The 144179-nt window shown below is 40.6% G+C and overlaps 1 protein-coding gene across 3 annotated transcripts; it reads right to left on the bottom strand.

The window, feature by feature from the left end:
• Positions 1 to 31024: 31024 nt before the first annotated feature.
• Positions 31025 to 114308, bottom strand: PIK3R1 (phosphoinositide-3-kinase regulatory subunit 1). 3 transcript variants are annotated; one of them, XM_065546351.1, is made up of 16 exons: positions 114109 to 114308; positions 103240 to 103959; positions 56369 to 56461; positions 55847 to 55921; positions 49864 to 49995; positions 48855 to 49056; positions 48579 to 48658; positions 37175 to 37277; positions 36373 to 36471; positions 36089 to 36269; positions 35738 to 35863; positions 34898 to 35040; positions 34486 to 34662; positions 34322 to 34390; positions 33472 to 33642; positions 31025 to 32362 (listed from the first exon to the last, which is right to left on the bottom strand). In XM_065546351.1, the coding sequence occupies exons 2-16, from the start codon at positions 103571 to 103573 to the stop codon at positions 32173 to 32175; spliced, it is 2175 nt and encodes a 724-aa protein (XP_065402423.1). In that variant the 5' UTR covers positions 103574 to 103959; positions 114109 to 114308; the 3' UTR covers positions 31025 to 32172. The 3 variants fall into 3 exon arrangements, with proteins under 3 accessions (XP_065402423.1, XP_005557121.1, XP_005557120.1); XM_005557064.4 differs by lacking the exons at positions 48579 to 48658; positions 48855 to 49056; positions 49864 to 49995; ... (2 more) ...; positions 103240 to 103959; positions 114109 to 114308 and adding an exon at positions 40803 to 41165; XM_005557063.4 differs by lacking the exons at positions 48579 to 48658; positions 48855 to 49056; positions 49864 to 49995; ... (2 more) ...; positions 103240 to 103959; positions 114109 to 114308 and adding an exon at positions 38710 to 38872.
• Between the last annotated feature and the right edge of the window lie 29871 nt (positions 114309 to 144179).

The following is a 144179-nucleotide window of genomic DNA, read 5'->3' as shown; positions in this document are numbered from 1 at the left end:
TCTGCCTGCAAGGCCTGGACCTTGTATGTACTCCCTCACAAGTTAATAGTTTGAAAGCTTTAAGATCTACAGTGATAACTAAGAGAAAGGTGAGAAGGCACTGCAAAAGTCCAGGGATGAGTTAGAAGCAGTGATGTCTAGGCTATGTGCTAAAAGAAGAGCTGTCTCTGGGATAAGGGAAATTAGAACCATCACTTCAGGGAGGAGAGTGGGCTGGGGAGCAAGGAGGTGGCCCTGACAGTTGGCTCAAAATAAGCCTGGAGGTGCTCAAGTCCAGGATATGTGTCGTGTGTGTGTGTGTGTGTGTGTGGTGTGTGTGTGTGTGTTTAAGTCACGTACAATAGACCAGGTGCAGCCAGAGTGCTTTCCCTTTGGAGTTGATGTATAACAAAGATGCTGCTTTTGACGAAAATATTTCTGGAATTATGTTAAAACCAAAAGCACATTCTTTTGACTTTCATCAGAGCAGGGAAGTCACCTTTTGAGAACAGGTTTATTTTGAAGATAACCAAAGGTAATTACAAGTCAGATCTTACAAAAGAAGCTACCAACTGAATGACAACATTTCTGGTCAAAAAAGGACGAAAACTGATTTTCTTACATGACCGTAGAGCAAAGTGACCACCCATCCTTGCCACCCAGTCTGGGTTTTTTATGATTATCCCAATATAATTTATTAATAGCACCCACTATTTTTCTCAAAATGCCCCTATGTGCATGATACATTATTATACACTATCCTGAAGGCAATTCTAAAAAAGAGGTAACAAATATGTAAGCAATTATATGATTTTGGGATTAGTGCTCAAGTTGCTAATGTGACTGCTTTTAAGAACACATTGATATAAATGTACAAGTTCTGATATGTTTGCTTTTAAAAATACTCAAATAAACCACCCTCTATACTTTCCTTGGCTTTATTATAAATTCATGAACACACAGCAGGCAATAGAGTTGTGATATGACCATGGCTGGCAGCAAACCACCCTCCTTCCCTTTCACACACTGTCAGAATGAGTTTTTATGACTGTCCTCCCGCAGATTGTCCTTGATATTATTTACTGTAACTAAGATTTATCTCAATAATAATGCGAGGAGAAAATGAAGGAGCTTATGTAGTATAACATGTTCTGGGTCCTATAGTCCCACAGGAATGGCCTTGACTAAGGGCATGGTTTTCTTTTGGGGGCCAGTATAAAATCAGAAGTAGTGGGTTGAACCATGACACTCTAATGAGAAAGTTGTGAGGAGAAAGCGTGAGAACTAGTGCTCTAATGTGGGCAGATTATTCTTGCACAATGCCAAACACTTAATTCCATACACACTCTATCTTCCTTCACATATTGAGGAAAGATATACTGGCATCATTTATAAATATGATCTTAGTCATTATCATAATATGCTTTCCCAAAAGCCAGAGAGGGCAAAAATACTTCGTGGGGACTTGTGAATATTGATGTAACATCATGAAATTGTATTAGAAACATGAAGACATAATAATGACACTTCAGACTATTTTAAGCTAAAGAATGTAAATAGACAATGTTTCAAATAGAAATATCCCAACCCTTCTGATATCAAAAATAATAACTTTGCAACAGGCTGCATATCTGGGGGTTCTGTCAACAAAGGATATCAGAATAGAATCACAAACCATAGTGATAAAACACAGAATCAAAATTAAACAGTTTCAACTGTTTTTATTGAACTCTTTCCTTCCAAGGAGGTCAACATAATAAAGATGTTTGATCATCTTCCCAAGCTGGGCTCTCTTTGAGAAGGTAGTATAGGCAAGACTGAGTCAGAAGAGGGGTGGGGAAATCAACAATTGATAAACAAATATTTCCTTTTCTAATTTAACTTTTATTTTTAGTTCAGGGGTACATGTGCAGGTTTGTTATGTGGGTAAACTCATGCCACGGGGGTTTGTTGTACAGATTATTGAATCACCCAGGTGTTAACCTAGTACCCATTAGTTATTTTTCCTAATCCCCTCCCTCCTCCCACCCTCCACCCTCTGAAAGGTCCCAGTGTGTGTTGTTCCCCTCTATGTATCCATGTGTTCTCATTATTTCGCTCCCACTCATACGTGAAAACATGGTATTTGGTTTTCTGTTGTCACATTAGTTTGCTAAGAATAATGGCCTCCAGCCCTACCCATATTCCTACAAAAGATATGATCTCATTCATTTTTTATGGCTGCAGACTATTTCATGGTACATAATGTACCACATTTTCTTTATCAGATCTGCCATTGATGGACATTTAGGTTGATTCCATGTGTTTGCCATTGTGGATAGTGCTGCAATGAACATATATGTGCATGTGTCTTTATGATAAAACTATTTATATTCCTTTGGATATATACCTAATAATGGGATTACTGGGTGAAATGGTAATTCTGTTTTTGGGTCTTTGAGGAATCACCATGTTGTTTTCCACAAAGGTTAAACTAATTTACATTCCCACCAACAGTGTGTAAGCGGTTGAACAAATATTTCTTGCACGGCTATCATGTGCAGGGCACAGCAAAGTGGTTGAACATAAGGTCATTATATCTACCAGCTCCACCACTTACTCCACTCAGATGACCGACTTACCTTTCTCTGTCCTAGCTACCTAACCTAATGTTGGACTAATAACAAGACCTTCTTCATAGGTTTGTTGTGAGAATTAATCCATATAAAGCATTTACAAAGTGAGTGGCATAGAGCAAGCACCCAAATACTATAGTTAGGAGGGAACAATATATTTGCAGATAAAAACACAACTGCCCAAATCAGGTAGCATATCATAAATATGAAATGGTAACTGGCAAATTACAGGAGGAAAGATCACTGTGAATTAGAGGCAGTGGGGTTTGTCCAGAGTCTTAACATAGAGGGAGAAGGAGAGGCGCTTGTTAAGGGCATCTCAGGAAGGCCAGATGCAAGTGTCTCATGTTCTTATGAGAAGGGGGTGCAATAAATAAGCCCTTCTGGCTGAAGCATTGGGTTCATGCAGGAGAGAAGTGGGAGAGAGGTAGTAGAGGTGGTTTGGGGTTAGTTTGTGATAAGCTTAGGTTTTAGCCACTTCCGGTTTTTAGGACAAGCTCATGGATTGGTGTAAGTTGTGCCCCTGGAAGCAGATTGGGCAGGGACCTGCCAGCCTGGAGGAAAGATGACCTAGACCATGAAGATCAACTGTACTGATCCTTTTGCACTGCAACAGAGGTCAAGTGTAGGGGTCTAGACTAGCGGGAGGCAGCCAGAAGAGAAAGTCTCCTATGGATTCAGCCTGATATGAGAGGACTCAGATCAAATTGTGCTAACTGATCCCAAGGGACCTTCTGGTGTGCAGGGAAGGACAGAGACTGAGGTCCAGCTTGGGTTACTAGAAAGGAGAGGTCTTAAAATGACTAGTGCTTGCACTTACTTTTTTCTATTGAACAAGAATATTCTCAGAGTGACATTAGTTATTCATCACAAAATATTTGTTACCTACTTGTGCTGGAGACATTCAGAAGAAATTAAAAAAAAAAAAAAAAAGACCATTATCTAAGGTCCCTACGAATCTCAAAAGCAGATTGAGGGGAAGGGAGAGGCGGTGTTTGGGAAGAGGCGTTTGTTCAGAAGGCCAAGTATGTGGCCTCCTGTTGTTAAGTAAGTTTCCAGTGAATAATGTGGATACAGTATGCTACTGGAAGGCCAAAAGAGGTTCCTACAGGCTACAGTGGTTATAGGAGCCTGATTTGGTTATTTGTTTTATTATAAATTAAGATGTTTTTATTTTTAGAGAGAAAAAATCCTGTAGTTGGTTAAAGTGGAGACCAAATTACAAAAATAAAATTCAAAAATGTTATTTATATTTTTAACTCTTATGCACATTAGACTTGAATGTGCAAAGATATTTAATAATAATTAACATTCCTTGAACACTTATTTAGTGTGTGGTACTATGGTACACTATTTACACATCAGCTTATTTAATCCTTACAAGCTGTTAATCAGGTACAGTCTATTATCTTCGTTTTACAAATGGGGGAAGAGGGGCTTGGAAAGAGGCTGTTTCATTTCTCAAAAGATTGGCTTTGCTGGAAGCATTATTACTGTCCCATGACTAGACTCTGACCTGTCATTTCTTTTATTTTGTTGCCGTTTCCACCCCCCTTTTGAGACTGATAGCCTCATGTTTAGGTAGCTTTGACTGCTGGGATCCTTACACTCCCACTGAGAGGGAGTTCAGAGGCACTCAGCGCAGATTCAGTACTGGGTGTCTCACACCATCGTAATTGTCCCAGATTTGATCTACGTGTATTGTTTGAGCATTTCTATCAGCCACTGCTGCTAGCACTTCCTCCATTACCCTCAGTCCTGGCCACCTGTTTTGCCAGGGAACACCTGTGTGGTGGTCAGGAAGCCGACTGCCTATAGAAGTTGATGAGGCATTTCTGCTTGGATCTGGTGCCTTCCTCCACTCCTTGATCATTGTCAAAAGGTTCTGCAGCTCTTTATAACTCAGTCACTTCCAGCACTTCATCTTACTAGCTGTGTGATCTGGCTAAGTTGTTTAACCCTCTAATCATCAATTTCCTTACCTATAAAATCAGAATAATAATAGTACCTACCTTGTAGGGCTGAGAAATTAAGTGAGTAATGTTAAAGCATTTAGAATAATGCCTGGCGCGTATAGTAAGTGCTCAATCGATGTTTATTTATTATTGTTTCCAGAACTTCTCAAGTGTTCGTTGGAAATATTGGGCCCTAGAGTCAAGCCACAACTTAAAAATAATAATTATATATAAGAAGAAATTGTAACATGGTTATAGAACAAGACCGACAAGTGATTTTTTTTTTTTTTTTTTTTTTTTTTGAGACAGTCTCACCCTGTCTCCCAGACTGCAGTGCAGTGGTACAATCTCAGCTCACTGCTGCTTGAACTTGTAGCCAAGTTCAAGCGATTCTCGTGCCTCAGCCTCCTAACTAGCTGGGATTACAGGCATGCACCACCACACCAAGCTAATTTTTGTATTTTTAGTGGAGATGGGGTTTCACCATGTTAGCCAGGCTGGTCTCAAACTCCTGACCTCAAGTGATCCTCCTGCCTCAGCCTCCCAAAGTGCTGGGATTACAGGCATGAGCCGCCACACCTGGCAAGTGACTATTTTACAAACATACTACCATGTTATCATTAAGCAATAACTTTAGTTTTTTTAATCAAATAGGAAGTAAAGCAAAAGGGAGGACTGACAGGGTTGCAGAGAGAGAGCGCAGCACCCCATTATTTGCATGTGAGTAAAGCTGTCAGAAGTGTTGATCAAAGTGCAGTCTGAGGACCACTTGCCTGGGCACTTTAAAATATGTAAATACCTGAATCCTACTGATTCAGAAGCCCTGGGAATTGATTTCTTCTTTTTCTTCTTTCTTTCTTTCTTTCTTTCTTTCTTTCTTTCTTTCTTTCTTTCTTTCTTTCTTTCTTTCTTTCTTTCTTTCTTTCTTTCTCTCTCTCTTTCTTTCTCTCTCTTTCTTTCTTTCTTTCTTTTTTTTCTTCTTCTTCTTCTTCTTCTTCTTCTTCTTCTTCCTCCTCCTCCTCCTCCTCCTCTTCCTCCTCCTGCTCTTCCTCCTCCTCTTCTTCTTCCTCTTCTATCATCCATTTCTGCTGCTTCTGCTGCTGCTGCTTCTACTTCCTCTTCCTCTTTCTCTCCCTCTCCTTCTTCTTCCTCTTCCATCCTTCCTTCCTTCCTTGCTTTCTTCTTGAATAAGTACACTAAGTGATTGTTAAGCACTTGAGAGTTTGATTTGCATCTATCCAAGGACTGAGAAAGAGCATCCCACTAGGGTCAAAGTGGACTTGCAGCTGGACAAAAGCAGGCCTGCATGTTGAGGTTTGATAAGACAATCCCAATTCCTAGGCCTTCAGGACATCAATTGACCAGAGAGATAATAATGAGCTGGCTTTATACGACATTTAAATTGAGTAAAGAACATTTGTCATTTTAGGATCAACCTTGCCTGATATCAACTCTGTAGAACACCTGGTGATCAAAGGGCATAGGGTTTACCAGCAGCAGAGTAACGATGGCAAAGCCCACTTTCATCTCAAAACTCGCTCCCTTAATAACAAGAATTACAAAAATCAGCATCACTTTCTTTCTCATGATACTAGAAGCCAAATAAAACCCTGAAACACCAGATATGGTGACAAAAAGCAAATGGAAGATTGCTAAATGACTTAGCTAAATAGTACAAGAAAAAACTAGGAATCTATAGAGGAAGAACTGAATTAAATCAATTCATCTGTGGGACTGTAGAAAGGCATCAAAATTGGTAACATCAAGTATTGTAAAATATAGGAGGAGACTGGGGGCAGGGGATATGAAAAAAAAAATGGAAGGGGGTGTGGTTAAAAGCTACATAAAAACTACTTAAACACCCTGAGTTCCACCCTCATCCTGCAGTTAGAAAAATATACTTCTGGAGAAACAAGTTACCTTCCCATCTCTTTTGTCAGGAAACTCTTGGATGACGTACTGACCAAAACAGGGACTAACCTAACAGAGAGGAAGACAGGGATTTTAGGAAACCGGAGACCACACAGGAAGGAGGTAAGAGGGAAATCCCAGGATGATGGCAAAGGGAAGTCCCCAAACAACAGCTGTGCAACAAGAATAAAGAACAATCAGAGGACCACTTGAGCCTGGAGGTCAAGGCTGCAGTGAGCCAAGATCATGCCACTACACTGCAGCCTGGGCAACAGAATGAGACCCTGTCCCAAAAAGAAAAGGACCTGTCAGCCTCAAGTGGAGCAGAACAGAGGGTCCTGGGAGGAACGTCCTCAGAAAAAGATATTCAAACACAGTTGTCTGAGGAGTTTGAAGATGTAAAAAGTTCTATTGAAAGCCATTGTACATAGCGATAGGAAGACATGCTGTAGACTAAAAAATAATAACCTAAGCAAACCAAAATTAAGTAACAAAAGTCCAGGAAAAACAAAAACTTATATAAGATGGGAAATGTAGACAGTGTACATCACTTAACTCAGAAATGAACCATCATCAAAAATAATAAAAACACTGATTATGAATTTAAGAAAAAGTTGTGGTGATAATTATAGAGAAGGATATGAGAGCTAAAATGCTCATTTACCATAATAAAAATTAAATAGATTATGCCAAAGTTATAAACCAAGATATGTTAGTATACAAATATTGTTTACAAGTAGAGTAGTACATACCAAAGATACACCTCAGAAAATTGAAAGTAGCTGCCTCTGAAGAGTAGGACAGTGAAGGGTGTGTGTGTGTGTCGTGTATGTGTGTGTGCCCTTGGAATCTATAGTTTTATTATAAAGTTTCTTGAAGGAGAATATCATAATACCATGTCTTTTTTTTTTTTTTTTTTTTGGAAGAGACTTGGTAGCATTTTTTGTCCAGGCTAGAGTGCAGTGGCTTTTCACAGGTGTGATCTTAGTGTACTACAACCTAGAACTCCTGGGCTCAAATGATCCTCCCACCTCAGCCTCTTGAGTAGCTAGAACCACACGTGTGTGCTGCCACACCCAAGCAAAACTGCTAGAGTTGAAATTCTAATGCCACTACTTACCAACTTAGTAACTTGTGACCTTAAGAAAGTTACTGATGCTCTCTGTGTGCCTCAGTCAGTTTTAACATCAATATAGTGGGGATGACACAGATAGTACTCAACTCATAGGGTGTGCTGAGAATTAACTGAGACTATCCTTGTAAAACATTTAGTTTGGTGTCTGGCACATAGGATGCGTTTGATGCATCTTATCCATTATCATTTCACTTTTTAAATTATGTTCATGTATTACTTTGATAAGAAAAAAATGTAATTTAAAAGAAAGCAGGGCCAGGAGCAGTGGCTCATGCCTGTAATCCCAGCACTTTAGGAGGCCAAGGTAGAAGGATCACTTGAACCTAGGAGTTTGAGACCAGCCTGGGCAACATAGGAAGACCCCATCTCTACAAAAAAGTAAAAAAATAGTCAAGCATGGTGGTACATGCCTGCAATCCCAGCTACTTGGGAGGCTGAGGCAGAAGGATCACTTGAGCCAGGGGGTCAATCAAGGCTTCAGTAAGCCATGATCACACCACTGCACTCCAGCCTGGGCAACAGAGTAAAGACCCTGTCTCAAAAAAAGAAAGAAAGGGAAGGAAAGGAAGGGAGGGGAGGAACGAAAAGAAAGAGACAGGGAGGAAGGAAGGAAGGAAGGAAGGAAGGAAGGAAGGAAGGAAGGAAGGAAGGAAGGAAGGAAGGAGGGAAGGAAGGGCGAGCAAGCAGGTAGGGCAAAGAGAGATCCCTGACAAGGGAGCTTTCGGGAGGCTAACTACACCAACCCTGAAGCTGCATTCCAGTTCACCATGCCTAGAAAAAGACACTAAATGAGTTGTGTTTCCTGTGAAGTAAGAGGAAGGCAACAAGGATGTGTGTGTGTGTGAGAGAGAGAGAGAGAAAGAGAAAGAGAAAGAGAGCGAGAGAGAGAGAATGAAGCTTCCTGTTAATGTTGCTATTAAAAATAGGTTTGTTTCGATTATACTGTCATTGGCTTTCCTTTGTTCAGATATGCAAAAATAGTCCCCCTTCTAGCCCTGTTTCTTTGAAGGTGGGCAAGAGGACAACCTGTGGATTTCTCCTGATGAATTGTTCAGGCCTTGGCATGGTCCTCTTAGCGTCTTTGTGGTGAGAGTGTGTGGATTTACAGGCCTGAGGATGATGGGGTTTCCTGCAGCCCTGTCATCTCTCTATTCATCTAGATGAGGAAAACCACAAGTTGGGATTGGAGATACATGGAGCTCACTCAGGTTGCTTTCGTGAGTGTTGCTAAATCAAAATAGCTAATTGGTACCTTTTCCAGCTCACTCTAGGTGCAATTGGCTGAAAAACAGCCGTAATAGCTGATACAGCTGGAACTTGATTGTGTTTCTCCTGGAGAGGGCTGTCTGTGGGGCTCCTATTAGCAGCACACAGCATCTGCTGACTCGTTCTGCTCTGAAGCTTTTCAGGCCAGCACTTCTCTACTCTAGGCTGTCCTCCTATGGACCCACTGAATTCCAGGTGTCTAGAGTAGAGCTTCTCTTACGTACTGCCCCCTCAGAAGGTGTTCATTGATGTCCCTGAAATGCCACTCCCTCCACAAAACTGCACCCAGCACTGACCACCAGAGATTAGTTCCTTACTTGTTCTTATCTGGACTTGGGACTTTGAGGTCCTCCTCCCTCCTTCCCCACCCCAGCTATTCACTTAGCCTGGCTCTCTGCCCTTTGTGCACTTATCCATGACCTAAATGGGTAAATTCTTTTGTGTCTATTCACCATTGAATGTTTATTTTAGGCTCAGTGACCTATCTTGTCCATGTTTTAAATTGTGAACGCCCAAGGGTTAAGGGTTACGTTTCTTTGCAATTCTCTTGTTGCAGTGTTTGCTATGGCAATACTATGTTTTGAATGTTTATGTATTTCCAAAATTCACGTTGAAACCCAATCCCCACTGTGGTAGTATTAAGAGGTGGGGCTTTTAGGAGGTGATTAGGTCATAGGGTCCACACTTGTGAATGGGATTAGTGACTTTATAAAAGAGGCTTGAGGAAGCCCGTTTCCCACTTCTGTCAAGTGAGGACACAAAGAAAGAGGGATACATCACCGGACACTGACTCTGCTGGTGTCTCATTCTTGGACTTTCCAGTTTCCAGAACAGTGAGTAATAAATGTATCCTTTTCATAAGTTACCTGATCTAGGTGTTTTGTTATAGCAGCCCTAAGAAACTAAGACAAACATGTAGGCATTTCTGTGCTGCTTTCATAAGTGAGGAAGAAGTGAAGGGTTCTAAAGCTCCGATAGTGTTTGGAAAAATAAAAGAAATCTCTGGATTTGGACATGAGAATAAGAAGGTCAAGTTCAGGGACCAAGCAGCATTTTGCAGTTCATTCCTTCAAAGATTGAAATCTGTGTGGAGAGTCATTAAATAAGGAGTCCAAGGCTGCTGAACTCCTTGGGAGGATGAGTGAGGTTCACTTGCTGACCTTTGGTGAGTCACTTCTACTGTAGTCTTTTGATTTCCCTATTTTAAAATGACAAGAATAATAGTTTTACAAGGTGAGAGAAGACTGAGGAATGCTTCAGAGAGCCTCCAAGAATTGAGAGTTTAAACCTCAGTACTGTAGTGTCACTTTGGTAAGCGTGACTGAGAGGGGAAAGAAGAGGTTATTAACTTTAAGGTCATCAGAGGTGTGTTGGCGTTTATTGGTTCAGTCTGGAACCTGGAACACCAAGCCAGAGGGAAAGTCAGAGAGTAGATAAGTCAAAACTTATGTCAGCCATCAAAAGCCAGAGGCAGGAGCACAGCTTGAGGCATCGTTCCATGTCAAAGACAATGGCAAGCATGCCCATGCAAACTCAACACCTTCAGGGGGCATGGAAAGCAGCTTTCTGATTACTCTTATAGTTTTGGTTCTGCTGCAACCAGTTACAACCATACAAGTTTATCACCTTAACATCTGAAGGTCGGAAGTCTAAGATGGTTCTTATGAGCTAAATGCAAGGTGTTAATAGAGCAGCATTCCTCTGGGGGGCTCTCAGGGAGAATGTGTCCTTGCTTTTTCAAGCTCCTCAAGGCCTCCTGTACCCCTTGGCTTGTGGCCCCACTGCTCATCACTCTACCCTCTGCTTTTGTCCTCATATCTCCTGACTATGATCCTCCTGTTTCTTACATAGTCTCTTGTGATTACGTTCTGCTCCCCCCTCCCCCACCAAATAGCCAGGATATTCTTTCCATTTAAAGATCCTTAATTTAATCACATCCAAAAAACTCTCTTAGTAAAAAAAGTACCATATTCAGAGGTTCTAGGGATTATGACCATGGACATCTTTTTTTGGGGGGGGGGGGTCATTATGCAGCCTGCTACAACTACCCAATGAACTTCATGCTCTTTGTTAAGGGCTTTTAGTGCTAAAGCCATGACCTGCATATAAATATAAAATAAACGTATCACAGATTTAGTTTAACTCATTAAGGAACAGTTAAATGATACCACTGTTTCAAAGGAAAACTGAAAATTCCCACACTTCTAAAGACCTTCAGGAATGCTGAAAGAATTTGCACATGGATGTACATTGGTCAATATGGGACACTAATTGAGTACATCACACAATTCACATTTTTCTGAACAAAATAGTTTGCGTCACTATCATCAGTACTCTACAATTTACAGAGCCATGGTTTCATTGAACAGCAGATAACCCAGCCTGCGATCCCAGACTCCAGTCATTGTATTTGCCCCTTTCAGTCTTTTGAAATGTTTCCTGATACCTTCTACAATGAAAAAATTCCCTTGGATCCTCAGAGCCCCTCCTTTGTAGCCTTCCACCTCAGAACAGTTTCCACCCTTCTTAACCACCTGCGTTCTCTCCACCCCTACATCACTAGGTAACTACTTCATTGATATTCATTTACAATGATCAGGTAGCAACTTAAAATGCATATACTCCTGGGTGGCTGTAAAAGCAGGAATCAAAGCTTTGTAAACTGAGTGCGATAAAGCTGAACGTGTAGGCGGCAATTTTCACTCCCCTTAGAATCACCTGGGAACTTTTTGGAACTTGCCAATGCGGAGATGCAATTCTAGATCACTTCTGAAGGTCTCCCCAGATAAGTCTCACGTGAATTCTTATGCAAATCACGGCTGTGGCCCTTGCTCCTGAGAACGAGGTCAAGAGACTGGAACATGCACAACACCTGCAGCTTGATAGCGCTATCAGGTCCCAGGACCCACCTAGACTTTCTGAATTGAATCTTGAAGATTAACAAGATCTGAGGTGCTTTGTATACATGTGAAAGTTCGAGGAGCACTGGGCCTTTTGGGTGGTCTTCTGGAAGGCACTAGGCTTTCAGGTGGAACAGTGCTTCTCAAACTTGGACTGAGCATCAGAATCACCTGGATGGCTTGTTAGAATTTCAGATTCAGTATGCCTCAGTAGCCTCCAAGAATTTGACTTTCTTACTAGTTCCCAGGAAACCACACTTTGAGAATTACTGGTGTAGAACATTAGAGAGTGAGAGAATTTTGAGAAAGCGTCAGTTCTTTCGGGGCTAACTACACCATACTGCTGGCTTATCCATTCCACTGAGCTGGTTGGTCCCCTAAGAAAATAACTGGACTGACACACCCAAAACTCTTCAGCACCATCCTAAAAATAGTTGCTTTTAGCCAGACAGGGAGATTGTCTTGAGAGCAAGAATGTGCAGTGCATCTCGGGCAGAATCAAGTTGGCCGTCCCTCTAAAATCCCTCAGGATCCCTCACTCTTTGGAAGGCTTTCCTGGGAGCAAAAGGGTTGGGCCAGACCCCTATTAAGTTCATTAGGGATGGCACCAGGTGCAAGAGGCTGAAGAAGAGAGTTGGACCCAGCGAGCAAGACATAGGGTTTATGGAGGGGAACTTACTTACAGAGCAATCCAGTGGTGGTGGGCTGGATAGGAGAACCACCGCCTCCTGCAGAAAGCATGCCGTAGAGGCTGGGCACAGTGGCTCGTGCCTGTAGCCCCAGCATTTTAGGAGGTCAAGGCGGGAAGATTGATTGAGGCCAGGAGTACGAGACCACCCTGGGCAATGTAGCAAAACCTCATATCTAAAAACAAACAAACAAACAAAAAGCCATGTGTGATGGCACACACCTGTAGTTTCAGCTACTCAAACGCTGAGGCAAGAGGATTGCCTGAGCCCAGGAATTTGAGGCTACAGTTAGCTCGGATCATGCCAGTACACTCCAGCCTGGGTGACAGAGCAGGCTAAAGACCTTCCTAAAGACCTTCAGGAATGCTGAAAGAATTTGCAGATGGATGTACATTGGTCAATATGGGACACTAATTGTCCCATCACACAATTCACATTTTTATGAACAAAATAGTTTGCATCACTATCATTACAATTTACAGAGCCGTGGTTTCATTGAAAAACAGATAACCCAGCCTGCGATCCCAGACTCCACTCATCATTTTTGCCCCTTTCAGTCTTGAGAGACTATCTCTAAAATAAATAATTTTTAAAAAGAAAGCATTCCGTTTATATTTCATTTTCACTTAGCACCCTCCCTTAACAACTTTCACCTGACCGTCTTCATTTAACCCAAAACACGGGGCCCCAATCCTCTGTGAGGCCCACGTGCCATGGGACAAGACGGTTCAGATGTTCCTCAAAGATAAGGAATGACTTTTTGAGTTGGCCACTCCTGTATTCCTTAGCTTGGGATTCCAAACACACATTCAGATGTGTCTGCTGTGCAGGGTCATTCTCGGGGTATGCTTAAGTGATTCCTGTCAGGTGTGTCTGCCACACAGCAAGCCAAAGACTTATTTTTGAGGCTGGAGTGAGTGGGAATGATGTTCACGTATAGGTGGAGTTAGATTTTTAAAAATTTATTTCTTTCTCCTTCTCTTGTTTTCTTCTCTTCCCCTCTCCCTCTCTTTCACTTCTCTTGGAGAGTCCAGGATGAATCACTCATGGTTGGCATTTAACTCACACCTGTTATCCTGAGGCAATTTCTTTGAACCATTCACTGCTTCATACTCCCTCCCTGGGATAACAGCAGGGGAGGGTTTTATTCACGTCACGTTATGGATGTGGCATCTGAGGCTAGCCTGCCTGCCACAGTTACTTAGCCAGTTGGTGCTAAGACGTGGTCACTACCCACAAATGCCCCTGGGGCTTTTCAACAAAAAGCCATGGGTTCAGGCCGGCTTGCTTCAGCTATCCTCCTGGGAGAAAATGCTACTGAGGTAAGTCGAGGTGGGCAAGCCTGGGGTGGGGCTTGCAGTTGGGGACAGGGGAATAATGGAGGTTCCCGCATCCTTTCTTCTAGGCAGGTGCCCACAGCCGCACCTGGAGGCAGTCCAGCAGGCCTGTGGAAGAGCTAAGGCTGAAAGACAGCGATGGGGAAATCCAAGGCCTAAGGGCCTGCCCCAGCCCTGTGCCTGCTTTGAAGGGAGTGCTGGTGATAGGTGGGTAGCCCAAAGAGCTCACTGACCCTGCAATCTGTTTCCTTCATGTCTACCTTGTTATCAAAGAGCTGACCTAGGGCTGCTTTCTCTGGAGACTTGGGAAGGTAAAGCCTTTTTTCCAGCTGTGCAGGAGAATTCAATGTAACACGTTGGTCTAGTTCTCCTTTTCCTTTTTTCAACTTGCTCATTCTGTCCACCCACCTTCTCCCACTTGTTGGCTGTTTCCTCCTATCCTCTCCTAAAAATGGCTTTGGCTCTTCTCACCTTGGCCTGATCCAGCCATCTGGTAATATCACATGGCCAGCTCAACTTTTGATGAGGGCTTCATTTTTGAGTGACAGAAGCCCTTGTAAGGCAGTATGGTATGGTTTGCTCTGAAAGAACTGATACTGATATGTCTTCAAAACTGTCTCATGGGCTGGGCACAGTGGCTTACACCTATAACCAGCACTTTGGGAGGCCAAGGTGGGCGGATCACTTGAGGTCAGGGGTTCAAGACCAGCCTGGCCAACACGGTGAAACCCTGTCTCTACTAAAAATACAAAAATTGGCAGGTGCCTGTAATCCCAGCTACTCGGGAGACTGAGGAGAATCACTTGATCCCAGGAGGCGGAGGTTGCAGTGAACTGAGATCGCGCCATTGTATTTGAGCCTGGGCAAAAAGAGTGAAATTTTGTCTCAAAACAAAAAACACCTCTCTCCTGTTTCCTAATGTTCTACACCAGAGGTTCTCAACGTGTAGTTTCCTGGGAACTTATTAGAAAGTCAGATTCTTGGACTCTGAGATCTACCAAACCTTCAACTCTGAGGGTGGGACTCATCAGTCTATAGCAAGCCATCTGGGTGATTCTGATGCTTGGCCAAAGTTTGAGAACTGCTGTTCCCCCTGAAAGACTAATGCCCTCTTAAAAGACCACCTTCCCTCATGGTAAATATTTGCTACTCTCTAGGAAGTTCTTTGTGACTATTCTTATCGATGGCTAACATTTACTGGGAGTTTTCTGGCGTCAGGCTCTTCACATATTTTTTTCTCATTTAATCCTTCTAATACCTCAACACACTATTGTACCCATTTTATAGATGAAGAAACTGAGTCATGGAGGGGTTACGTAAAAATGTTTAGTATGTGTTACTCCAGAATACTGTAGCTGATCTTCGTGCCAGACCTTTATTGACTTCAATAGGGATGGCATCATGTTCAAGAGGCTGAAAAAGAGACTTGGAGCCAGTGAACAAGATATAAGTTGGGGGGACTGATGTACAGGGTGGTGCAGCAGCAGTGGGCTGGACAGGAGAACCACTACCCTTTGTAAAAAGCATGCGGTTTATATAGCTTTTCACTTAGCACCCTCACCCTAGCAAACTCCACCTGATAACCTTCACTGGACCTGAAACAAAGAGCCTCAATCCCCTGTATGACCTGCATTCCATGGGATGGGCCAGAGGTTCAGATGTTCTTTCTAGACAAGAAACGAATCCCTGGGTTGGCCACTCCTAGATTCCTTAGGCTTAGAACTCCAAGCGCACATTCTTCTTGACTATAGGGTCATTCTTGAGGTAGGCTTACGTTAAGTTATTGGTCAGATGCATCTGCCATACACTGATTTCCGTTAAGGAGAGACCAAGGGCAGGTTACTCCAAACCCCTGATGCAGTCAATCTTCAAACTGAGCTTTAGGCAGAGGGATGGCAGAAGAGGAAGTGTTCTGAGTTGTGTGTTAGCAAGGTGAGTAGGCTACAGGTGAGGCCATGTGATGTGTGGAAGCTATAGTCCTGCTCTGTCATCAACCCTAGGTGCTTGTTTTTACTCTTTAGTCCTGGGTTTCTTAATCTGTAAAATGCAATGGTTGAGCTATACTGCTAAGAACTTTTCCAACTGTGACAGCTTGTAATTATCCAAAGGCAATGTGCATTAGAAAAGTTGAAGCCCCATTTGACCCTAGGTATTTGCTCCACTCCTGTGTGTGAATATGAAACGAAGCCTGCCTGTTGGAAAAGTGGGCCAGTGGGGGATTTGACTTGGTATTGGCCAGGAGGATTTGGCTGGACATTCCCTACCACAATGGCAGATCTCAACTGCAGAAAGGTGGCCAGAATAGTTTGCTATCACCTATATGCCCAACTTAATTCCTGTTTTATTGTCCTGAAGAAAGGGGTTGCTTAAAGCTCTTATGTCTATGGTCCTTTCCTTGATGTGGTCTGTGCTGAGAAAACATGGTTAACATTTAAAGCCTGGAGAGCTTCCCTCTAAGAGAGTTTGAAGTGTGAACATAATTTAGTGGCCACATAATATTTTTAATCTCCTGAAACCAGAGATCTTCTAGAAGTGGAAGGTGGTATTCAAAAAAAGCTATGATGGGGAAAAGATAGGAAGAGGAGTTATGGAAAGTATGGGAGTTTCTTTTCTATCCAAAACTTCACTCCAAATACCTGGGAAGGTCTTGAACCATGGGAGAGTGACATACCACAAATGTAACCATGGCCTGAGACCAAGCATCTACAGTAGTTGTCTTCCCCTCGTTACTTCAAATCCTTCTTTGGAGAAAAAGATGATCAGAGGAAGACTATATCTTTGATCCCAGTAAGGGCCTAGAGATCCAAGCTGGTGTCAACTTGAATAAAACTCATTCTATTAAGCTAGTGATCCATTGCTCTGGGGCAGGGAATTAAATGAGGACTCTGTCATTTTCCTTATACCTCACTGGTATAGCAGAGGGCCATAGTAGAAAATGTTCCAATTAGAAATCAGCCAGTGTGCTCTCATCAGTGGAGTGTAGATTGTTATACTGATTCTTTCTACTTCATATTAGGCAGTGATGAGGATCAACTGACATAATGAATACTGAGATGGTGAGCATATTAGTGGCTTAAAATAACAAATATGTTATCTCACACAGGTTCATTAGGTCAGAAATTTGAGGACAGTTTAGCTGAGAGCTTTAGTTTGAGAACTCTCATGAGATTGCAGTCAAGATGATTTCCAGGGCCGTCATCTGAAGGCTTGACTGTGGCTGGAAGGCCCACTTATAAGATGGTACACTCATGTGGTGGCAGGTAGATGCTAGCTTTTGGCAAAAGGTCTCAGTCCTTTACCATGTGGACCTCTCCATAGAGCTGTTTTGGTGTTCTCATGACTTTATAGCAGGCTTCCCTCAGCAGGCCTTCCCTTGGCCATGTAAGTTGGCCCTTTACAGTACACAGGAACATGAATACCAGAAATCAGAATATCAGGAGCCATCTTAGAGGCCATTTGATAAGCTGCTACTGCAGGTGTCATTAGATTTATTGTTCTGAGAATGTTGCTGTAAGTTGGAAGTACTATCTTAGGAAAATACTTTGGCTAACATTCAGTCTGTTTCGCAGCCCAGTATCTCATTCTGTTCTCTGAATATAGGATGTCAAAATGCATCTTTCCAAAGGCCATTTGGAAGAGCAGGATGAGCACGGGTAATAGGTGTGAGGAGGCAAGGAAATGCTGTAAACAATGAGTTAAGATTTAGCAAAGAAGCTCAGAAAAGCTTCAGGTGCACTAAGGCAGCAGCTTCATGGCCAACCCTCACTGTGCTTGTTACAAGACAGAAATAAAGTCAATAGTTTAAAATTTCCACCCCAGCAGACCTGTAATCAGTCTTGCCAATGAAAAGCAAATGTAAGCCTAATTTCCTGTGCCTTTTCCTGCTCAGCCTCTGTAAGGGGTCAGCCATCACAGAAATGGATAGAAAAGGTGGCCAAAACAAAAGGTGTTGGGCCCAGCAACCTCCTTTCGGCACCATTCGTTGTATTTTTTTTTCCTCAGTGGGAAAATACAATGAAGTCATGATGCAATCTCTCACAGGTTTTCTCAATGTATTTTCACAACTCAAAGGTTGTGTCTCAGTCAAAACTTTATCAAATAAAGCATCAAAAGAATGCTCCTTATATTTCTAGGATGTGTATTTTGTACTTAATTAAATTTTGCAGATATTTATACAATACCAACAATGTGCCCCAGAACTCTGAGGTAATGGTGAGAAGCAGAGAGGCACAATGAAGAGTCTATTAGGGGTAATAAAGTGTTAAAGAAAAAGCTGAAAAATACAACAATGGCAGATACTATTGACAGTCTGGCCCAGAGGCATTCAGTACCTTCTCCCCGCCCACTTCCCAGTATAGACGCAGAAGAAGTGAGCTATTTGCTTTCCTGGCCTCACTGGAAGCTAGAGGTGACTACATAACCCAGTCCTGGTCAATGAGGTGTACAGTCACCTGGAAGCAGTTCAGAAAGTTTCCTTTTCCTTATAAAAGGGAAAGGTGTGAAAGGAGAGCTCACTGGCACTGCTCCTTTTCCCTCCTGCCTGAATATAAATGTGATGGCTGAAGTGGGGCAGTCACCTTGTGCTCATGAAACAATTAACATTTGGCTGAAAATCCCAGACACAGAGCAAAACATAAAAGGAACCACAGTCTTGGATGGCCTTGTTGTACTACCAAACCAATTCCAGCAACTGTCTACCTCCAGACTTTTAGTAGTAGTCATTTAAGCCATTTTTAGGTGGCTTTTCTCGTATTTACTGATTATTCCTGTTGAAGACTAAGGCCAAATGAGACTGTTAGAGAGTAAATGCACTGAAAGATCAGTGAGGTCAATTCAGCAAGAGCTGGAGAGGTGTGGAAGGGCTTGATTGTTGGAATTGGGGTCAATGGGGAGTGCTTGAATAGATGGAAATGTAGCAGATGGGATGAAGAATAGCATTCCAGAGTGGACATACCAAGAATTTATCACTGAATCCATATCTCTAAAGACAAGGTTGTCACAGGTCCCTGATCCCTAAGATGTGACATATGGCTGGGCCATTTTGTATAATTAGGGGCAGCACAACATGATGTGTCACATCGAGGGCTCTTGGACTAGACAGACCTATGTTTGAGTCCCAGCTCTGCCACAAACCAGCTACATAACTTTGAGCCTGCTGCATAACCTACTTAAGCTTCAGCTTCCTCATCTTTCAGTTGAGGGCAATAAAAATTAAACAAGGTAACATATGCAAAGTGCTTAGTGTATAGTAAGCATTTACTAGCCTGAGTGGTAATTACTACTATCATCATTATAGTGATCAGATATTATATCCATCTTTACATGCCACCATAGGGATGCCTGCTTAACTCTAGAATCCAATCGTTACATCTATCAGATGGGAATGTCATCTCTCAAAGCTGCATTACCTGTTAAGGAGGATCCTTAAGAAAGATTCCTCGAAACAAGTTTGCCTGGAGTGCGTAAATAACTTACAGCATTTTGTTATTTTTAAGCCCTTTAAGCAGATTTTTGAGCTAAAAATCACTATGATCTCCCCCATCCCCCCACCCCCAGCAGAAGATACAAGAATTATGTAAGGCAAGAAGATGAAAACTTTAAACAATGACCTTTAGATTCAGTGAAGGGTTCAGGGTTGCCATTGTATGGAGTAAACTGGCTTGGACTTTGGCAAGTTCTAAAGAAGTTTGGACTTCAAGGCACACTGTGGAAAACTCAAGGGCAGGAAACTCTTTTCTGGTAAGACCATTTTGTTATGTGCTGTCTCTACCATCCGCAAAGGATGGGGGCTAGAAGGGAAGGTTGAGGTAGGACAAAGATAGTGTCAGGAAGAAACCTGGAAGGTACCATCTGAATGTGCTCTTGATCTCATAAATTCCCTCACAGTAACTCAGTTACTGGTTCTTCAGGTATGTGATTGGATCTGAGGCTATAATTGTGATGCGCACACGCGAGCACACACACACACACACGCACATACACACACATTCCTACCCCTCCACACCTTTCTTCCTGCTGCAGTCCGGTTGCCTTTCAAAATCTTTTCCCTCACTTATTTACGGTATCTCATCAAAGACTTTCTGACACTTCCAATTAAAGTTTGCCACTCCTGTGCTTTCTTAGACATTTGCTTTTAACTTTTCAAATTCTGTGAGTGTTCCATGCTTGCTGAGGAAAATCATACATTCAAAAAAATCAACCATGTAATTTTATTAACTAAACCCAATAGACTTCCAGAATTGTCATAAACATACTCTATAAGATATAAATGTATACACATATGTTGAATAAAATGGAATACTTTTTCATTGTTTAAAAACATATTTTGAATACATAAACATAGATTTATTTACATGCCAATAAACAGGATATGAATGTATAACTTTTTAATTGCTGATGGTATCCTTCTGACTTATACTATACCATTATTTATTCAATAAGTCATTTAGATTAATTTCAGTATTAAAAGGAATGTACCAATAAGCATCATTGCTCCTTGATATTGACACACTTGCCTAATCTCTCTCCCAGCTCTCAGGATTATTAGAATAATGTGAACTTTTACATCCATCTTAGTTTTTTAAATCTTAATTTATCTTTACATATATTCTCATTCAATACTTTCTTTCATTATTTTTCATAAATATGTTAACTATTATTTGGATATTGGTTCCATTACTGCTATCATTGTTCTCTACCATTTTTAGAAGACAACTTCCTTCTACTTGTGTTCTTTTTGTTTGCTTTTCATTTGGCTGGAAGATTTTTAGGTTTTTTTTTCTCTGAAAAGGTAAAAGTGGTCGCTCTTTAGTGTTATGTCTTAAATTTTTGTTGCCTCCAAACATAAACAATTATTTGGCTTATATAGCTGTTGTCACAATCCTTTTTCTGTCATTAAGTGCTATGAATGAAAGTCATTATTAACCCTTTTTAAAAGTTTTAAATTTAAGAAATGGGGTCTTGCTCTGTTGCCCAGGCTAGACTTGAAATCCTGGGCTCAAGTGATCCACTCACCTCAGCCTCCCAAGTAGTTGGGACTATAGGCATGTGCCACACTGCACTTGGCTTAAAAAATTTTTTTGTAATAGTAGCCTGTTTTTGTTTGGTTACTTATAAATTTTTTCCTTGAACCCTAAGAAAAGTTACCAAGCAATTTGGGTCTTATTATTTTATGCTACTCAGTGGGTCCTTGATATGTGTAGGCTGAATCCTTATTTAGCTCAAGAAAATTTTCTTCTATCAGTTCTTTGATTAGTACTTCTCGACCTGCTCTGTTGTCTCCTGAATTCCTACTGTGCATGTATTAGATCTTTTCAATCTATTCTCTAGGTTGTCTCTTTACTTATCATGGTCATCTCTTTTCTCTTGTGTCTGTATTCTGAGAGGATATCTTGAATTGTAAATTCTATTTTACTAATTTGTCTCTGTAGCATCCAATTTGTCTTTTACTGATAACCCTCCATTTTTAAATGTGCTAATAGTGTTTCATGTGATAGCAATTAGAACTGAGCTCAAAACTTTTTCCTATTAATAAGTACAAGTTTCTCAAGTTTCAGAGACATTGATTTGATTTTTCCCCCTTTTCCTAGAGCCAATTTGTTTTGTATGGGAGACATTTGCTCCAACCCTTCATTTTAATTACTGAAACATTTCATATGCCTTGTGATTGGCTGTAAAGCTTCTGCAGCAGGAAGGAGGTTACTGTGTGACTGAGTAATGAGAATCCATATGAATTTTGCCTGAGATTATATGAGTCTTTGTTCAAATCCTTTAACCCCAGATATTGGAGAGGGGTGAGGAATTATATGTATGTTTTTAATAATTTGAAGTTTTTAATTTAAAAATATTTAAACTCTAAAAGGTTTGATTTTTCCAGACTAGATAGGAAACATTTTTCTGTGAAGGGAATAAGGGAACTTGCACTAAATTTTTTTGTATGTTTATTGTGATAGACTGCAATGCTAGGACATAGTCTGTTCCTCCTAACTGATTTTGTTAGGAACCTGATATGGAGCTGCTTCTGCTTTTCTTAGCAAACATCTTTCCAAGCAGAAGCTGGATGTGAGGTCCACAGCCAACTGGTGGACGTTGGCATCTAATGCATCTCCCAAAGCATCCTTAAACTTAAGATTTTGCCCCTACCAACTGCCAGGGTGTGCTGGGGCCAACTCAAACCAAACCCTGAGAGCCAATGGCTACATTTTTCGGGCATTTTGTGAGCTGGTTGTGATACACAGCTGTTATTAAACATTAAATGATGTAAGCTTAATATCACATAAATTATAATTACAGGCATCATTAAAAATTAAATCATAAACTTACAATCAAATACTAAAAACTCACCACTTCCTAATTGTTTCACTTTGTTATCAATACTCCTGAGATTACTTTTCATCGATTGCTTCTGGATGGTGGCAATACTATATATTGGTGTGCTACTGTGCACCTCCTCCCAACTGTGTTCAGTGACATGCGGAAGAGCTAATGATTGAACATTTTCCGGTGCACCCTTGCTGGTTCACCCTAAGCCCTAGCCTCAATTTCTCTAAACTAGGGAGATGTGGGAGAATATACTGTGCAGTTCTGCTAAGGATTTACAGCCACTTACCAGAGACACTTTCCCTTTTATGTTATAGGCTAGTTAAAACTTCCTTCATTCTACTGTGATTACCGACTTTTGCAGAAATTCCTCAAAAGTTCCATATATTGATGACAACCTTTCTCCTTGGGAAAAAGCCAGAAAACTTGAACTTCCAGTTTCACGGGGTGTCATTAAAATGTATCATTGTAATGTATCTTTGAGAGACAAAATTTTTAAAGTAGTAAAATGAACTTGAAACTAGGATATTCTGTGGGGAAAATGATGAATGAAACATAGTGCCACATGAAGCTGGGCTCCAGACCAGATGAAGCTGATGTCTGGATAAGAGAGTGGAGTGGCCAGTCCCCCACAGCTCTGAGATTTGGCACTGCCTGAGATGTCACAAGGACTTCCCGAAGAGAGATTCACCACTGAGCTGCTGGCCTGGAAGAGTCTAGCAAATAAACAGCGGCCCTGATTTTGTTGGCCTTTCTTTCTGTAGAACTTGCAGGGCAGCTTTCTCAGGCATGTTGAAGTGGGTGCAGCCCAAACAGTACTAGGAAACAGGCAAGATGCACCTCGAGCAGAGTTCTAGAGCCAATGTCACAGAACCTCCTTTCTAGGACAATATTCTGCTTCTGCCACAGACTGAATAAGAAAGCACTATATGGAGAATATATCTGAAGAACCATTTCTAATCGAACATTGTGTAAGAGGCGCTACCGCTTGCAGAGATCTCTTTGACAGATTCCTCTCAAGTGTCCAGGGCAAGAGGATCATTCAGTTCACACTGAACTGACAAGTTCCTCCTCCCAGAGCACTGGAACTATGAAAGCATTGTGTGCCCCTTTTTTTTGCCTGGCTAATAGGAAGCTTTGTTTTCCTTCAATTATTAAATTTTCCTTAGAGACAATTAGTTTTTATTTTCAATAACATCTCCCTTCCTTTCTTCCTTCCCTACTTGTTTTGTGTCTATTTCGCGGCTTTACTTTTTTGTCATACTTGTGTTTAATGTTATACAATATATATTAATGTATACAATGTATTTAATGTTATAAATACATTTAATGTATTTAATGTTATAAATACATTTAATGTATTTAATGTTATAAATACATTTAATGTATTTAATGTTATAAATACATTTAATGTATTTAATGTTATAAATACATTTAATGTATTTAATGTTATAAATACATTTAATGTATTTAATGTTATAAATACATTTAATGTATTTAATGTTATAAATACATTTAATGTATTTAATGTTATAAATACATTTAATGTATTTAATGTTATAAATACATTTAATGTATTTAATGTTATAAATACATTTAATGTATTTAATGTTATAAATACATTTAATGTATTTAATGTTATACAATATTTCAGAATAATAGAACAGCCAATCACACATAAATCGGTGATTTTTAATCCATTGGATGATGAGTAAATCAATGCCGTGTACCTAAGAGCCAATAAAAGGTAAATACTTCCTGGAAGTAGGTACAGATATGAATAAACATAAATATCTTATATAAAATATCTTAAAAGTTATACATTTTGGGTGGTTTACCATGTGATCAGCTAGCCCTATCCTACAAATGACAGGAAATCAAAAGTGATAGTTTTGGGGAATGTAATCTTGATAGGCAAGACTTATGACTTACTAACAACCATACGTATTGCTTTCCATTGATTAAATGCCAGCCATGTTGCAGGTGCATTCCGTACATCTTATTTAATGCTCACTCCTAGAGACTCCAAAAGTTAGGTTTTCTATTAAATGCCTACCCAGGTGATCCTAATGTTCAACTAGGGTTGAGAATTTCTCATCTAAAATAAAAGGAAAAAGTACAGTTGCATGCAGATCACATCTAATGTGCCAAGGTAAAGAGCCAACTGAGGCCCTGGCATCTGCCCCTGGACAGGGAGAAAAGTGGCTTGCCTGAAGCTGAGGTGTGTGATGTCAGCAGTCTGAACCACCTGCAGCATGGGAACTTCAGATAGGAACATTCAACTCTAGAGAACTTATAATGGAGATAATGCCTTTGACAGTATTGAAAAACCAAACATGTCACCTGAAAAGTGATTATATTAAAGAAGTGCAATGGTCTAGGCTCAATAGAACCAGCTTCCATGAAGGCTGGTGGGAGGAGCAACCACCAGGAGTACATGGGCCTGTTTTACTAGAGTAGGAAACATTTGAAATGTCAACTCCTCTCTGAAGCTTGGCCTAGTTCCTCATGCAGGCCTACTTGAGACTTAATGTTCATTCCTCTCTGTATCTCTTATGATAGAGGGCAGTTGTTTGAGTTTGCTTTCACCAGCAGACTGTAATCTTTGATTTCACCTGTCTTGTCACTGGATCTTCAGAGGGAAATACAGTGTCAAGCAAATAGTAGGTGCTCAATAAAGCTTTGAATGAATCAGTACATTAGACATCTCATCGGATGTCTTATCCTCGCACGTCCAAAGAAACAGATCATCACTGTCAACAAAACTATTTTAAATAGGTTTGAACATGGCACTGGGCCTCTTTTAGAGGACAGTAAATATGGCACAAAGTGACTAGCACATTGTCTCCATTGTGATGAAGTTATCTATATTTTCTGGTTTCTGAGGGCTTGGACTATAAATCACTGAGCTCTGAAATGAGAGCTCCATAAATAAATTGGTTCCAGTGAGTTAGTCTTACAACGTATGGTATATTTCACAGTCAAAACTATAATTCTAATGAGCAGTCGTGTTGATGAATAGACTTCCCTTGTAACTTTCTTCCTAATGTGATTAGTGGTGGTAGTTAGAGGTTGACTGTCCTGTTCTCATATTGTAGGCCAAACCTTTACACCTGTCAAGACAGGTATAGATTTAGAATATTTTATTTAACAAGTTAAGCCTGAGGTTATGCTTCAGACTGTTATGATTGAGTGCTACAGAGAGAAGGGAATTTCTCATTTCCTTCTGGAAAGCAAAATGCAGATTAGCATGTTGGTGATTACTCATTTATCCTCCACACCCTCCCTCCCCCAAAGCATCTCAGCGGTTTTCTGTTGAGTTGATTTATGACAGCAATACCAAACTGGAGGTTACAAAGTGCTATCTTTTGAGAAGATAATCTGAAGTTTGGATAGTGAGTAATCAATTCTATCTATTTAAGATATTGCAATTGATTTTTATTTTTAAATAGACTTTTTAAGGGACAAGTTCAGGGAAAAAAAGGTGTCTTAAATTGACTGACACTGTATCAGGTCTTAACAGACTCTACTTCCCTGCCTCCCACCATGCCCCAGAGGGTTTGGTAGGCCACATTCTCTTAGCACTTCATGCTTTAGGTAGATGGGCAGAGTGTCATTTCCAAATACACTCCACTCCACACTGTCAAGAACTTGGCTGCCAATTTAGATTCACCTCAAAAGTGTCACGTTTAAGATGTCAGCAAGAAAAGTATACCCCAATTCTAGGCATGCTTTCACTTGGCCATAGTCACTGGCAACATAAAAGACCACCAGTTGTGGGTTAAAATTGGTGGTCAGATTGTAAATGGACAACTGGGGGACTGAGAAGCTTCATTCAGCTCATTTAATCACAGCATATGCTCTAGAAGGAGTCCCAGAGGCCCAAACCTTTATCTCACAGATAAGGAGTTGGAGGCCTGGAAGGTGCCTTGAATTGGCCCGCTTCCCACAGCTGGTTAAAGACAGATAAAAAGACCAGGCTGGGTCTCCTAAACTGCAAATCAATCTATTTTCTTTTTTCTATGGCCTATACTATGAACATAAATTATAAAGTAACATATCACTCATTAATGGCAATGGTTTTTAGTTAAAATACTAGAAGTACTATTTCAGTAAGCAGGTGATCTAAAGTCGTGATCTTCAAACTTTAGTATACATTAAAATCACTCAGCTTGTTGAAACAGATTGCTAGGCTCCAGTGTCAGTTAGTAGGTCAGGGGTAGGGCCTGTGAATTTGTACTTCTAATAGGTTTCCAAGTGAAGCTGATGTGAATGCTGTTAATCTGGGAACCACACTTTGGGAACCACTGGTTTAAAGCAAGCCCAGGCTATTTCCTGCCATTCATCATTGGCCACCTGTGCACTGTCTACTAATTGAAAGCCACATGGTTACCTCCCCAGCAAAATGTTACCAGTGAGTTTTTTTTTTTTTGCATTCTCTTGTGCATTTTCCATTGAAAGGCTATTACATTACAGCATAGGGGTAAAGAGCTCTGGCTTGAGAAGTCTATGCATTCAACTCTGCTCTCAGATGCTGCATGATCTTGAGCAAGTCATTTCACATCTATGCCTGTTTTCTCATCTAAAAAATGGGAATATAATCATCTTACCCACATAATTGTGGAAAGAGGAAGACAAAGAGTTTAATAGATGATGATCACTTGATATGTCAGAGACCAGTGGGGGGTGGGGGTGGGAATTACCCTAGCTTTTACTGGAAGAATTGAATGATGATAATTACTTGGGTGACGGAAGGGCTTGGAAACCAAATAGGGGTGGTGAGGGAAACCAGACATTTAGCAACAGCATAAAGCTGCAACCACTTCTTGGGCTAGAGTAAAAATGGGAGGAGGTAATGTTTCCAGAGCCTTCTCCTGAGAGCTAGAGCAGAGGGGGTTTGCTCAGACCTGAAAGTGAGGGTCTATCTGGCAGGAGCTAGAGTCAGGGAAGAGACACCTAGAAGTTGGAGGGCAAGAGATCCAGGGAATATAGTTCTCTGTGATACCAAACAGAGCAGGGGGAAAGCAGAAAATCAGTCTTGGAGCTACTGCCATACTCAAAAAATATTTATCGTTGTTGCCCTGAGAGTAATTATTTGTATGTCCCTCTCCCCTCTACTACTGGACTATGTCTTCAGGTCTAGACCCTCACCTTCACATGTGCCTACATGTAAAGTAAACACCATATACATGCAAAGTGGTATTGCCTTACGTCCACTTAGCAATAAAAACAAATGGGAAAGTTATCTACAGTAAGACTTGTGCATCTTGACTAGGTGATACAAAGTAAAATCTGCATTTGCGGTATAGCTTAGCTGCTGTCTGCAGCCCCATGTCATCCCTGCACTGTGAGTGTTCAAAATATGCAGACTATACAACAGAGACAAAACTAGACACTTGGTTCTTAAGGATGATTCTCAAGGTTTGGGGATGAATGCAGAGGAGGCGAGAAGAATTGAGGGATGATGGACATTCTAGTTTTCCTATAGCAAGAACATGCCTTGAAAGGACATCACCTAGAGGTATTTCCTCATTTAAGATGGTGAAATTGGCCGAGCGCGGTGGCTCATGCCTGTAATCCCAGTACTTTGGGAGGCTGAGGTGGAGCGGATCACGAGGTCAGGAGATCGAGACCATCCCGGCTAGGTGAAACCCCGTCTCTGCTAAAAATACAATTAGCGGGGCATGGTGGCGGGCGCATGTAGTCCCAGCTACTCAGGAGGCTAAGGCAGGAGAATGGTGTGAACCCAGGAGGCGGAGCTTGCAGTGAGCCAAGATCACACCACTGCACTCCAGCCTGGGTGACAGAGCAAGACTCTGTCTCAGAAAAAAAAAAAAATGGTGAAATATATTAACAGCTCAGTATTACTTACATGTGAACACTCAATGTCCTTCGCAACTTTACAAAAATGAGATACTGTGATAACGATCAAAGCGGGTGGGTGGGAGAAACAGAAATAGCAGCAATATTTATAAGCCAAAAGACAGCTGTTTTAGAAAGATTTCTTAGGTGGTAAGTGAAATTTCAACCCAAAACTTAAGTTTCAAAACAACCTTTATTCTGTTTGAAGATCTAATACAATGCATTAAAGCAACTTAAAACAGGACATAGCTCCACTGAATCTATAACTTGAACGAAATGTCAAGGAGGCACACTACCCCCACCCCCCACCCCAGTTGCCTTGTGAAGGCAAAATTACAACTGACCGTGACATCCTCCCTCTCGTCAAAAGACCAACTTTATTTTAACAATGTCATATAAACAGATTTGTAAAAACATTGAACTGATTGTAGCTTTAAAAAATACACAGGTATAAATGAGTTTTTTTTTGTTTTGCTTTTTTTTTAAAATATATATATATATATATTTATATATATATATATATTAGCAGCATCCTGGGCAGTTAATGCTATCTCATGGTGACAAGTTTCATGTTAAGTTGGATAGTCTTTCCAATTGACTCAATTCTATTTCTTCCCCACCAGTATTTTCTAGAACTAGTTTTTTTAAAAATAAGAATTTGGCATTTTGGAACTTTGTCCCATGTGAGACATTGTGCTTTAAACTGCCCCTTTCTAAAAATGACCCTAAACTCAAACAGATCTCAGGGTCTGCGATTCAACTAACTTGGATACCATGCATAGCAAAAGCACAGTTGTTAAAACCAGCAGAATTTTTCTTCCAAAGGAACATCAGTAGGACTTCCCAAACATGTTACTAGTTCATAACCAGCTACATGACAAAGCAATTGGTTCCCCACAGTGACAGCTCACATAAACACATTTTGACTCGACACACTGAAAACAAGGATTTCCAAGCTAAGCAAGTCATCTGACCAGCTCCCTAAAAGGAGTAACTTTTAAAAACACAAAAAAAGCCAAAGAAATATGAACTTCTCACTTCACTTGCAAACAATTTTCACCTTTGTAAGACAAAACAAAGCAACCTCAATGGGAAAAATCCCATACACATATATAAGAATTGTACTAGACGTTTGCTTGTTATGTACTTGAACTCAACTACTGTGGATCTGTTTTGGCTGAAAGGTGTACCGGAAACACAGTCCATGCACATATACATATATACATATATCAAAAGGCCGTGAAGTTATCAGATGTTGCAAACACATGCTTTTTGCTTTTTCATGTGGTTATGATCTCGTGTGTGTAACGTGAGGTCCCAATGCTCCCACTTCTATGCCCTATCACAGCCTCACTGCAAGCTTCTGGCTTTATCTTTAGGATGCTACACTGGGTGGGAAAAACTGATGCATGGATAAAATCACATATCAGGAGTGCCTCTGCTGTATCTAGTCATACTCAGCCGTTCAGACTATTGTTAGGAGGACTGTCTGATGAAACTCAAAGTGCCCGACTAGAAAAATATCTAAAAAGACAATCAAAAAGGCATCGGGCAGAATAGGTCTGGTGTAACTCAGTCATATGGAATGATGAATCCTACTTTGCTGTTCAGTGAAAAGATCTACTGCACTTATGTTTGTGAGATGCAAAAATAAGGCAACTGCCTAAATACCATGTCATCTTGCAAAGACTGTTGAAGCCAAAATTCACAAAACTGTAGCTTTTAATAAAAATATTCAATCTCAGATCTTATATTTTAGAAATAAAAATTTGTACATCATAGCATACATGTGCTACCAAAGAAAACTCACAAACCTAGTTTAAAAACTATTAACCAATTAACTGTTAGACTTGTGTGTGATCTAGAAGGATATCACAATAACTTTAAAGCAGAGACACAGACTAAACCAGGGAAATCATCAGTTGTCTGGCAATGAGAGGGAGATGGTCAGATCAGTGAAGTCAAGTTTGAGGGCTAACAGTCTTGCTGTAAGACTGACTTTTGCTTAAGTATGAGTAGCTTTATGTAAAGAGGAAAAATACATTCTACAGATGATTCACTCAGCTGCAAGACTGATTCTTTCAAAAGGAACAACATTAAAAAACAAAGGAACAGAAAACCCTCACCCTAGTACTTAAACAGAAATAGAGCTGTGGGTAAATCTAATATGGAGAAAGGGAAATTTGAAATTGCAAGATGTCATTTAAGTCTATTAGGGTAGTGACCATATTATGGTTGCTAATTAGTCTTTATTCCTCCTAACACATGTACAGTTCCTACTGAACATACCAGCTTTTGCAGATCTAAATCAGGAAGAGAGATCTCTCACTCCTGCCCTAAACGGGAAACATTATGCTAACTATGCTTCCTTTTCCCCCGTAGTGAAGCACATACAATGATTAGGATGAATGAGAAGGACTGCCACTTGGATTCCTGCAATGGCCATGACCTTAGCGAGCTCCACAATCCAGAGCAGAGACAGTACGATTGTGTCCATTTGCTTTATGTTCTAAACCAAATGGAAAGCTAGGAGTAACCAACATCCCACCAAAAGTATTTTTTCAGATCATGCTTTTTTTTTTTCATAAAATGAGTGAGTATTTGCTGGTCGTGATGGATAGTCCAATGTGACAGAGATCATCCCTTTAAACCAGTGTTCTAAACAAAGGTGAGCACTGTTCTAGGAACCCAAAAACAAACTTGGCACTTCCTTCCTAAGAACTGAAATACCTGACCAGTCACACTGTGTTAGTTACAGTAGGTTTGTAATTGTCATTAATTGATAACTAGCAAATCAAAGTGAGAAAAGACTGAAGTAGAAGCAACTTCACTTTGCAGTTATTCACTTCTCTGTAAATCATGAGAAAGACAAAGTGCATATAACCTTGCCTCCCCCTCCCACCACCCGACCTGATACATCCCTTCACTACATTCCCCCCTCCCTAGATTCAAGAAGTTCACAATTCTTTATGAAATAAACATTGCCAGGTACCGTATTTTAAGAGTCTTAAAACAACATTGTTGGACTCAGCAATACTTTGTCATATTCATATATCTTTTTCTTTTTTTTATTGAATAAAGCAGCTTTGAAGCTTATCAGGCACTGCCCAACAAAACAGTCCAAAAAAAATCTGTTATGAACTTTTTATCCTTGGGCTAACAGCCAAGTACTCTGTACAAGAAAAACTGTAAAATATTTCATAGTTTTAATTCTGAAGCCATTTTTTTTACTGGCATCCTGTACATTTCTTTTAAAAAAGGATAACAAAAATGAATATTAACAAAAATCCGGGACAACAATATTTTCAAGCAACAAAAACTGGGGTGGGGAAGCTTATTCTGAAGGTACATTTAAAACTGAAATAACAACTTAATGAAAATTAAGAATTGCATAGCGCTGTGAATTTAGCCTTCAGCAAAACAAAACAGAAGCTATTTGGTATTGATACAAATCCATCTATTTGATAGTTAGTCATCCAATATTATGTACATATTTTATATACTGAATGTCATTTTAAGTCCTGTTTTCCAAACTCCATTTTTCTGTTGCTGGGTTTTTGTTTTTTGACAAGTTTAAACACTTTCTGGCACTTTCTATGACAGAATTTCTTCTGAACATATATGAACTGACATTCTCCCAAAGCGTCCCTTGTGAGTGGAAGTGCCTTTCTGCTACATATCGTTCATTTGTTAGAAAATGAAATAATCCACAGTGCGATGTGTCTGGGTCCACCGTGCACAGCAACATCCAGGCTAAACCAGGCTGGACCGAACCTTCTCAGGCCAGGGTTCTTCTGCCTCTCTCTCCTCCGCTCTCCACAGTCCCAACTTTCAGCTGGTAAAGCTTCAGAAAGCATTAACAAGCACCATGGTTAAAGGCCTCTTTGTCCCTGCACGCAGAGATTTTTGCATTTCTTTTTCTCTTTGTGTTGTATGTGGTTGTGGCTTTAAATTAAACCAAAGAAAAAAAGAAAAAGAAAGAAAGGATAAGCACTCCAGCTTAGAAACGTGTGGTCATCATACAGCCCTAGGCTGCATATCTTCCCCTACTTCTTTTTTTGTGAAAGAAAGCTCTAGTCCCATCCGAAGACAGATGGCTTCGTTTCTGCAGCTCAATTCACAGATCAGACTGGAGAGGAGCCCTTTGCTTTCCAGAGGCCTCAGGGTGGCTGAACTTCAGGAGAAGGATCAGAGAGTAAGCGCTTCATCGCCTCTGCTGTGCATATACTGGGTAGGCTAGTGTGACATTGAGGGAGTCGTTGTGCTGCACGAGGGAGGTGTGTTGGTAATGTAGCACCAGTTCTTTCAGAGAGCTGTACAAGTTATAGGGCTCGGCAAAGCCATAGCCAGTCGCTGTTTTGTTTATGACACAATGCTTTACTTCGCCGTCCACCCTAGAGAGGAGAGAAGAAAAACTGTCTTTTGAGCTTGCCCAAGCCAATTCACAACTCTACAGAGCATGTTTAATAAAAAGCATCATTGTGCAGTCTCAACTTGGGGAAAGGGTCCTAGGTTACAGTAGACTCTTGGCCCTGTCACATGGTAGACACTTGCCTGAGTGCCTTGGGTAGGTAACCCAGCTTCACTGACCTACTTTATTTTCATCTTTAAAATGGTTTAAAGGGAAGACAATAGTAAAATGTATGTAATACAGTTACTTTGAGGAATGAAAGGAGATCATGCATGCAATATGCTCGATAAAATGCCTGACATGCGGTAAGCATGCAACAAATGGTAGCTTCCAACCATGATGAGGACAACTATCAGCAGTGCTCCATGACTAGCGGTGTTACTATTACTCCCAGGACGATTATTCATAGGATTCCTTCTTTCTGGCTGTCCTTGAGGTGTCTGCACAACTCTCTATCTCTGCATGTGCCCTTAGACAAGGTAAGGACAAAAGGACCCTTCTTTGCTGTAGGAATATTTCCCTCATTAAATGAAAGGTGATCATGGAGTATAACATACTTTTAGAACCATTCCCTACTAGAGGACATGAATTTCTCTGAAATGGTGATGTCAGTGATCCCATGTGGGTATACCTGTCTCAAGGATAATGATCAGAATCCTTTCTCTTTTTTGACCTGTTCCTGATGAGTGTTTTTCCTATGGGTGATGTTCTCACATAAATTACCTCAGATTCTAACTATAGTAGCCTTGAGAGGCAAAAAGGGCAGGCATTGCTGCTTCCATTTTAAAGACGAGAAAAAAAGGTTTAGCGACGTCTCGTGATTAACTAGCACTGAATGGGAATCCAAACCCTAGTCTTCCAGCTAAACAGTAGGTATCTATTAGACTGTATTAACATATATGTATGTTTCTATTAGATTGTATTAACATATGCTTCTGGCTAGACTTTAAAATGGTATTACGTCTGCTTTGGTTTCTCTTCTACATTACTGCACTATAAGCTTATTCAAGACTATTTCAAAACTCAGTGAATGAATGAATGAAACATCTCTTCATGAGATGTTGTAAAGAATAGTTTGCTGGAGATACATACACTACAGAGCAGGCGTAGCAGCCCTGTTTACTGCTCTCCCGGACAAGAAAAGTGCCATCTCGCTTCCCTCGCAACAGGTTTTCAGCTTTGTTTCGGTTGCTGCTTCCAACATTCCACGTCTTCTCATCATGATGGGGTAAATCTTCATCATCTTCCACCAGCGAATATTGGCTAGGCAGGCAGGACAGAAAGTTTCTAAATGAAGAGTGCCGGAGCCATCAGCCTGCCTTGCTGTCTTCCCTAGGCATACCCCCCTCACTTCCCTCTTGGCCCCTACCAAGCCAGTCAGACTGGCCATCACATGCCTGCCTCTGCCTGACCTGAGTTTTCCTCTCCTGGTATTCAGCCTCCAGTGCAACCTCCCAGGACAAAAAGTTAGCAATCAATTGTACTATTTCTGTTTTCAGGCAACCACACTGAGGTACCTGGGCAGACTGGAAGGTATTAAAACAATCTTGTTTATCCAGTTTAGATCAGGAAATTGACTAGGAAGATTGCCAGTTTTTGAATAATTCAAACAAAGTATATACTTAAGCTTTAAAATATATTAAGCATAATTATTTTCTCTCTGGCTGTTCCAAAAATATTTTGGGATTTTTCAGATGTTCGGGGACATCATTATGGACACAGAGTTGTTTCACAGCATTATGAGTAAAAATAAATCCTAGTCCTCCTTAGCTAAGCTTTCTTTTTTTAAAATTCTGGATAATGGCACTGAGTTTATACATTTTCTCCTACAAGATGTTCCAAACTCAGTAAAATTCCTCACTTGTTCTAAAAACAAAGCAAGCATGCATTTTCCTAAAATGAGAAAAATCTTCTGCTGTCACCATCTTTAGTAACTACTTACTCTTCAGTGTTTTCATTGCCCAACCACTCGTTCAACTTCTTTTGCCGAACACCTTTTTGAGTCAACCACCTGAAAAACAGTTTTGAAAAAAGAACGCATTAACTCATCCTGAATTGTAGCAATCACCAGTTATTCATGTATAGGATTCCATTTCAGATACTTACATCAAGTATTGGTCTCTCGTCTTTCTCAGCTGGATAAGGTCTGGTTTAATGCTGTTCATACGTTTGTCAATTTCTCGATACTCAGCTGCCTGCTTCTTCAAGTCTTCTTCCAATCTTCTTCTACTGTCAATAATTTCACTGATTCGAGACTTCAACTTATCATAATTATGCATAATCCTGCAGGCAAAAGAAATGCATTTGTCATTATCTGGGTACATCATGAACAGTCCCCAAAGTTTATGAAAAGTTTCACTATGGTTTCCCAGCAGTTTTCCTCAGGTAAAGCGTGGCTTCTCTTCCTGTCATTTTTAAATCATTCAAAGCACAGAAAGCGAGATCACTTTTAAACGGTTTTAGAGGATTTTGGTTATCTCTAGCACAAGAACAAGGGAAACAACCTTTGTTCACCAACCTTTGTATTTCTTTCTCATTGCCCTCACGTTTAAACTTTTCTATGTATTCTTTGCTGTAGCGCTCCTGGGTCTGGCACTGTTCTTCAAATATTTTTATGGTTTCATTAAATGCTTCAATAGCTGTCCTTTTCATTTGGATTTCCTGCAACATAATTTTAAAAAGATAATGTCATACCTTTCATAGAACAATTTCTTACTGCAAGACACTACCAGGACATTTGATCTGTACTATTAGCAGAGTGGGACTCGAATTCATAAAATCCATTAAAATAGTATCCCAGAAACAAATATTTCCTCTGGAGAATTTTCTCAATCTATGAAAAATGATTGCTTGGCAATTTCCCATAGTTTTTATCTTCCTAAAAGCTATTGTAGTTTCTATAGCATCTCTGTTGTTTTCTCTTCCCTCTGGCATTCCCAGATACATGAGTGACCAGTGAAGAGTAAGGGTCTAGAAAAACACAGCAGTAAATGTAGCCCTTCCTTTTGGTTGCAGGATATATATTAATGCCTAAATCTCCGTTTCAGGGATTAGACACGTCTGTGAAACTTCCAGTTATTACTAACTTCCAATCTAAACAGGATCCTTCTATCAGGAATTAAATCAACTTGAAACTCAGTGACTGCTTCAGGTATCACGTGAACTTAATTTATTATTCTGATACTTAAAATTTTTGGTTTAAAGGTTTAGAGATATGCTAGAATAATCAACAATGATTCACAAATAAATGATCTCACCCCCACTTCATTCATAAAAACCCTTTAAATTCTTTTTTCCATGTTAGTCTTCAAAAACTAAGAGTTCTAAACTTTTAATCTGATTTTCATAGAAAACTCACCTGGGATGTACGGGTATATTCTTCATATAATCTATCATATTCTCTACTTTTTTCTTGAAACTGAGTGTTATATTCATGTAATTTTTTCCCTACAGCTTCAATATTATCTTCTTTGACAACTTGATCCTAGAAAGATTAATATAAATTCAATGGATGAGGTATTTAATCAAATAACAACTGTTTAACAAAATAGCTGACATGGAAACATCTTTAAAATTGCAATTATGTAATTACAAATGTAAAGTTTTTTAGACTTGATTACATGTAATTCATCTGTTTCAAATGTTTTCTAAGTATTAGAAGTATCTTGTCTAAACATCGTAACTGGATAATTCATTCAGTTTTTATTACCTGTTGGTATTTGGATACTGGATAAAGTAATTTCACATCCAGCTTGGGATTATACTGAGCTAGAGATTCATTCCGGTAGTGGTTTATTAATTCAACCACAGAATTGAAGGTTAATGGGTCAGAGAAGCCATATTTCCCATCTCGATGAAATATTTTGATTAATTTGTTATTTCCCCCTTTCCTGTAAAAACAATATAAAAATAAAGGTATTAACATTTTCAAATAAAGAAATATGTTTTAATATCAGCCCAAAACCCTAATTTCAGCTATATTCCTCAGCTTACCTTAGTGTAAGAGTATAATCACCATGCATTTTAGTAGACGCATCTCGTACCAAAAAGGTCCCATCTGCTGTATCTCGAAGTTTTTCATTCACTTCTTCCCTGAAATGAAAACACAAAACCATGCTCATCTTAAGGTTCAGTGACCACAGATTTATATTTTTTCAAATAGACTATTTTTTAGAGCAGTTTTAGGTTCACAGCAAAATCAAGTGAAAAGTACAGTGAGTGCCCATATTCCTCCTGCCCACATAGATTTAAATGAATTGCATTTTCAGAGCTTACTAATAAAAGCTTACTAATAATTTGTTTAAATAGAAATGTCAGCAATTGCAGTCTCATCACAAACAGGTGCATATCACTTTCACTACTGGTGTATCTGTGGTACTAAGTTTTTATTGTTTCAAGTAAACATTACAATCTCTCTGACAAATGAGCACAGAAACTCATGATCTCAAAAAGGTTTCTCCAACCTTACTCCCCCTTCCCAAAGCTAACATAAAATGGCATTGTTTTCTTACTGTGTTTAAGACAAGAATTCTTAGAGTTGTGCTTAACAGATAGAGTGCCTTCACACTCTTGTCAATAATGAAACTTCCCAGGTATTTAATTTCCTGTGGCATCCAGCACCCACAGTTCTCCAGCGCTCAGTGACTTTTTCTGGTCGTCTTTGGAAGAGAACCAACTATGCTTCATGCTTATGTTGGATGATATCCTAAAAATGGAACTTAGCAAGCTGGTGCTTTTCTTTCTCTTAATCTAAAACTCTCTGTATCTAGTGAAAACGAAGTTTCTGTAGCCTTACCTCGAGATATCTCCCCAGTACCATTCAGCATCTTGTAAGGACATATTGTTATTCATACCGTTGTTGGCTACAGTAGTGGGTTTTGGTGGTTTAGGAGGCAGTGCTGCAGATGAAAAAGAAAAAGTTGTTCGCAATCCCAACTACATTAGCACTAAATTTCTTTAGATAAGTACTTTGACTTTTAAAAAATCAAAAAATTAGAGTAACTGAAATATACAGCATTAGTTCACAATTCCATGCAATATGGAAGATAATTTTCTTAAAAAAAAAAAATTTCAGAGCATGGCTCAAAAAGAAATGAAACTGAAAAGGAGAAAAGAGAGAGAGCCTTAGAAACTGACAAATAAATTGGGCTGGCCATGTGAATAAATTTCAAAGTAAATCCAGAGTCATGACATTCTACACTTCTAGATTCTAGTTATATTAAAGTTTCATGCCTGGTCAAATCCATCTAAAGTAAGAAACTATGAACATATGAGTAGCAGAAATAACATGAGTTGGCTTTAATTTCCTCCTCTTATTTAATTATGAAAGACAAATTTGGTCTCTGTCCTCCACAAACGCTGTTGCAGTAATAAAAAGGCTCATCTACAGCAGTACGTTTTCCACAGCAGTATGTTTTAAGAGGAGGAATTGGGCTTCTCTAATCTTAGTATTTCAGGCACTGTTCTGCAAAAAGCCACTTTAAGAAACTCTCATCTGTGCCCTAAATCTCTTTAGTATTTATGTTAATATTCTGTTGGATAAATTGTGCTCTATATGCCAGGTATGATTAAAAACCATATCCCCCTTCCTCAATGTCAAATCAGTATTCATATATACCAATTGGTGACAAATAAAAGACTGCAATATTCCTGAATATCTTAAATGGGGGCAGGGGAGCTAACACTGGAACAAAACAACTTAGGAAACAAAATAAATCTAGGATTTTTAGGTAAATTCTGTCATAAGTTTTTAAAGCACTGTTACTATTTTAACTTATGCAAAAAATGATTTCAGTTATCTACCAAGAATATTTTACAGACTAACAATAATGGAACGTCAACTTCCTTTTTCATTATAATACCTTAATACAAGAGAGGACAAGCAAAGTCTCAACATCTAGAACTGAGTTGTAATCACTGCAACATTTTACATGCTTTCTAAAGTACTGTTATCACTGCAAAGTGCCACACTGTTCTCATCCACTGGCAACAGGGTAAAGCAGCACAAAGGACGCATCATTTTAATTACAGGGACAATATCCCACAACATAACTCACCCAGGGAAGGATCTCGATTAACAAAAGACACCAGTGAAAAACTGGAGTTCAATTCATATCCATTCAAGTAAGAATAAGCATTTACCACACACAGCCTGAGCTGCTTGCTTCCAGACAGTCAAACAATCTGTTTAATTTTTAAGCCATGAGCAAACTAATTTTTATCAATGAAACAAATTAATAAAAACAGAAATCTAAAAAGGATCTTTTTTACAGTAGCTTTCAACAAATTAAAAAGCCATGAAATTAACTAATTCTAATACCGCAGTATTACCTGGTGGGTCCATTTCTATATAAAACATCAAGTCTGTGCCACAATTTATATCTGTCTTGGCATATTCTAAATCCAGGTCTTCCATATTCCAAACAGTATTGTACATTTGTGCAAGAGTTTCCTTGGCTGAGCTCAGTTATAAGAAAAGAGTCCGGCTTTCTTTGTAATGGTGTCTTGGAATTCATTTTAAAACCTATAAGGGGCTGCACTGAAACCTATTACATCACACGCCCCAGCCAATCAAGTCAGAAAAATGTCACCAGACCACTCCTGCTTCATCAGTTCTCTTCTATACCAGCCTTAATATAATGCCAACCTCACTGAGAAGCTACATTTAATAGAATTGCAGTATATACACGCTCATCCTTTCAAAAAGGTGTTTAATTTGACTGTTCTCCTCCAGCAGCGAGTTTTCTAATTCCTTGTTTATTACTCCTTGCAGCATGGTACGCTCTGCTGTTGGCAGCTTGACAAAAGCTTATATGCTGCAGCTCCGAGCTTTTCTCCCCACTTAGTGCATCTGGGTTTATAGATAGCCCAGTCATTCCTTGGTTTAAAAATCTTACAAAGGCATTAAAAGGGTATACTGAAGCTATATTTTATAGTCCTTAGATATCTCTCATGTATAAGAAAAGCAGAACGGACTACTCCTGGTATTTTTTCAGTCCTCCGTAATTCACTGAAAACCCAGAATTTAAACACTGTCACAACTGTACCATACTAGAAAGGACAGTTAAAAGAAAATGTATAGATAAAATGTCCTCCTCTACCAAACATTCCAAAGTTAAAACTAGACTTTATAGACGAACAATGAAAATTCTGAATAGGAATGCAGATGCCTATTAGCAGAAATATTAAACGTAATTGTCAACATTATTGAGAATTTTAATGTGACTGCCTAAAAAAACTGGGCAAAGAAAATGCTTCTTCCAAAAAGAAAGAGGCTATAGATCAGAATGCAGAGTAGAGGTATATTTATCTTTGCAAAATGTTTCACTGATGAACCCATCTTCACTACTAATACTGCTTGAACGGGAAGATGATGTAATCACTTTTTTTTTTTTTCTTTTTCCCCTCTATCTCAAATGCTTCACTCCAGGACAATTATTCTTTCTTAGCACTACTTAATATAAATAAATCAATTTTAGTTCTTCAAAGTCATTCTGCATATAATCCTGTCACCCTTATAGGAGCCCACTGTACATTCTCATTGTGAACCAATCTCTTTACATTCACAATATTACGATGGCGGGGGGGGGGGGGGGGTGCTCTTCCCCCACGTAAATGTGGCTCATTTAAAAAACTATAGTGGGCTCTGTGATCTATGTACACACGTATGTCACATATTTGTGTGACCATTTAAAGAACACAGAAACCCTTGAGACTTTCTGTAAAATTTGGGATCATAAAATATATGAAAAAGCAGACCAAAGGCAAGGCATTCTGTTCTCTGACGTCCCCCGTCTAGTTTAATTCATTTTCCCATTATTGGGAAAGGAACCTTGTTCCTTCCCACCCTCTCCCACTTTTCTATTTGCCTAAGTTTAGATAAACCTGAACTCAAATTCAAATAAAAATGGTAAAAGTGGCGTTGTGCCCTCAGATAAGATTCAGAGAAACATTCTTTTTTAGTTTAATTAAAATGTCGACCCTCCCCCAAAGCAAGGAGACAAGTTCTCCGAGCAGCTGTGGCCGGTGTAACAGCCCAGAGTGCCAGTCCGTGCATTTGGGAACCGTCGGTGCAAACCAGTCTGGCTGTTGGATCTGCTGTGGCAAACTAACCCAGGGAGAAGGCAGGGAGACAGGTGATTTTACATGGTCTCTCCAAGCCCTGGCCTGGCACCAACTTCCAGCCAAACACGTTGTAATTAGTACCTTCTTCCTGAACTTCCAACCTAAACCCTATCTTTCCCAGCCACTGTCCCCCTCGAGGACAGGGGGAGTGTCTCCCCTAATCTCCCATCTGTCCTCCCCAGGCAGCGCTTACAGGGGCGCACGCACACACACGTACTCCAAGACAAACTACAGAGAGGCACCGCTCAGATAAACCACAGGGAAGGAACAGAGAAGTGCACAAATTCAAGGCAACTTACTTTGCAGGTTATGCATTTCAACGGTTTCCCTTTGAAATGCCTGTATCCGACAATGAAAAAAAAAAAAAAATCCCCAAAGCTGTTCTTCCACCAAGTGGGCCAAGCCCCCGCACCTCCCCCCAGCCTGTTCCCGGCGGGCAGTGCTCGTGCCCGGCGCCGAGAGTGCGCGCAGGAGCGGGGGCGCCGCCAGGACCCTCCGGGCACGCACAGTGGAACAGCTCCGCTCGGCTCGGCTCGGCTCGTCCCTCCGCCCCACGCCCCGCCCGGCAGTGCGTCCGGGCGTCCGGGCCACCGCCGCTCACCGCCGGCTCCTCATTGAGAAGCCAACTGGATTTCGCTACTGTACTGGGAAGGAAAGGAGCCCAGGCGCTCGCACGTCTCCCTTAGATAAAGATCGCAGCTTCATGATTAACTTGGGCAGGTTCAAATATTTGCTGAGCTAGGGATTTCGGGAGGGGGAGGGGAGCCCAAGTCAAAGTTGTCATCGGCTGACAAGTGGCCAATGCAAGACCAACTTGATCATTTTCGCCTAGGAAATGAGAAGGCCATTGTGAGAGGACCTAAAATAGTCTCACTGGCTGCTGAGCGCGCTGGCTGGCTCGCGAGGCTCAAGTAGCCGACAGTGAAGCGAGGCACTATGCACCGCCAAACACAGGAAGTGGCTGAGCTAGTTCAGCAAAAAATAGAATCAAAGCCTCACTTGTAAAGGCCTGAACCTCTTGGAACAACCCAGAACACAGTGCCTCGCTCGTGTCTACCTCTTGCACCTCCTCCCATACACCAGCACAGACAGCCCCGCAGGTGTAACAGGAAAGCCCTTGTGAGCAGCTCGGGCAGGGAGCAGATTACAAAAGTGTTCAATAGTAAGTAGTAGGAGGGCATCCTCGGACGAATATTAAACCCCACACCACATGCATACTATACTCCATGATCATGTGACGATTCAGAAAAAAAAAAAAAAAAAACAACACTGCGGCTATTTTTATGAGGTCGATTGCAACTCGCATTTAAATGGCCATATGACCTGCTAATTAAAAGGTGTCTCTGCATTAGGTTTATGTGCCAGCTAATGGGGTAAAGGATAGAAGGGCAGAGAAGGACATACCTTTCTAGTGGATGTTTGCCCTTTATTTGAGAAAGTGGGCAATAGACAAGACTTGGGATTATTGACTACTATTTAAATAATTAAAATTTGATCTAAGAAAATTTTCAGTTGCATCAGCATAGATAGCTTTAAGGTTATCCAGGGAAATCACCAAACTTTACACCAGAAAGTAATTTAGAGATCAATCAATTCCTTCATGCCATAGGGGGGGGAAAACAAAATCTGACCCAGGGAGGTGAAGTGGTTTGCAGAAGATTATAGCCCTAAGACTAGAACCCCATCTTCTGATGGTTTCAAATGCCCTTTTCTACCCACTGTTCCTGCTCCTCACTTCTCTTTCTTTGCTAGAGAAAGTAAAATAATGGACAAAACTGAAGTTAATCTTTTAAGCCACATGCAAAAAATTTCACACCCCCAACAAAACTCTCTTTCTGTTTTCTATTTTTAGCTTGCTTCAAAACATTTCATTCCCTTTGAAGACATAGGTTCTTTCAATAATACCCTCATACTCTGCAAGGGAAAGTGATCCAGTGGTCACATAAAGTCCACACAGGCCAATAGTAGGAACCAGCTTCAAGGTTACTTGAAATATCTGGCAAGTGCTGTTAAACTCACGATGAAAGTGATTTTACAAACTTTCCTTTCGTGCAACTGATAAAATATTGAAAAACTTTCCCAATGGAAATAACAGTCTATAAGTGAATCTGCCATCTGATCACAGGGACATATGGTTAGTTCAGAGAATACCCTTGCATCCTGAGCTGCATAATCTTGCCCTACTTTTAAAAATAGCCTTTCTAAAGCTAGAAACATTGGAAACATCAGTCTCCTAAGCATACCTGTCTGGATTCACATGATGTTTCATGTCAAAACCTTCTAAGATTAAAATGCTCTGTTAAGTCCAACAGTATATTTTCTGTTTCAGAAGAAAATGAGCCACTGGAAAGCAGTACTCTCTCAACGCATAGAAAGTAAGTCTTGAAATAGGTTGGAAAAACTTTGCCTTAAACAAGTTCGCACAATATGTACAATCATCTACCAGAGAAGTCCTATTATATTACGAAAGTGTGAGCTGAATCTTTTTCCCGTTGAATTTTAGTGTTTAAAAAGTGATCTGCAAGACACATGTTCTTTATTAGCTTAAAAAAGGGAGCCCTCTGCTGGTAGAAATGAATCGGTAACTCCTACTTTGGGAGAAAACCATCAACTTTCTGTATATTTTGTATGTCCAAATTTGACACAAACTAATGCACCTAGTTGTATTACTGTCACTTGATCTATATGACTCACTAACAAATAATCAGTAAAAAGTACACTTTTCACGAAAGCTGATAGTCTTTGAGGAAAACTTGTATTTTAATGTCAGCATTTCTCTGGGACCTCAAAGGCCTAGACACACTGGAAAACTAACTTTACCTTCTGGATACTTTAAAACAATATGGATCATTTTCCCTCTCCCCCAAGTTTCAGAAAACTCATTTCAGAGGCCATTATTTCACATCTCAGCAGATATAGTCAGGAAAATGTCTCTTGATCCTTAAACTGTTCAAAAGTTACAAACTGAATACTATATTTCATACGTGCAAATCACCATCAAGTGGCAAATGTTGCACAAGCAGCTTTCAACCTAGAATGCTTCTTTTTGTGGGACATCATTTATGAACAAAGACCATGAAAAAAAGAATAGACAACAAAAATTAACCAAAATCTTCCATCTAAGGGTAAAATGAATACCTCCCTTCATAACTTTAAGACAGTGTAGAACAGAGGGCCTTTTAGGGTAATTCAAATTATTTGCTCCATATCCACTGGTCTTAATTGATGTTGTGCTAAGGAAAACATCCATTTAAGTATCTAAATAAGCCCAGGTTTACATATGTATAAAATCTGACACATTCTACCAGATTTCTGAAAAGGCATCCCCCCTGCTTAGCAGAATAAAGAACTCCTCCTCTGCAATTCTCCCTCAGATCCTGTCCCTTGAGATAAAGAGAAGTCTGCACTGTGAAAACAAAAGTAAAACTGACTATATACCCCTCCTAAACACATACATACCAAAATACCTGTGTCTCTCTTTCAGGGCACAAATAAAACTATTGTTTGACAAAACCTAGTGTGGCTTTCCTGTTTAGTTCTACACATCTAAAAACATGTAATTTTTCAAAGTTGCATTTCTCCCCTTTGAAGCAACCCTCTAATGTCAGACCACATTTTAAACCCAATAAAAATTAAATCAGAGAAAAGTAAAACTCTTTGAATGTCATTTCCCTCTACCTTAGTGCTTGCCTTTAGTCTGGGTTGAGAACCAAGCCCAGAGCATTTAAAACAAGATTTATGAATCAGGCTCTTCAGGATGAATGTTTTGCAATGTGCCAGTGGTTAAAAATTAACTTTGACAGGTGTAGAAGGGCAAGGGGGAGAAAGAGTCATTTATTTTCTACTCTGGGCTTGAGGGTGCAATATTAGACTTCAATTATACTACATTAATATTTCTGAATATATCCATGAAATCTGAAATATGTAAATACAGTTCTAATGGGTTTCATTCAAAGGCACCCTGTGTTAAATAGACTTATTTTTACCTTGGTTTGCCTACAGAAATCTACTTTACCTACCTAAGTATTAATTGGGTAAAGAGAACACAATGATTCAAGAAAACTTGTCGTTTGGCTTTAAATATTTTTAAGACTTTTTAGTAACAAAATAGAACAGCAAATTATCAACAAAGTTCAGAGACCTTACTCTGTGCCCTACCTTTTCCAAATCTTAGCTTCCCTCCGTAAATGAGGAGAATCCTTATTTCACAGGATTGCTGGATGCATTGGATGTGTTGATGTGTGACTATTCTTTGAAAGTTGGAAGTTTATCAAAGAATAAATTTGGATAATTATTATGCTGTATCTAGTTATCTGCTAGGAAGAGCTCAAAAGGAGAAAAAGCCTTTATCCCTGCCCTTTAGAAATGTAATTATGTAGATTAATAGGAAAAACTATAGACAGTTAAATATAAGATGACAGAAAGCTTAAAGGCATAAACATACTGAATGGGTCGACTTAACTTGCATATAAAACAGGGGAAGGACCTACTTGAGTGGAGATAAAGTAGATGGCACTGCTTGGGGCAGCTACGTATAGTTGCATATTTTGTGCACTGTGCAAAGGCACCTAGGCAAGATGGAGGAGTGGTGATGAAATCTAGGCTGCTCCATTCACCAAGCCACATACAGAGAAGGGCTTCATACAAAGGCACCTTCCTCCCTCCAAGCAACATACCCACATCAGGGAGGCAACTTCCCAGAGTGTCTCTTTTTGCCCCTACAGGCTCCTAGAGGCCGTAGCTCTGCTGGCTGGGAACATGGTGTAAGGAAAAAGGCCTGACAGAATTCACACAATTAATGAGGAATAGGTGGACTGAAGGAATCAGACCTGCTGAATGAGGACAGCTCCCATAAGGCCTCAAAAGCTAGAGTTGATGCGATAGATAGTAGAGAAATGATCAGTTCATTAAATCTCATACCAACCCCAGGAGAGAGGCATTAACCCAGTTCCACAGTCTGGAAAACAATTTGGAAAAGCTGAGTTACTGGAAAGAGTTGAGATTCCAATCCAGATCTATTTGAGTCAGAAGCCCACTGTTTTTTCCACCGCATGGCTCATGGAGTGATTTGGAGCCTTATCCTGAAAAGTATTAACACTGCCCTGACATTGTTTACTATGTGTGACCCATGGGGGCTAATTTCACATATTTTTAGTTTATTACATGCCGGAAACTTCAGAGGAGTTTTTGATTGGACACTAAAAGCAGCCTCATTGCTCATGAAGATTCCAAAAACCCAGGCAGCAGGGCATGGCAGATAGAACGGGCTGGAGTGGAGGCGGCGGCTCCTGGGCAGACCCGGTTTGGGCCCCCACTGGCTGGGTAGCACACAGCAAATCTCTCTCTCTGTGGGTCTTGGTTTCCTCATGTCTAAATTGGTAAAGCTGGACAATGCTTTCAACTCTAAAATGATGCTGCTTTTGTGATACTATCACTTAAAATATGTACTGCTTTTGTAAAATACCAAGCCATTATTTTGTACTGTGTAATTTATTTTGAATAAGTCTTTAAACTCCATGCATCAAAATGCTATTTCTCCTTTGCCTATTCAAATTGTACCTATTCTTCAAGACACATTTCAAGCCCTATTTCTTCTATGAGCCTTTTCTGTCTACTCCATTACCCTAGATAGTCACCAGCTGCATCTCTGAAGTTCTTTTTGTACTTAGAGTTTGTGCACTCCCACCTACCATTTAATTAGATACTATGTGCTAATTGGTCTCATTTGCACTGATACTTTGCCTCAAACATCATAAGCTTTGTCATTTCAAGTCTATCTGGTAATAATTAGAAATGCTGTCTATCTGCCCTATAACAGAGTCTTGCTTTTGTCTCCCTTAAATATCATTCAGGTACTCATTTGTGTTCACAACAATGTTACTGTAAATGGCCATTCACTGGAGATGTAAGGTGCTATGCTTTCAAAGTTCTGTCTGGTACTAGCACATGCTGTGGCAATGCTGAAGGACTCTAAGAAATTATTGCATTTTTTAAACCAGGCCTAAGAATCATTTCTTCAACCCAGGTTGCCATACTAGTCATTTGCACTGGAGCCATTCCTGAATACAAAGATGTTCTGGATGGGGATGTTTTGTTCCTGGAGTGGGCCGTACAATGTATGCACATATGAGAAGATACTACAACAGCCATTTAATTCCAAAGGTCCTATACAAATCACACAAAGTTCCTGGGAAAACGGCTCAAACTAGAATTTAAAACCTACTTGGATTTAATTTTTTAAAGAGGCCACATAAATACTGGGATGATCCAGCAAATGTTCAAGGCTTTGTCATTCTTTAGCAGAGCTGATGGAACTAATCCTCCTTTGAAACAGGCGCACCAATTGCTCAGTAGAGAAACATAGGGTCCTTTGACACATCAAACAGCTTTCTGGGTGGCATTATGAAAATAGTGCGGATACCCATTTTTACTTTGGTGGAATTAGGATGCAACTAACAAAGACATTTAACCAGTTGACACAAGTCAGGCTAATCAAACTCTACCACTGATTCTACTATACCTTGTGTAGTAGAAATTTTCCAAAATTTCATGTGATAAATTCATTTGTGGGTATCTGTCAAACCCTGTCTGGCGCTGGCTTCCATGTGTCTCTTCTCTCTAGAGGGGTGGCCACTGAAAAGATCAGGACTACCCCCACTAGCCCTTCACTGAAAGCAGGGTCCAGCTCTCCCTAGTCTCTAACATAAGCCTCAACTTAAGTGCCACGTGCCACATCCCTATGCCCATTCTTTTCCACTAAGTCCAAAGGCAGCCTCCGAACACCAGCACAGAGCTGTCAAATCCATTCACAGTGACCTGTGTACTCACACGAGATGAAGCCTTTCGGCCACCCCCGGACTGAAGTCCTAGGCCCTACCTGTTGACAGTCTTCTTTGACATAGTTTACCTAGAATTCTGGGCACCCCTGTTAAACATTCTGCTTGCTGTGATTTGGAACATCCCATGCTTGCCTTATCTACTATACCTGATGCCTCTCACCTCTGGTACCACAGGTACCATTTTGGGCCTGTCCACATAAACCTTTCCCAATACCCACATCTTCAGTGTTTACCTACCCCATCCTCTATCCTACCCCCTTGCAGGTGGCTTTTGAGTCTAGGCCCTGGCCTCTCTTAGGCTGCCCCATCCAGATGCAAGTAACCAAGCCTGGCTATGCAATACCCAATTAAGAAAAAGCACAACTTAACTCTCCATTGCATGATGATGAAACTGAGTCCCCATGCCTGTTCATACCGAGATAAATGTGGTAATCTGCATGTATTACCTATAATAAATATATTCATGGAGTTTCATTTAAGTTCCAGGAATAAATTAAGACTACAAGCAACACCTTTTACTGGTCCTGAAACTTCACGTATAGGACCCTAATCACTATTCTAAATCACCACTGTCGATTAGCTAACTTTTAACTGGTATATAGCAAAATGAGGTTGTTTAGACTTTCCACAGAAGAAGAAAAATACATCAGTTTAAATTAAATGCATTGCTAACATGGTCTACATTTCCTGCTTTGTTAAATGGCTAACTGAACAGCAGCCTGCTTTCAAAGAAGTGTCTGGCTTGCTCAAACTTGCTGCAGTGAACACTCTGGTTTCATACTGCTCGCATTATTGAAAATGTTTATTTTGACAGGCATTTCTCAGCATACCCACTTCCAAAACACACATTCTAAAATACTTTAAATTATATAGCAATTATAAATCCCCTACTTTATAAGTATTAGAAAGAAAAACAAAAATGTCAACAACTAAAATGAACTCCATAAATTTCTTCAACAACCTGAAGCATAAATGTTGAAGGGTACAGGGAACTCTCCAAACTCTCACCTAAAACCAAGTTTAATTTAAAATCCGCAAATGTTGAAACTCAGATAATAATTAACATATACACTATCACTCAGCTATTTTTTTTCTTTAAATCACAAGGTAACATATTACTACCAATCGTAATTCCATAAGAAGCTGTATTACTTCAAAGGAGGTTTACAGTCACCATTTTTTAAGGCTCTAAAAAAAGGAACAATGAGAGAATGTTAAATGTTCAAAAAGCATTACCTGGTGCAGGCTGTCGTTCATTCCATTCAGTTGAGATTAAAATTTCTATAACTTTTATGAGGTTTTCAGTATTATCAGAGCTGTAAGAAAGAGAGTTTATTAGAAACCTTTTCCCTAAAAGCAAACTCATTTTCATTATATACACTCAAGTGAACGTGTGTGATAGCATTTGGGCATGCATCTCTGGAGTAGTATATTTAGAATACATTGTCATGACCAATCCACTTAGGACCACCCTCATCACTCCAAAATACATGTTTGTCTCTTTTCACTTACCTGGCTGCTGAGAATCTGAAAAGCATAGGGCTGAAAATTTCAGAGAGTACTCTTGCATTCAACAGATTTTTGCTGGAGGTTTGAGAGAGCTTGAAGAAATGTTTTAACAAATACTGAAGCGTAAGCCAATACTGATGAGGTATGCTAGGCGACCTAATAAGCTTCTTCAGTAGCTGAATATATTCTTCGGAGCTTTGTACTTCTACAAGTTTAAAAAAATAAATAAATAAAAGGGAAATGAGTAAGAGACTATTTCCAGGTATTGGTGAATAAACACCTAGAAAAGCTCTGTTCTTTCTTCAAGCTATAGGAGTCATTTAAAAAGTTGTTGGGAGAAGCACACAGTACATTTGTCCTTCTCATTAAAAAATGCATTATGAGAAAGAAGAAATCTCAGGTCAAATGGAAAAGCAAGAAGCTCAGTGTGTAAAAAAAAAACCACAAGCTGTTTAGGGTGTGCTGGCAGCAACTTACCCAGCATTGAGCAGCTTCATGTGTGATTGGCTAACTCAGAGGAGCATCAGATAAGTATCACAGGTTTTAACTTTGAAGGTTACGAACCACAGTTTCCTGTCCCCAGAGCACTTAACTGAACCTTAGCTCCTAAAACTGAGAGCCCTCTTCCCTCAACACATTCTGTTATGGCCACTCAGGGAAGGTGACAAGAACATCCCCCATCACTGGATCCTAGTCCCGGTTCCTTGAATCTGACACCAGTACTTGGAAGACCGTGTCCTTCATTGACATACAAACTTTGTTAAGACCAGTAGGTTAACAATGAGCCATTTCTGATTCTGACATGCAGACGGGCTTCCCAAGCAAATGAGAATCTAGGTCTTCTCTTGGATGCCTGGGTAGAGGAGGAAATTTGAGATGGTATTGTTGGAGGAGGAACAGGTGGCTACTACCACTATTTTCTAACCACTATCTCTATATATGCAACACATATACAAGCATATCTACATCTCCATGTAAGTCCAATGAGGTCCTCAGAAGAGAAAAAACAAACCTTGAGCTAAAGAAATCATTTCACTGTAAACGGCTGCTGGAATGACAGGATTTGGTAAGTCCAGGAGATAGCGTTTGAAAGCATCGGCCAAAATGTGCACATCGATCATTTCCAAGTCCACAGAGGCTGTATCTAGGAAACATTTTAAGAAATATTTCAGACATTTATTTTAAAGAATACATCAGTTGGGCTAATTTTCTGAACATCTGACTCATGTGACAAAAAAAAGGAAGCAATATGAGGATAAATATAAGACACAAAGTATTCGTTAGCTGTACTTCTTGTAGGGGTTGATCCTGGCATTTGGGGTAGAACAGTTTTTCCTGTGGAGGTCTGACCGACAAATTGCAAGCATTTGGGATGCCTGACCCCCTGCCCATGATGCTAGTAGCAGACCTCTGGACTTTGGGGCAACAAAAAATAATACTTTTGTTATGGGCCGAATTGGGCTGCATCTTCAGTGGTTACCTACCCCATCCTCTATCCCACCCTTCTAAGCCCAAACCCCTAATGCCTCTGAAAGTGACTGCATTTAAGTTAAAATGAGGCCATTAGAGTGGACTCCAATCCAATCTAATTGATATCCTTCTAGGAGGGGAAATGAGGACAGAGAGAGACACACTAGGGATGCACAGGCACAGAGGAAAAAACGCTGTGGACACTGTGAGCAGGCAACCACCTGCAAGTCAAGGACAGAAGCCTCAGGAGAAACCAAACATGCCTTCATCTCAGACTTCCAGCCTCCAGAACCACAAGAAGTAAGTTTCTGCTTTTTGAGACGGAGTCTCGTTCTGTCGCCCAGGCCGAAGTGCGTCTCTGGTGTGATCTCAGCTCACTGCAACCTCCACCTCCCGGGTTCAAGCGATTTTCCCTGCCTCAGCCTCCTAAGTAGCTGGGATTACAAGTGCATACCACCACGCCTGGCTAATTTTTGTATTTTTACTAGAGAGGGGTTTTACCATGTTGGTCAGGCTGGTCTCAAACTCCTGACCTTATGATCCACCCACCTCAGCCTCCCAAAGTGCAGGGATTACAGGCGTGAGCCACTGTGCCCGGCCAAGTTTCTGCGTTTTAAGCCAAGCAGTCAGTGGTAACTTGTTATAACTGCCTGAGCAAACGAATATAGAATCCAAACATTTCCTAACACCCTCTGAGGGTGGTTCTGCCCTGACTGAGAAGGGTTCTAACTAGGAATGGTTAGTCATATAGTAAATGTTTCCTAAAACCTCAACTGGAAAATTTGAAAAATGCATATTCCCAGATTTCCTAAGACTTGAGTTGATACATTTCAGAATTCATGTAAATGTCACCAACAGAGTGGCGGATTCAACAGTAAGATACTACAGACTTTTAGCAACCAAGCTCAACAATATCCATGAAAATAATTTCAACATTTTTAGAATATTTCTCCCTAATTCTGGCTGAGTATTACTAATCTAACCTGTGGACATCAGACTATTTCAGAAAATAAAATGAGCATACCTGTCCAGTAAATGCCTCAGCTGGGAAACAGGTCAAGCGATCCAATAACGGGGGTGATACTAATCAAAACCACTCACCAGGCACTCACTATGCATGGCACTCTGAGCACTTGGGTTGGAAAAAGACACAATGCCCAGCAGAAAAAAGGGATGCTAGAAACAAAGATCTGGGGGCAGGGCTGACCATGGGCCTCCAGAAAAGAAGAGGTCTTTGGCTGCTGCTGAAGGATGTACACTAGCAATGTGAAGGGTAATTTGAGGAAAGTGATCTGGGGACTTGTGTACTCAGTGGAGAAAAGATGGGCTGATGGGCAAGATACTACATTTGTAACAGCTTTACTAATGACAGTGTTAAGAATAAATTGGAAAGGAGTGCTGCTAGAAGTAAAACTACCAGTTTTAGTTCTCTGAATCAAGGTGATGGGGGTCTGAATTCTAATGCAGTTAGAAATGTGCAAGATATTATCAAGACCTCATATAACTCAGTGATTGACTGCATTGGGCTGTGGCCTAGGAGAGAAGGAGGAAGTATGAAAGTTTACTGCAAAGTGTTTGAGTATAAGTGAGTGGGAGAAGGTAGTATCCTAGATACCCTTCAATGAAGTATGATAGTACAAATCATTCGAGGTTGAGCCTAAGACTACAAAAATTCCTTGGACATATCGTTATCATAAACCAAACCTGCCCCACTAAGTAGGCCGATGTTCCAAAAGTGAGTCACCCAACCACAGAGCTCTAAGAAAAGTCAGACTGGAATAGGATATGGACAGGTCAACTTGAGGAAAAGAATTACTAAATTTAAAAGGTGAGAGACAAAGTGTTAAATCACTTAAATGTCCTACAAGCAACTAACCAGAGACCTATCACATGTCTAACAAATGTGGGAGGGGCAATACCATTGCAAGTCTTTGCCTAAAGGATCTATGTTGAAGGTAATGCAATTGTGAGCATAATTAAATACCGTCAAATAAAATCGTGTGTGTGTGTCGCTATAGGAATTCTCTATGGTCACCACTCTTGGCCGTGCTTCTGGTCTCCCATACACTTTGCCCCTGTGCGTTTCATCTAATGTCTCTTTGCCCGGAAAATTAGTATTACTGAATTTGCTTATCCTAAAATATGTGATAAAACATTTGGTGATGCAATATAAATGTTAAGATAATAAATATACACACATCCCTCCCTCAGGCAGGGTCTCCCTCTGTGCTTTTGCAGTGCTAATGAGCCATCCCTCTATCAAGACACTTCCCAAAGAGTATAATCATCATATGGGATTATGTTTCCCCCTACTAGACCAAGGTATGTCAAGGGCAAGGACTGTGGCTATCACCTGCTCTTCTCGCATCCCTCAGTGTCTAGCACGTACAATGTGTTAAATGTTTGTGGACTGAACTAGAAGGCTCTTAGAGTGAAGTTAATTTGTCAAAGCCCTTCTCTAACACGAGGTATATCAAAAGAACTTCTATAGTGTATGAATAAAATTATCTTATGCAGGTCTTTGGGTAATGTTACCTTATGTCAAATTCTACTAGAGTTAGTGACAAAGTCTGTTTTATTTCTCTGACTTCTGCTCTCTAAGAACCCTTTTCTGCACTGAAACTGGCCTAACGTGCTCTCCCACTAGCTATTCACACCTGTCATGTGATGACTTTTGAAGAGCTACATAATCTTTAGGTCTTGATTGGAGGAGTTTGCATTCTCTCCTACCTCACTTTTCACTGAGTCTACTCACGACAGGTACCCCGTAAACTCTCCAATCCTTCACTCCTCCCTCCCTGCCCCTGGAATGGAGTCTCCTCTTCTTCAGGTCTCTCCCTAGATGTCTGGAGACATTTCTGATTGTCACAACTGGGGGAGAATGCTGCTGGCACCTCGTGGGTAGAGGTTAGGGATGTGGCTAAGCATCCCACAATGCACGGGACAGGCTGCCACTCTTCCAGCAAAGAATTATCCAGCGTAAAATGTCAATAGTACCAAGGCTAAGAAAGCCCGAGTTAAGTTAAAAGAAACCAAAAACTGTCAGGTGAAGATCTGAATCATTAAAACTTGCATGAGACAAAGAAACAATTTATTTTAGGGCAAAATTTAAAAAGAGAAAAAAATCAAGGACTTTTGGAGTCAGAAAAATTAGCCACTCAGCCACTGAAAAATGTGAAAGAAATTATTTACCTGAGGGTCAGCTTTCTTTTCTGGTGAGTTAAAGTTACTAGGATGTACATCACAAGGTTAGTGTGTGGATGAAATAGCTTAGCAGGTGCTAATAAAAGTGGGCTATTGTTTGCCATGTCTGTCCTTTTCAAACACTGGTAATTCATAAGGTTAGTTAAAAGCCATAATTTTTTTTTTAGGTGTAAGTGACTATTTTGGAGCCTCCTCCAGGATATTATACAATATTTTTATGTATTGAAAAATCTTTGAGTTGGAAACAGACCTGGCAGATCCACTCCCAAGTTTGGACAATATTTATTTATATTTGGTGGGGGGGCACAAAATTCACTTTTTTAGCACAGACTCCAAATGAAACCACTTTTCTATGTGTTTTGATCTCACTGGGGAAGGAAAGCTGTCGGTCAAAATGTACCATTGACGTGAGTCTTGGTTGTTGACTCTATCTTGCGAGTGGTGTGAAGAGTTTTTTTTTTTTTTTTTTTTTTTTTTTAACAACTAAACTGCATCATTCTGTGTTGATCACATTACAAACCCAACCACTATTTCTCAAATAACTTCCACTTCATCAGGCTCTGATGTCTAAACTTTTCCTGTGACTAAACATGTTCATAATTTGACCAATTTTCTGACCCAAACATGTGTCTTTATTTCAATTGGCTAAGGACAAAATTCAGCGTTTCCTTATACTCTGATAAAGTTGTCAGAAATACCAAAAAACAAGCCTTTTCACCTTGAGTGTTCTGCATGTTAACTTCTAATGATCTGCTCTGTGGGACGTGCAGGAGGCAGAGCAGCAAAGAGGATATGCCCTATTCGCATGCAACTGATTTCCATGTACAAAGAAAAAATGAAGTTAAATATTTTTTTAAAACATTTTTTTAAAACATTTGGTCAGAACATTTCAAGTGTAAGAATTTACTGATACTGATAAAGGTCTAGTCTCCTCCTTTTCTCCAAAAAGACCTCTTTTCTAGAAAGTCTCAGAAGCTGCCTCATTTTGAAACTGCCTCACGCTTCAAATTCTCATTTACTATCATGTGGGCATTCTTTGTACAATTATACCTCTGAAGGAGTGCAAAACTGGGTTTCACTCTTTTTGGTTTAAACACCTAAGTTCAGTTAAAATGATGTGAGGCAGTATATAATTCTTTTATAGTGTTATGAGGGAATGAAGGATCTTGAGAGATTTTAGAAGTCAATATAAGAAGATGACTTGCTGGAATGCTGGCAAGTAAATTGATGTGTAGTTTTTTCTCTATGCCAAAGGAGGAAGTGGGTGTGTGGGGTACTAAAGTCCTCTTGGCTAAATTAATTAGTGTCATTTAACCAAACTGTCCTCAATTCTTCCCAATTCCACATCCAGTGACATGTTGGTTAGCTTGAAATAAGCCTTGGCCGGGCGCGGTGGCTCAAGCCTGTAATCCCAGCACTTTGGGAGGCCGAGACGGGCGGATCACGAGGTCAGGAGATCGAGACCATCCTGGCTAACACGGTGAAACCCTGTCTCTACTAAAAAATATAAAAAAACTAGCCGGGCGAGGTGGCGGGCGCCTGTAGTCCCAGCTACTCGGGAGGCTGAGGCAGGAGAATGGCATAAACCCGGGAGGCGCAGCTTGCAGTGAGCTGAGATCCGGCCACTGCACTCCAGCCTGGGCGACAGAGCGAGACTCTGTCTCAAAAAAAAAAAAAAAAAAAAAGAAATAAGCCTCGGTGGGAATATTCATGCCACAAAAATGGGCAGACGCTACCAACCAGGGCCTTTTTCTTCCTAGAGAGTTGGTTTATCAGCACACCACTGAACATAACAATCTCATGATGTTACTTAATGTACTCAACACAAGAAAAAGCAAGAAAGAAGGCAAGCCAGAAAGAAAGGGAAAGGGAAAAGGAAAATGGAAGGGAAAGGTAATAAAAGAAAAAGGGTGTCAGAAGAGACATTTCTTAAGTGACGTAGGCTTAAAAATATTTTTTAACTGCTTCAGATGAAATAGATGTAGCCAAATTCAGGATCAAGGAAAGATGGTAGATATACAGAGCGAGAGAAACATCAAGAGGTGGTTTCTCTCCTCCGCAGGACCCACGGCCTGCTGGCTATGATGATGGCCAACATGCCTGAAGGGAGGCATGCACACACTTGCAGCCCAACTCAGGAGAAAAATGTCAAAGGTCTGCACTGTTACCGTAACAGGGCAGGGGGAGCTGTGCATGATTTGAGTTCCCTTTACATTTAGAACATTGCATAGATTAAATTCCATTTTTTGTGTGTGCTTTACCTGAAACAGAAAGCCAAGACCTGTCTTTCCCATTTGTATTTCTAGCTCTGTGACACTTACCACAATCAAGAAGCTGTCGTAATTCCGCCAGGTTGCCGGAGCTCTGTGTTCTGTATAGAGTTGAACATTCCAGACCTAGGACACAAAACAGACCACAGACTATGTATGCAAAACACAGCTCTCTGGAGAACCTGTGAGCCCGCTGCCAGAGACATTCCCGTTTCCATCCAGTATCTGTTCTAGATGCGTACCAAATATTCTTGGAAGTCAACTCCTACTATTAATCTTATCTGGCATGTCGATAATTTTGGCAAAACCATCTGGCCTCTAAGAAGATAGTTAATCATATTTATTAAATTATGAAGAATTTAATAGTTTCCATATGGAAACTACATGTTAATCTAGAGTTAGAAATTATAGACCAAGACATTTTCCCCAGTACTTAGCCCTAAACAGTTTGAGTGTCCAGCAGAGTATCTGGACATAGCTGGTAGCAGGAAATTTACTTAATGAATGCACAAGAGACAAATAATAACAGCCATGAAATAAGGGTGAACTGATGCCCTCTGGCAGTCTGGTTACCTTTCTTTTCAATGGCTTCCACGAGCTTGATAAGAAGAGGTGGGGCAACGTCAGGAGGGGCAAACTGCTCTGCAAGATCCGGGAGAGTCAAAGCTGCAAACAACAAAATCCCACCATTGTATTTAATTTGGATAGTTGAATGCATTAGACCACAATGAAGGACCTACAAAATAATTTAATTACATCTGATCTTAGCAAACCCAGGCCCGAGCAAGAAGAACCCCTGCTCTGGGCTTTTGCACTGTCCAGGCCAAAGTGATATGCCCACTGCTTCTCACCTAGAGTCTGCTCAGAGTAATGCCCCAGAATTTCCTGCTGAATGGCCTCTTATGGCCTTTCCCCCAGGTCCACCCTCCCCAGGGCAAACCCCCCTGTCTAGGTACACCCCTGGGGCCCAAAGTTGAGGGGAGTGGCAGGATGGATGGGAGTTTGGATGTGCAGGGAGAAGCCGGGGATGAACCAGGATCCAGCTCTCCGCATTACCACACTCTAAGGCAGAACTCTCAGGAGCCCAAGAACCTGAATTCAAATCTCTCCTCCTGGTTATTAGGAAGAAATAACTGCCCAGAAAGGACGGGACAGATTTTATTGAACATAATAAAATTTTATTGGACAGATTTTATTGATTTTTTGTTATAAATCATGTTGACATGATTTATAACAAAAATATTTAGGCACAGGTTACTTGGGCCCTTTTTTTGCATTCTTGCCCCCAAGCCTCACAAATGCCAGGTATGGGCTGAGTCTCAGATCCAGAAGCCAATATGAATGAATACTGCCCACTTGATATCAAATTAAATTTCTGTGTAACTTTGTCAAAGCCTTTGTTTATATATTTTTTGGTCAGTTAGTTTTTAAAATGTGGTGTTTTCATAAACTTTTTCCGTGCGTTTTAACCATTTGTAATGATACCAAAAAATCTAACTGGATGACACTCATAAATAACATTCTTCAACATTACATTGATAACCTTATTCTCAGTCCAAAAAAATAAAACCATTGTAAGCAAAAAAATTCTCAAATTATGCCAGAAGAGGGAGCTAAATATATTCATCTTAAATTTGTGAAACTGCAAAATAAAGGTAAATTAAAGTCATTATGAAAATATATGTACAACCTGTTTATTAGCCTCATCACTTGCAGTCTTTTCTAGGAACAATTTATATAATCTGAGAAAGACTAAATATTTGCAGTTTTGTTTCTGTGAGATTTTACCAGTATAGCTCTTTATTATAAACCATATACTATGGTAAACAAATTTTTTTTTTTTTTTTTTTTTTTTTTGAGACAGGGTCTCGCTCCGTCACCCAGGCTAGAGTGTAGTGGCATGATCATGGCTCGCTGCAGCCTCAACTTCCTGGGCTCATGTGATCCTCCCACCCCAGCCTCCAGAGTAGCTGCGACTACAGTATACAGCACCACTCGCAGCTAATTCTTTGTATATTTTTAGTAGAGATGGTGTTTTGTCATATTACCCAGGCTGGTCTCGAACTCCTGGACTCAAGCAATCTGCCCACCTCAATCTCTCAAAAAGTTGGGATTACAGGTGTGGGCCACTGCACCTGACCAACAAATTTTTAATTAAGCCTGTATTTCAAGTACTAAAAGTCAACATAGAACACATTCATGCTACCAAAGTAGTGTTACTAAATTTTGATCTCAGAGAATGAAGTATGATTAAGTTGTTTTGCAAAAACACTCAGACTGCAGTACGCAATGTGCAGTACATAGACTGTCACATGATCTTTCCACCTCATTCTATTTAGCATTGCAACTACCCGGGATAAAAAGAAAAGAGCTACATTATGAAGGAAAATCCTATAGCAGCACTGTCTATTAGAGCTTTCTGTGATGATGGAAATGTTCTACAGCTGTGCCCTCCAATAAAGCAATGCCTAGCCATGGTGGCTATTGAGTAAAATGCAGCCATTCCAACTGAAGAACTGAATTTTTTATTTTAACTGATGTAAATGGAAACAACCATATGTGGCTAGTGCCCACGGTATTAGAGAGTATAGTCTTATCTGCCTGCACAAGGGCAAATTTTGTCAATGGCAGATGAAAGATTCCCGAGTCAGCTTTGTGTCAGAGACCCCACTCTAAAGCGATCCCTGAAGACAAGGCATCTTAACATACAGCTAATCAATATTTGAACTCAAAGCCCTGCAATGTTTACCATTCGATTTCTTGAGTGACTCTGTCCTACTGCAACATCACTGTAACACATCTTAGGTTTCATAAAAGCACGAACGACCAGCCATTAACTTTCCAGTCACTGTGCAGAGGGCTGGGTGGGAACTTCACCATTCTCCAGTGTCTCCCACACCTGCCAGAGCTAAGCACCACCTGGAGAACGTGCTAGAAATACTGATTCCCAGGTACCATCCTAAATCTTCAGGATCAGAACATCCAGGAATGGGCTAGTAATCTGTTTGGGGTTAGAAATAAGCATTAGGACATACTCTTTTGATAAGAAAATTCATGTGGGTGATCCTATGAAAAAGTTCAGCAATGACACCTCTCAAATCTCTGTATGTTAAAATGTAAATATATCTGAAAAGCACTTAAAATACAAATGTCTTAAAGATTTCATAGTCTAATTAAAATCATTATAAAATTTTAAAAGAAGTATTATAAAATGAAAGGGCACACCATTTCATTTCCTCTGATAAATTATAAACCACTTCCCTTTGCCTTAATATCAACTCACAAAAGTATCCTCTCTCACAAACACCTTCTACACTGAACACAATGAAATATCATCCTATCAGCATATATAATAGAAAGGAAATATACAGGTAGAGAAATGATGTAGAAAAGTGTTATTAAGATCCATCATTGTGTCATTCCTTAGGCCTCTCAAACTAACAAGACTTAGCACACCCCAGATCTCAAAAAGCTAAAGATCAAATAGTAAATACATATCCATGCAACTCTCATGCAACCAACATGCCAATTCCTCTTCCCCTTTTCTCATAAATTACACAGGCTTTTTTTTTAATTAAAAAAACTTTAATGTTGGCTCTGAAAATAGAATTACTTAATAAAGGTTTGTCTCAATCCAGTCTTATCAACACAATCATTTCTGCAGGCAAATATGAAAGTTAAATTAAATGATAATTAAAGATTTCATCTAATTGTGATTGAAATATGCACCCAAAAGTTGTTATATTGCTGGGCTGGCAAATGCTCATACAGAAGGGTTTCCAGCTCTCTCTTTCTTCATTAAGCTTGAAAAAAATTTTTTAAAAAGCAAAACCTCCTTGCTTTCCTTTGTCTTTTCAATTTTTTTTTGGCAAAAAGTGTTAATTTACCTGCAGTATCCTGCGCTACAAAACATCGTATGTTTTATGCATTACTCATTCAGGTGTTGGATGAAGTTTCTGAAAAGCACCGTGCTACACCAAGTCAGGTGTCTGTGAGAACACTGGAACTTTTCTCAAAATGCACACCAGACTGCTTTAAAAAGAAAAAAAAAATACACATAGGTACTAGGAAGTATAAGTACTCTTTTTGTAACGTATTGAGTGACTCCCCACTGAATTTTTAATATTGAAAAAAGCTTTATCGCTCAAATGTATGAATCATCATAGCTGGTCAGGATTTTGCAACTGGAGCTTGAAAATAGTAAATTTTACAAGGATGTTTTTTTAAAATAGCAATTCAAAGATTTTCTATTCCTTAGGACAAAATGTCTGTGAGTCAATCCATTTCCTCTTTAAAATATTTAGACTTGGGGAATGTGAAAGTTCTATCCAAAAAGCTTTAAAGTTTATATCATCTACTTCCAACAATAGGATCAATTACCATTGAAAGTCTAAAAAGCATTTTAAAACAAAATATTAATTTTTATGACAATCCTAAAATCAACTATGCCTTTAATTTTACTAAATACACAAGGTCAAGAATCACTTTTCCATTAGATTCAATTTTAAGAAATTCCAACAGGAAATGACAATTGCTAGGAATCACCAAATTTGGCAAGTTGTTCTTTGAAAAGTCCACGATAAAGCACCACGTTACAAAGTTTGATGAACCAAAAAATAATAGGACTAAGAACAAAAAGATGCAAATATTATCAATTATATGGGAGGGGTTGTATGGAACAAACACAGATTAACAGAGCACCATCCTCCAACAGTTTACATATAAATTCTCACTACAGTTCAGTTTTTGATTTTTATACCTGAATAAGTAATGGGTTTTGGTTGTGAAGCTTGCTGTAGCACAGTGTAAACGTCTGGAGAACCAACTCCGCTCTTCAGAATCAGGGCAAATTTGTTGATTCCTTTACTACAACCCAATCCCAGTTTTTCACTAGCTGAATCATTTTTCATTGAGAAATCAGTATTGCTTAGAAAGAAAAGGATAAATATCAGCAGAAATGTTTAAAAGTAGTGAATCCAAGACATGCATTATTTCAAAAGAAAGGAGGATTCAGCCTTCAATGTTGACCAGAACACCAATGAACTAGGTGTTCCAGGTTGCAGGAAGAATATTTGATGACACATCCGATGCTGCATTTTCCACTAGTTCTGGTTTTCCCCCTTTGCCCTGGTGACAGCCAATCACACGGAATAGAAAAAGAGCCTTCTCTCCAAACTTCAGCCCTTCCCAAACCACTGACATGGACAGGCCTCGACAGTCCTTGGGCACCAGCGGTGTGTGGGAGACAGTGGCATTCTTTGCATTAAGTGGTGCCAACACCGTTATGAAGTGCAAAATGAAACCAGCACACAGCTGCACCTTCGGGAGGCATTCTCCATAAAAAAAGATATTTTCAAGTTAGTGCCTGGCAGGGCCGAGTGGAAAGTTTAAGCTGAAACACTGGGACTCCAGAGGCTGCCCAAGCCAAATATTTCATTACTGATGGAAGCAGGTTGGAAGTGTGTGAAAAACTGCCACTTACCTCTAAAAATGTAATACAAAGAAAAGAAAGTGTATATGCAAAGTGTGGATCAATATTATATCAAGATGTTTGTCTGTCTGCTAACTGCTACTGAGTCAAAGCTATTTCTGTCTGAATCTCTCTCAGGACTTCAAGTGAAAAATGTATATTCTGGTGGGCAAATCTAATCCCAATTCTTTTCTTAAATAAACCTTTTAAGCATATTCATACTTTATGCTTGTAATGATTAACATCCTGAACTTTAAACTTATTAAGCTTTATGGGTGACACTACAAAAAATGATGGCCTGTGCTCTTTAAGCAAAAACAAAGCAAAAAATCCAGCGACGAGTTCCTTAATTTTGGGACACATCTGTTTAATCAGTAGTAAAAAAGTGATTAGAAGCAGAGCTTTAAAGCCAAAGAGGCTTAGGTTTTAATCCTTGCTTCGCCACGTACTGAATTCAGCAATCTTGGGTGAGTTAATTAACTTGAATCCCATTTATTCATCTGTAAAATGGGAATACTTATGTGCAATAATAAGGATTAAATGAATAATATATATATATAAACATGACAAGCCTCATGCCCAGTATGTAGAAAGCACAAACTAATAGGTAGTTATTATTGTTAGAATTAGTCATGTAATCTTTATTATTGTTTAGATTATGGAAATCCACTGATTGCGACTGCAGGTTTTAAGACCAGAAATTATCATACTTAGACTCTTCTCAATACTGTTCTAAGGAAGTAAGCTGGAAGCATATTTGGTAAACACTTGCATTTTGCCTTTGTATATATACATAATACTCAAAATCCTCAGAAGTCAAAACCAAAATATTTTCAATTTATCACACTTTTCCCCAAAAGGACCACAATACTAATATATTTGAGTCACTAGACTTCTTCACATTCAGAATACTGAACACTGAACACTGAATGTGAAGAAAAAATGAAGTTGGAACGACTGTGTACTAAATTATATTGAGCATGGTGGAAACAAGAACTTGTTTTTCTTTTTTGGAGGAAGAAGGAGAAAAAAAGTATGGGCAACTGAAAATGAGAGTACAAAGAGTAGATGTGGAAATAAATCTTCAGCCATGACTATATTATTTTCAGAGATAACTAGCAGGAGGGAATTAAAAGAGTCGCCAACAGATTTAAACTAGAAGTTTGCAAATCTCCTCAGATACCCTAATTAGTCTTTAATATCGTTAAGTTTATCTTCTCCCATTTATCTCTCCTGCCGCACAGCTAAAAACAAATGAAAGGGATTTGAGATCCTCTGTCCATTCGTTTTATTTCTAGACAACAGACTGGTATAGAAAACAAACAGCAGGCAAAGATCTTATTAAGCATAAGCAGACCTAACAGCTTTGTTTCTGACGGCCTTAGCTAAAGCCTCAGAGTTAAGAGGTAACTGAAATGCAAGATTACATTTAATCTTTGACAGGCTAGCCTAATTAATTGTGATCCTTATCACCTAAATTGGAGTTTGATTCTAAGATTACAATTTACAGTGTGTAGCAAATTAAAATGCTAGGCAGGATATAAATGGGGAAGAAGGGGCTTCCTCCTCTCCTCACCAGAAAAATAATTTATACTTGAGTCCACAGGATTTTTGAAGCCAATGATTTATAAGGAAAGTTGGTCTTTCGGTGTGCTAAGAAACATTTCATACGATGTGTGACCCAGAAGCCCCCAAAAAGAAAAAAGACAAGTTATAGGCCATACCATGCAATGGGCGGTAGGCTGTTTGCTGAATGAATGATTAGTACTGAACATCAACTAGGAGCCACATTCCCACAGTAAGTATTTTACAAAAATATTTTCATTTATTTTTCATAGCAGTTCAAAGGTATATAGTCTCTATTATCCCCAATTTAAAGGCAAGGAAACTATTTGGCCAATGTCGCAAAGTTCTTAAGTAGTGCCTATGTATTTAGTTTGGGCTTGTCTTCCCTGCGCCAGAGTATACAAGTGCCAGTCAAGGAAAGAAGCTTATAGTAAGTTTCCCAACACTTCCCGCAAGCCTCCCTTCTTTAAAAGGTATCTGCAATAAGGGTATTACGAAACACACAGATATCTGATGGTCAACCCCACAAGGGAATAACCTTAATACTTTCTGATTATGTTCAAGTTAAATGATCTTGATAATAGCAGTTTTTGTACTTCCTCCCCAAATAACAAGTTAATATATTCTCTCTCGTTATGAACTACTTTGAAATGCAGATAATTAACACTGTAAATGGAAAAGCAATAGGAGCCCCTATTAATAACCAGAGAAAGGCAGGGGCATTCCAGACGAACCACACTATCTCTGGCTGAGGGCAAACTTGTGGAGACACTTCTCTCCTACTTACATGTGATGATAAATTTCAGAGTCAAACTTATACAATGTCATGTTAGAAATGCTTAAAAATAATAAAGCAGTCTTAAAATGTAACTTGAGAAGCTGCAATGTCACAAGCAATTGAAAGATCCCCTGATTAGTATTAGGACAGGGCAGGGGATGGAGAGGAACTGGACAGAAAGATGCTACTGGCAGACTAGAGACCAGAAAGAAGCTTTGGATACAGGCTGGGACCTCACTGACAGTGCAGAAGCAGGCCACTGGCTGACCAAGGAGAAAGTGAATGGGGAGAGAGAGAGGAACTGCCAAAAAGGCAAGTTTGTCCAGCCAGACCGAACAAGCACTCTTAAGAAAGCCTGGATGGAAACGAGGAGAAAAAAGCAAGCACCAGATTCCTTTCAAATAACTACAGAGAGTAGGGGTTTTTTTCTCTGACATTTTTAAATATCCTGAAAAGTTGAAAGAATTGGTTAGTGAACGCCCACATTATCTTTCACCTAGATTCTACGATTAACATTTTATCATATTGGCTTTATTTACATGTTTATCTGCCAGCAGATCTTTTTTTTTTAAAGATGCATTTTGGGCCGGGCGCGGTGGCTCAAGCCTGTAATCCCAGCACTTTGGGAGGCCGAGGCAGGTGGATCACAAGGTCAGGAGATCGAGACCATCCTGGCTAACCCGGTGAAACCCCGTCTCTACTAAAAAATACAAAAAATTAGCCGGGCGGGGTGGCGGGCGCCTGTAGTCCCAGCTACTCGGGAGGCTGAGGCAGGAGAATGGTGTAAACCCGGGAGGCGGAGCTTGCAGTGAGCTGAGATCGGGCCACTGCACTCCAGCCTGGGCGACAGATCGAGACTCTGTCTCAGAAAAAAAAAAAAAAAAAAGATGCATTTTAAAGTCAGATGTGAAGTCAGCCGCTACAGACTGAATTGTGTCCCTTTCCCCCAGATTCATGTTAATGTCCTGACCCTCAATGTGATAGTATTTGGAGACAGGGCCTTTGGGAGGCAGCTGAGTTTAGAGGAAGTCCTGAGGACAAGTGCTCTCACGATGGGATTAGTGCCTTTATAAGCAGCAGCACCAGAGACCTTTCTTCCCACCCTTCCCATGTGAGATCACAGTGAAAAGGCAGCAGCCTGGAGGCTAGGGCCCTCACCAGAGCCCAACCACACTGGCACCCTGTGAGAAATAGATTTCTAAATGTCTATGGTGGTACAGACATAAACACCAGTCTGTGGTGTTTTGTTATGGTAACCCTGACCTAACACATCAGTACACTACACCCAAAGAAAGGAATGGAACCCTGTTTAGAAAATGTCAATGTCAAACACAAATTCTGTAAGTGTTTAGTAAATACCCTCTATGTGTCAGAATATTACCAAGAGCAGTGGTTTGAGGCAGTGGTTTCCCAACTTTAATGTACATATTAACAGCCTGATTCAGGTCGGGGTGGGGTCTGGGATTCTGCATTTCCAGCAGGCTCCCAGGTGATGCCCACACTGTCAGTCCTCGCACCACAACCACACTCTGAGTAGCAAGGATTGAGGCTGACCCCACCTGCCACAAAGAGGAAATCCAGACCACTGTGGGAGACAGAATCCCAATGATTGACCTTCTTACTGATAACTTGTTGCCTACATGCCTGAATTTTACAGGCTGATCTTACACCAGACCCCAGTTGATGCTTATGGACTGGAGGGTCTAGCTATCATATCAAATTCGGTCTGATATCACAATGAATTAGGTATCAAAAGAGAGACTAGCAGCCGGGAGCTCTGCTGCCCTGTGCATTGTGTACTGATGAGAGGGGAGGGATTATGTAAGCCACAACTTGCCCAAGGTCCCACAGGAAGTTCCAGCCGAGGACCGAGGCCTCCTGATGCCCATGCCAGAGCCTTTCCCACCTCACCACATTCAAGAGGACTTTGCTTTTTGTATTTCCTGTGGGGTGGGAGGAGTTAGGGAGAGACAGAAAATGTTAGGCTGATGACAAATTACTACTACTGATGATAATTCCCATGTAGTGAACACTTAGTGTAAGAAACTCTGCTCAGCGTTTTATCTCATTGAATCTGTACAACGCTCGAAGGAATTATCATTGTCCCCATTTTACAGGTGAGAAAACTGAGATTAAGAAAAGTTAAACAAGTTGCCTGAAGTCATACCAGTAGTAAGAAATAAAGCTAGGATTTTAAAGAACAGATGGGACTTCAAAGCCAATTGTAACCTCTCTGTGAATCTAGGTTGCCTTTTTAGGCAGACACGCTGCGTGATGCCATATGTGAGGTTAAAAAATCTTTACATGACACTGATGGACAAGCACTTGGCGACAGTTGCAACCCTTAGTGACAAGAGGTGCGTTTTTCAACTTGAGCTTGGACTGGAAGGCCAGCTTCTCACCATCACCTCTCTTTATCAGTATTGAAGCCTTGCCAGCCCACTCAGCCAGGCTAAATATTTTCAAGACAGCATTTATTAAATATTTTCTCATAAAGCTAAACAAAGCACATTCTTCCCCAAGGATGTAATGGGTTTTATACAGCTAAATATAGCTGGCTAACTTATCACTTTTAGCAAGGTACAAAAGACTCTTCTAGTTAATCATCAGGTGGACAGAGGGCCCCGCAAATAACTTTTTAAAAATACATATTTTGTAATATATATTTGCAAGCACCCCAAAATGAAATCTTAGTAAAATATGCTTAACAAATAAATGAAGGGAGTTGAAGCACCCATGATCAAAAAGGGAGAGAAAGGGAAAGCAATGACCTGCATGTGGAATTGCAAAGAAAAATAAAGGCAAGAAAGGCAAGAGGCCTGGAAACATTGTACAGAAAATTCCCTATCAGCTGGTGCAGAAGAAATGCATAAGATAATATTTATTCAGACTTCATTTTAGAAGTTTGAAAAGATCACTGATATAAGACTATATATATTAAAAAGTAACAATTTTGAGATAAAAGTAAACACAATCCTTAATTGTGTAAGGAATCAGAGTTTAATAAAATGAAGCAATATACTTTCACTACCTCAGACAAAAACAGACCGTGATCAGCAGTGAAATGAACAAGAGGCTATTCACCTCTCTGCTAAAGAAATTATTGGGCTTCTTCTGGTTACGGTTTTAGAATTATAACTTGAAATGGGTCAATTTGGGCAGATGTTGTGACCCTATCACTACATTCTCAAAAAAGCTCAGGGTAATAAATAGTACTACAGTTACTAGTGCCAAACCAATGCACTTAAGAAAAAACATACCAAACTGATATACAGAAGACCCTGTAGATATAGTAGAACCAAAATATAGAATATATATATATATATCGATTATAGAAAGAAGCCTGGTCATGTTCTCAAAAAGATTCTCAGAAATAAGCCAACAGATACAGAGAGGTGATATTTGAGTAGTGAGTGAATTCTAATAATTGCGCAAGAGTCAGCAGGGAGAAAGTTATGTCAATATAGACTAGAGCTAACTGGTGAAAGGGGTCAACTAAAAGCTTCACTCAGAGAGGGAACTATTCAATCGGTCATTTTAATTAACACTTTAGATTCCTGATGGAAATACAATGTTAACAATCTGTAGATTGAACACAGCAAAATGTCGGCCTCCTATAATGAAAATCCGTACAACGTTGTTAATGAAAAAGTAGCAGTGACTCAGGCTGGTGGACGGCCCAGAGGTGAAAGCAATCATTTATCACTGCGGGGTATTCCTTTCTGCATTATCATCTCAGAGTCGCCTCTTCCTTAACAACCATAACAACCTATGCTCCACTTCTCTGTTGCGCCATTTCTGTCTTCAGCTGAAAGGGAAGTGATAGGGCCTGAACCACAGGAGGGAGTTTGTACATTTTGTTCTATTAGATTAGGCCTCAGTAACTTTATGAATTATAAGCTGTCAACTACTTTTTCATCTGCTATAGAATATGCTTCTTAGAAATTGTGGCTATAAATAAAACAACAGATGTTCTTTGTTGGCTCTAATAGGAGCTTGAGTAATTTTTTTAAAAGGGCTAGAAGTTAAGCAAATTATCTAAAAGGCTGTTTCAGGTTTCCCCTTGTTGGTCATCTTTTATGTTAGCCTTCTGAAGACATTCATTTTAGCCCATAAATTACTTTTTGGGGCCATTTAATGTAACCTACTGGAAAAACTAGAAAGGGGTTTTCAATACAATTGCTTTCTTTCTGTGACTTTTTAAAGAGTATTGATTAAATCCCCTACCTATTTATGATTGTCACTATATCATATAAAAAGCAATTGAAAAGGCACTGTGCTAGTAGAAAAAAATCAGACAATGGATGAGGCCATATGTTCCAGATTTTTCTGCCAACAACATGTTGGTAACTTTGGGCAAAACATTTAATGTCTCCGGGACTCACTGTCATAACAGTGAAGTGGTAGAGGTTTAACTAGATGTTCTAAAATCATTTATAGTTCTTAAATTCTGTGTTTTAGAGAAAATGTCAAGGAGATCACATGTCCCAACATAAAATTACTAAATTTACATTTAATCGCAAATTACTTAAAAAATAATTCTATATTACCTTTAGCCACTATGTGTTGAAAATCTGGAAGAGATCACAGGCATCTGGAGAATGACTGGAGTTGGCACCAAGCGAAAATTACTTCAAATATGGAGGGAAGGAAGTTAAATAAATGGGAGAATGGCAACATTTAATTATACTTCACTGGGCTACACTAACTTATAATTTCTAACCCAGAGGATAGGTGGTTTAAAATAGTGTTTTGGTATAAATTTTCACTTTGCCAGAATGAACAGTAAAATTCAAAATGATGAAAACGTTTCTGTGACTTCTGTATGTGGATCTAACAAAAGACAACCAATTCCATGTTCTTAAATGTATTCCAAAGTTACAGCAGCTATAAATCAGAGAATGTAACTTGGCTTCTATAAATCATGGGGTTGCGGGGAGGAGGAGATCATGAAACTGAGAGCAACATGAAGAGAGAGAGGTGAACTGTCACTGCCCTAGTCATTTAGGTTATTTCCTTGAGTCATGATAACTGCCTTGTGAAATACATCAACCTCATTTTGTATGTGGGAAAGAGACTCAGAGGTTTGGTGACTACACCAAGATCACTTAACTAGTGTTTGGCAGAGCAGATATTACAACCCCTGTCTGGCTGTATCCAAGGGCCCTTCTCTTTCCACTTCATCTTTGATTATTTTTTTTCTCCTCTTCTCCCTCTTTGAGTTTCAGCATTAAATTGCTAATAAATGCAATTCAGTTGGACAGTTTGAGATTTTTAACCAATGCATGCACAGCACTGCTGAGCTCTAAGAGATGATGGGAGGGGAGAGTCCATGCAAAATTAGCTCATGATCTACACAGTGAGTACAAATGTCAGGGATAAAACAGATAAAGGGGCTTAATTAGAAGTCATGAAACTTAGAGGAAACAGCTCCATTTCCAAAACCTCTGTGGGTTTGTCCATTCCCCTCTGAGAGTCATTTAACTCTTTGGAAAAGAATACATTCTAAAAAATGTGGTATTTCTGATTACACAAGGTCAGAAATAATACACTAAAAACTGCCCTTAGTATCTGAGGCTCTCATTACCAAGAAGCCAATAATAATCATGGCCAACATACACAACATACTTAGTATGTATCAGGCTCTATGCTAAGTTGCTTTACTAAAATTATCTCAGAAAATATAATCTTTCACAACATTATAAGAAAGGTTCTATCATCATTTTCATTGCACAGAGAAGAAAAACAGGCTCAGAAGTGATTTGTCCAGGCTCACACAGCTGTACTAGTCAGCACCAGGATTTAACTGATAAGAGATGACCTGGTTTACAGGACATAAAGGCAGCTCCCTTCCAAGAGATCCTTATGTACTCAATGTCATCCCATGAGGTCCCACAGGGCATATGGTTTCCTTACAAACTGTACCCCTTTTGGGGGGCAGCTCAGTGCACTACTTTGGACGTTAAGCCAAAAGCCAGGCAACAAAGTTAGAAAAAGAGTTCTCTAGCCAAAAAGACCTGGAAAGCAGAGAGTTCAAGAATAGCCACTCTTTGATCCATTACTCTACTTACTGTAATTTTCTTTTTCTAAGATATTCTATGGGATGTTTAGCATATCTGGTCTATGTTTACCAAATGAGAACAGAACCCCTCCCCCTCATGGTGACAATCAAATTTCCTCACTCTTGAAAAATCATAGTAGGAGATAAAGTGTTTCCATAGTCATGCCTTCTAGCAACTTCATTTTGGAAGAAAAGGTGCAGAAACACAAAATAGCCAATGAGTCGAGTTTAGATAAGGAATTAAGGGGAAGAATGACTTTCAGTGCTCTGTAAATAGTAGGGTCTCACTGTAAGCCACACATGTAATTTTACATTTTCTAGTAGCCACATCACAAGCAAAAACAACAGGTGAAATTTAATCTCTTATTTAGCCCCATATATCCAAAATATAATCATTTCAACATACAATCAATATAAAAATTATTAAGCAGATATGTTAGTCTTCATTTCTCTCTTGTTTTCCACTCACAGCACATCTCAATTTATAGCAACCAACTTTCAGTGGCTCAGTGTGGCTTTGACATGTGGCTGGTGGCTCCCACACTGAGCAGCATGGCTCTAGAGTATGGCCTTCAATTTTTCTTTAGTGTGAACTTGGTTACTTGAAGAATGTGTTAGCTTTGAATTCAAAGATAAGTATAAAGAAAAAAAGTACCATATTCCTTAGATGCTAAGAGGGTCAAATAAGAGTTCTGTGTCGGCCAGGCGCGGTGGCTCAAGCCTGTAATCCCAGCACTTTGGGAGGCTGAGACGGGCTGATCACGAGGTCAGGAGATCAAGACCATCCTGGCTAACACGGTGAAACCCCGTCTCTACTAAAAAATACAAAAAAAAAAAAAAACTAGCCAGGCAAGGTGGCGGGCACCCGTAGTCCCAGCTACTCGGGAGGCTGAGGCAGGAGAATGGTGTAAACCCGGGAGGCGGAGCTTGCAGTGAGCCTGGGCCACAGAGCAAGACTCCATCTCAAAAAAAAAACAAAAAAAAAAAACCGGGTTCTGTGTTGTTTTACTGTTAGCATGTATTAGATAAAAACAGCTTAACTCTATTGGAAGGCATTTAGTCAAAGTTGACAGGGGAGCTGGGGGCACTGATAGTGTTTGTTATATACTAAGAACCTGCTGGAATACTAGGAACTTGGCATCCTGGCGTTTGTCACAATGCAGGGTGTGGAGTCAGAACATCTTCAGAAATGGCGTGATTAATAACAGTTTCATCTGATGGCTCTCCATCTGCCACTGGCTTCCCTTAAAATAAGCATCAAAAGTATCTGTGCACCTCTCATTAGAGACAGTCTGCTGACTGCAGAAGACAAAAGGTTCCACGATCAGGGAAAGACTGGTATGGTTCAGCTATTAAGTCAGAAAATCGAAGGCTTGCTTAGGTTCACATCTTGACATTATGAGCTGCAATAATTTCATTTATAAAGTTAGTGGTCATTAACATGTCCGACACTGGCGACAAGACAAATGAAAACTTAAAGAGGGCAGAGGTCGAAATATGTACCTAGTATTAGAGGCAGAGGCAGGCACCTTAAGGAGCTGCTTTTCTTCCTAAGATGGCTCAGAGATGTATATAACACAGGAGCCTCAAATTCACAGTCTCTAATACATCCTTTTTCCAGAACATGCAGTTTAATGAATCCATCCCTATAGAACATAGAACCTATTTTTCTTTTTTTTTTTTTTTTTTTTTTTTGAGACGGAGCCTTGCTCTGCCGCCCAGGCTGGGGTGCAGTGGCCGGATCTCAGCTCACTGCAAGCTCCGCCTCCCAGGTTTACGCCATTCTCCTGCCTCAGCCTCCCGAGTAGCTGGGACTACAGGCGCCCGCCACCTCACCCGGCTACTTTTTTGTATTTTTTAGTAGAGACGGGGTTTCACCGTGTTAGCCAGGATGGTCTCGATCTCCTGACCTCGTGATCCGCCCGTCTCGGCCTCCCAAAGTGCTGGGATTACAGGCTTGAGCCACCGCGCCCGGCCAGAACCTATTTTTCAACTGTGTTGGTTACAATGTTAAGTGCATCATGGGCTTCAAACTCCTGCTAAAAAGGTAGCATCCCTGCGAGCTGTGGAGGATTTTGAAGCAATTTAGCACCTCGCGCTGTCAGATGTTTTCTTACAACAGGTGCCCACAGTGCTTGCTCTAGTCCTAAAACCTGACTCTAAGTGCATAGACTGTGAAGTTTCAACCCAGCTCCTAATTGACTCTTCTAAGAAGAAATGGGCTTCACAGCTCAAATATCTGCTTCCAGTTTGGATCCCCAAGAGAAAACTATGTCTTCTAAAAATTCAGGATGCTACTGTTTTCCCTAAGCAGCAAATGGGTTTTGGGTGTCAGAAACTGGAAGTGGCAAGCAGTTCCCAAACTCAGATTATATGATAACATTATAAATAGCTAAAAGGTACTGAATCAAAAATTATTATTCAGGAGAGGCAACAAGAAGAGAACAGGGAATTATAGGCGAGGGAGTTTCCTTTGGAAATGGTAGTTCCTGGGGAACAGAGGCTATCTACAGTGGATGTCTGAAAAAGGCCATGAGGCGAGGACAGGAAATTAATATTATAGATACGGAGTCTTCTTTGGAAATGACAGTTCCTGGATTTTAAAAGTGCTATATATAGTGAATGTTTGAAAATGTTAAACTGCTCTGCAAAAATTGTCTAACAAAGGAAGGAAAACATAACTTTCCAGCATAGGAGTAAAAGTATTAGCAGAACATAATAAATTCAAAGTGTAGTACAGCCCATCTCTCCCCACCCCAACTGGCTGTCACAAATACATTACTTCCCTGCGGGGCCTGTCTTTGCACAGCCAGCCAGCCAAAGGGGTAAAAAGAACAACATTAAATTATAATTACCAGCCCTTTGTTCATGGGTTACTCCTCCATGGCTATGTCTGCATTTCCACAGGATTTCTGGTAGACAAGACGGGGTGAAATGTGTGGGGAGGGGGAACTTCATGGCTCTTCCTCTGGATGGAGCAGCTATCAGCCACATGTTCAGATTGCCTTGTGTTATGTATACTTTTACTTGCTCCTATAATTTAAAATGCTGAAGGGAAAAAAGCGGTAAGATTTTAGGGTAATCTGGGCTTGGCCGGGCCGGGCAGCTCTTGCTTCTGTGGTGCTCCCACCTCAGACTGGACCACGAAACGTCCTGGGATCCTGGTGGCGCATATCACAGTGATGGCTGAGTAGGCCCCATAAAGCACGTCTTCCCTCTCCCTGGAGTGGCCACACCCTGAGAAGCATGCCCTGTACCATAGGACAAGTACTAATGTACTGTGTCCCTGCCACTTGCCAGGTAACCAAGTTAGCTACAACTGGCCAGGTGAATGTACTAACCTTCTTCAATAGGGCTAGGGCTAGGCCAAACTGAAAAATAGGAGGCTTGTCTTGAGCACCTGTTTTTTCTTTCCCAAACTTTTTTTTTTTTTTTAACCCAGCTTGGCATTCTTTTTCGTTCTCCATTATCTCACACTCTTGCTAATCACGCCTCCCAATCCATGAGACTGCATAGTGCCTTATGGTCTTCTCTAGTCTTGCGCCACTCAAAAGCTAGCCTCTTAGAGAAGAGTCTATTAAACTCAATCACACGGAAATGAAAAACCAAAAATGAAATGGAAAAATGACCAATGAAGCTTTATGTGTTATATTACAGAGATGTTGCTGATTTTAACAGGGCCTCAAGCCAAATTCTAATTGTAGAATTTCAGGCACAATCTTTCTTGAAAACATAGATCTTTAGTACTTTGCTGTGAATAAATCACTGGAATAGGTCTAATTAAGATCATTAAAATGCTCCCCTCAATAGTGGATTTTGTTGTTTTTGCTGTTGTTTTTATTTTTTTGAGACAGGGTCTTGCTCTGTCACGCAGGCTGGAGTGCAGTGGTGAGATCATGGCTCACCGTAGCCTCGACTTCCTGTGCTCAAGTGATCCTCCCACCTCAACCTCCCAAGTAGCTGAGACTACAGGCACATGCCACCATACCCAGCTAATTTTTGTAGAGACGGAATTTCACCATGTTGTCCAGGCTGGTCTCAAACTCCTGAGCTCAAGTGATCTGCCCGCCTCAGCCTCCCAAAGTGCTGGGATTACAGGCATGAGCCGCTGTGCCCAGCATGAATAGTGGATTTTGCACAGCTGAGACTAGATGGTCATTCTGAATATCCATGCATGCATACTGTTGGTGCTTCAACAAAAATCAACTTCGTAAGGTAACAGAAAAGAAGTATAGCAATAATACCTTGAATTTATGTGGCACTTTAAAAAATTACAAAATGTTGCTGGGCGCGGTAGCTCACGCCTGTAATCCCAGCACTTTGGGAGGCCAAGGTGGGTGGATCATGAGGTCAGGAGATAGCGACCGTATTGGCTAACACGGTGAAACCCTGTCTCTACTAAAAATACAAAAAGAGGCCGGGCGCGGTGGCTCAAGCCTGTAATCCCAGCACTTTGGGAGGCCGAGACGGGTGGATCACAAGGTCAGGAGATCGAGACCATCCTGGCTAACATGGTGAAACCCCGTCTCTACTAAAAATACAAAAAAAATCTAGGCGGGCGAGGTGGCGTGCGCCTGTAGTCCCAACTACTCGGGAGGCTGGGGCAGGAGAATGGCGTGAACCCGGGAGGCGGAGCTTGCAGTGAGCTGAGATCCGGCCACTGCACTCCAGCCTGGGCGACAGACCTAGACTCCATCTCAAAATAAATAAATAAATAAATAATTACAAAATGTTTTTATACTTTTCTTTGATACTCAAAGAGAAAAGCAGAGTGGGGTGGTCAGAATGGAGAAAGACCCAGATTAATAACCATGTTCAGGCTGTTTTCATTAAAGAACATACAAACATCTAGTTTAAGGAATCAGGGTTGCTTTGAACTATGCACTATCTTGAATAAACAGATACTTGGTGTTAAAGATTTTTGTGAACACGCCCCTATGAATTCAGCATCCCACTCCTTTCAACCAGGTGCTTCAGTAGAAAGAATAAAACCACACCACAAAGGCAGTCAGTTACCAAGCCTGCAAGGCCCATGGCTCTGTGGTTTTTGAAGATATTATCAGCATTTTAATGTAACTGTCTTGCAGACCCAAAGCCCCAAATAATCACCACTTTTTGGGAGTTTGTAATTTTCCAAATGACAACAAGAGCATTTATGACTCTGTACATTAGAATCTGTTGATTACAAGAGCTATTAATGACAAGAGAATTCCAGTGCTATAGGGAGCAGCTTTTTCACACTGACAGCCAGTATGTTTCACTTTCGCCATCTGATTTCCTTCCAAGTTAGAAAAAGCAGTGGAGACAATGAAATAGGCTGAGAAGTAAAATGAAGCTAGAGCTCAGAAAAGCAAACTTAAGTGTTTTCCTCAACTCCCATTATCTTCATAAAATCACTAACTCATTTCCCCCCAAGCACTATTTTTGGGGGCAGGGCTTCAAGTTAATGCAAAGTCTATAAAGGTCATGAAGAAGCAGCTAACAAGTGACATTTGTTTTACCCCACTGCTGAAGCACAGGATGAGGCTGAATCGGAGGCTGACCCAGATAATGATGGTATTGGGATACAGCTTAATCGAGCATGAATACCTCCAAAGACTCCCAAGAGCCCCGAATCACCACTTATTCCTTTACAACACTAACTTCCCTTTGTCAGTAAGAGTGGGTTATTTCTTACATTCATGGCATGGAAAAATCTTTATCTGACAAAAATTCTGAGAGGACCAAAAAGTGAGTACTTTGCAAATCAGGGACTGAAACAATTCTCCTTTGGTCATTTTAGAAAATCAGATGCTGTTAAATTTCATCACCTACTTAGAAATCTCAGAAGCTCTAATAAAGCTCTGGAGCAACCCAACGACAAATGTTCCAGGCTATTCTAGATTCATTTCCCTTGAAGGATCTCTCACCATTAAGTGCAGCCTCTGAGCAGCAGCTCGTCCATTTGCAGGAAAAAAAAATTGTGGCCTGACTTGTGTCAACTAGGGACAAAGGCAGGAGAAGAATTTGGAGGTTACTCAGTGGAAAATTTAGGAATAAGAATCTGGAACCTTAAGAAACCTTGATTTAATTTAAGATACTGCTTTGTTTGCATCATAAAAAAAAAAAAAAAAAAAAGAAGAAAGAAAAGAAAAAGACTGCACTGATGCAATCTACTCCCCTGTATTACATAAAATTTTAAGACCTAAAAGAAACACGATTATGGGTATGAACCATAACTAAGCGTTTCCAAGAGTGTCTTCCCTTAAATCACATTAAAATTGTAAAAGTAAGTTACAACTGGTGACGGGCCACTTATCAGTCCATTCAGGCCAGCTCCAAGATAACAATGACTTAAATATCAAACCAATATTCCGTAACCCTCTCTTTAGAATTCTTGACATGAGGTCACTTTTTATTGAAGGCTTCACTAAAATAAAGTCTTTATAAAGATACCCTTGGGGTTAGAGGCCTAAGATGAAAATACCTTAATAAGATTTCTCCTTTATAGAGAGATTCCAGTGTCCCAGCAATGGATCATTCATTCTTTGGGGGGTTTCATTTTGTATTTTTTGGCAAGTTTGTAGGAGATGATCCCTCTGATCTTTTTAAATCTAAAATCCCACGATTCGAAACTCTTTTCAGTAAACTTCCAATTTCCATACTAATTGATGAAGAGAGAGAACAAGAGAAGGGGCTTGACCATACAAAAAAATGAAACATCTCAACAGTTGATATGTAAGTTAAGGATGCAGAATAATTCTTTTCTTGGGAATAAGTCTCTCCTGGTTTATCTTTGTATTTGGCGACTGTGCCAGAGAACAGGGAGTTCACAGAGCAATCCTGAGAAGTTTGCTCCAACACTGACTGGTCAACTGATTTATATAACATTCGAGTGTGCAGACTCACATTTACTTGCTGCATTTATGACCAAAGGGCAAACATTTAAAAATCACTCCAGATTCTGGAAAGGTGGAAAGGTCATAAAAAAAAAAAAAAAAAAAAAAGGGGTCCACGGGAAAATAAAAAACATGACATTTATTAGCTCTTTCTTGGAGTGGATATAGATGCGTTTATGGTTCATTGTTTTCAGTCATCCTCTGACTAAATAAACTTTCCACCTGCTTAGTCAAGTGCTGAGAGAATATGACTACACCAAAGGATGTATGAAGCATGCATTTAATTTATTATAAAGAACTGTAATAAGGCAAATGTGTGCAGCTGGAACTAACTTGTACCAGATTTCGCCAGTCCCCAAGCTCATGGTAGATACTTGCAAACACCTCCAGAAGTTCCGGCTGTTTTTAATTAATAGCTCATGTTGGTGGCATCTTGCCTGTGCCTGACTTACTAGAATGTCATTTTATTTAAAATAGGGTTCTGAACCTTAAAATATATATATATAGATAGATCCCTTTATTTTCAAGTCAAATAAATGACCCAAATAGAAATTTAAGTTTGGCTCTTTTAAAGGCAGCAATATTTCACATTGAATGTGCTCCTGAGGCCAGAGGAAATGTTCTTTCCTTTCCTAAAATTTCTAGCCAAGTACTCACAAACCCAGTTTCTTCCCAAGAATATTTGTTTTTTTATTTCTCAGAGCCTAGTTTAAAAAGGCTGGAACCTTTCACAAGTCAGAATAATTCCATTTGCTAGCTGGCTCTTTCTCCAAGTCCAGCTTGAATCCTATGGGACACATAAATCCTTGTCTGAAATGTAGGATAAGTGTCATGAAACATGCTAGGAAATTGGTAAACCACAGCTCAAAGCATAAATACAAAGATACAAGCGAAATCTACTCTAAAGTAAAACTATGATGAGCAGAAATACCACCAAGCATTAATTCTTTAGCTAAGGTAACAAAAATGTTCAAGGAAAAAGTATGTGTTTTATGACAAATCAGGGGAGAAAATAAAAATGCAATGCAGATAAAAATTAGTATTGCTAGAAAAGACAAGGTAAATAAATGCACATTTGCCCTGAATTACTTAAGCCAGACATAAACTTGATTTTTCCTGTCAAGTACTGTGTCAGGTGCCATCTGGGAAAAAAAACAAAACTGGGAGCATCTGAGAAAGGTGGAATCTGAGGGAGAAAAGGCAGAAAAGGGCATATTTTACAGCTACCATGCCGTATAGCCAATTGCCACTGGATGGCAGCGGGGTTTTACTTAGCAAAGTTGCTAAAAGCATTAGGATTGGTCATTCAGTATCTGTCCTACATGTTCGGCCCCAATAACTCAAGGTTTCAGGGAAATACAAAGTGCTCCTTCCCGCCCCCAAAATTGGGGATCTGTCCTAGAAATTGCAAATCTTTGTTCTGATTATCAGTAAATCCCTTGAAAATTACTAATTTACTATCAGAGTACATTAAATTGGGAACTAAAATTAGAACTTCTAATAACTTCTAGGATTTTGAATTCAGAAAGCAAGCACACATGTGCTCACATTTGCATGCACACATCCCTCCAGTTTACTATTGCAATATTATCATCTTGAGCCCAGTACAACAAATTGAAACCATATTTTATTCTACTTTTTCTTGTTAACTTGATGGCTTCACCACACTTTTAAAAGCTACACACTTCCCTCCCTCTCCCTTGGCATCTGATCCCCCCTTTTTTTTTTTTTTTTTTTTTTTTTTTTTGTAAATTCAGTAATCTCACCAGCAACAAGCTTTGCTTTCAATAAGTATATCTGCCAACTTAAACAGCATCTCCTAAGGCTATGGAATAATGAAAGACACATGTAGGTACTTGCCTGTCATCAGATGCAAGCTCACGTCTGCCTGAAATTGGGCCTGTAATTCTGCTGATCCTCGGGTTCAGGACAGCGTGACTGAGAGTGGTCTAGAATGTGGCCCTTAGTCTAAACAGCAGATGAAGGATGCAAGGGGCCAAACTTTTTCATCCCTGCTGGGCTCTTGACCAGTCGTTGCTCTTTAGTTCAAGGGGGAGATGTGAGGGATTGCTCAAACACTTGGCAGACAGAAAGGTCTTAAGACAGCAAGTAGTGAATTCTGCCTCATTCCTGCTGATGAACTTGAGGCAGTGCTTTCCAACCAAGCCCAAACTCATGATCCAACCAGAACATCTCCAAGAACAGTCACTCCTGCACACAGCCAAGGCTCCACCACCCCCAATCAGGCGAGGGTCCTACACAACTCCTGATCTGAGCCCCTCCTCAGATGAGACAGAGTTTGCTCCTTTCCCTCTCACAATGCAGTCCACTGTGTGCTTTCCTTTGAGGAAATACAAAGATTTTGTTTAAAAACTTCCAAAGTCTGAAGAATGGAAAAGTGTGAAAAGGCTGAAAAACCTGAAAGAAAGGAGTTGCAGTTCTGTCCATAAAAAATGCTTCCTACTTTTTTGCAGCTGGGGTTACCATCAGAAATCAGTGGCTGATTCATCCAGGTCTACAGGAATGCCCTCTTTCCACCCTGCCCCCACCACCTACAGACTGACTTGAGCACCCTTTTATGCCCTTCCTGTGTTAGTGAGCGGCTTGCAAACGTCCAGTGCCCTTAGTTCTGCCAAACAAGTAAAAACTTCAAGGGCTGTGAGGGCTCACAAAGACATACTCATTATAAAAATTATTATTTTTTTAAAGAAGGAACCTAACAGGGTATGCTGAAAAACCAACTCATCAACACAGTTTACATCTTCCACCTTCTGAACTGACAGCCTAAAAGTCATCTCAAGCACAGGGCTACCAGAGATGCGTTGCCAAGTGTTTTTTTAAGAGGTTTCCACCAGACATTATTAAATTACTATTTTAAAATTAAATCTAGGATCCAGGAATTTTACCTTCCATAATAACAAGGGTGAGAGTAATGTAACCACTGTATCCTCCACCTTGAAGAATCTCTTCAGATAGTTGAAGCAGGATCCTTATCAGAAAGCGGTGGCAGTAACCCATTGTGTGCTGACTTGTTTTTATCCTGTCTGGAAATCAATCATTGTCCTCCCTTCCCTTCTCCCTTGGGGAGTCACAAAACAGGCACCGAGCACCAGAGTAACTTTCCTATGTTCACAAAAGGAAAACACACACACTCTCTTGATTTAAAAGAATCTTCTTAAGGATATGAATTAGGTCTCCTTGAGCTCAGTACTGATGGTAAGCAGGTTCTGAAGTCTTATAACTAATCTAAAGAACTCCAAGAGCACCAATTCAAGCTCCTCAAGTAGCGGTGGTTTTAGGAACTTAGTGCTGAGGACACACAGGCCTGCTAACAAAGCAAGGGCTCTCCTCACAGGGCTGAATGCTAATAATAGGAAGTCTCCAACTTACATATGGAGTGTGTTCCCAAAGCTCATTTGTAAGTTGGCTGTGCAAAATCCAGAACACATTTTCCCCAAAAAAACATTATAAACGGTGATTAGGTCCCCAGATTAGACCCCTGAAGTCTGTTTCACTCAAGTGATTTTGCATGACTATAATGGCGATGACTGCAAATGGGCAAGTTTTGGTGACATAAAGGGTGATATAAACTTCAGCAAACAAACATGGAAACCTAACTCACTTATTATAGCTTCTATTATATGTCTAAGTCTATCAAGGCCAATGGAAATAATCTAATCCCCCCACCCCTGACTTTCATCATTGATGTCAGAGGCAAGGAGCTGACAGAGCTAGGGAAAAGCAAAGGGCTGGGAGGCAGGTGGCAGAAGAGGTGTGGCAATGCCAGAGAGCAATGCATGGGTTTCCACTGACTTCCCATGCTGGGGCCTGTCTCTAGGACCCCATGTCCTGTGGCAGGCACCCACTCCCTGCTTCTGCTCCAACAATCTGAGGAGCAGGCAGTGAAGCCTAAGCTCCTTAGATCCCAGAGAGAAGAGAAACATAGTGAACTGGAGAGGAGCAAGTGCTAAGGGCGAAGGAAGACACACACTGCTGGGTGTCTCCCAGCTGTTCCCAAGTTGTGCTGCTCTCCCAGCTGGGTGGCACACTCACTCATGCTCTCAGCTTCCCTCCATTAAGTTTTTAGCTACCCTCAAGGCAGTGAAGATTTTCTCTTCCCTTTGGTGACCCCAGAATCCAGCCCAACACTTGGCATAGAGTAAGCACATAATAGATGACTGTGAACAGTGGTGGCCAGGGAATTATCTTCAGTTCTTTAGGGGTTCCCAGATGGGTATTCATCCAGTTATTCATTTGCCCACCAAATAGTCTATGAACTGTCTTCTACATGAAAAAATTCAATAGCTACTTGACTGAGAAAGTATCTGTGTTAACGCCCCCCACCCCACCACAAGCAGTCTCCTTTCAAAGAGTACCTGGTCATTGAAATACTTGGTAATTGGTGACTATAAACACCTATTAAAATGCAGCTTTATGGGAAGCTAAGTCATTACCATAGTAGCATAGTAGTAGAAGCTACTGGGTTAACAGAATTCCTACAATGGCTTGTTGAATTAACCAATGTCATTTAAGGAAAGAAATAGTTTAGTTAAGAAGTCCAATGCCCAATATGATGTTATTTAAAAATGAAACAATTTAAATACTTCAGTGAGTGTTTAACTGGATTTTGTGACAGGACCACTTAGTGCCAGGGTAGATAATATATCCAAGCAGTATTTTAACAACCCCGTACCTTGGGTTTTATGGAAATACAATACACAAAGACCAAGGAGAGATACCATGATACAGAACTGATGGTTGAGAGAGTAAAAATTAAAAAGAGATAAAAGTTGATTGAGTAGAAAAAGCAGAAATAAAAGTTTCACATGCACCTAATTCTACTCTTCTTTGGTGGTTCTAGGAACAAAACCAACTGCAACAGGAAAATGACTCTGAATTTTAAATAATGAGTAAGCATATATTCCTTTTCCTAAAGGAAGAGACAAAAATAGAAGAGAAAGAAGGTATCATTACTGGTAAATGGGCAGGTCTTGACAGAAGGAAATTACACAGCCTGATTATAACAATGCATTTCAACCTCCCTACATAAAATGCTCATGTCTTAAATTCCTTGGTAATATTTATGAAGCTATCTTATTTCCCTTCTATCTCACCTTTTTGAATCATGCTGCAATACTATGTATGAGCCTAATGCTGACATCCATAGCAGTATGCTGGAAAATACACACATGTTCATTTCCTTCAGAAAATATCTCTTGGTTTATTATGGCCTCACTCCAACCACTCTTCTGTTCAGTTTTTGCTTTTATTATGCTCTACTCATTTAAATTCATCAATATGTTGCTTTGTAACAGTTTACATTTTTTTGCACACATATATAGGTATACTACATAAAAACTGAAACAAATAACATATGGGTCTTCCAATTTCCCTCGTATGACCTCTTTCTTTAGCTGTTACAGTGCTTAGTTCCCAGTGGCGGATAAATAATTGTTGCCAAAATAATTGACCAAACATGTAATGCCAACAAAGGGTATCAAATGATTATTTGGGTAGTGCCTCATATAAAAAAGCTTAGATTCCAAATATGAACAGACGTAAAGAAAAAATAAGGGCACTATACAAAAGAGTATTGGCTTTATTCATAAATTTGTTAGGGTGTGTACCAACACACACTATCACAAATAGAATACTAATCTTTGGAAATCGTAATTTTCTCAAGAATTGAAGGGTGTTTAGATACAGGGGACAATGAGGGGAGGTGGATTTAAGAATCAAAATCTGCTACGCTGGTGTTTTATATTTAAATCTAAGTCATCTTAGTAACTGAATTTATATATCCATCCAAATAGTGGGGAAAACACCATTAAAAAGAACATTTTTGGCCATGCGTGGTGGCTCATGCCTGTAATCCCAGCGCTCTGGAGGCCAAGGCAGGCGGGTCACTCTTGAGGTCAAGAGTTCAAGAGCAATCTGGCCAACATGGCAAACCCCATCTCTACTAAAAATTCAAAAATTAGCCAGGCTTAGTGGCACATGCCAGTGGTCCCAGCTGAGGCAGGAGAATTGCTTGAACCCAGGAGGCAGAGGTCATAGTGTATTGAGATCCTGCCACTGCACTCCAGCCTGGGCAACAGAGCCAGACCCTGTCAAAAAAAAAAAAAAAAAAGAAAAAGAAAAAAAAAAGAACATTTTCCCAGTATGGAAATCCTTGAGAATTTTGTTTTATCAAACGCACCTTAAGGACATTCAATGACTCTGGGGAAATGATGCCATTTAGGGCAGTCGTCTTTGCATGGTGCCCATGATCTGGAAAAACAGGTCCTGGGACCAAAGGCCAATGTCACCACTGGCCTGTCCCGTTTCAGTTGGGCAGGAAATAATGGATTTCAGAGGCTGGAATGAAGGAAAGCCCAAACAAACAACAGAGTTAGAAAAATGTTTTCAGCCTATAGTCCCAGCTACACCAGAGGCTGAGGTAGGAGGATCACTTGACCCCAGGATGTCAAGGCTACAGTGAGCCATGTTCATGCCACTATACTCCAGCCTGGGTGACAGAGCAAGACCCTGTCTCAAGAAAAAAAAAGGCCATATGTAGTGGCTCACACACATAATCTTAGCACTTTAGGAAGCTGAGGCGGACAGATCACTTGAGACCAGCCTGGGCAACATGGTGAAACCCCATCTCTACAGAAAAATCAGCCAGGCATGGTGGTGCACGCCTATAGTTCCAGCTACTCAAGAGGCTGAGGCGGGAGGATCAACTGAGCCCAGGAGGTTCAGACTGCAGTGAGCTGTGGTCGAAAGAAAGGCAGAAAGACAGAAAGAAAGAAAAAGGAGAAATGTTTTCAAAATCAATCATCAAGCCTCTAAAATGTGTCCAATTAAAATCCACTTATCCATTAAAATGGAATTCTATCTCAAAAATATAATTTTGAGACAGACCATGAGAGCAGCATACCTCCTCTACTCAAAAAACTATTATGACAAGGTTAAGAGATGAGCCATGACAAATTCAAAACAGAGGGAAAAGTTCCTTATCAAATCCCAGATTTCCAAGTCCCTTATTCAAGAGCACCACTGAAAGAATTCTATTTCGATCACACTAAAACTACCTGTCAGAACGGCAAACACCTTTGAGTTTCAGTTCTTCTTTTTACCAATAGGTGGCAATCTTTATTGCTAAGGATTTAGGCAAAGGCTTCAGTTTCAGAAAGACTGCCTTTCCTCTCCCCTCTTAAGGCTCAGCATTTTTTCTCTTACTAATGAGCTATTTGACAGTTAGTAAGCATATAACCAAGATACTTGTTATTTATTAAGCTAATGCAATTCTGGATTTATAAAGGAAAAAGAAGTCCCGGAACTCTTTTTAAAAAGACATACATGGCCAGGCGCGGTAGCTCACGCCTGTAATCCCAGCACTTTGGGAGGCCGAAGCAGATGGATCATTTGAGGTCAGGCGTTCCAGACCGGGAGGGCCAACGTGGTGAAACCCTTTCTCTAAATTAGCTGGGCATGGTGGCGGGCACCTTTAATTTCAGCTACTTGGGGACCTGAGGCAGGAGAATCGCCTGAGCCCAGGAGGCAGAAGTTGCAGTGAGCCAAGATCGCGCCACTGCACTCCGGCCTGGGCGAGGAGTAAAACTCTGTCTCTCTCTCTATATATATACACACACCAAGTGGACAAAGCAAAAGAGACTTTGCAGGGGAGGGGATGGCTAGGCATGGTTTTGACATTATTATGACTTCCAAATAAGGCATAAAGTCTAGAATACACCCATACAGCACACTAAAGACTCTGGAATGGTTCACAACCAACTTGTACAGGTAATGAAGATATATAATGTAAAAAGAAAAAGGTGTTTACCAGAAAACATCCTTCAAGGGACAAGACTTATAAATGCAATGGAAACTCTGTCTCAAAACAAAACTTTATTCCAGTGGTCTCTTCGGGGAAACATGTACACAGGTGTTCAGCAAATTCACTGTCACCTTCATTGCAACTGAAAAGAATACTCAATTATGTGTCTTCGAAAGAACTGGTCAGTTCATGCTCACTAACTTATGTAATTCTGCAATAATTTAACTTTATTTCTTCTTTGGACAGCTTCAAAGAAGGTGAAGAAGAGTTCATCACTACTCTCCATAAAACACTACTTCATATAATCTTCAACTGTTTAAATTGGTCCTTGGTCTTTATTTTCTGTGGCTAAACAATTTCAATTCCTTTCATTTTCTTCAGGTTTAAACGCATCGCTTCAGTCTAAAAAGTAATTTTTTTCATGTTTGTCCCAAATGTATTTTTGTTTTTATTTTTGAGGGCCTCACTGAAATCCTTGGCTTGGTAGAGGTCATCAATTCTATTTTACAGATGAGAAAACCAAGGTTAAGTATGCTACCGTCTTTAGGTCACACAGCACATTAGTCACAGCAATTAGGACTAACGGTTAGCCAAGGGCATTGTTCAGAACTCTGAGATGTCCAGCCTGTTTGCAAGTGCTCCACGTAAGCAAGAACAATGAATGGAAAAGAACAAAAGTGCAATGCTGCATTGGTGATTCTATAACATCAGTAACAAACTCTTTCTCCTATGTATCTCCCACACGCTCATAAGGACCAAAACAGCATATTCAAAACTCAACCAGCTTCGTTTTAAAAAAAGTATATTTGTCTAAATTCTTAAACTTTCCAAGATGTATAACCACTGCTAAATATATTCACGTATAATGCAATAAAGAATTATAAAATATAATGAAGATTTGCTGATATACGTATGTAGTTCAAGCTTTTCCTCCAACTAGGAGGCTCTTTGGATTAGAAAATAAGAGATAGCTAATAAGACCCATCATATATTCCACACTGTATTCTTTTCCAATGTTGAAATCTATTTCTTCCCTTTGAAGTCAGCAGCTGAGTCTCAGAGAATCAACCCAAAGCAGAGTGACTTGGATGCCTGACTTAATGTGGCAACTAACTGTATGAGTCCCTTTACCCCTCTGTTTTGCCCCCTTGATGACAGAAAAATTATTCCTTGTGCCAAGGGATGCAGAGAGGTTGATAAAACTGCATGCTACTTTCTTAGAAATTGTCCATGAAACTCATGGAACATGTTATGAGATGGAATATCATAGATGATGTTCAGTTAAACATATAGTTTCTTAACGTCTAGTCCCACAGAGTCACATTACATCTGACAAGTTCAAACAAGTGCATTTTTTCTAAAATACTTGTTGCCTTATAACTATTATTCCAAAACAAAGGAAGAAAACTTCAAATTAACAAGGGATATGACCAGTTAACTATTCAGTGAACAGCAGCATTCATATATTCAGCACGAATTACAATGTGGTTACAGCTAAAACTCTTTTTTTTTTTTTTTTTTTTTTTGAGGTTCGGAGCATAAGTTTAATAGGCGAAAGAAAGAGAAAAGCTCTCTGAAGCAGATGGGGGTCCCGGAGAAATGAACAGCCCTAAAACTCATCTTCATACTCACAAAAATTTTACTACTTGATATAAAATAGGCAGTGAGAGAAAAGTTTTCACAAGGACCATTGAGTGAACTTAATGTTTCTAATTAAAATACCCATAAATAAATCCCAAAGTCTTTAATTATGACCCATTTTGTCAAGAGACTTTCAACACATGCTTTTTGCTAAATCCCACCGGGGAAAAAAGAAAAAGAATTTTCTGTCACTCAAGTCCTGTACCTATGAAAATACACTCCATACAACTGTTTTCTGCATCCAATTCATTTTTCTTCTACCTAACTGGGGGAAAAAATCAAGTTAAATTATTTCAATTTAAAAAGGTCTTTATATACAAATAAAAAGTCACCAAGGATGGCTGGTTACAGAATTTTGGTTTGCCCTGGATGAACGTATATTGCTGCTTATATCCATCTGCAATTTAATCTTAGTAGAAAATATAATTAATGCAGCCACAGAACACTCCAGATTAATGCTTTAAACTACGGCTGTTTAATCTTCTCACTGTAAAAGACCAGAATACCTAACACTTGATTCTAGAAGAGCAGGAAGTAAACAAGAGTGGAGAAGAAACTGAAGTTACTCAATTGTCCATGAAGCTTAAGGAGCCATTTTACATAGTTCCATTAAGTAGCCCCTCATCACTCTCATTCATTTAATCGTTTCATGGCAGACTCTTCAGAATCTGCATCCCAAAGGTAACTTGTTTCTGCCCCTGATCCACCAAAATTAATTGAGCAGCTGCTTTATGCTGAAGCCCTGGGCTGGGAGCTAGTCTTGATGGTACAGTAGCTTCTTTTGGTTAACTAATTGAACTGTCACTAAAGGAAAAGAAAAGCTACAACAGATATACTTGTTTGCAGTTGGTTTACACATTTTCTCCAGTGACCACTCTGGGAAAGAAAGGTGCGACTATTAGCACAAATTTGGTAGAACAGAACTTTCTAACTCCAACCTCTTTTAATTCATTGCAACTTCCCTTGAAGAATTTTCTAGGTTATGACCTCCATGGATGGTTCTTCCCAGGGCTGAATTTTCTCTGAGGAAAATCCTCTCATCTAGTTAGAGTTCACAGGAGAGGACATACTTTTTTAAAACAGGAAACAGAACATCAAAACTTTTCAAAGTTTTATGTGTCTAATCAAAGCGGTGGAACAAATCTTTTCTTAATCAAAATTATACTTCAACAGTCAGAGAGCCTAGTAGATTTTACATGTTCAAAAACTAACAATTCTTCTGATACCAAGAACAGAAATACAAGTTATGTTTCACATAATACAGAAGCAAAGGGCTCAAAATGGGCTTTACTCTTTCATCGTGGCCTTTTGTAAAAATTGCGACAGTGGACCAGTGGGATTTCTGGCAGGAAAGAAGTCCCATCAGAGGCTGACCTTTGTGTGTGTGTGTGTGTTTTTTTTTTTTTTAAGGACTTGCTTATGCAGAAAATTCTTGCTTTTTCCATTATGTGGTGTCTGGGGGAGGGTGGGAAGAGGAAGGCTTCTTTCTATACTTGTAGAGCACTGTAATTTAAAATGAGTCATGCAAAACACAAATGAAAATGTTAACCTCTGAGATGGGGGTCAGCAAATTTTATTCCCGCTTAGATCCAGTTTTCTCTGGCCAACTTGACTAAATACAAACCAGGGGCTTTCCCTGGATAGTCACGCTCCAACTTACCCAGACACTGAGGGCCAAGTTCAAAAGAAGGCAAACTCAAGAAGGAGGCCTCTAGAATTAAGAAATCCTTGGCCATGGCTCAGCTCATGGACAGGCCTTGGGCTATTCTGTTCAACCCAGCATACCTCCCATTTCACAGGTGTGAATTTCCAGCTCCCATCACAGCTCCTGGGGATACCCTAACTCCTTAGATGGGTAGAATGATCTGTCCTGGTGGCAAGCCGTATCAAAGTCCCTGACATGGTCTCCTGGGTCCAGTCTGGGAAAGCATTTGAGTTCCTATCTACCCATGGAAGACCTCTCTTCTGGGGCCGGCTGCCTTGCCTCACTGGAAGTCATGCTTCCAATAAAATCATTAAACCTACGTTCATGATTTAATGGAACCACCCAGCAACTAAACTAGGACTTTTCTTTTGGCTTCATACATCATGACTATGATGTGAAGTTTGACCACCATGTATTCTCTGAGCAAGATTCAACTTGAGGCCACATGAAAAACTTCAGACACTTGATCCATGTTCTAGCCTCAAGTCCTCTAAGTCAGAGCTGTTTCTTTCCTCTATGCCAAGATTAATTTTTTGCCTAACCCATCAATTAAAACATAAATCTTTTTCTAGGTTGGAATTGCTATAAGGAGTACAATTCCATATTTTCAAACTAACAATATTCAAATATCACAATACTTTTGCCTAAATGGAATGAGGGCATTGCTTTAACCTATGATACTTCATATTCTTCCCTTTTTATTTCAAGTAAACTTTGAAAGAAGTTGATGCATTTTGTGCAAATGTGTGTGCAAATTGTCACAAATAAGTCTCTGATTTGATACATGCTTCTAGTACCTGATTTTCACAGAAATGAGATTGGCCAATCAAGCATTTTTAATATCTATAAGATTCTTAAATTAGTTTGAAGGTAACTGGTGTCTGGATAAAGATCATAGAAATGTGAGATTGTATTTAAAAGTCTACAATTTACAGGCAACTACTTGCTAAGATTTAGTTAATACTGCCAGAGGTTCCTTTCCTCCTGCAACTCGTCTTGAGCGTGGTACAGTGTGGTGCTGGGAAGAACCCATCCTGAAGTGAGAAAGGCTAATGCAAAGACCCGCTCTTTACCAGCTACTAGTGTTGGACTCTGGGCAAGTTTCTTTTTCTTTCTAAGCCTCAACCTGCAAATAGGACTAAGTGGACTAAGTGAGATTAGGTAGGTAGAGCACACAGCACGCGGTGCCTGGCACAAAGCAAACGTTCAATGCGTGCTTGCAATTGTGTTAGTAAGGAGTCACATTGAAGAAATTTCAAATTTTTCATCTCAGAGGTAAAACATTTTATCTTGCTTGTATTTAAGAAAAGGAAAATGTAGCATCTAGATGTAATGAACTAAAAACAGTAATGTAAAAAAAAAAAAAATTGCAACTACCACCTTTTCAGCAAATCAAAAATTCAGGTAATTATTCAACTATATGCCCGGAATAAAGTAACAAAATTAATCAAACATGCACTGGGATTTTACTAAAAATATTAAGTATCAACTCTTCTTTTTAACCCTTATAAACAAAAGATTTTTTTCCCTCTCATTTTAGGAGGCTTTAATTACTATTAACTAGTAGTCATCAGTATTATTAATAGTTACTATAACTATTAACCCCCACCAGGACCATTTCCTTCTCTTAGGAAATTATACATTAAATGTGAGACAATATAATCTGAAGATTACTACTTACAATTGCTAAGTTATAATTTAAAACATTTCAATATGTGAACTAAACAGCATTTAGTGCTGGTGAAAGATGGTCCCTTAGGAGTCCACTGAATCAAGGGACTCATCATCATCTAAGCAAAACCCTCAACTATATTTTAAATGTGTTCTAGAAAATAGAATGAGTGGGGTTGCCTGGGAGGTGGAGTGACAGTGGTTTTGCATTTTGGAAAAAGATCACTGTGAAACTCACCCCATCATTCTCTTCTAGAATATATGAAGGGCAACTGGTCTCACAGCTAGACTATAACAAAACGAGGAAGGAAAGAAGAAAGGAAGGAAGGAAAAAATATTTTCATTCTTAAAGAACATAATTACCCAAAATATTAAAGGGATGTAACAACTAGGTTGGAATTCACCGAAAGCAGTTATGGGAATAAAAAACAGTTACAGTGGCAATTCACTTAGTTGAATCTGACAATTCACTTATTTGGGGTAGGCAAAGAGGTCTCAGAGTCTGCTGCACAGACTCAGGTTCCTGGCAAAGAAAACAAGAGTAAACATTTTTTTGCATCTTGTCAAATTTTTCCTTAGTGAGGGCCAAAGTTAGATGATTCCAATCACAGAAGGGCTGCAGAGATGTGGTCTGACAAGAACTGGAGTTTCGGTTAAACAACTGTGAATGTTATGGTCCAATATGTTTAAACTTCCTCTAAATGTTAAAGCTGACCAGGTTTCTCAAGTTTCCCCTAAGGGGAAGATTAGACCACAAGTGACAGTTACAATATAACTGTGCATGTAACGCCAATCCAAACAATGAAGGCTAGTGAAGTAGCAAGTTAGAGCTAGCTTTCAGTCCTTTCTCTAAAGCTGCTTTTAGTGAAACAGCACGCTCAATTATAAAGGCAGATTTGTACAGTGTACCCAATAATGGCTTTTCTATATGATGGTTTAAATATAACACTTACTATATATCATATACAAATACAAATACATATTTATACATAAACATTTATACATAATATATATAAAAGTTGAATATTATATAAATCTATAATGTTATCTACAACATTAAGAAGTACAAGCCAAGTGAGGGCCAACTGAAGGTTAAAATTTTAGCCAGTTAAGAGCCACAGGTTCCAACACGCAGAAGGAATGAACTGCCCTTTAAAAGTAATCACCTCTTTCCAGCCTGTGGTTCTGATGAGGTTCTTTTGCTGTAAGGACAGTAACTCACACATCTGCTTTATTCTTTTTAGTTGTTCTTGGGTGTGTTTCCCGAGAGGAAAAATCTGCTTGCTTAACTCACTTTGTCATATCAGACCGCATCATACGTCACTGGCAAGCCAGGGAGTCATCTGCCTTTGGCTCCAGGGTGCCCTGTGGCTGGTCAGAAGTCAGCAGCATGAAGCAGTGTGAACATTAACCCCCGCCGGCCCTTTCGCTGTATTGCACAGTTGCTTAAGAGCATTGGGTCAACAGTCGGACTGTTTGGGGTCAAATCTCAGCTCCTCCACTAGCTGTGTGACCTTGGGCCATCATCTAAGTACACTTGTTTATCTTTAAAACAGGTATAATAAGGCCAGTGTCATAGAGTTCTTAGGAAAAGTAACAAGTCAATGGAATAAAAGGTTAGTGCAGTACCTGAAAAAGAATGTGTGTGTTGAACACATAAATACATGTATATGGCCAATTTTATGTGTATATATGTGTATATACGAACATACATATGTTTAAGTCTGTATTTCTTATTCATATACAGTAAACATTTTCCCTGTAATATTTTTATTCTTTGTTACCTGTCTTTTGGAATATATATTTCTACGTGCTTAGAAGATATATACTTTATAGTTTTATTTTGATAATTACTTTTTAAGGTAACCAAAATGAATTACTTTTAAATTTATACCTTTTTAAATTATAAAGCTTAACAATAAAAAGGCAACCTTTAGGTCCTCCCACGTGAACAAGAGGTTCAGTGTATCTTTCCTGAGCTCCCGCTGATCAGCGAATGCCTCTCAATTGCCTTTCCACATAAAATACAAGGAGGAAGCTCAGTAAGTTCTTAAGTCACCATCTTTTCTCCTCAAAACTCGACTGAAATCAATGCACTATTTTTTTGGCATTTATTGCCAGACAGGAGAAGAAAAACATCTTTGTTCCCTGGTAGCAAATATCTTGCCAGATATTTTGGCAAGGTACTTTAACATTATTCTTAAAAAGAAATGCCCAAACATATTTTTCATTGATTTCACATGAAAAATATGGGGAACACTTTCAAATCTGCACGCATGCGTGAAAACTTATTACAATGATGTTGTTCTATTTCACTTGATGTGGTTTCCCGTTTATCAACACTTGTAATTCTCTCCTGTTAGATATTCTCTCCATATATCTTCTCCCTTTTATGTTTTTATCCTTTGCATTCTGAAAGAGCCTTATCTTGTTTCTCCTTCACAACACAGACTTTATTTTCAGCTCATTACCCCCTCAAAACATGAATTTTAATATGCTATTACATTTTTTTTTTTTTTTTTTTTTTTTTTTTTTTTTTTTGGAGACGGAGTCTCACGCTGTTGCCCAGGCTGGAGTGCAATGGCGCGATCTCGGCTCACTGCAAGCTCCGCCTCCCGGGTTCCCGCCATTCTCCTGCCTCAGCCTCCTGAGTAGCTGGGACTACAGGCGCCCGCCACCGCGCCCGGCTAATTTTTTGTATTTTTAGTAGAGACGGGGTTTCACTGTGGTCTCGATCTCCTGACCTTGTGATCCGGCCGCCTCGGCCTCCCAAAGTGCTGGGATTACAGGCTTGAGCCACCGCGCCCGGCCGCTATTACATTTTTAACTTAGTCTTTTTTTTATTGTTTCACTCTGATTTCATCCCATACTACTGTCTTTTCAGCTCATAACCGTCTGACTACTTTCTGTCCCTTTCATGAGGGACAGAAATAAATCATAATAATAAGCTGAAATATTATAACAGAAGTAAATTGTAATAAATCAGTTCTGGAGGTCTACTGTTCTTCCAAATCTCCAATACGATCTCCCTTTTTCTTTTATAGATGGACATGCTTCAGTAGGCTTGGTTAGGTTTTTCCTGTTTATCACTAAATAAGGAAAGATCTACCCATGACTGGTGACTGCTGTGAGCCAAGGGATCCACTTGGGTGCTGGTATCAGGCCTACAGTTAGTTGGCAGGTTGAGATGAACAGGCCAATTCCAAAGTGGTTTTCATTTCAACATGATTTTGATTAGCCTGAGAGAAAAATCTCCTGCGTTCGCCGCCTGGCTTTCTGATGCTCTGAGGGATGGAGAGCCTGTAATACTCAAAACCCTCCATGAACACAGGTCTTTCTAACTCTACCCCACCTTCAGCACTTTATTTTCACGGATCAGGATTCTCAGGATACAACAGTAATAGCCCCTAACTTACCATTCCAGCTCTCTCTGGTTATTTTCTGAGTTGTAACCTCCTACTGATTAGAAAGGCTTTGTCGGAGAGGACAAGGAAGAGGGGGTAAGAGCATTCCTGAGGATAGTTCCCTGTGCCCTTTCTGAATTATGGACAGAATTAGGGAGGAGATGGGTCTGCCCTGCTATTTTTAGGTAGTCAAAACTTATCCTATATTTTTTAACCCTGGTTCTGTTGAGTTTACAGTATGCATTTCTCCCCACTAATTCTAGTTTTATGTATTCAGAATAATTTTTTTTTCTTCCTGTCCTCTTCGGGACTGTAGTGAGAAGAGGCTCTCTTGGAGACTCTCAAGAAGCTGTCTCAGGACTACCAGCCAGAGGCCTTTTTAACTCAGAGAACATTTTTTAAAGGTTTTTTTAATTCAATGAGAAAATAAGTAAATAAGCAAAAATAAATGCATTCAGGAAGTTCTGCTGGCACTCACTACCTTTGAGAGACGATCTCTGGGCAATGTCACACTGTCCTATTAGACACCTGAAAATAAAATTCACCTGTGCCTTTCACTTACCCCCCTCATCCACCCCTCTGCCCTTGGAATTCAAGTAACAGAAACACAAATGTTATAAATTTGGCAGTGGCCGACTTTCCTGAGAAATACGGTTTGGCATTCAAAGGAATTTGGCAATTTGTACTCAGTCTTTTAAAATGGCTTTTACTGCTAACCTTGACATAATTCAGGTACAAGACTTCAGATTTATCTGAGTCAATTTCAAGTTTCTTGTTTTTATGGATTTCAAGCAGCTGCTATCCACAGGCCAAAACACACAATTCTTATGCTGGATACCCTCAAGTTTTTGGCTTTTAAGCAAGTATAACTCCAATCTGTGCTCCATTTTAATCAAAATGATATAATGAGTCTGAAATAAGAAAACCTGAAGTGCAGGGAAACATTTAAAGCAGACATTTAACTTCTTCAGAAACAACAGAAATGAAGGTAAATCTATTTATCAAGGTTATAAAACTTTTGAGTTATCTGATCATGGTGTATTTCTTCCTGAGAAAAATTGCATTTACATGCATATACCCAAAACTTTGTCTTAGCTTCATGGCCTTATCCGTCTCTTTGTAATTCAATCCTTTCCAATACTTACCAGACATAAGAAAATGTTGTAAGTCACATATAAATTGGAGGTAAATTTCTGGAGTTGTATGAATGTAATAGCTAGTGAAACTTAACAGATAGAGCAGGCATAATTGAAGACCACCCAAAAAGCAGAATTCAATTACCGATAACTTCACAAGGGACTGCTTAAGGCAATCCCCACGACTGCCTGACTTGCCCAAAATGTTCTTGAATCTTGTGAATGCACCATCACTAAGAAGTCCCTTTTCTTTTTAAATATTTACACAATCACATGACCTTCAGTTTTTAAATCTCAAAAATGGTCATAATATGCCATCTTTGCAGGGTGGTTGTGAGGGTCAGATGAAAAATATCTATAAAATGTCTGGCAGGGCCAGCGTGGTGGCTTGCACTGCTAATCCCAGCACTCTGGGAGGCCGAGGCGGGTGGATCTCCCGAGGTTAGGAGTTCGAGACCAGCCTGACCAATATGGTGAAACTCTGTCTCTACTAAAAATACAAAAATTAGCCAGGTGTGGTGGCGGGCGCCTGTAGTCCCAGCTACTCAGGAGGCTGAGGCTGGTGAACTGCTTGAACCCAGGAGGCAGAGGTTGCAGTCAGCTGAGACTGAGCCACTGCACTCCAGCCTGTGCGACAGAGCAAGACTCTCAAAAAAAAAAAAAAAAAAAGCCTGGCAGAATAATTAGCAAAGACTAAATTTGCAAATGTTTAAGGTTCATTTTGAAGAAGACATTTTCAACAGTTAAACAGACCCACAGGGAAGTGTGAGACAAAAACTATAATATGCACTTTGATATACTCTAACCAAATTCATTATATCTCATTCCTTGGTACTCCACAGATATTCCTTATTATTTAGCAATAAAATCATCTTGTTGTAACTTCTTCAAATACTTCTGAATAAATAATAAACAAACTTACTTTTTGCTACCTGAAAGAACATGGTAAGATTTAAGTTAACAATGTGTAAAATGCTTTGAAATTATGCATTAATGATGCCACAAATATTCAGCTATATTTCTATAGTTGGGACACAAGAATGCAAAAAAAAAATAATTTCAAATGCACTGTTTACTGATAAAAAAATTCTTAAGCATTGAAAATTATTTTTATTATTTATTTATGTATTTATTTAGAGATAGTCTCACTCTGTCACCCAGGCTGAAGTGTAGTGGCACAACCTCGGCTCACTGCAACCTCCGCCTCCCAGATTCAAGTGATTCTCCTGCCTCAGCCTCCCTAGTAGCTGGGATTACAGGCATGCACCATCACACCCAGCTAATTTTTGTATTTTTAGTAGAGATGGGGTTTCACCATATTGGCCAAGCTGGTTTTGATCTCCTGACCTCAAGTGATCCGCCCACCTTGGCCTCCCAAAATGCTGGGGTTACAGGTGTGAGCCACTGCAACTGGCCTCAAAAATTATTCTTTTAAATAGAATAAAAATAAAACCATCAGTGTTTAAGACTAACAATAGCTAAAAAGTTAACATACTATATCTAATATCATAAAAATTAATCTTATTAATGCCCTTGAGTAATTCTGAAAACTGCATTTTACCAAAAAACCAGTAGCAGGCTGGAACCAGTGCTTGCTGTGGCACTGGTCTCATGTGCCGAGTCTAACAGCATTATGTCAATTTTCTTCTTTAGGAGAAAGCTTGGAAGATGACAATGACAACCCCAGACAGTCACTCTGACTTCACAATGCAGCCTTGTCTAATGTCTATGCTAATGTGTTACCTCTTAGGTAGATTTAGAGGGGTCTGAATAAACAAAATGTTATAACCATCATTCTCTACTTACCTTGCAAAATTTAACAAATATGTATGAAACAAATCTGTAGGAACTCTGAGCACAGATCATGTCAACGAGTTTAGCTCTACTGCACAGATGCCGTTCAAAGGAGGCAGTAAGTTTCAAACCAGTTTAGATACCAGCAATTGCTAACTGCCCACCAACAGAGGTAGAACCTAAATATTCACACTGGTGAAACATATCTTAAAACCATACACCACGTGCATTTGCAAAAACTTGATACCAGGTAGGCACTTTCATAAGCAATAATCCCATACAATCCATGGATCAGTCTCCAATCAGATCGTGCAATGAGGTCATGTAAGTCTATCTTTCCAACCATCATAGGCTGCTTCTCTGCATAAATCCTCTCACTGCATTCCCTTATTCTCATATACAGGGCTTCTGGGTTGCATTATTGGGGAAACACTACTAGTGAGAATCAATTTTTCTGGGTCTTATTTCTCCGACAATTCTTCTGATTAGGAAGAGAAGGATTGAAACAAAAACTCTGCCAAAACTCGAAAGAGACAGCATTTAGCTTTTCATCTTATAATTAGAGAACACTGGAACTAGAAGGTTAAGGAATTTATAGAAAGCAAAGCAATGTGGAATTTCTGATTCAAATAATATGTCACAGATTTATATTTCACTTATGTCTATATTCTTTACTCTCTTGGATATCAGATTTGATCATCAAATTACGGCTCCTGCAATACACTATAATAAATTCACAGTTATAACTTCAATATCAATCAAACTGTGACAGGACAGAATAATCTATAGGCATTACATAATCTACCAACTGAGAATAGAGAGATAGATGAATACAAATACATTGCAAACACCTCCATGCAAGAAACAGTCCAGAGAGGGTATTCCTGAAAATCACAGCCATGCTTTAGGTGGTATAAAGTCTTTGGGAGAAAGTTCTGCATACATAATTTAATTAAACAAAGATTTGCAGCTAATTTGTGTTGTTTTTAACTACAAGGATATATTTTAACAATGTATACACTACATTATCCATTATATAACAATGTATACCATGTTTTGTTTTTAATTCAAAGTTATATTTTAACAATGTTTCTACTACAATAATTCTACTCACTGTATACTGCATGGAATTTTCATAGTAAAAATAAAATATCGTGGTCCTTTACATAAATTGGTAAGAAGGAATAACACATTTATAAAGTAGTCTGATATTTTGTTAAACAACTTGACATTTTAGGTACACTACACCCAAGTAATTGAAATAAAGCCCACTTCTAGTTCGCTTCATCCCCCTCCACGTGTCCTCCTCTATTGAAAGCCTAAGGACTGCTTTGATATTGAATGGTATAAACTCAAGACCTCAAAACATTCAGATATAATCCATCATGCAATTATGCTTCTCATTTCAAGCTATCACACCACGTTATTTTCTCCTATCTGAGCCTTCAGACCAATGTTACATCCTTCCCCATGGAAATTTGTTAGCAACAAAGATACACATATAGGCAAGAGCCAGCTGTACTAACATCTGTTTGGTTTTTACTAATCAAAACATAGATATGCAAATAATGTCATATTTGGCACTCTTATTTGCCATAGGTGAAAAATTCTCCCCTTTTTGGGTGCTACTTAGCAGATGTAAGTCACCATTTGTTGTTGAATTTCAGAATTTCTAATTTTTTTTTCTAACTCAGAGAAGAAATTCTTACTAATCAGAACATCTCTTCTTGCAGACAAAGATGCATTCATCTAGAAACCAGAGAAGACTGACATCAAATTTATCAAAGATCTATTGACAAGTTAAAGAGAGTTCCATATTTATAACAAAGAAAATTGTATTCGAATATCAACATTCACTTAGTTGCCACAAAACAAAATATGCTCCCTCTAGTTAAATAACTCCTATTTGAATCAGAGGTGTGTGAGGGCTTCACTTAGGATGTACATATAAGGACACTGGACCCTTTTCCCGTTTTTGAAAAAAGAACACAGGAAGAAGTGTATAGAGTTAGAAGCCTTAACAAAAGCATCTGAACAAACATTCTAAAGGACGGAGGCAGAAACGGACACCTGGCAGAAAGCTTCCCCTCAAATAATGTCTTATTCTGCAAGCTTGGACTTAACTGTCACCACAGCTCTAGGAGAGAAGTTCTAGTAATTCCCTTCAAATAACAGACTGGGGGAAGGAGGGAGAAATGCCTTCCTCTCCTCTCTGGGCGAGAGAGCCTCCCTACTCTCGGGCCCCTCAGAGCGTGCCTGTGAATTCCTCAAGTGGTCAGGCCAGCTCAGGATCAGAACCCTCCTGCTAAAAAGCAATAAAGGTGAGAATCCTCTTTTTGTCAATTTCATTTTCAAAAAAACCATGGATACACAAATTGTTAATTAGAGCTACTTTCCTTTCACTCATACATTTTTAGGGAAACAAAATAACTAAAATTAACAGAAAACATGTTTTTAAAAAATCAAAAATGTAATGAGAATATAAATAAACGCTCATGAGAGGGTGAACCGTGTTGCAATACGTAATTTAATATGCAAATGACATATTCTCTGACCCTAAGATAAGTGGTTAGGCTAATTTGATTTTATTCAAAATAATTAGCACATTTGTTTTTTCCAGACACACTCTTTAATCAATTATATTCATTACGTCTTTTAGAAATATATTTCATTTCCTATTGAAACACAGAGGGCCAACACTTAAATTTTTATGCCTGGGTAGAAATCTCCATAATGTCCTGATGAACTTTTCTGGTTGGTCAGAAGTTAGAGACAGAGCTCAAAGGCCCTTATCTTCTAAGATCCTGTAACTGACACAACTTTCTTGCAAAAACAAAGTGGTTGATAGATGCAGAACGAGCAGTCAGCACCATAAATTGGGTGATTTTCCCCATCACTTGGGGTTAACAAGACAAACCTCCAAGTTCACAGCAAAGGCTTATTTAAGTAGGAAGGAAGGTGAAGAATGTTATGAGAAAGTATATTCTGAAAGAAAACAGAATTCATAAAGGCAGGAATTTGTGAAGCAAAGCAAATAACTTGCACAAGCACTATTTGCCTCAAGGAGACAGCAGTAGGTTATGACCAACGGGCTCAGCAGAGGTGTGTAATTTTGGATCAGGTCACTATTTTCTGTGACCTCTGTACAGTGTATCAACGTCTGTGATTTATTGCAGCCCTGCTTTCTGGACAGGGAACAACAACCATGAAGGGACACTTGAATGCTGAATGTGAAAAATGTAACAATAACATGCCTCGGGAAACCATGAAAACCAACGCCAATGGCGGCCTTTTTTTTCTGTTTAGAAGCGATTTTGATCAAAACTTAACATAAGCCATGCCAAATGCACGCTTTATGTCTTACGTTTGAAACCAGCTGAAATCCACTGTCAGAGTCTGCAGGAGGAGCCAGGGAGGGTTGTGTAGGTCAGGATGGAGGTGGAGATGCAGTAAGTAATCTCTTATGCTAGCAGGTTTCAGTACACTCCACAAACTAACATGGGCACAGACTCACTCGTCTAAATATTCTGCATTAGCATGATTTTAATTAAAGGATCTCAAAGTATGAGTTAAAACCACTGTCCTGAGAAATAGCCTCACTGGTATGGCTTACATATGACAGAGGAATATATTTTTATTCCCATATCCCTAGATCCCCACTTTCCATCAACTCATTTCCTTGTGTACAAGAGAAAATATAGGACCCTGGCTGAATGGGGTTGTGTGTAGCGCGACGGGATGCCAGGATCTGAGCAGCCTAAGCCAGAAGATTGCCTTTCAATAGCTGCCTCACCCAAGAGCATGTAACACCCACCTTGTACACCCAGCACACTCTTTATCCAAACAAAACATGGAAGAGGTTCTCTCCAAAGAACGTAACATAGGGCTCTACTGGTTTCTAGAAAAATGAAATGTCATCATCATATTGGCAATTTTAGCCCCCATGCAAAGGGAAGGAGATAAAAGGATGGGAGAAAGGGCACAGAATTTGCCCTGAGGATACTCGCTGGCCATGACAGACCCTCTACCCACTTGACTTAAGTGACTGAAGGCACTATCAGCTTAACCCACTTTCCCACCAGCAGAACTACCTGTCCCAGGCCCTGGGAAGAAAATGAAGAGTTCTGGAGACATAGCAGGCAATGGTGAAGGCCAAGGCAGAATGCCTCAGATGTGGAGGATGTGGATAACAAATAAGCTGTTATTTTCTAAAACAAGATGGGCCATTAAGCTTTGTATGATTGCACATGACATTCAGAGCACGTGGTCAATTTCAAAAGCAATGCAGAAAGTGAAATAGTTAGATGATGAGCTGCAGCAGCCCATGTTTACCAGCATACTGGGAACCTACCACACTGTCCTAGATACTTAGGATAATGGATGACCACAAAGATCCCTCCCCTTATGGAGCTTAAAAATCTAACAGAGGGAACAGTCAATGAACAATAAACATAATAGGTAAGTGATATCATGGGTTAAATAATCAATGATTTGCAAAAGCAGAGAGGTAGGTCCCAGCATGGAATATCGTGAGTAGAGTCAGACTCCATGAGAAGAAAGATTTGAGCAGAGAAGTGAGAGTGGGTCAGTCTCAGATGTCTAGGGGAAGAGCTGTCCAAGCAGAGGGGACAAAGCACAGCTCTAAGGTGGAAGAGAGGCATAAGAGAGCATCTCAGGGCACGCTGGCTCTTGAGTCTTAATTTCATCTTTTATCTTTGCTTTCTAGCGCAAAATAAGGACTTGGGCCATGCTTACTAAATGTATTTAAGTCCCAAAACATCCAAGATTATCCAATTAGAACAATTCATTCAATCTATATGCCAGGGCTTCCTAAAAAACTGCATGCAAAATGTATTGGAAGAAAGTACAGCGCCGTATATAAGATTTCCTAAGGGTTTCTGACTCTTTCTCTCAAAAAGTAAAACGTCACAGCTTTATTTCCAAGAACATACAAGCAAAGTAGAAAAGTAAGACTCTATCGTACAGGGAGGAATCTCTCACAGAATGTACTTTTGGCCAGAGTCTAATGACAACTTCCTTTCAAAAACAGAGAGGATAGCAAGGCTCAGCAGGACACAGACACACGATTGGCATGCAGGCTGTCCTCACACCGTCTATCTACCCTGCTGCCCATTAATGAGGTGTGCCAAGTCCACAAAACAAATCCTAGACCTGGGGCGGGGGATTGGTGAGGAATAACCTTCTAAAAGCAATAAACACAGCATAACATGAAAAACTGGCTAAGTCAGGTGGAGGTGGAGGGTGTTAAAAGGAAAAAAAAAAAAAAAAGAACTAAAGAATTCAATTACAGTAAGAACAGAACAGAACTATCATTTCTTGCCTTCATACAATTTGTCACTGCAAAAGCTTTTCAAAGAAATACAAACGGAGGCAAAAGAAACCAGTCTCATACGTTCCAACATATACCATTTATCCTTATAACTACTTTCCATATCAATTCAACATGCAACTCATAGCAGCTATTGAATTCGCACTTCGTAGGAATATTTAAACGAGAATACAAGACCAACATTTCTAGAAAATTGAATGTTTAGTATTATACTCCCCACATGGCCCCCCCGCCCACTCTCTTTTCAACCTTTCAGTTATTCCTAATTTCTCATTTATATTCAGGCTCTAATACTTTTATGCCATTATCATGGGTCTCTTTCTTGAATTCTGCTAAAAATTTTCATTTCACTCCACCTTTCCATGTATTAAAGAAAAATGGAAAAGCTGCTAAAAATCTCAATTGTCATCACATTACATGAGAAAGGAAGCATTATAAAATAGTTTAGGATATAAAAAGAGAAAATGATTTTTTCTATAAGGAAAGACTTGCTTTTCTGTACACCATATCCAAAGAAACTTACACCTGATAGCAATTATCAAATGCAATTTTGCTGAAAGACTGCTTTTACAAAATTGTTTTGTAACTATTCTTGACAAGGTGCCCTTATTCCACCTTGTAAATAATCTTCTCCAATTCAACTGAGATATTTTTATGATTCTGTAAAGCTCTGTATTCTGGGAAAAATTAAATCACTTTTTCTTTTGAATTAGCCTACTGAAGAACATGTTTTTAACTTAAAAAAATAAAAGGTGAAAAATATATAACTTGGTGGAGAAAAACGATTATACATATGTATCTTCAATCTGCTAAGTGCTGCAATGGTTGACAAAATCACTTATGTATGTGTGGAGAGTCATGGTTTTTTGATTCATCTGCAAAGCAAAATTAACTTTGGCTTTTGAACAATATAATAAAAGATATTATTTGAACATTATAAAGTGTAACATTTATGAAATAAGTATCCCTTCTGGGCTGGGTGTGGGAAAGAAAAGGGCTTCCCTTCAGGTATCATTAATAAATTCCTTGACTTTAACACAATATTCCCAATCTATTATTACTCAGTACTGAAAGGCAGCTCTTACCCTTGCATTCTGTTTCTCGGTTCTCATTGTCTTATTCACTTGTGTTAGAAAAAGGCAACATTAAAGAAGGCATAACACCTTATTAATGGTACCAGAATCTCTTCCAGAAATATCCTGTGATGCCAGTCAGGTCTCCTCAATATATAACTACTGCAGTTAGGCCCACCCATCTTAAACATTCCTTCCCATTCCCTTCTTAGATCCTAAGAAAAAAGACTACAAGAGAAAAAAGAAAAATGCATGTGATTTACTAGTGAGGAAACCGGTATTTGACAAAGCTGATAACACTAAAGCTGAGCATAAGGCTTGTCTCTGTGTGAAACCAAACAGAAGATAAACCTTAAAGACACAGTTGTGCCCGAAGCGCAAGTATGGACCATCTCCAATAAGCAATAAGTGGTTTTTGAATGAAGGTGGTTTCCATTTAAGAAAAGTATTCAGTGAATGTTTTTTCCCCTCATGAAGGTGAACCAGACTATAGGCATTAATGCTACAAATGACACTACCCACAAAGGAAGTGAAATCCCTTTACTTTTATACTAACTATAGGATTGGGTTTCAGCTTTGCCCACAGCGATCCTGGAGAGGAAACCAAGAGGTAGATACCGGGTTATAAAAACAATGGTTTCTTCTCAGCTGAGTTCTGTGGTCATTCTATTACTCTCTCTATTTTTCCATACAAATCATGTTAAACATACTTACATTAGACTTACCCTCCACTTTCCCAAAATTATTATTAGATATACACAGGTTGAGTATTCCTTATCTGAAATGCCTTGAACCAGAAGTGTTGTAGATTTCATGTTGTTCTGGATTTTGGAATATTTGCATTATACCCCTTGACCACTCTTAATCTGAAAATCTGAATTCTGAAATGCTCTAATGAGAATTTCCTTTGGGTGTCAAAAACACAAATTTCTAGTTGTGTAATGACTGACCAAGCTTTTTTGCACCACACATCAATTCAGGTGCAGTTGCCAAGATAACTTCTGCCCAGAACATAACAACTCAACCCAAACTTAAGACTTTTCCTTAAAAAGAAAAAGAAAGGGAGTCATTAAGCAACCACTTATCAATACTGACCTTGTTGTTCAACATCTGCTTCAGTTTTCGAAGAACCTGGTGCAACAGGAAGAGGCCGAGGCGGCCGGGGCTTTGGCGTGGGAGGCGAGATTTTTTTCCTTCCAATATATTCTACATAAGTTCCCGGAAAGTCCCCCCTTTCCCCTGTGGTTTCATTATAGCCATTTAACCAGCCAATTTCTTCAGGCCTGGCTTCCTGTCCATCACTGAATCCAAGAGCTACTAAGGACCCTTTATTCACAGTCAATATGTCACCCAAGTGCAAGTCAATATCTTCTTCTCTTTCTTTTTTATAATCATACAGCGCTCTGTACTGGTACCCCTCAGCACTCATGTTTGCAAATCTGCTACCATACAACAGTTGAGCCTGGCTGTACAGAGCAGTCTGATTTTACGTTTTTATGAAAAGTGAATTCAGACAGTGTGTTAGAATTCCTATTATGTGTCCAGCAGAGGACAAAGGACCACTCTCCAAAGGTTTAAGAGGAGAGGTGACTGGCCATACGGCTGTCCATCTGTCCTCCATCAATGGTGTGACCGAAGACAGGGCTCCACTTCCTCTGCGTGCCACAGTCCTCCCACTGGCTTCCTTTTCAGCAACTTGTCAACACTTTGAATCCAGGCTGACTCTCACAGCGAGGCCCAATCCTTTCTGACACTTTTGTCACACTGTCCATCTGTCGTCTGATTGTACCGTGGCACTCCACACACGAGCTTCACCTAGGAATGAAAAAAACGAGACTTAAGAATGAACACCACACTTTGCCATCTGTATTACTTGGAATTTCTACTTCCATTCAACAAGTACTTAATCGATTTGGCAGACAGACACAGGCCAGTGTGCTATTGCTTGACACAATATACACAACAAAGATTAGTAAGGCAGTCGCTGCCTTCTAAGAACACTGGGCGGGGGCAGAGGGGAGGAGTGTCGGCATGAGGCAATGTCTCAGCGATAAGACTAGTACACAAAGAGCCACAACACTAGTACATGTCATAAGAGAGGCAGAAACTAAACACTACAGGGTTCAAACGAGGGAGAAAGCACACTAACTGCAGGAATCTGAAGACAGAACGGAATATGTGGTGAGATGCTAGTTACAGAAGTGACTAAGAAAATGTCATATTCTGAGAAGAGCTAGAACAGGCAGTCTGAAGCCAAAGAGGGAGCAGTGGGATTGGGGTTAGAGATTTAGGTAGGGGCTGTAGGACATCATGCACGCCCATGCTGAGTTTGTGAGTGATTCAGTCCACCATGTGGAACACTGAAAGGGCTTGGTGAAAAGTGAGCAATAGGATCAGAGGTGCACTTGAGGAATATCAGTCTAACCACAATGTGTGAGAAAGGTATGTTGCAGAGGTCTGGCCAAGAGGCAGTGAGGACACAAACCGAGGTGGCAGCAGGTGTGGAAAGGGGAGGAGTGAAATAAACACTGCAGAGAAAGAACATGTGGGATGTGGCAAATGCTTAAATGTGGGGCGAGAACGAGAGGAGCAAAGGACGCCTGATCCTGCGTGAATGAGAGTTTGTAGCACTATCAGGCAAAGAGAAGCCAGGTGACCTGATGTGCTGACGGTGATTCTGGGCGCCCCTGTGCAAGTGTGCTAGCGGCTGATAAAACCCTGGTCTGTGATTCAGAAGAGGAAACACACTAGGGACTTGGCAATCAGCCACAATTAGGCAAGGCTGAACTCAATGGAATGGAAGCGCTCACAAGGACAAATTAAAAGTTAAAAAGAAAAAAAAATGATCCAAGGGCCAAATAGTGAAGTTCAATGTATGTAACTGAGGAGGGAAAGTCAAGGTTTACAGACAACGTCCCAAAAACAAGGAAGAAGAGTTCACGTAGGAAAATGTGATCCCTAAGACTAAATCCTACAACGGCATCCAGACAGGAGAGACTGAGTCAAGGCGAAATAATGTGGGGCTTCGCCCATGATGGAATCATCACACAGATTCCAGTCCAGTAGTGAGGACAGTAAGAACGTCTTAAGGAGTTCAAAAATATCAGAGAGGAAGTAGCAACGGCTGCTGCAGATCACTCTATAAAGAGAGCTTGATGGAGGAAATGGGAAATGGAGGTGTTCTTCTTTTTTGTTCTTAAACATAGTGGAGGCAAGGGAATTAGAGAGTTACTAAGTCAGAGTAGATGGCTGAGAACGGCATGTACACATATACACTTTGTACTCCAGGCATTTCTCAATGTTATCTTTATTATAAAGAGTAAAAGTCACCCAAAGGTTTCAGTTAAGCTGGCTGCACAATAAAGCAATAAAAACAATAGCCACACAATTTCAGTGGGCTATATCAAAGAGAGCTTTTATAAGTTTTAAAGAGTGGAACACTTTAGAAGTTTAATATTATAGGCACTCGTCAGTGGAGGCATCTTAAGAAGCAAAATCTAATCACAGATTAATTGTTATGTTGGCATTCAGAAGTGTAAAGTATTCAACTTTACATGGTTAAAGCCTCTTAGCTGTAATACAATAACACACTTAGGAGAGTTACATATTAAAAGAAGCAAAAACAAACACTGGAAGTCTTTGTGGAACAAGAATATCAATTGGGGACAGTACTCTACTCTGCATTTCAGTTGTCGGAGAAAAGAATTAAAGAAACCAGTAGAGCATATCAGAAAAATAAGCCATATTATTTGTTTAAAGAAAGCCTTTCCTTTTGAAAGATCCAGAATCAAATTGAATATTCACTGCATAAATTCACATGAAAATGTAGAACTAGCAAATCTCATTTTTAGTACTAATGTACTCTGTACAAAAGAGACACAGACCTCTAAAGAACACGAACATTTACATATCCCTAAATGCTTAGAAACCAGGCAATATGCCTAAGAATAATTTAATTCCTCCAAATCTGCCTTGAAATTTTTGTTAGCTTTTCCTGGCAATGTATGTCTTTTAGGGGAAAAAAAAAAAATCCTCAACCAGTAGGCTGGGTAGATCTTTATGCCAGCTGCTTCCTAGCACTTCCTTTATTCCAGCCACCCAGTGGGCCAGTTTGGTGGGATTCCTAATAGAATGGGAAGTATAATGAACAAACTCTCCGCCATCTTCAATCCCCCAGGAACCATCAAGCAAGCCCCTGCCCACAGCTTACCTCTGAAGCTGTTCCTTGCCAGGGGGCTCTGTATTAAAAAAAGGCTCCAGGTCTTGTCAAGGTTTTACAAACCGAAAAGCTGTGCTTGACTCTGCCTGAGGCTAAATTTGTGCAAAGGGAAATAGAAACCTAAGGAACATGATGACTTTTTAGAGGCTAGACACTAGAGAGGCAATCCCTGTCAGAAGTGACAGAGAACTAAAGGTCTCTACAAACTCTCCCTCCCTTGCCACCTGTAAGAAGAACCTTACTTTGTGTGTAAGAAGAACCCTGTGCAGAACTCTGGGTCCTCATCTGATAAAAAGAACCACAAATCTTCTATGACTCTAAGATTGTAAATAGAACACACCATTTCTGTCTTCTGAGATCCCAAAGCAAGGCCAGCAAGACGGATACAAACAGGGCATCCACCCATTGATGCAGACATTAATTCAAGGCCAGCCACTAGTCAGTGTCAATTAAGTGGTCTGAGGGCAATGTTGTTTTTTTTAAAAAAAAAGAGAGCAGACAAGTCATTGGGGTGGGGACAGGACCACAAGGTGATAAGGTGTAGAGAGCCCTTAGCTAGATAGAGAAGGCAGCCACCCCTACTCTTTTGCACATTGTACACTTTCTCCTGACTGCCATGTCCATTTTGATGTCTGTCATTCTTGAGGATTGAATGGGGATTAAAGCTCCAGTTAAGCATTGGGTGATGACGATGATGATTGAGTTTGTACACATATAGCTCCAATTAGTATTAGATGATATGATGATGCTGACTATATATATATAGTCATATATGTGTGTGTGTGTAGATAACTATATAAAAACAGGTACTATCAGTAGTCTCACTTAACATAGGACAGAGAGTATCTCTGTCATGATAATACTCAGCAATTGTGAAGAGGAACTAGAATTCAGATCCAGGCAGTCTGACTCTGTAAGTCCCATTTTTAACACCTCTAGCCTCTACTGCCTGAACTCAACTTGCTTTGGTGTCAATGATGCAGATTCCTGGCCTACACAGGCTGATCACTCCGATTAACCTTAACTGTCTGTGTGCCTCTTCAACTCTCTCAGACAGCGGCTTTACTGATAGTGTATGTGGCTCTTTAACACTACCTGCACACACAAAAAAGCTATTTTAACTCGGCAGCAGTTCCATCAACTCCAAAACCCAGCATCTCAGCCATGCAAATTTTCTTCCAAAGAGACTTCATTAAAATGTGTCCCTGCCAAAGAAGTCCATAAACTAGTGAATAAAAGAATACTGGGCACACCACTTCTGGAAGGCTGCCCACTTCTGGAATCCTGCCTATTTCTGCTCTATGAGTTTAGCTTCTGCCACCTGTATCCTTCTTAGCACCTCTGCCTCCTGCCACTATCCCAGGCCCCTCCACTGAAAAATTTCCAACAACTCAGCTCCTACCTGGGGGGATATGGCACTGCCACAAGGACTGTTACATTTAGAGGACTGGGAAGTCCTCTTTTCTCTCATCCTCAAATTCTTCACAGTACTGCACCCAGCAGCTTGAGGTATTTGGCAATACCTGTGTAACCAACCCCCTGCACCGAGATGGACCTGGAGCCTAAACTATCCAGATCAACAGGATTTTTCCTCAGATTCACTCTAGTATGCCTCCATTCTCTTTCGCTACATATACCTGTCCACTGAACGATTTTCACCCAGTTGTGACATGATTATTCACATAGCAAAGGTTTTTTATATGTAGATAACATTATCTACAATGTAATATTTTCAAATAACCAAGGCAGTTTTTTGATATAGGCTCCAAGCTAGTGCATGCATAAGTTATTATAACAAAGGGTATAAAGGAATCCTACGAACAAGTAAACTAACTTACTCTTATACAATATCATATGCAACAGTTCAAAATTTTAAGGAATTTTTCTCCAGTCTTTCAATCCTTCTAATGACTGCCTGCAATCCCATTAATCAGAAGCATATTTTCTGTCCCTGTTAAGATAGAGAGCAATTCTCTTTCTATTCCCCAAAATGAAATTGTTTCTGATGTTTGACAAGTAGCAATCCAAAGCTACTTAAAGTACAACTGCTGTAAAGTAGATTTTGTGTGTAACCCTCTAACCTATAGGCATTTTGGCAAAGACCCAAACAAAAAACCCTCTCTGACTTTGTTGAGTTACTCCATTCCCCCTTTAGAAATGGCAAGAATCTGGAAAACGTGATGGAGAGGCAGGAATACAGGATATTTCTAAATCACATTAAATTGATCAAGAATATATCCAAGTCATGTGATTCTATCTCCCAATGAAATTAAAAGTTTGGCATTGGATGGTAGAGCAAAATGGGTCTTCAACCAAGGCAGGAGAGTATGGAAGGATTTCTGGGCCCACAGCCCATATCTCTCTACATTCCGTCTTTCTAACTTCAGTGTGCTAGCTCAGAGTCTAGGTCAAGTTCCTCACCTAAATTCATACAGTCTTTTAAAAAATCATTATTTAAAAATGTTTTACCTTCCAAATCATGGTGTCCCAGAAATCATGAAAATCAAGCTGAACAAAATTAAAATATCCTAGTCCATTTTGTGTTGTTATAATGGAATTCCTGAGACTGGATAATTTATAAACAACAGAAGTATATTTGGTTCTAGAGGCTGGAAAGTCCAAGAGCACGGCACTGGCATCTGGTGAAGGCCTTCGTCCTCCCTCCTCTTGCAAGGGCAAGACAGCAAGATGGGGCCAAACTCGAGTTTATAGCAAGCCCATTCCCAAGATAACTAAGCTACTCTTGCCATAATGACATTAATCCATTCATGAGAGCACAGCCTCCTATTAGGCCCCACCTCCCAACACCATTGCATTAGGGATTACATTTCCAACATGTAAGTTTTGGAAGACACATTCAACCCATAGCACCTAGTAAACATAATAAATTGCCTTCAATTTGAAATGATGAACTTGGGTGAATTTTATGGTATGTGGATTTTATATCAATTAAAATAAAATGAAAATAATGGCCTTAGATTAACCCCAAATAATAGACATCAAATTCATTTCCAAACCAACCAACTAAACAGAATGTGTTGCATGCTGCCATGCTCAGGGCTGGGTGTGTGGTGTGGGTAAATAGGGTGTATAGGCTGTAATTCTCACCTACAAGCCCTTTTGGTGTTGTGTTTATGGGGCGAGGGAGAGGAGAACAGGTAGCACAAGCCCAGGTAACACAACAAGGAGACAGGGCTCTTCAGAAAGCAGCCAACATGATGGGAAGGCACTGCAGGAGACACAGAGGAATGACCCTGGCCCAGGTGATGGCAACGCTTTGGAACGCAGTAGCCATTACGCGGAGGCTGGGAGAAAGGGTGACGTAGCTTCTGGGACCTGAGGGACAGATCCTATCACCCAGAAAAGGCCATGAGGCTGACCATTCCGGTTCTCTGCATCCTCACAATGGAGAGGACCTGAGGGGGCAGGAATGAGAAGACTGAAGGGGATGATTTTAAGTCTTTCTTTTTTTGAAAAAAAAAAAGATGCTATTCTGTAAACTTCTTGGCAAGGTTAGTATGAACACTGAGCCTCAGATTCAAGCAGCTGCCCCAATCAGTACCTAAATATGTAACCTCAGGAAAGTTACTTAAACCTCTCTGTGGCACAGTTTTATCAAGCAAACCTACACCTCACAGAGTCACTATGAGGATTAACAAAATGACACTTAGCTCCATACTTGATAATAGGAGCTTAGGATAATTAATGCCAACATAGTACTTACTATGTGCCAGGCACGAAGTTCTCAGAGTTGTACATATATCAACTCATTTAATCATTACAACCACTCTAAGTACAACTATTATCCCCATTTTACAGATGAGAAAACAAGCAGATAAAAGTTAAATACTTTGCCTAAAGTTACATAGCTAGTAAACTGCAACTATGATATTACTGTTATTTCTATTAGTATTGAATGTCACCTACTGTCATTTATACAATTCAGATTTAACAGAGGAACAAACATTTGTGAGGAATTTTCTTCTGCATTGCCTCTTAACTCGCAAACAGTTCTAAATGAATCCTGAATGTAACTAAAATAAAACTCCCTGCTGTCTTAAACCCCTTTTGGAGTAAATAGATAAAGGCTAAGTGTGGACTTTGCCCATGTAGTTCTCTCCTTACCTGGGGTAGAGGACGGCTCCGCAGAGGTCAGGACAAAGGAGGCCTGGGAGAGGCCAAGGGATGTGTCCATGTGTGCGCATCCCCAGGATGTAGAGATAAGTAGCTCATGGTACAGCCCTTGATCCTGGGGCAGAACCCCAGGCTGGGACACTGGGACATCCAGAGAGGAAGACAACAGGCAAGGAATGGCTGGCCCAGATGCCTTGGCTTTATTAGCTCACTGTACCCACTGGTGGAGTCTCCTCACACTTTGGCCAGACTCCTGTGACTTCAGTACTCTGTTGGATGATCATTAACCTGACAACTATTTTGACTACAGGTGCCTGTGGATATGTATTTGATTTACTTTAAGGAAAACAATGTGAGCAGAATAAAATCTCCAAAGATGTTTCTACAGTAGACTTTTTTTTCTAGTAATGCTATACTACAATCACTCCAGTCTTTCAAAGAAACAAACACCTAACACCTAAACAAATAAATGCCAAACAGACAAGTTTATAAGTAATTATATAGTCTATTTTTTCAGCTCATGTGGCTTAATGTACATGAAATGGTCATTAATTGCTAGTCTTTTAGGCAAGTAACTCCATACAAGTATTGGTAGAATCATGGCAAGTAATCACATTAGGGTGTATGTAAAGGAGGCATGGGAAAATGCAGTAAATGACATGAATACTTTGAAAATTAATTACAACCTAGGTTTTTGATAAAAAGCTGTGATATAATTTATATTCTGCTTTCTAAAGTAAAAACTAACTTGATAATTCCTTCCACTGATAACTAACTTTCTAGGCTTCCAGGGCTTCATTAAAATGCTTCATTCTCTTACCTTCACTTGCAAACCCTGTGCCCTTCAAGAGGGAGAGCTGGAGGAGCCCATATGAAACATACAATATCATCTGCATTGTGTATGCCTTGACGTGACAGAATTCTAAAACCCAACACAAACATTATCTCAACTGGCTATATTCTACTTGAGCATAAAAATCAATTTTTTTTTCAGCCTGCTCATTCACCATCTCTTTATTCAATAAAACAAGCATTTTGCAAATCACAAAATGCAAACACAATAAAAGCTGAACTAGAATTGTTCCTATTTTAATGATCATGTGAATAATCTTTCAGACTGGATGCCTTTTTACAATACTCCCCTGAACGACCTAAGAGAAAAAAGGAAATTTCAATCAACATATCAACCTAAAAATTACATGACATTCATGGAAAAATGTAACGAAATGGCCAACACTTTTAACGGTACAAAATTTTGGTTAGTTTGAGTAGGTTTGCATTTACAATTCAAAGTCCTTCAAAAATCATTTTAGGTGAAACTGACATTACCAGAAGATAAACGCATATCACCATCATCACTGTCAATTATCAAAATATGTATTCCCATGACTTATTCCACTTCTGTTTCCCAAAACTAACTTTATTCTGAGGATTTCCTGCGCTTAGTACATTTAAACTCAAAAAATTGCTAAAGAAAAAACATTTAATAAGTGGGAAATAAAATGCTTTTTACACTGACTATACAGCATCATGGATATGAAAAGACTCATTTTTAAAAAGCAGATTAAAAAAAGCAGATAAAACATCAGATAGTAGTGTGTACACTGCAGAGTTCTGTTATGCAACTAAGAACAGGTCCCAAGTCAAGATGAAAGTTAAAAGTAAATGCACATTACACTTTGCAAGCCAGTATCAGATACATTAAACTTTCTTCCAATCATAAAAATCTATATACACTTCTCTGGAAAAAGCAGTATGACCTGCATATAAAAGCTGAAGAGGCAAGCAGTGACATTACCCAGCAGTTGTGCAAGGCAGGGAGCCTCATCCTCTGGCCTTTCCAACTTAAACCTTTACTCTGAACCAACATTTCTTCCCAAACTTTAGCCGTGCGCGCGCGCGCACACACGCATGCACGCACACACACACACACCACATTACTCTTATTTTCTTTATACTGGTCAGAAACATTTGCTTCCCAAAGTTTACTCAACTTTTGCACCTAAGAAAACTATTATCTGCTTGCTTCTAAACTGTTTTTCAAGAACAGTGTAATCTGTCAAAAAGTTATAGCTAGTGAGTTGCTTTTTCTTCCTTTTCAATGTTAAAAGATACTTGTGGCCTTCTGTGCAGAAGTCACCAAATTCCTAGTAATTCAAACTGTGACGATCTAATACTCTAATAGCCTGCTTAAGAAATGAACCTATCTGCCTATTCCAACCCTTCCTACCTAATATCTAACCATCTTTAAGATTGCCAAAACGTAACAGAACTAATGAAGTATTAAAATATAACTCCACATCAAGCCTTGACCAATAAGCTCTGTGAATATCCCGCCTGATTACTAAATCTTGAGCCTCATCACACCAAAATGACAATCTTATGTTGCATTCAAAACCCGGAACTGCTTTATCCACTGGTACTTTGCACTGGCTGACAAAGAGGAAAAGAACAGAAAAAAAACCTAAAATCATGAAGCCCCCAAATAAAGAGCAGACACCAACAGCGCTGCAGCTCAAGGGATTAACGGTGGAAGTGAGACCTTTCCGGTATTAATAGCGCCCCGGGAAACAGAAGAATTCCCCCAAATCCAGTTGACATACATTCTGCATTCAACATGTAACAGCCATTCTGCGTATACCCTTGCAGTTCAGGCTCCAATTCTGGTTCCCAAAGTGTATTTCTGTACAGGAGTGCCTGGCCAGAGGTTTTCTGTTCTCTTTGTCTTGTGATCTGGGGGGCAGTTTCTGAGCTTAGGTTAGAGCTGTGGTTAGAGTTCACTAGTGTAAGAGCTGTGGTTTCCAGAGAATTGCCCACGATATTTTAGCTCCGGGTTCCACGCTCCCTGGCTTTCCCCAGCCGGCTCCATATTGCTGGGCAGGTCCCTCCCGTCTCGCCCCACTTTCCAAAAAGCTGGATTTCCGGGCTGTTCCAAGACCCCACTAAATATGCCTCCAACAACCTGCCCAAGCTTGGCTGGCACTAGACGCCGAGTTAGGGCCCCAGCGACCAACCGCCCCGAGGCGCACTTCCCCCACCCCGGAAGAGGAGGGCGGCAAACTTCGGAAGGCGGGGGTTAGGGGACTAGCTCTGCGGACCACCGCCGCCTCTCCCGCCCCGGGAAGGGCCGGGGCAGCGACCCTGGCTGCAGCTGGAGGACCACGGGCGAAGGGAGCGCTCCTTCCCGCAACACGAAGGCAGCGGCCAGGGCGCTCTCCTCCGGTGAGGGGCCGCGGAAAACTGCAGCAAGGCGACAGCAGGGACCCTCGGAAGTGTGCGATGATGGAGGGTGGGGGGAAGCCCGAGCTCGCCGGCAACTCCGGGGGCAAATGCCACCGGCGGCGTGCAGGACCAGCTCACAGGAGGACAGGGGAAACGGGAGCCAGGATGGCCGGGATCTCGCAGGACGCCGGCAGCGCGACGGGGGAGCGCTGTCCGGTGGCCAGGAGATGCCGGAGGCGGAGAGGGCCAGTGGCCGGCCAGCTTCCCCCCGGCGGAGCTCTGCAGAAGGAGAAGCTGCTGCCAGTGACAGGAAGAGAGCCGCGGCAGCCGCGCACACATGCACCGCCTCCCCCGCCCGAGCACACACACCCGGGGCCACCGCTGCCTACCTCCCCCGCCTGCCGGCTTCCTTCCTCTGCGGGGCCCGCGCTGCAGCGGCGGCCTCCTGCCCGCTCGGTTCCGACGCGCCTCCAGCCCGGCTGCGACCCGCCGGCCGTGCCCGATCTGTGCTCGCCGTCTCCGACCGCTAGCCTGCCGCCCTCGCCGCGGCCACTGCTTCCTCCAACTCCGCTCCAGCTGCTCGCGACTCCTCTCCGTGTGCCCGCAGCTCCAGCGCCCGGCGCTGGCCCCGCCTCCGGCCCGGCCCCGCGCGCCCCGCCCCCGAGCCCACACCAACCAGAGCCCGCGGCTCCGCCCCTTTCCGCCCGCACAGCTCCGGCCTCCGAGCCGGCGGCCGGCGGTGGGGGGAGCGAGCTCCGGCCTGGCGGACCTTTCCTGCCACCGCCCTCGCCTTCCGCCCCCAGCCGCGGGGATGCCCCGGGCGGCCGTGCTGCGCGCTGCCTCTGCTGCGGAGTGCTCTGGCTCTGCGCGTCCCGGGCCGGGCCGGCCCGGCTGCTGGGCGTCTCCCAGCGCAAAGGCGGAGGGGTTCGGGGAGGTCGAAGACAAGTTCAGACCTCCCGGGAGGCTGGCTGTGTCTCTAATCCGAGTGTCTTGCAGCCAACCCCAGGCTTTTTCGAGCCCCTAGCGCCCCAGCAGAGTGGCTGGGGTGGGGAGAACTCGGATTCCGGAGCTCGCCAAAGCGGGGAGGCCTTGCAATTCCTGGCCTCGCCAGCACAGCCTCCCCAGTGGGCGGAAAACCCGCGCCACCCGCTTGGCGCTCCGGGGGTGAAGGAGGGGTGAAAGGGTGAACCGGAGGGACGGGCGCCCGCAGCCTGCCGCTGGCTGACTCCGGCAGTCTGGCACCGCCACCTCCGGGAGCCAGGCGGACCCACGAGAAGGGAAGAGAGTTTTCTGAGGGTGTACGCTGATGCCTTCCAGTCCTGAGATGACAGAGCAAATGGAGGTCACTCAGGCAGACCACGGGCCCCACGGCGTTCGCGGGGCCGGTGGCGGCGGGCAGGAGGGGTTCGGAGGGAAGCTCGGGTGAATTACATTGTCTCTTAAAGGTGTTAGTTTTGAAATGCAGATTCTTCAAGTAATAATTACCTAAATTGCTCCAGAAAAAATTGATGTTGGTTCAAACCTTCCACTGATGATAAGATGGAATGCCAGCACCCCGTGTGTGCCACTCTTTCATATTAAAACATGTGAGAATCTGCTTCCTAAAAGCTCTTTCCAGATTCTCCTTTCTGCAACTTAAAGCCCTGCACCTGCCCACCCTGCGTGCCTAAAGCCCTTTTATAGTTCCCTCCCAGTTTCCTTGCAAGAAAACTCTTTTAAAAACAAACAAAACCTAAGCACTTGGCCTCTGTAAAACGTTGAATTTGGTGATTTATTCCTGTGGGCGTTGGAAGTAGAGGGAAGAACGTCCTAAAATTCATCGCTTATCCTTAAAAAAATATCATTTTTAAAGGTGACTCGCCTAACAGAAAAGTAAGCTCCACTTTAGGCTATTCAGACACTGGCGTTTCTATTATTCCAAGTTGTCTCTTGAAGAGGCGACACGAAAACAGGCAGCTACCCACATCAGGTTTAAGAATACACTTTATCTAAAAGCAAATATGAAATTTACCAAGGTACCTCCTTCACACCTACTGTGTGAAATGAAGGACCTCATGCATTCTCTGTCTGTAAATGAAATGATGTAACTTGCCTTGCAGTAGAATTACTTTGATCCAATCCAATAAGCTGAGATGAAACTGCTGTGACCTTCACAGTATTTCCTTTAGGTTCCGCTCTGAACAAACTCTAACAGTGAAAACCTTGCTAGTTATCTCCTTTTTTTGGAGATAGCTGGAAAGAGCCTTATGCACTATTACAGTGGGGTTCTGTTCACCCGCAAACCTAAAATCAATAAAATTCCCAAATGCACCTCCTCATTTAGACACAGTCTTTAGTAATTTATTTCCAGCGTACGTTGTATTTCCTTTACGTTTTTTCATCATATTTGAACATATAAGTATGAAGAGTGTCCCAAGGGAAGAAAATAAGGCTCTCTTTTCATATACTGAATAAATTCAGTATTTCATTTGTTTTAAACTGATGATATTCCCTCCATATCACTAGTATTAGCATTTTTATTTTCACCTTCAATCGATTTCTATGAAACAGAAGCAAAGGCAACAAAACAGCAATATTCAAGGTTTTTTAAAAATAATCTTTTTATTTAAAAATATCTAGTCTAGAATCCCCAAATACAACTGCTATAAGGAAACAAGTCATGTAACAAGGCCAAGAGGCCCATTGCACCACCTCCCTTTCTCCTGTCTAGAACCTCTGGGTCCTTGACTAGAAACATCTGCATCTCCTGAAAATTTGTTGGAAATTCAAATTGTCCTTACTGAATCAGGAATGCTGAGGGTGGAACCTAGCAATCTGTGTTTTAATAAGCTTTCCAAGTGATCTGATGCATGCTATGGTTTCAGAACTATTACTCTAGGGCTTCTGGAAACACTGATTGAAAACCTCTGCAATAAAATACTCACATAAGTACCCAAACACCACGGTTCAATCAGTAATGGCCAAACTGTTGGCTGGCAGGTAGTGACACCAGCAAGGAACTGGAAATAGCAGATGTACAACTTGCAACAAAAGGGGTGATACAGGGGTGTCACAAGGCATAAGGGTGAAGGTCTTTTGGAAGTCAGCCGTAGGAAGTCAAGGACCCCCAAATGTCAAGAAAGGCTTTGAGTGGCCACAGGCTGAGAAAGAATTCTCCCCAAAGTATGGTAGGATACTCTCATTTGGCATCATCATTCCAGCTACATCAATATTGTGAGTGCTAGAATTAGCTTTCATTAGACTTGAAACCTAAGAATGTATCTTAGGGTTCAAAACCAACATGAATTACAAATGGCTTAGACCCTTCTCAAGTGAGGCCCATAGACCAGCAGTTTTGGAACCATGTAAGAGCTTGTTCGAATGGCAGAATCCCAGGCCCTATCCCAGGCATACTTAATCACAATCTGCATTTTAACAAGATTTTCAGGTGATTCCTGTGCAAGTTAAACTTAAAGAAGCTCTATCTTAGACAGGGGTTCTCAATTTTCTCTACACATTGCAAATACCTGAGGAGCCTATAAAAATCTCAATACCTGGTCTGTACCCCAGATGGATTATATCAAAATCTCCGGGGTGAAATGCAGGTATTAGTAACTTTTAAAGCTCACATTATTCCAATGTGAAGCCAGGTTTTAGGAACCACTGCCTTGGAGGAGCCATTTAAGAAAGGCGCCATTAGGAAAGCCCTCTGGGTACAGTAGAGTACAAATGGCTGGTCTTAAAGAGAGCAGCTGAACTAGAGTTTAGCTAATTGTTAACACACAGGAATGTGAACCCAGATTTTCCAATTTTCCTAGAGAAGCTGGAAATCCAGATTTTTATGGGCAATTTTCCAATTATTGAATGCTGGTAATGAATTCAACATTTTTTGAAATATGGGTTAGGCCACATTTGTGTGATTTTTTGAAATGTGGGTTAGGTTAGTGTGATGTTATGATGCTGCACATCATAAAATAAAGTGGCCAAAAAAAAAAAAAAAGTCACTCAAGAAGAGTACTGGCTTGTTGGAATGTCAGCCTGATAATCTAAAGAGTCAAGTATTTTAAATGTTCTGTTCTGTAACAGAACCAAACACTGTAGGCATTCAATGACTGGGAACTGGTAATGGGTGAGATATCAATGCTTGCAACCCTGGGGCAAAACACTATGGTCTTCTGTGCAATATTTTTATTTTCTCTTTCTCCTGCCTGCTAACTGATGTGTTGTGGGTGGGAAAGTGGAATGAATCTTTGCATTACTTAGCTTAAAATCTGCACCTAAATCAGCTTGGGCTGTGGCTTCAGAGGGTGCAAGCTCCAAGCCATGGCAACTTCCACATGGTTGGGACTGTGGGTGCACAGAAGTCAAGAACTGAGGTTTGGAAATCTCTGCCCAGGTTTCAGAGGATGTATGGAAATACCTGGATGTCAAGGCAGAAGTTTGCTGCAGAGGTGGAGCCATGATGAAGAACCTCTGCTAAGGCAGTGCAGAAGGGAAATGTGGGGTTAGAGCCCTCACACAGAGTTCCTACTGGGGCACCACCTAGTGGAGCTGGGAGAAGAGGACCACTGTCCTCCAGACCCCAGAATGTAGATCCACTGACAGCTTGCACCGTGCCCCTGGAAAAGCCACAGACACTCAATGCCAGCCTGTGAAATCAGCCGGGAGGGAGGCTGTACCCTGCAAAGCCATAAGGGTGGAGCTACCCAAGACCATGGAAGCCCACCTCTTGTATCAGTGTGACCTGTATGTGAGACATGGAGTCAAAGGAGATCATTTTGGAGCTTTAAGATTTGACTGCCCTGGTGAATTTCAGCCTTGCATGGGGCCTTTAGCTCCTTTGCTTTGACCAATTTCTCCCATTTGGTATGGGTGTATTTATCCAATGCCTGTACTTCCATTGTAATCTAGGAAGTAACTCACTTACTTGCAATTTTACAGGCTTATAGGCAGAAGAGACTTGCCTTCTCTCAGATTAGTCTTTGGACTGTGGACTTTTCAGCTAATACTGAAAAGAGTTAAGACTTTGGGGGACTGTTGGGAAGGCGCTGTTGGTTTTGAAATGTGAGGACATAAGATTTGGGAAGGGCCAGGGGTGAAATGATATGGTTTGTCTGTGTCCCCACCCAAATCTCATCTTGAAATATAGCTCCCATAATTCCCACGTGTTGTGGGAGGGACCTGGTGGGAAATAATTGCATCATAGTGGTGGTTTCCCCCATATTGTCCTCATGGCAGTGAGTAAGTCTCACAAGATTTGATGGTTTTATAAGGGGTTTCCCCTTTCACTTGGCTCTCATTCTCCCTTTACCTGCCACCATGTGCCTTTCACCTTCTGCCGTGATTGTGAGGCCTCCCCAACCATGTGGAATTCTGAGACCATTAAAACTCTTTTCCTTTATAAATCACCCAGTGTTGGATACATCTTTATTAGTGGCATTAAAATGGACTAATATACTACCAGAGTAAGAATTCAGAAGGCCAATAGTATTATAATTCCCATTCTGTTGTTTCTGAGCTTTTACAAGCTGTTATTCATGTTGAAGCATTAGAAGGAGAGGAAACTTTAATGTATCCCAGAGAGCAAGTCAGATAATAATCACCTATACTCAAAGATCTCTGATAACAATGCATGCTCTAGGGATTCTTGTCTCTTTTAGTTCTTCAGTCCTCATACTTGAGGAATAAGACTCTGAAAATAGTCAATCAGTATAGAATGGAAGTAAATGAGCCACCTGAGTTATAGTTTCAGTTCAATTTTGCTCAATATCTGATCCCAAAATCACCTGCCAAAAAAAATTCGACTTAAAAAAAATTAAAATACAATTATCCCAGTTGAGTTGAGCAGATTTCTGTGCTATTTTCTTGAAAGCAAGGGCAAATTTTTATTTTTGTATGACTCCAGCAGCTAACAGACTTCCTGGTACATCATGGGCACTCAGTGAGGGAGAAAGGTCTGAAGGGTGAAAGGAAACTTGACACCAGTTTCTTACATTTGTGGCAGTGGAAACAATAGAATGCAAATGCTGTCTAGATTATCCTTCTGAGGGTCTGGTAAGTCAGAGCCAGATCTGGAAACAGATCAACAGGACCACCCATTATGGCAATCTGCAAGTGGTGCTGAAACATCTGTGAGCATGAAACAACTGGAGAACCATATGCAAGGCAAAATGAACCTTATATCCTACCATATAAAAAATTAACTTAAAATGGATCATAGACCTAAATTTAAGAGCTAACACAATACTTCAAAAAACTTTAAAAAAAAAAAAAAGGTTTGGAAAAGATTTCTTAAATATCAGGACCAAAAAAACTTGAACTTAAGAAAAAAACAAAATCAGTGAATTGTTGGCCTTTCATTAAAATTGAAAATTTTGATCTTCAAAAGACAATGACAATGAAAAGCCCTATCTTAGGATAAAATATTTTCTTTTTTTGAGACAGAGTCTTTCTCTGTCACCCAGGCTGGAATGCAGTAGCATGATTTCAGCTCACTGCAACCTCTGCCTGCCAAGTTCAAGCATTCTTCCTGCCTCAGCCTCCCAAGTAGCTGGGACTACAGGCATGCACCACCATGCCTGGCTAATTTTTGTATTTTTAGTAGAGACAAGGTTTCACCATGTTGGCCAGGCTGGTATCAAACTCTTGACCTCATGATCTGCCTGCTTCAGCCTCCCAAAGTGCTGGGATTACAGGCTTGAGCTACCATGCCTGGCAGGAGAAAACATTTTCAAAATACATATGCAACAAAGAACTTGTATTTTTAATACATTAGGAACTCTTACAGCTTAATTTAAAAAAAAATACTACAATTTTTTTAAATGGGCAAAATACTTGAACAACACTTTACGAAAGAAGATATATGGCGCTGGGTATGGTGGCTCATGTCTATAATCCCAGCACTTTGGGAACATAAGGTGGGCAGATTGCTTGAGCCTGGGAGTTTAGGACCAGCCTGGCCAACGGGGCAAAACCCTGTGTCTACAAAAAGTACAACAATTAGCTGGGAGTGGTGGCATGTGGCTGTGGTCCCCACTACTTAGGAGCCTGAGGTAAGAGGACCACTTGAAGGAGGCAGAGGAGCTGAGATCTTGCCACTGAACTCCAGTGCCAGGGGAACAAAACAAAACAAATAATCAAACAAAAACAGTGTCTCAAGCCTATAATCCTAGAGCTTTGGGAGGCAGAGTCTGGATAATTGCTTAAGGCCAGGAGTTCAACACCAGTCTAGGCAATATAGCAAGATCCTGTGTCTCAAAAAAATTTAAAAAAATTTTAAGAATTAGCTGAGTGTGGTAGTATGCACCTGTAGTCCTAGCTACTTGGGAGGCTGAGGTGGGAGGATTGCTTCAGCCCAGGAGTTCAAGACTGCAGTGAGCTAGGATTCAGCCACCGCACTACAATGTAGGCCGTAGACTGAGACCCTGTCTCTGAAAACAGAAAAAAAAGATATATGAATGGCAACCAAGTTCATGAATGGAAGCTCAACATCTTTAGTCATTAGGGAAATGCAAATTAAAATCATAATGAGAGGGGACGCAAATAGATACTTGTAAGCCAATGTTCACAGCAGCAGTATTCAACAATAGACAAAAGCTGGAAACAACCCAAGTGTTTATTAACATGAATGGATAAATAAAGTGTGGTATATACATACAAAGGAATATTATTCAGTCATAAAAAGGAAGAAAGTTGTTTCACATGCTACAACATGGATACACTTTGAAAATATTGTGCTAAATGAAATAAACCAGTCATAAAAGGACAGATATTGTATGATTCTTCTATGTGAAATATCTAGAATAGATGAATTCATAGAGACAGAAAATAGAGAGTATGGGATTGGATGGGTGGGAATGGGAACTTATTGCCTAATGGATACAGTTTCTGTTTGAGATGATGAACAATTTTGGAATAGATAGTGGTGATATTTGAACAGCGTTGTGAATGTAATTAACATCACTACATTGTACACTTAAAATGGTTAAAATGGCAAATTTTATCTTATATATTTTACCTCAATAAAAATTTAAAAAATAATTAAGGGCCAAATATATATAAAGGGATTGTATTAGCCTGTTTTCACACTACTATAAAGATAATACCAGAGACTGGGTAATTTACAAAGGAAAGAGGTTTAATTGACTCACAGTTCCACATGGCTAGGGAGGCCTCACCTCAGGAAACTTACAATCATGGTAGAAGGTGAAGGAGAAGCAAGGCACATCTTTGAAAGGCAGCAGGAGAGAGAGAGAGAGCATAAATGAAGGGGAAGTGCCACACTTTTAAACCATCAGATCTAGTGAGAACTCTCTCATTATCATGAGAATAGCATAAGAGAAACTGCCTCCATGAACCCATCCCCTCCCACCAGGTCCCTTTCTCAACATTTGGGGATTACAATTTGAGATGAGATTTGGGTGGGGGACACAGAGCCAAACCACATTAGGGACATTGTTTTGTATTCTCTGGATACCCAATAAATACTTGCTGAATTAAAAAAGAAAACACAGTGAGATATGACCACGTACCCATTAGAATGGCTAAAATTATGAAGGTTGGTAATACCAAGTGTTGGCAAGGATATGGAACAGGTGCAACTCTATAACTCTGGTGATGGCAATCAATGTAAAATGATATAATCAAGAAAACAGTTTGGCTGTTTATTTAAAAGTTAAACATATATCCACTGTAAGATCCAGTGATTCCACTTCTGTGTATTTGCCCAAGAAAAATAACAACATGTGTCCATACAAAATTATGTGGATGAATATTCATGAGAATTTTATTTTTAGTAGCCCCAGATTGTAAATAACCCAAATGTCCATTAACAAGTGAAAGAATAAACAAATTATGGTACTCCCATACAATGAAATACTACTTGTCAAAAAAACAAAACAAAAGAAAACACCAAACTTTTCTTTTTTCTTTTTTTTTTTTTGTGGAGCTAGCAGAGGTTTTATTTTGGACAAAAAAAAAAAAAAAAAAAAAAAAAATTAAATGGTTGTGTTGCTGGAGGCATGGGCAAGGGGATGCCCCAGGGAGTAAACTCCCCTAGTGGACTGAGGAATAGGGCTGAGCCTCAGGTGGGTCTCCTGTTCCCTGTGCTCCCCTGCACAGGGGCCTTTCTCATGGGCTCTGGGGCAGCAGCAGGATGGATAGGCTGGGAGGGGCTGCTGTGGCTGTTCACTTGAGCAGGACATCAGAGGACTTGGACACCAGCTTCCCATCACAGGTCTCGATCTTCTTCACAACCACAGCCCTGAAAACCCAAAACTATTGATACACACAACATGGATGAATATCAAAATTATGATGTTAATACCAAGAAACAAGACAAGAAAAACAGTATACATACAACTTGGTTTTCTTTTTTATAAAATTCTAGAAAATCCAAACTAATCTGCAGCAGAAAGCATGCCAGTGTTTTCTGCTGCTTTGCTGGGATGAGGCAGGAGTGAAAAGATGGTTGAGTTATAAAGGGCACACAGAGACCTTTGGGGGTGAAGGCTGTAGTTTCCTGAGTATAGGCATATGTCAAAACTCATTAAATTGTGCACTTCAAATATGTGTAGTTTATTGTGTATCAATTATATCTCAATGAAGTCATAAGAAAAATAGAAAAGTAAAAGGATTTTCTTCTTCGTGGTGTTCTAATTTCATCAAGTCAGAAAATTATTAGGAAATACTGATTTTGTTAAGTACAATGAGAATTTTCTAATATCTGCCAGAAAGTTGTCATAAGAAATACTTAAATCTACAAGGTTTGTCTTGTGACTGATGCTCCCTTTCATACGATGCTCTTGTCCAGTGCACAGCCTGTACCTCAGTGCATAGCAGCCTGAAATCATGTTCACAGAACCCCCTTCCCAATATTAGGAAAACCTGGAAGCAGAATTATTCACTGATAAGTTGTTTTTAATGAGCATAGATTCAGAGTAAATGATGGTGGAGAGTCTTGAGGGATATTTCATCTTGGCTTTGTAAAACCCTATTGAAGTGTCCCAGTCACCCCATTAAGTTCATCTTCCTCGTGAGCAGAATGTTTCATCCCCCATCCCAGGAACCTTCTCCCCTGGACTGCCTGATAAACATGAACTAACTCTTACTTGGCTTCCTTTTGTGTAAGTTCTACACAGCCGTTCCATTAGATTACAACTATATTACAGCACTTACAGTACACTTAGCATCCAGCTTCTTCAGTTAACATCATATTCTAGTCCCACCTCTTAGAGACTAAAACTTAATCACTACATTCAGATTTGGGAGATAACCAGATTTTCTCCACCATTTAAAGATTCTGTCAGACTGATTCATCATGTGTTCATTGTTGTATTGATTTCTTTCTTTTTCAGAAGGTCACTTTTTCCAAAGTTTTGGACCTACCTTTCTCCAACAAAAGCCCACTCTCTTAGATCCATAAGGAATGTGTTAGTTGAACTAAAGATGCAATTCTGAAACATTCCACTATGCTTATCTGAAAATGAGCTTGCGTTTGAAAAGTGACAAGAAGCGTAAACATGATGAAGAGCAAGCTAATAAATTATATTTCTTGGAGATTCGACTAATAGAAAATTTAGCCTGTGGTTGATTATATTCCACACCCAAGCCTTGAGCACTGGCACACATTATCAGGGTGCTGTTACAGCTGTCTGGGTAAAAGGATTTGCCTGAGTGTGTTCATGTTGGCACTGCCGGCGTAAAAATTAAGGGCAAAGTCACACCGATAGATAATGAGCCCTTTATCAAGGAAACTGTGTTGGACAATCTCGCTGCTCAGAAAGAATTTTTCAAAAGAAACCTCAGCCTTTGTTCCCTCCACTGGAGGGGACCCAGAGCTGTCAGTGCTGCCGACAGAACCTGGCCCCTAGCATTCAGACAAGCTCACAGAATAAAGGAGACACATTCCCATCGGCCTCCCCAGTCTAGCTCCTATCATATAGACTTTTCTCTGAATCCTGCTAAGCTCTGTGCAAAGAAAACACTTTAGATCAGGCAAGGCTGTATTCTGATAATACTGATTTTTTTAAAAAAGTGTTAGATTTTTTTCATTTAAACACTTAAACTTGTTGTTGGTAGATGCATCACAATGTTAACAAGGATTTCCTTTCTGTTATAAATAGAAAGCAACAACTTTCTATTTGGAAGAATGACTTTGGACAGAGTGACTATGGATAATTTAGGATGTTTTAGAAGTTATTAGATTATTTAACCACTAACGTGTTTGAAAAAGGCAGCTTATGTTTTCTGTTTTAAGAAGGGAACCATGTTTACGATGGTTTTTGTATTAAATTTTAATGTTTAAAGGGGCTTTTACAGGTTGGTTGCAGTGGCTCATGCCTATAATCCCAGCACTTTGGGAGGCTGAGGTGGGCATATTGCTTAAGCTCAGGAGTTCGAGACCAGTCTGGAAACATGGTGAAACCCCATCTCTACCAAAACTACAAAAAATTAGCTGGGCATGGTGGCATGCGCCTGTAGTTCCAGCTACGTGGGAGGCTGAGGTGGGAGCATCGCTTGAGCGTAGGAGGCAGAGGTTGCATTAAGCCAAGATTTCACCTCTTCACTCCAGCCTGGATGACAGAGTGAAACCCCATCTCAAAAAAAAAAAAAAAAAAAAAGAAAGAAAGAAAGAAAGAAAGAGGGCTTTTACATAAATTGTTTTATTTGACGCACCAGCCCTGGGTGATAAGCAGAGCATGTATCATGATTTTCATTCTATAGATGAAGAAAAAGACTTGGGAAAACTCCATGATTTGGCCTAGGTCCCACAGGTGGGAAGCAACAGAGCCAAATCTCCCCTTGGGTCTTCTGACTCTTAGAGCAGCCTGTGCTGCCTCACTGTCTGATGATTCTTCCATTTGGGTTAATGTGCTCCTTATTCTAAATCCGTGTTGTGTCACTTCCAGGCAACTTTCAGTCCAACTTCTGTAATTATTAACTGATCTAACATTACCACAAACCTAGGAGAAATTTTGAAAGGGCCTAAAAAGGCTTTGGGATAATTAACACAGAGTTTCAGATCTCTGGGATCACCTAATCTGTCTACTTCAGGAATATTGAACTATAGAATTGGCAAGTGCTGCATACATCTAGTTTAACTGTTTTTCAGATAAGAAAACCAAGACCCAGGGAAGCTAGATAATTATCCCTATAATACAAAGTTAGTTAATGCTTCAAGTCACACAACTAGTTAGTGACAGAACGATGACAAGAACCTAAGTCTAAATCCAGGTCCATGGTATACACCTGTAGTCCCAGCTACTTGGGAGGCTGAGGCAGGAGGATGGCTTGAGGTAGGAGTTCAAGGCTGCAGTGAGCTATGATTGTATCACTGCACTCTAGCCTGACAGAGTGGGACCCTGTCTCTGAAAATATATATATACACATATATATATAGTTAAATAAAAAATAAATCCAGGGCCTGGCGCAGTGGCTCATGCCTGTAATCCCAGCACTTTGGAAGGCCGAGGCAGGCAATCACAAGGTCAGGAGTTCGAGACCAGCCTGGCCAATATGGTGAAACTCCATCTCTACTAAAAATACAAGAAAATTAGCCAGGCATGGTGACACATGCCTATAATTGCAGCTACTCGGGAGGCTGAGGCAGGAGAATTGCTTGAACCCAGGAGGCAGAGGTTGCAGTGAGCTGAGATTGCGTCACTGCACTCCAGCCTGGGCGACAGAGCGAGACTCTGTCTTGAAAAAAATAATAATAAATAAATCCAGGCCTCATTGTTCTAGCCCATGGCCTCACTGTTATCACTCCAGTTTAGCTAATGCCTGGGAAATACTTGCCAAATATGACAGGCACCATTGACTTATTGAAGAAAAGATTTATGACTTGTATACATGATTACAGGACTGTCAACAATACCCTTGTAAAAGATTAATAATCTTGTACAAAATTTGGGCACCGCGCCACATGAAAAACAGGAGGAACCAGGCAGGTTAATGTTGCAATCTAAGGCAAAACTCACTTAAACCTGAAATGCTATAAAATACTCTATCACATAATTTTACCACACAACTGTGGCAGAGGAGTTGGCAATTACTGCTCTTTTTTCAGTCACTGAATTTGGAAGGAAAAGAGAATACACATCTGTTCCTAAGCCCTTTACCTGTCCTGGAATGTTTGCACACACCCTCATTTCTACCACTATCACCACCTCCTTTATCCAATCCACACTGAGTCCCATTAAAATGATATCTTAATATTTTTCTAATTCCCTTACCGATTTCCATGTAATACTATAAACCTAGTATTACTACATACTAAGTAGCCAAAACCAGCCGGTCACAGTGGCTCACACCTATAATCCTAGCACTTTGGGAGGCCGAGGTGGGTGGATCACCTGAGGTCAGGAGTTTGAGACCAGCCTGGCCAACCTGGCGAAACCCTGTCTCTACTAAAAATACAAAAATTAGCCAGGCATGGTGGTGGGTGCCTATAATCCCAGCTACTCGGGAGGCTGAGGCAGGAGAATCGCTTGAAACTGGTGGGTGCGGAGGTTGCAGTGAGCCGAGATCGCACCATTTCACTCCAGCCTGGGTGAAAGAGTGAAACTCCATCTCAAAAAATGATAATAACAATAATAATAATAAATAAGTAAATATCCAAAACGTAGTGTTCTCCCTAACACGAGGCTCAGTACTTTGGCAGAGGTGACTTCTCCAAGTTTTTCTTTTTCATACTTTCTTCAGAAACATCTTGGCTTGTCAACAAGTTACCTTGCAGAAGGCTGCAAGATCATTTGGCTTTAGAGTCAAAGTAACACCATGCATGTGGCCACTAGAGTCAATAGTTTGAGGCGGTCCAAGTTTGTGTGTTTTTGCTCTGGTAAAAAGGTTTGACAATATCTATGATCACAGGTAGAAAGTTCACGAATAGAGAAGTGCTTTAACATAGTAATTCATTTAGTCGCCCAAACAACCTGTGAAGTAGGTGTTTTACAGATGAGAAAATTGTGGCACAAAGAGATTAGTAAGCAGGCAGAACTAAGCTTTGAACTCAAGCAAATTGGCTCTAGATAGCATCCTCTAAACCTGGGGTCTGTAAACTACACCCTGCAGGCCACCTCTGGCCCTGTCTTTTAAATGACTTTTGAAGTTGTCTGTGGCTGCTTTCCTGCTACCATGGCAGAACTGAGTAATTGCAACAAAAGCTGTATGACCCACAAAGCCTAAAATATTTACTAACTGGTTCTTTACAGAAAAAGTTTGCTGACTCTTGCAGTAAATTATACTGGAGAATAATAGGGACTGTCCTTCTCCCACTTTAAAAAATACAAATGCAGAGCAGGTGTGGTGGCTCATGCCTGTAACCCCAGCACGTTGGGAAGCTGAGGCGGGTGGATCACCTGAGCTCAGGAGTTCAAGACCAGCCTGGACAACATGGCAAAACCCCATCTCTACTAAAAATACAAAAATTCGCTAAGTACAGTGATCGATTACAGTGAATGAGAGGAGCAGGCCAGGAATAGGACTCGATTCTCCAACCCACAGATCTGTTATGTTTCATTTTCAAGTTTCAATTAGTACCATGGCAGGGATTTGTTGAAAATGAGTTACGAGCAAAACTGGAAAAAATGATAGGTACCATCCAGCAGATGAAGAATGAAGTTAAAGTTAAGTACACAGGGGGCCAAGAGGAAGGAAACAGAGACTGTGCTGATAACTGGGGCACAACCTCCCCCAAGACAAACTATATCTGCTTCACAGCTTCGTCAAGGGCCAGCCCTGGCAGGGCCACTCAAACCTGCTTGGTCTCCTAGTCTCTGACTTCCGTTTACACTAATGTGCATTGCTTACTGGACACTTAAGAATGGATTATTTTATAAATGTCATTAGCCATATATATGTTCAGTCCTAACTAGATTATAAATGCCTTGAGGGAAAATCCGTAAGTCATGACCACATGGGGTAGAGAGTCTGTCTCTCTTTCCTGCAGGAGAAGGCTGTGCACTGGGAAGTCAGAAGGGAAGTGTTGGCCTGATTATTTCCTTACATTTTTCAATGCCCTTCCATGAGAAGGCTCATAAGAGATCTTTATTTGTGATCATTTTCATCACCAGTAATGTGCATAGCCCTCATTTCATCTTAGAGCTTCAAAAGAATACATGTTGAGACCAGCTTCTTTATGACTTGTCATCTCACATATTCTCCTTTATTTCTAAAGGAACAAAGTACATATTTTCCCAAACGCAATTGAAATTTCAACTCCTGCTATTTCTTTTAGAGCTTTGGAGAGTCTTAGTGTTAATCAAATGAAAATGAAAAGAACTAGAATTTGTTACATAATTTTCCATCTACAGAAATGCAAATGATATTTAAAATTAGGATAATTTCAGAACTAGTTCATTGCTTTGTTGAAAGAATCAGTTCAAATATCATAGTTCAAATCATAGACAAATGCAAATCTCTTGGCATACATCATTATGAAATATAAAATTTTCAAAATTTTGGAAATTTCAGGTGCCTTAATAATCATAAAAAAAAAAACCACTAGTTCAGGGAGATGACATATTTTGCATAACTATCAGCCTTTTTAGGATTGTCTTCAGTTAGGTCTTGAGGATCACATATGTAAATTTATTTAGTTGGGATGTAATGGCAAACTTGCATGTTTTTGCTCAGCCCCTGCTTTTTTGGGGCTTGCAAATCAAATCCTAAAGGAATCCCCTCAGACTATCAAGAGGGGTATCCATTTTGGCCACAGTTCAGTAGCATATATGAATCAAAGTGAGATAGTCACAGCTTTTTCCCCAGCTCTGACTTCCTGCCTACAGTTGATGGTCTGGAGAAGGAAGGCTAGTCTACTTGAGTTTCTACCCCAGGATTTTAGATTTTGTACTGAAAGAGTTAAGATTGTTTCCCTCTGATGTCTGAGCTCTAGAGCTTAAACCTCAAGAGCTGTCACTTGTCATATTTTTGTTCATGTTAAGAAGAAAAGTGATAGGAGCTAGTTTCTGAGAACAGAGAAAGAAAAACAAAGGAGATGCACAAGAGAAGAAGAGCTGGGGAGAGGGAACTGTGAAGTCATGAGTTCATGGGTCTAGCTTTTCCTGAACTCTAGCCACACATTTATTCTTATATTCCATAAGATACCTTTATATTCTTATAATAATGTTCTTTTTATTTTAACTCATTGGAGTGCGGTTTCTGTTACTTGGCATTAAATATCTTAAGAAATACATAATAGACTGGGTGTGGTGGCTCATGCCTGTAATCCCAGCACTTTGTGAGGCTGAGATGGATGGATCACCTGAGGTCAGTCATTTAAGACCAGCCTGGCCAACAGGGTGAAACCCTGTCTCCACTAAAAATACAAAAAATTAGCCAGGGGTGGTGGTGAGTGCCTGTAATCCCAGCTACTCGGGAGGCTGAGGCAGGAGAATCGCTTGAACCGAGGAGATGGAGGTTGCATTGAGCTGAGATCACACCACTGCACTCCAGCCCAGGTGACAGAGTGAGTCGCTCTCTCAAAAAAAAACCAAAAAAACAAAAAACACAAACAAAAAAAAAAAACCCATAGTATCAAAAATTTTAAAGAGAAGATGAAATAAATAGTTTTGCTAAGAAAGTAGTTATACTTTATGAGAAGTTTATTTTCTTATCAGTAAGCTGCTTCAAGTTACAACCAAGGGTTGATTAAGTAGGCCAATGACATGGACTTAACATGTTTAATAGTTCAAAATTGAGTGAGTTCAAAGGTATTTTTATTGCTGCTGTTGTGGTTACTGTTGCTGTTGTTTGTTTTAATGAATAATCAATAGCAAGGACTGGTAAATGAAGTATGGATGACCTACAGAAAAGAGAGGTAAAGAACATGCATGACAAAGTGAAAGCAAACTTCACATGCCCAAATGAAAACCCACCCTCACTCTAAACATTTCTGGTTCTAGTCCTTGTCCCTGTCTCAACAAATTGCACAATTATCCATCTTATTGTGTGAGCAGAACCCTGGTAGTCATTCGCTCTCTTTTTTCCCTCTATAGAATCCATCATTTCATCATTCTGCCAGTCTCAGTGGTTTAACCAACTAGAAATCTTGTAAATATATGTATGTTTTTCATCTCCACTGATGCCACCCTAATCCACACCTGCACCATTTATCAATAGTAGTCACTGGCCAGGCACAGTGGCTCATGTCTACAATCCCAGCACTTTGGGAGGCTGAGGCAGGTGGATCAACTGAGGTCAGGAGTTCGAGACCAGCCTGGTCAACATGGCGAAACCCCATCTCTCCTAAAAGTGCGAAACTAGCTGGGCGTGGTGGCAGGCGCCTGTAATCCCAGCTACACGGGAGGCTGAGGCAGGAGAATCGCTTGGACTGAAGCGGCAGAGGTTGCAGTGAGCCGAGATCACGAGATTGCACTCCAAACTGGATGACAAGAGTGAGACTCCATCTCAAAAATAAATAAATAAATAAATAAATAAATAAATAGTTGTCACTGAAGTGGTCTCCTTTTTGAACTCTCAAGCATTGGTAACTCCATGGTTCTAGCCAGAGGATGCTTTTTGAAATGTAAATCTGGAGATGGCTTCCAACTCCCTCTAAACATTCATAGCATACATATTATCTTCAAACATTTTAGTGACTTACCATTGCTATAGGTCAATTATTCTCACCCTTGTTTTCACAATAAAATCAACTGGAACCTTTTTAAAAAAATACTTATGCCTGGTTCTCACTTCCAGAAATTTGGATTTGATGGTTCTGGAATGGGATTCTTTAATCAGTATTTTAAAATGCTTCCTAGGTGCTTCTGACATGTAGCCGCAGTTGAAAATAACTGCTTTAGGCATACAGGCCAGAATCCTGATCAGAGGCTTACACAATCTTGCCCCCCGCTTACTTCTCTTCGCTCGTCACATATCACACCCCCATCCTCTGTTCTCCAGCCATGCTGGTCTTCTTTCAGTTCCTCAAAATCACCACACTCCTTCCTGCTGCTGACTGGGCTTCTGAGCATGTTCTTCCTGTGGAGCACGTCCCTGCTTCTTCCGATCTCAGCTCTGCACCACTTCCTTAGGGAAGCCTTCCTTGACCTCCCTGACTCGGTCAATTCCTGGTCCTGGGGTCATCAAACTCTGCACCTTTCCCTTGTGGCATTTGTCACAGTATAGTTTTATATTTGTATGTAACTCTCTCAATAATGTTTGTCTTCCCCACTAGACTATAAACTTCGTGAGGGCAGGGACCATGTTGCCTTTGCTCTCCACTGTTATCTCTGCTCTCTAGTCTACATTAGGAATGAAGGAGACTCTATGTGTTGAGTGATCAAGTGAGTGGTTGGTAAGGGGGAGGGTAATGATTACTGAGTGTATTACCAAGGGTAGCCCAGCTGGTTGTGGAATTAAAATTCAGCACCGGCCAGGCATGGTAGCTCATGCCTGTAATCCCAGCACTTTGGGAAGCCAAGGCAGGTGGATCACCTGAGGTCAGGAGTTTGGGACCAGCCTGGTAAACATGGAGAAACCCTGTCTCTCCTAAAAATACAAGAATTAACCGAGCTTGGTGGCCTGCACCTGTAATCCCAGCTACTCGGGAGCCTGAGGCAGGAGAATCGTTTGAACGTGCAGGGAGCGGAGGTTGCAGTGAGCCGAGATTGCACCACTTTACTCCAGCCTGGACGAAAGAGTGAAATTTGGTTTAAAAAAAAAAAAGAAAGAAAGAAATCAGCACCAAGATGTTTATTACAAAACCAACAAAAATGTTAAAGGGAAACCCAAGTCTTGAGTGGAACAGACAGTACAAAACTCTAAGGAACATGCGGTTGATGGTTAGGGGAAAGGGTAGAAAAAGACTCTGGAGAGCAGAAGATCTGAAGGAGAAGCCTCTGACCCAACTGGATCTGGTCTTCCATTTATCCCCCATAGTATTCTACCTGATGCTCAAGGGGTATGGCCTGAAAGCAGAAAAGAACCTTTGCCCAGTATTCCCATAGGACTTGGCAGTGGAAGGCAGCACCCCTGTGGAATCACTGAGCCAGGCTGTGTATTTGTTTGGGTGGCAGAGAGAGGACTCACCCAACAAAGAGACACCTAGTTTGGTGGTTAACCTTGGAACCACACTCCCTGCTTTCAAATCAAAGTGACCTTAGGACAAGTTACTTATGTTCTCTATGTTTCTGTTTTCAAATTCTAGCATGGAGATAATAACAGTACCTACCTCACTGCATATCTAAAGATTATATGGATATAGTCTTTGGTGTAGCAATTAAAAATTTAATGAATTCTATCTAAAACAAGCACAAAGATCCTTCTTCAACCATTGTTTTTATAGTTTTATTTCTACTCTAAGAACTCTGCTGTGTTTTCCCTTTTGCTTCTGTGTTGCTAGAGCTGCAGTTGGAGCCCGGGTAATTGCATGCTATTAACCTCAACAGCACACAGCCTCCACTGTGCAAGCCAAACTTGCTACCATCCATGAGTAAAGGCTACTGGTTTCTGAGTAAGACCAAAGCAAAGCACATTTATGATTCCTGAATTTCATATAAATCATAATTGTACAGATGATTTGCCTTCGAGCTGCAAATACCAAAATGTGATTGATGTCTGAGAATGTCTGTGAAGCTTTGCTGTAACTCCAAGCCCTGTAATACCTCTAATGACAAGTCTGTTAATTCGTGAAGTGAAGATGGAGAGTTCGCACCAGCATTCCTTCCTAGGATGGTCACAGAATCAATAACGTTACATAGAACATCCTCCCTTTGGTTTCATGTTATGAATGTACATTGTATTCCCATACAGGGATAGGGATAAGGGAAAATGGGGCAGGGATAAGGGGGGCATCCCATTTATTTGCATGCCCCAAAATGAAATGGTCTGAGCAAAGAGTAAAACCTAAGGAGAACTGGATATACCATACATATTTGGTAAAACGGGGTTAACCAGAAAATCATTTCTATTACAAACACACAAATTGTATGAAATTTCAATTTGACTAGTGCTCAATGGAAAAGGAGTGTGATAGGTAACTTTATATGTTGACTTGACTGGTCCATGGGGTGCCCAGGTATTAGGCCAAAGATTATTCTGGGTATTTCTATGACGGTTCTTTTGGATGAGATTAACATTTGAATCAGTTGACTCAGTAAAGTAGATTGCCCTCCCTAATGTGGATGGGCCTCATCCAGTCGGTTGAGGGCTGAATACAGCAAAAAGGCTGGTGCTACCATGTATAAGAGGGAATTTCCTTTTGGTTGACTACCTAGACTTAGAACATTAGTTTTTTTTCCCCCACTGTATTCAGGCTCTAACAGAAACATTGACTCTTTCTGGGTCTTCAGACTGCCATCATTTAGAGTAGACACACCATCAGCTCTCCTGGTTCTCAGACTTTGGATTCAGACTGGAACTATACCATGAGGTATCCTGGATCTCCAGCTTGCTCACTGCAGCTCTTGTAATGTGCCAGCTTTCATAATCACGAGTCAATTCCTTAAAATAACTTTCTTGCCCCCTACACACACACACGCACACACACCACACACACACCACACACACCACATACACACACACCACACACACACACCACACACACACACCCCACACACACCACACACACACACCCCCCACACACACCGCATACACACCACACACACCACACACACACACCCCACACACACCCCACACACACACACACCCACACACACACACCCCCACACACACCACACACACACCACACACACCACATACACACACACCACACACACACACCACACACACACCACACACACCACACACACACACACACCACACACACACACCGCATACACACCACACACACCACACACACACACCCCACACACACACCCCCCCCACACACACCACACACACACCACACACACCACACACACACACACCACACACACCACACACACCACACACACACACACCCCACACACACCGCATACACACCACACACACCACACACACACACCCCACACACACCCCACACACACCCCCCCACACACACACCACACACACACCACACACACCACATACACACACACCACACACACACACCACACACACACACCACACACACCACACACACACACTGCATACACACCACACACACCACACACACACACCCCACACACACACACCCCCACACACACCACACACACACCACACACACCACACACACACACACCCCACACACACCGCATACACACCACACACACACCCCCCACACACACCCCACACACACACACCCCACACACACACCACACACACCACACCACAAACACCACACACACCACACACACACACCACACACATACCACACACACACCACACACACCACACACACACACACACCACACACACACACCACACACCACACACACACCACACCACACACACCACACACACACCACACACACACACACACACCACACACACCACACACACACCACACACACACACACCACACCACACACACACCACACACACCCACACACACCACACACACACCCCACACACCACACACACCACATACACACACAACCACACACACACACATCACACATACCACACACACACCACACACACACACCACACACATCCCCCCCCACACACACACACCACACACATCCTATTGGTTCTGTTTCTCTGGAGAATCCTAATACAAGGAGCTTAGAAAGTTTTTCTGCCTTAGTAAATACAGGAGGTTAAATGTTATTAAATTTTGTTTTTGTTTTTGTTTTTGGTAATGAAGACTCAGAGTCTTCTGGAGAAATACTAAACATCGTGAACCTGAGTCATTCCCCATACAATGGTGTTGGGAAAAGAAGTGGAATTAACATGTACTGAGGGCTCACTATAAGCCAGACATTCACACAAACATCAATTCAATGAATTGACTTAAAGAAATGTTGACTGACCTAAGAAATTAGTTTCATATACTGGCTGTATTATTCACCTTTCCTCATAAATATGAAATTTTCTAAATTGAAAAAGTCTTGAATATGGTCCTGATACGAGCTAAGGAAAGAGCCTTCTTTAGCTAGGGGAAGCCTGGCAAACTTCAAAGGAGAAGGTGTGATTTTTTCCTTTTGTTAATCAACTGGGTGATCACTTTAAAAATACTATCCTTCCTGACAAAACTGCATCATTGTGGTGCAAAATAGATGACTTGGCATTTTGCATTCCTGACCCCAAAGGGTTGGACCGATGTCTCACATCACAGTATGATGGGCCGCCCCCTGGAAATACAATGGATCACTGTTACAGGTTGAGGCAGGCTCAGGGACATCTCCATTTCCTCACAGGCTTTTTGTAAATCACAGGAAGCCTTCTAGACTCAGCACTGCCCCAGACATAGAAACTACAAGATCTTATTGCAAGGCATGAAGAGGGTCAGGAAGTTAGTTTTTTTGACCTATATCTGAAGAGAGCAACTTGGAGTCCCATGGCCTCCTGGTGAGATCTTTCTGGGTCTTTTCTTTATCTGCCTGATGGAATAAATAGAAAGGTCAGGGAGGAAAAGAATTCTTGCTGAGATCAACAGGTTGGCAGAAGTATCACTTCCCTCACCCTCAATGTATAAAAATGACTTAACTCCCACAATGTCCCTGCAATTTTTGATAAAGTCATAACCCCAAATAGTGAGAAAACAGTATTTTGTTATGGACGAGAAACAATGCCTGGAATTGCTTTTGATAGCAAAAACTGCAAATACTTTGCACCAACATAATACAACTAGAGACCATACCTTTATCACTTGGTTAGGTCACTTAACTTCTCTGGGCTTCAGCTATGAAACGGGTGGGGTGAGTGGGGTTGGGAGGTACAAGGTAAAGGGTGGGACTACAGGATTACTGAGACTCCTTTACCTTGGAAAAAAACCAAGGTTTTCTATTATCTCTCTCTCTCTCTCTCTCTCTCTCTCTCTCTCTCTATATATATATATATATATATATATAGTGGTATTATCAGCATGATAAGCCATCTAACTGATCAAAAGAAAAATTTGGCAGCCACAAAATCCCTCCTTCATGTGGATGGCAGGAGTTCATGGCTTATCAGCCTTTGGTTCAGTTTAACAAATATTTGGCTGCATTTGCTGTAACACATACCCTGTGCTAGGTTCTGGAAGCACAAAATGAACTCAGAAACTTCTGGGGTCTTTAGCTAAAGAGAATACATGCTGAGTTGTTTGCGAAGGAAAACACAAAAGCACATGTATGGCAGTTTAAAAATGTATCTGCAAATCATTTGATACTCCTCCCAGCTAGAGAATCTTAGTGATTCTGTTGGAACCAATTGAACCTCATAGTGATGCCGTGTGATCTCTGAGGCCGGTTGGAAAAAGCCCTTGTCTGATTCTCTTGGGCCTTTCTGGAGAAAGTCTTCCACCATGTAGGGAGTCTGATTACCCTGAGACAGCCATGCTGGTGTAGATACCCTTGTTAGCCTCTGCCAAGCTCACAGCAGACATCTCAACTGCTGGACCTGTGGCAGATCTGGGCCTCAACTTCTGGACCTATGACAGTTGATCCTTATGTCACTGGAGCCCCAGTCAACATCTGACTGCAACTGCATGAGAGAAACTCAGCCTGGGCTGAGTACTTCCGGAATTCCCAGAAAACCATGAACAAAATAAAATGATGGTTTTAAGTTACTGGTGTGGGGGAGTAATTTATTACATAGTAATTGTTAACCAGTACAACATCTTCAGTGATATTATTCTTAAGAGAACTCATTCAGGCCCTGCACGGTGACTCATGCCTGTAATACCAGCACTTTGGGAGGCCGAGGAGGGTGGATCACTTGAGGTCTGGAGTTCAAGACCAGCCTGGCAAACACGGTGAAATCCCATCTCCACTAAAAATACAAAAATTAGCCAGGTGTGGTGGCAGGCATCTTATAATCCCAGCTACTTGGGAGGCTGAGGCAGGAGAATTGCTTAAACCTGGGAGACAGAGGTTGCTGTGAGCTGAGATCACGCCACTGCACTTCAGCCTGGGCAACAGAGTGAGACATTGTCTCAAAAAAAAGATAAGTCATCCAGAATCAAAGTTAACATAGAAACATTTATATTTAATTATTTTCCCCAATGGTTATAGACTATGCTCAAGAAGAGAAAGATAACAATGGTGTAATTGACCTAAGAACCTCATAAACAGGATCATGCAATGTTTAAAATGACTTTTTTTTTTAAGTATAGCCTTGAAAAGTAGCTTAAGTTTCTTCAAACTGGAAATATATTCATGGAACATCAGTTTTCTGAAAAAAACAACATTCAATTTAAGAAAAATAAAACCAAGATGACTCTTTAAATAACAGCTACAGTTGTGTTATTTCACATTATCAGTGCTTTTCAGGACAACTGAATTTTTTGGTTTTGTTTGAAAAAAAAAAAGTTATCCTGAGTCTTTATTTACTCTAACCACAGCGAAACACATTCTGGTCTAGTGATCAGAGGAAAAATATAGGAAGATAAGAATAGACTCCTACCCCCTACCCCTCCGGCCAGATTATGTGGCACATGTTCCTCCCATGTTAAATTCATAGAGATTTTCAATACTGTAAGAATTCAAGTGCTCTATTCAATTAAAGGGTGGCGCATGATCCATTTCCCATTAAGAATAGCAGCTTCATGACTCTATGGACAGAGCACTTATCTGAAGATGCAGGCTCCAGTCACTGCAGAAAATGTACTCTAGCAGGTGACAATTTAAGGGCCCACCTGAGAAAGCAGCTAAAATTGCCTCTTTATTTTGGTTCCTTTCTTTGCTAACTTGTAATTTCAGCCCTGACCAATCTTAAGAGTCACTGTGACCCCCTCAGGGCAGAGTTTGCACGAAGTCCCCCTCCCATAGTACAAGAGGAGCCACTTAGGGGGCAGGAGGCAGGGAGGGGTCCATTCCCCATGGTAGGGCTTGGGGGGATGTAGTTGCCCCCTCCCTCTCCCTGTCTCTTGCTCTTTGAAAAAATGATCTTAAACTCCAAAAAAAAAAAGAAAGAAAGAAAGAAAGAGAGAGAGAGAGAGAGAAAGGAAGGAAGGAAGGAAGGAAGGAAGGAAGGAAGGAAGGAAGGAAGGAAGGAAGGAAGGGAAGGAAAGAAAGAAAGAGAGAAAGAGAGAGAGAAAGAAAGAAAGAAAGGAAGGAAGAAAGAAAAAGAAAGAAGTAGTCAAAGTCACTGTGTAGGTTGGGGAGGCTGCAAACGGGTTAAGAAAAATCAGTGTGGGAATTAAAAACACTAAACTAGCTTTGCAAATATGATACTTTTCAAAATCACTTAAACCTGCTTTTATAAAAGAAGGTTAATCTTTAACATTTGCATTCACCATGGCCACATGTGCTTGTGCTGCTGCCTGCCTTTTGCCATCTTAATTGCAATATTCACACACAAGTAGGGTAAGTGACTGTGTGTGGGTGGGGGCTGGGGGATAGGCCTAAGCAAATAAACATAAAACTCACTCAGCGTCCTTTTGGGTTTGACATTAATGAATGGAACAAGTGGGGAGATACTATTTTCATGACTGCACTAACTACGTGTGGTATGTAGTCCATTTGAAAAAAAGACAAATAGGCCGGGCGCCATGGCTCACACCTGTAATGCCAGCACTTTGGGAGGTCAAGGCGGGTGGATCACCTGAGGTCAGCAGTTTGAGACCAGTTTGGCCAACATGGTGCAACCCCGTCTCTACTAAAAATACAAAAATTAGCTGGGCTTGGTGGCAGGCGCCTATAATCCCAGCTACTCGGGAGGCTGAGGCAGGAGAATCGCTTGAACCCAGGAGGCGGAGGTTGCAGTGAGCTGAGTTGGTGCCATTGCACTCTAGCCTGGGCAACAAGAGGGAAATTCCATCTCAGAAAAGAAAGAAAGAAAGAAAGAGAGAGAGAGAGAGAGAAAGAAAAGACAAATTAGGTGTTATCTAGACAACAAATTCACAGTTCAGTTTCTTTACATGGTGAGTCCTTTTTTTTGAAATATGCTTAAAATATCAAATTTTTTGAAATATGCTTAAAAAATCAAATATTTGCCATATACCAAACTTTTAAAGGAATATATCTTATTACAAAAACAACGGCAAGTCTGTATCCAATAACATTTGTTCCCAAGCCTATGAAAAACAGACATTTTAAAATACACTTGCCTTTTTTAAAAAAAATTAATGAGGCCGGGCGCGGTGGCTCACGCCTGTAATCCCAACACTTTGGGAGGCCGAGGCAGGTGGATCACAAGGTCAGGAGATCTAGACCATCCTGGCTAACACGGTGAAACTCCGTGTCTACTAAAACTACACAAAATTAGCCGGGCGTAGTGGTGGGCGCCTGTAGTCCCAGCTACTCCGGAGGCTGAGGCAGGAGTATGGCATGAACCCGGGAGGCGGAGCTTACAGTGAGCCTACTGCACTCCAGTCTGGGAGACACAGCGAGACTCCGTCTCAAAAAAAAAAAAAAAAAAAAAATTAAACTGTTAAAATTTCTCCCATTATGTCTCGTTTTCCCCTATGTTTGTAAGGTCTTATTCTTCTTTACTTGGCTCCAAGTTCCCTTCCTCTCTGAGATCTTGGGATGTTCTTGTGAATCCTGGTCTCCACGACTGGGCCCTCACTGACTTCACTCACTTCCCTGCATGCAATTCCAAAACTGTGCTGAAACCACTTGCTTATATCCTGTCTTCCCCAATAGACTGTGAACTGCAAGGGACCAAGGCTTGTGACTTATTTATTCATCTCTATGTTTCTATGTCCATTGTATAGCCCTGTGTGCAACAGGTGCTCAAGCAATGCCAAGTGTCTTGCCATTGGACCTGTCTGCTGTCACATGGTTAGCTGTGCATTTCTAATATGCAATATGTCTCTTCACTTTAATCCTTGTGATTTTCCACTGGATTCTTTTGAGTGTTGATTCTGACGTTCTTTTTTTTTTTTTTTTTTTTTTTTGATACAGAATCTCGCTCTGTCACCCAGGCTAGAGTACAGTGGCTCACTGCAACTTCCGCCTCCTGGCAATTCTCATGCCTCAGCCACCCAGCCACCTGAGTAGCTGGGATTACAGGCACGCACCACCATACCTGGTTAATTTTTGTTTTTGTAGTGGAGATGGGGTTTTGCCATGTTGGCCAGGCTGGTCTCCAACCCCTGGCCTCAAGTGATCCCCACCCCATCCCCTCCACACCGCCTCCGCCTCCCAAAGTGCTGGGATTACGGGGCATGAGCCATCACATCCGGCCTGATTCTGAGGTTCTTAATTAAGAAACAGAGATCACGTCAGCTGATGCGAGGCTTACAGAAATTGGTGTATTTGTGTGTGTGTGTGTGTGCATGTGTTTATGTGTGTTTATGTCTGTGTGTGGGTGGGTGGGCTGAGCATTGTCTCCCTTTCTCTTGCTTTGCTCCTAATGTCCACAGCCCACCCTCACACTCTATTTTCATTCCTTCTCATTCTCTTTTTGGAGCATATCTGAAGGTGAGAAAACTTCATTGTACTACTATGTTTGTACTTGCCAAATACTATGCTGAATCCAGCTGCAATTCTTAAATGATCCTGAAGAAAGGGGTATATATCTAGCGCAAAATACATTTCCTTGTAATCTCTATAAGCATCCTCTTCCAGTTTCTAAGCATGGAATGATGTAAACAAAACTGTCTGAACTTTTTCTGACATAAAGAAACATAGCCTAGACATATTCCAAAGTCAGTACAAATCGTCCTTTTAAGAATATCTAATGGCATGGGGAATGGTAACCAGAAGGGGTGGGGGGAAAAGGCATGGTATAAAGGTAAGTAGGATTGAATTCCATTTAGGTATGCTCATTTTTTTTCTCTTTCTTTGTGTGTGTGCACATGTGTATGTAAAGATTGAAAGGTAATACATAAGAATATAAGCAAGTGCGAATTGAAATCATGGGACTTATAATTACTTTCTTCATTATACTTCTTTTCTGCATCTTCTCAATTTACCAAATTATGATGTACGTTTTTAAACCAGAAAAAAAAAAAACACAAAAAAAAAACCCTGAAAAATCTGAAAACGAAATAGAGTGAGACATTTAAAAGCAAATCTATTTTATGTGTTGTAGCCTGGGAAAAAAGAGAGCAAAGGGACTTTTTTAAGTGTAATTTTTTAAATGAAACATTGTTTTGAAATTTGCAAGAGTAGAACAGTGTATTGAGGTTCTATTGGCTTAACCGATCAACCACACTGCCATCATCATTTCGTTTATTTCCCCCTCCCCATTTTTTCTTCTAAGCAGTTTTGGGTTTTTTGTTTGTTTGTTTTTAAGGATGCCAGTTATGCCTTAATTCGGTCGGATATAGTTTATGTAACTCGCCTTTTTGTTTGTTTGTTTGTTTTCTTTCAGGATACTTTAGAAAGCCTCAAAGCTAACGTGACAGCATTTTGGTTCTGCAAGAACGTGTACTTCAACCCAACGCCCTCCCTCCCCCGCCCCGCAACCAAATATCCTATTGAAGTCTCCGTGAGCAAACATCTATCAATAGAAAAGCGATATGGTATTTACTCAACTTTTCTTGTGTCCCTTGGGTCGGAGAACAGACTTCAGTGTCTAGGAGAAAGCCGGGCCTCGCCGGTCCTGGGCAGGCCAAGCTGCCCCATTGTGATTCAAGATTCGGGGTGTAAACAAATGCAGTGTTTAACAATCGCCAGTTTGCTTTTAATGTTTTATAGCCGTGACTGGGGCTCAGGAAGAACACAGTAGTGTCTTCTTCACTGGAGCTGAAGTCGAGGCTTTATGTCGGATTTGGGCAAGCGGCACTGGCAGCTGCAAGCCCTCAATGGGCGCTTTCTAGTCGCTGAGCGGGCCGCCGCCGCGTTGCTGGGAGCCCGGGCCGGAGCCGCTCGGGAGGGAGCGCGGCGGGGGCAGGAGGAAGCGGGGCTGCCCAGCCCGGGCCAGGCCCCCATCTCCCGTCTCCGTGACAGGTGCTGCGGAACAAGGAGAAAAGGGAGCCCTCCCCGCCCGCTCCCAAGCCCGGGCTCCGTGTCTGACACTAACTGTCGTGTTTTTTATTGCCTTTTTGTTTCAGGAATACAGGGCATTGGCAGGCAGAGATGTACCCTGTGGCTTGGGCTTTCTCTGCAAGGCCAGTGGGGATGAAACCAGTAACAAAGACCCTGACTTTGCTTAATGACCAAGACTCACTTAGATAGCAAACTGGCGCTGCTGTTGGCAGAGAGCCTTCTAGATGCTCGGTGCAGTGTGCCCTCTTAAAGTGGGAAGGAGGATTTGAAGGAAAGAGCTGTTTAAGTCATATTTTCTTACAGTCAAAGGAGATGATCTTCTCTTGGTTTGGACTGATCATTATTTGTTACTGTTTATTATTAATCGTGATTTACTGAGAAGTTTTATGTTCCAGGTACCGAATCATATACTATTCACTCACTACAATCCTGCAAAGCTTTGTTGTTGATTTTCTTTTTTTAATAAAAGAGAAAATTGAGTTTCAGGGAGGTTAAGTAATGTGTCCAACGTTATTACACAGCTTATAAATGGTACACCCGAAATCCAATCTTGGTATGGCTATAAAATAACTTTTACTCTTTCCATGAGGAACATATACCTTATGCCTTATACATTTCAAATTGAAGGTGCCAGGTGGCTGTGGCTTAGAACAGGTGAGTTGGCCATGGGAAAACAGAGTAAATTAATAATTCACATACGCTAAAATATCTGCTCTAACTGAGCTTTTCACTGCAGAGAATTTTTAGGAAAAATTCAGTTAAGGTAAAATCATTAGCCAGAGTTGAAAAAGCCTCCCTTCCCAACATGTAAAGAATAAGAAAAAACCCTAGCCTGGGCTTCGCGAGCCTATGCAAAAATGTGTTATGCCGTTTCCCAACATGTAAAGGATAAGAAAAAAGCCTAGCCTGGGCTTCGTGAGCCTATGCAAAAATGTGTAATGACATCAGGCCATTGTCATTATTATTTTAAATAATTGCTTATTCATTTAAAAAATTGTTTTAGGCCAGGTGCTGTGGCTCACGCCTGTAATCCCAGTACTTTGAGGCCAAGGCAGGTGGATCACCTGAGATCAGGAGTTCAAGAGTAGACTGGCCAACATGGTGAAAACCCATCTCTATTAAAAATACAAAAATTAGCTGGGTGTGGTGGCGGGTGCCTGTAATCCCAGCTACTTGGGAGGCTGAGGAAGGAGAATTGCTTGAACACTGGTGGAGTGGAGTGGTGCGGCGTAGCTTGCAGTGAGCCGAGATCATGCCACTTCACTCCAGCCTTGACGAAAGTGTGAAACAGAACAGTTTGAGATTTAAAGAACAATTGAGGATACTATAGGGTTCCCATGAACTCTCCAGCCAGTTTTGCCTATTATTGACATCTTACATTAATAATGAAATTTTTATAATTATTGAAGCAATATTGACATGTTATTACTAGCTAAACATCATGATTATTCAGATTTTCTTAGTTCTTACCTAATTCCTTTTTCCACTCCAGGATCCCATCCAGGGTACCACATTATATTTGGTTGTCCTGTCAC

Source organism: Macaca fascicularis, chromosome 6, assembly GCF_037993035.2.
Source record: "Macaca fascicularis isolate 582-1 chromosome 6, T2T-MFA8v1.1".
Classification (NCBI taxonomy): Eukaryota; Metazoa; Chordata; class Mammalia; order Primates; family Cercopithecidae; genus Macaca; species Macaca fascicularis.
Note: the sequence above shows the minus strand (reverse complement) of the source record. Positions and strands in the feature narration are given on the sequence as shown.

Excerpts from the sequence above, each read along its gene's own strand:
- PIK3R1 (XM_065546351.1), bottom strand. The coding sequence starts at position 103,573 with ATGAGTGCTGAGGGGTACCAGTACAGAGCGCTGTATGATTATAAAAAA. Across the intron at positions 55,922-56,368 it reads GGAAGCCATTGAAAAGAAAG|GTCTGGAATGTTCAACTCTA; the intron begins GTAACCAGACTG and ends TTTGTGTCCTAG. Across the intron at positions 34,663-34,897 it reads AATGAGAAAGAAATACAAAG|GATTATGCATAATTATGATA; the intron begins GTTGGTGAACAA and ends TTTTGCCTGCAG.